Source organism: Lynx canadensis, chromosome A1 (genome assembly GCF_007474595.2).
Source record: "Lynx canadensis isolate LIC74 chromosome A1, mLynCan4.pri.v2, whole genome shotgun sequence".
Taxonomy (NCBI): domain Eukaryota; kingdom Metazoa; phylum Chordata; class Mammalia; order Carnivora; family Felidae; genus Lynx; species Lynx canadensis.
The window spans coordinates 94,584,622-94,719,330 of record NC_044303.2 but is presented as its reverse complement, the minus strand read 5'-3'; the positions used below and the strand labels follow the sequence as shown (position 1 = coordinate 94,719,330).

Here is a 134,709-nt window from a genome sequence, read left to right as displayed (position 1 = left end):
AACCCAACTACCGGCTCAAGCAATTAGGTCTGGCCTGAGCCAGCAAGACCCCAAGTGACTGATCCCAAGACAAAGATACACCTGACCTACACTGCCCACCTGTGGAGACCCACCCACCTCTGTCCCACATTTCCCTTATATAAACCTACAAGTATTTCTAGCACTTCGGAGACAATCTTTGAGATCTTTCCGGTGTTGGCCTTGCTGAAATAAATTCCTCGTTCACCATCCCTCCTCTCTCTGCCTTTGGATTTTGTGAACCGTGAACAGCAGAACCTCATCTGTTTGGCTCTTGCACCCCTGGCCCCCAGTTACACTTTCAAATTTCAGACCTACTGGGCTTGCAATTTGCAAAGCAGAATCCTGGTAATCTGTATAATTAATGAGCCCTGCAGGTGAATCATCCCCTTAAACTCCCCTTAAACAACAACAACAAGTAGGTGTTAGTTTTCTCCAACCAGTCTTGCCATCTGATCCTAAAACTACTGTCTATTTTCTACCCACCCTCAATTCATCCAAACCATTGTGGTTGTGATAATATTTTCCTAAATCCGATATTTCTTTATCTCATTCCTGTTATAAGACTTTGATGAGTTCCCACAATAGCACCCCACAAGCCCACCATAGCAGAGAAGGTCAGTCCCAACTACCCCCAACTCACCCATGTCTACACTCAACTCCCCGCACACCCCCATTCAAGGCTGAGCCTGCCTGATCTCACCATTCCCAGTAACAAACACACCTCTCACCTCCCACCTAACACGGCACTTGACCTTTGAACTCTGGTCTCTGCTCCAAGAAGGCTCCAGAAACCTCCCCTGACCTCTCTAGTCCCTGCAGGCTTGGGATCTCTTTGGTGCTTCCTGAAGAAAATCTCTCCTCCCCAAACCCCCCACCCCCCACCAAGGGACCCTAAACCCTCTACCCTCTTCATGTAACAAGTTTTCCTCCTCGTGGGAATAAATACGAGCTCATGATTATCCTTGCAAGCTAGAATTTTTCCTGAAAAGGCATCCGTGTAACTGCAATGAGAGAAATGAGTATCTTATGTAAATCCTCTGCCTGAGAGCCTTTTATTTAAGTGCTTTGTGAAATACACTTTTCCACAAATAGATTGGGGGTGGGGATAGGGGGACTTGCTTCTTCATATTACAAATAAAGCAAAAGGAAATTATGATACAATATCCCTGGGGACTGAAGTTTAATTGGATTCTATTATAAGCCCAAAATATCTGTCCCAGGAAAAGTAATAAAAGTGTTCAGAATTCCCCCTTTTTTTTCCCCCCTGCTTGGTTTTCCCAAGGCAGGGGCTCTTGACCTTGCATGAGTAAAGAATACAGTACATATTTATTCCCACTAACCTCTAACTGAAATTCTGGCATTTCCTTCTATGACAGCGCAACCAACAAATAATAATAGTGTTAGCAGTACTGTGACTTTCTTGCCACTGAAAACACAGATGTTTTCATCACCCGTTAAAATTGCTGTCGACCCGTCAAAATGTTATTTACACTTACCCCTTCTTTAAAATGATGGTAGTTCTTGGCCCACTGCTAGAATGTATTTGATAGGTGAATAATGAAACACATATACTGCTATCACAAATTGTTTTTAACATTTGGATAAGTGTCTTTCAGTGTAATTGCTTTCCTTTGTAACCTCACAGATCTTATTTCATATGATTAAAAACATCATTCTAGGGGCACCTGGCTGGCTCAGTCAGAGGAACATGGTACTCTTGATCTTGGGGTTGTGAGTTCGAGCACCACGCTGGATGTTGAGATTACGTAAATAACAACAACAACAAAATTTTTAAATATAATTTTAAAAAAACATAAAAATTCATCCTAAACAAACGAACATTCTGGAAATTGTCCATAGATCTAACCCCGTTGGCCGAAAGGGGTCCAGGACACAAAAATCAGATTTAAAACCCTTGCACAGAGGCGGGAAGACCCACTGCCACCACCTCTGCTGATCCTGGAGTTGAAAAACAACAGCTCCAGGCTGTAGAAGAGGCTCATAGGGCTGGAAGCAATGTGGTATGTCCTAGGCTATCGCACTGAATGGAACGCAAAGAGAACATCGATTTAACAAACTCTGTGTTCAGTCCTCACATTACATCAAATTGCATATGAAAGACCCCAAATATGATCTAGCCCAAAAAGAAGAGGCTCCCAAGGGAGCAGAGACTCCCAGAGCAGGGGTCCTCCAAGTGTGGCCAAGGATGGGGCTTTGAGCCCGAATGAAAATCAACTGACTCAATTTATTTTTAAATGAGAGAGAGAGGGAGACAGAGAATCCCAAGCAGGCTCTGCACGGTCCACGGGTGCAGAGTCCGATGCAGGGATCGAACACACAAACTGTGAGATCATGACCTGAGCTAAAATCAAGAGTTGGATGCTGAACCGACCGAGCCACCCAGGCGCGCCCCCAGAACACTGGGTAGTTTAGCAGACATTTTTCTTCATAGCAAGACGGTCTTCCTGGAGAAGGCAGCTCACTGATAGACATGCTGGCATAAGCTCTAATTCACTGTGGTCGAGGACCTTGAGAAAACTGGAGTTCTACTGGGTCTTCAGCTCTGGAAGTGGTCTTACACCTTTCTTTACCTAGTGCCTACTGCTCGATACATACCCCCTGAATATTAGGCTAGTGGATGCCAATTATTAGAGACCTACTAAGTGCCAGGCACTTAGACTACTTCATTTAATTCCATGACTGTGAACTAGATGTTATGTCTATCTTTCAGATGACGAAACTGAGGCCCAGAAAGATCCTTTTGGCCCCACAGGTACAAGTAGGCTACATGAGTCTGAAACCCAGATCTCTTTGGCCCCCAAAACTAAGCTTTTGTCAGGGTGTTACACAGCTTTAAGATTTGTTTTATGGGCGCCTGGGTGGCTCCGTTGGTCAAGCCTCTGACTCTTGATTTTGGCTCAGGGCATGATCTCAAGAACCTCAGGATCAAGCTTCTTGTTGGGTTCCATGCTGACAGCGTGGAACCTGCTTGGGATGCTCTTTCTCTGCCCCTCCTCTACTCACGCACACTTTCTCTCTCTCTCAAAATAAATAAATAAACTTAAAAATATGTATTTGTTTTAATGATGACCACCATTTCTACACAGGACATTGCAGAGGGAGGGGATGTTGTTGTCCTTTTCAAAAGAAGGTATGGAGAAGGACTGAGGGAGGATGCACTTTAGATAACCTCAAGTTTGCCCTCACATCTCAAAGGGTGTGCTGGGAAAAGACTTCCACCTGAGGCACATGAGCCACATCTGATTTCAGGATGGGATTCAGAAGTCAGCATAAAAGAAGAAAGCCAGTGGGGAGCCAGGCTGGCTTAGATAGTAGAGCCTATAACTCTTGGTCTCAGGGTCGTGGGTTCAAGCCCCATGTTGGGGGCACAGATTACTTAGAAAAAAGAAGAAAGTCACGTGTAGGCAAAGTTACCTTGAAAACGCCTTCAGAAAATGCTGCGTAGAGAATATCTCTATACAGCCAGACATTTCACCAGCATCAGGATAAATCATTGTTTCTTCGATTGAACATCAAATGAAGTAGTTGGCTTAGGGTAGGAGCCACCATGGATAAATTGTTTACCTTGAAACCTCAGAATCACATCGCCTGGCAAGTTGCTGGCTCTATGGAGGCCTTGGGAACTATGTCACCCTAGAAGCAGCCCAGGTCCAGATCATCTTCCTGGTCACTCTGGGGCACTGGTCATGGAGGGGAATGCAGGAAAATGGCTCACACTTGAATCGTTCACACTTATTTTTAGGATGCCCCCAGCACCATAGAGTTGAATTTTTGAGGGCTTATTATATCCTTTTGTGTTTTGTTTTTTAAATTGCCTTCATGCCTAGCTAGGAGGCTAACACAGGGCTTGAACTCACGACCCTAAGATCAAGACCTGAGCTGAGATCAAGAGTCAGGTCGTTACTGACTGAGCCACTCAGGTGCCCCAAGGGCTGATTATATCTTGCATAAGGTGGAATAAGTACATTTTTTTCTTTTTTCTTTTCAATGTTTATTTATTTTTGAGTGTGGGGGAAGGGGCAGAGAGAGGGGAACAGAGGATCTGAAACACACTCTACGCTGACCGCAGAGAATCCCATGTGGGGCTCGAACTCACAAACTGCGACATCATGACCTGAGCTGAAGTCAGATGCTCAACCAACTGAGCCACTCAGGCGCCCCTATTTTTTCTACTTTTTATCCCGAATGACACTAGCAAATTATCAAAGCAAGAAAAATGTTCAGTTTATACTCTAGCCCAAAAGTTGACCTCTGCTTTTATTCAGGCGCTGATAAAGCTGTGTAATCTGAGAACTATCTGGCAGACACTCCTCAGAAAATATTTAGAAAAGACACACACATAGACATCCATAGAGAACATTCAAATGCATAGTGTGGTAGTGAATGGATCGAAAGGTTTTCATTAAAAGCTGCGACTCACAGTAGAGATTCGAGCTATTTTGACCTCATTCTGTCTCCAGCCTTAGTTTCCCATACCTGCTAAAAATGGTAAGTCACTGAGGTAATTGACAGGTGACGCAGATCCCACCAGGGACACCCTGGTAAAGAGAAACACTGTGCTGGTGATCAGTTAAGCCGTTCCCCTGCTGCTCCCTCCCAGCTGAGTCAGCTGGTTTCAAAGCCACAAAACTGCACAATAACCTCTAACAAAACCTCGACTGCCATTTGTCCAAAAGTATTCATAGTAACTTGGATCCAAGCCTTTGGGGGTGTTTTTTAGATAAACAATGTGGACACTTTAGAAACAACTTTATTTACAAAATATAAGTATGTATCCTAGTTATATATATCTTATATATATATATAGCTGTAAATATATATATTTTTATAAATATATAGTATACAACTATATATACATTATATATATATTTTATAAAGATATATAAATAGTATAAAATATACATCACACACACATACACACACCCTTCTGTGGCTCAATATAAAATAATGTGAAAACAAACATCATGCTTTTAAAGTAATTTGAAGGGACGGTCACCGGAAATTGACAATGTGACCACAGGGGTGTTAATGCCATTGCCAGAATGTGGTAACCGGGCATCACTCTGTAACTAAACCTCCTGACAAGCATATCTGGGTCACTTAAAGATCCGCAGCCACAAGGGCCTCTCCAGTCACACCTTAGTTATAACTGGATCTCCTGAATTACACATTTTCATTCTTCCTTGCAATTTCAAAGACTACAAAAAACAGAAAGCTGTGTGTTTAGTCTGCCCCATCAATGGAAAGGAAAGAAGGAAGACAACTCTTTAATGAGGCCAGAAGATTAGGCCATTTTCCACTGTAGGGGGACCTTTGGCATGAACATTATTGCAAGTGAAACGCAATCAAAACCCAGCAGACACAGGAAAAGCTCTTTACACACACTCCCCCCTCAACTGCCTGTTTGCACCAGGCTGAGAGCCAGTAACAGAGACTCCCCTTTACCTAAGAAACGTATCTACATAAGAGGGCACCTCTGTTTTTCAAACATCCCCTTTCACCTTCCTGCTGAGTTTTCCTCCTGTTCCTCTCTTCAGACCCCCAGCCCCTTCTTAGTTCGTGTAAGTGTCCTGTTGCCTTACTGTCTTTGAAATGCCCATGTCCGTGTAGATTCCCCGTATGTACACTATTCAATCTGATTTTCTCCTGTTAATCTGTCTCCTGTCGATTTGATTCTAAGTCCAGCGAGAAAAATCTTGAAGGGCAGAGGAAATTCTTCCTCCCTGCCACAGCACTGTCCTGATAGATATACTTCCAACTACTCATCCCACCTTTTAGGGATGGAGGTTCTTCGCTCCAGACCCCCGTAAGTTTCTTTTCTATGCATTTCTTTGCTGCCGTTTTTATTTCAGTCCACACTGTAACAACAGGACCCCAATTTTCTTCCACTCTGAACGACAACACAGTAGTATCGCAATATTTATTCAGAGTCAGTATCTGGTGGCCTGCTTTAGCCTTGTCTCTCTCTACCAGCCTCAGAGGGAATCAAGTTTACGTGCATCCTCAGAAAAGGAGCATCCTTGAAATGACTGACCTCCCACTCTCCCTCGCTCTCTCCTTCCTAAGGAGAGTCGACTCATCAAGCCCAGTGATGGGGGGTAAAGAGAAAGAGCACATACCTTTCAGTTGGATGAAAAAGAAGGAAGGAATAGTGGAAACAAGAGAAAATGTTCTTCCTTGTTTCCTTTGTTTTGCTGAGAAACCGTAGAGCCCTCCAGGGAAAAAGACACAAGGCCTCTAAGGTCCTTCTACAGTTGAACGCTTTTTTAATAATGGTGGAGAGGAGCAGAGGTGGCAAATGGGAAGGGGGGTGGGTGTCAGGGGTGGAGAGTGATCCTTGACTTTCTCTTCCACCGAGACCCTGTTCTAAAATCATACGACATCAGGGAATGAAGGTAAATCTGCTCACCATCTCCCATTGCCCCGAAGCAGTGAGTCTCAAGCTTAAGTTTTGACTTTACTATTGAGTCTCCTATGTTGACTGCAAATGTTCAACAAATGTTAACCCCAGTTGCTCCCAGGCTGTATTTATATTTCAGTGTAAACAGCATACACACCCCCACATAGTATCTCTAAAGTAGAGATACTTTATATACACACACACACATATATAGTATCTATAAAGTATAGTTTATATTGTATTATTATGTAATTTATAACTATATTATTATATAATTTGTAATTATTTTATCATACAATTTATAATTATATTATGTAATGTATAACTACATTAATATTATAGTATTATATTACCACTGTAAAATTATATATTATTTATAGATTCTTATTTTTATTATTTGCATCATTTACATTATGTGATATATTATGATTCATATATTCATGTATTATAATATCTTGTAATATAATATGATAATCATATTTTATATATTATTCATATTATGTATAATTTGTATATATTATATATTATCTATACATTGTTATTTATATAGTATATATTACAGTATACATAGTACAGTTATTTATATATATAAAGTATATATATAGTGTTATTAAAAAGAACAAGGAGAGGAAACAAAATCTTCACTTAGAAAAGCTTATAACCCATCTGGCAATGCTACAAAACCTTAAGGTTGTGCCAGGATTAAGTATATTTGATTTAAACTTTACATCCTTTAAGCAAACTGCTGTATCTTTCAGATTATACAGTAAACCTTGCATATCAAAATTTAAACGTATATACATTTAAGCTAAAAACCATTTAGGGAAAAAATTGTGTGGTCCCAAGAGAAAGCCAGGTCATGTTTACAAGTCGTGCCTAAGGTATATATTAATCTCTAAATTACAGCCCTCTAACGATTGTCCTCTGCCACCAGGACTCTGATATTGTGCTGTGAGTCATTAAAACCGCTTCACTGGCAGGTTCATACCCGCCGCGTTCATTTGTGAATTAGAGGGTAAAAAAACCACCATTTTCCTCCTAATTACTTTTGCTACAAAGAACAAGGGAAAAGAAACAAAATCTTCAGTTATGAGAGCTTGCAATCCATCTGGCAACGATACAATACTTTACGGTGGTGCCAGAATTAAGTATATTTGATCTAAACTTTATATCCGCTAAGCAACTGCTATATTTTTGCGATCACACAAGAAATTTTGCATATAAAAATGTTGCCATCTTGCCATTTAAGGATTGCCAATCCCATCTCGCTGATGAAAGATCCAAAAACCTCAAAGCAGCTAAAAATCCCACCAGGATTTCCCACAATCACATCTTACAAATATACATTCTTTGGCCAGCATTTGGCTCTGTTCTTACACATTCCACAGGAAAAGGTACTCGTCCCTGATTTTACCACACAAGATGAACACAGAAGGTATGATCACATCAAGGGCCAAACGCAAGGACAGGAATCCTCTTAAAACCAGATGGAGGAAAGCCGTCTAAAGAATGAGGATTTTCACCAACCAAAAGTTCCAACTGAAAACTTAAAAAAAAAAAAAAATTAAAGTGCTAAGAAAGAACAGTGCACCAGGGGATTGAAAATTATTACTTCCTCTTATTGCTTCAATTGAAAAAAGAAAATAAATCATACAAAATAATTATCCTGTACTATTTCCAATTTTCCCAAGCAAAATCTATTAGCTGTTCAAACTCATGGTTTAACTGGCAAACCTTCAGGAGAGTTTTACATCATGTTTTCACAAAGATTAAAATTTAATCTTAAAAGATGGAATAAAAATTAATAATACCTCACTAAATTTGCTATTCCTGAATGTATTGCATTTTCTACATAGCTTTTGCTAAGAAACTATGATTTCTTTCATCTTCAGATGTCTTCAGGTTTTCTGGACAATATTTAAAATTGGTTGCTTTTTCAAATGAAGGATTCACGTACTAAAACACTCTTCGGTTCACTTACTAATTCCTGGAGAGTAAAAATCTTTGCGTTGGAGAGCTGTGTTAACTTATTTTATCAGTTTGTAGCTAGTTGAATATTAATGTGTAACATACACTGTACTATACAGGGAACATGGCTCTATAAGCTTATTTATCGTGATAACACTTATTATTGCAAAATATTGGAATGCCCATATACGGGCAAGTGGTTGAATAAAGTATGGTATATCCATGTGTACCATAAACATGAGAAGAGAGTAGGAAAGATCCCTATGATGCGATATAGAGTGATCTATAGACTGTATTATTTAATGAAAATAACAGAGTGTGATAGAATATCTACTCTCCAGGTAAGGAAGTATACTACCCTTCATGTAGGAAAGAAAGGGATCTGTGGGTGCCTGGGTGACTGGCTCTTGATTTCAGCTCAGGTCATGATCTCACGGTTTCATGAGTTCAAGCCCTGTGTTGGGTTCTGTGCTGACAGCACTGTACCTGCTTGGGATACTCTCTTCCTTTTTTTCTCTGCCCACCGTCCCCCCCCCCCCTCTTTCTCTCTCTCAAAATAAATAAATAAACAATAAAAAAAAAGGAAGAAAGAGATCTGAGACAATCTGTTACTTGTAGCCAAACAATTTCAATAAATTCAGTATGGTGTAAGGTGTTGCTTATGAAATAATCAAAAAGTCACTGGCTCTGAGAGCGGTAAGCATCTAGGGAGGAAATCTGCGGTAGGTAAGTTTCTAGTTTTATCTTCCTAAATGTGTTAGTGTCCTCGTCGGCTACTGGACAAGCTCGCGCTGGGCTTATTAACAGTCTAATGAAAGAATCCAACTGAGAATAATCTTCATTGTCTGGGCACTATTGCTGTGGGTTCACTGTGCTAGTGCTTGATTAAGGTGCTTTTACACTATGAAACTGTAATGAGTTGTACTTTTGAAAAGGCAGACTTCCTAGCGGGGAATCTCCATGGAAGTCCGATGGTGCATGGAGCTGATAACCTGAGCCAGGAGCCGTGGCTCCAGCTCCAGAGGCGTCCAGGGGCATCTGCTTTTCCAACCATTCACTCAGCAGGCATTGATTACATACCTGTTACCTTCCAGGAACTGTGTGAAAGATAACAAGACAAGTAACACATGGTTCTCTCTCTAAAGAGCTCCTAAGTCTAGAAGGAGATATGTAAATCAAACAGATACAACATATGCATCATAATTGCTCAGGACACTGCCAGGGCCAGGGGATGGGGTAGAGAGACTAGTGGCTTTCCCTGGAAAGGGATATCAAGGAGGGCTCCCGAGAAGAGGTGCCAATTGAGTTCATTTTGAAAAAAGAACGGAGAAACTAGGTAGAGAGACAGTGGGAAGGGCATTCCAGGCGGATGGAGCTGCTCTAAGCAAGAGCTATAGGTAGGGGGAGTCTCCATCTTTCAGAAGGGTCTGCTGGCAGGTGGAGGCCTTGTCCAGGCTACGGTAAGGCTGAGCCACAAGTGCATGGAGATAGCATCTGTGTATTTATAGACTCTACTAAATGCCTTTCCCAGACAACAATAGAGTAGCTGCTGGCAGATGACATGAATGAGGCAAGGGAGAAGAGCGTCAGCAGAGGTATGTAGTTTTGAGAGCTCCAGCATCTCTGTTCTGGAAAACTAGTCAAACTGATTTCACACAATTTCTAACCTGAACAAAGATCAGTAGAAGTTTCTATGGTGTGCAGGCAAACTGCTTTCTTTTGAAAAAGACTGAATTGTTTGGGGCGCCTGGGTGGCTTAGTTCAGCATCTGACTTCTACTCAGCCCACGATCTCCTGGTTTGTGCGTTCGAGCCCCGTGTCGAGCTCTGTGCTGACAGCTCAGAGCCTGGAGCCTGCTTCGGATTCTGTGTGTGCGTGTCTCTCTCTCTCTGCCCCTCCTCCACTCGTGCTCTGTTGCTGTCTCTCAAAAATAAATAAACGTTAAAAAATTTTTTAAAAAAGATTGAATTGTTTTACTATTATTACTATGACACTGACTACTATTACTGTATATTTACTATTGCTATTAGCATAACTATTAAGTAAATACTGCTGTGCTATTTTCATTTACTAATGTCATAGTAACATTTGTTTCTTCATGAACTACTTCCCAATCTCAGGACACATTTTGTATTTGCTGTACCTCAATTTGTTTCTGTTGTTCTGTCTTCTAGAAGTGACTTCCCATCATGCCTTAAAAAAACTATAGACAGGTGGTGTGTAAAAAATCTTTAAGAGAGGCATCTTTGACCCAGCAATTAACTCTGAGGGACTTCTTCTAAGGAAAGATAAAGCTCTTTGCAAAAATTTAGCATCTTGTTTTAATTGCTAGATTATAGAGTTGCTAGGTTGGGAGAGCAAAAATTTAACGACTTCTTTATTAAACAAAATTATGTAATACAATGTAGCCCTTACAATGATGCTGTGGAAATGTATTTGTTAACAGGAAGAAAGATATACATACTTGAATGTTAAGAAAGCACATTCCAGGGGCGCCTGGGTGACTTAGGGGGTTAGCGGCTGACTCTTGATTTCGGATCAGTTCACGATCTCACATAATCCGACAGTCATGGGATGGAGCCCCCCGTCCGGCTCCACACCGCACATGAAGCCTGCTTAAGATTCTATTTCTCTTCCTCTGCCCTTCCCCACTCCCGTGCACACACACTGTCTCTCTCTCTCTCTTTCAAAATAAATAAATAAACATTAAAAAGAAAGACAGAAAGAGAAAGAAAGAAAGAAAGAAAGAAAGAAAGAAAGAAAGAACATTTCAGATGAGAATCTATAGGGTGTATTTTTTCCCCCAGAGGTATTTTGGTAAATCACATTTTTCTAGGAGCTTAACCATTTTTTCCAAGTTTTCAATGTTATTGACATAAATTTGTTCAAAACATCATTATGTTTTCTGTCAGAAGTATCTGTAGTTATGTTTCCCTTTTTATTCCTAATGTTATCTGTGCCTTCTCTCTTAGACATTTCTCATCCTATCAAAAAAAGCTCTTTTTCTTGCTTTCTTTCTTTCTTTCTTTCTTTCATTCCTTCTTTCTTCCTTTCTTTCTTTCTCTTTCTTTCTTTCTCTTCCTTCCATTCATTCATTCATTTTTATATATATTTTTTTTTCTATTTCATATCTTTGGGTTTCTTTTCGTGTTATTTTTCTTTTGTCTTAAGATGAATGCTCAGCTCATTAGTTTTTATTCCTTTTTTTTCCTTTTAAAAAACATTTTTTAGGGGCGCCTGGGTGGCGCAGTCGGTTAAGCGTCCAACTTCAGCCAGGTCACGATCTCGCGGTCTGGGACTTCGAGCCCCGCGTCAGGCTCTGGGCTGATGGCTCAGAGCCTGGAGCCTGTTTCCGATTCTGTGTCTCCGTCTCTCTCTGCCCCTCCCCCATTCATGCTCTGTCTCTCTCTGTCCCAAAAATAAATAAAACGTTGAAAAAAAAATTAAAAAAAAAACAAACATTTTTTTTAATGTTTATTTATTTTTGAGGGGGTGGGCAGAGAGAAATGAAAACACAAAATCTCAAACAGTCTCAAGGCTCTGACCCGTCAGCACAGAGCCCAACGTGGGGCTTGAACCCATGAACTGTGGGATCATGACCTGAGCTGAAGTTGGACACTTAGATGACTAAGCCACCCAGACACCCCTATTCCTTTTTTTCTTCTAATATGAGCATTTGTGGATATAAATCTCATTAGGTCTGCTTCTGTCTGCTCGATTTACTTGTCTCCTTTTACCATATTTGAGTCCTATCTACAATTTGAACTCTTGTTTCAAAGAAGAAATATTTTCCTAATATTTTATTCCATGGAGAAGTTTCTTTGTATTTTCCTCTGCTTTCTGGAATATTTGTTGTCTTATGTATTCTTTATCAGTTATTTGTGGTGTTTACCCCAGTGCCTTTGGAAAGGTTCCAGGCTGATTTTCTCTGATTGTCTGGAGACCATGCATGGAGGCCAGGCTTTCTGGGACAGCTATCTGATGACAGATAATGGGAAAAGGGACCGGGGAGGTGAACCGGGGAGAGCAGAGAGATGTTGACTTGGAAAGTTTCCCACCAACCCCCTGCTCTGGGTGTAAGCCTCCACATGTGCTCTTGGCTTACAATCAAGCCTGGAAGGCCCTCTGGTCCTTTCACTGATGGAGGCCAGGACGTGCAGGGCTGGCTGCCCCACCCCCATCCCCTACCACTCCAGTAGCAAGGTGGCTTGTCTGTGCATGTCCCCATTCTGTTCCATTTTCTGTCTTTCCAGGATGTCTCTCAGGCCCCGGGTTGCTCTGGAAGCCTGAGGCTTGCAGTTTCAAGGATGTCCGGTTTCCGTCAGCGTGCATGATGTAAATTGGAAGGCTGCATATCGTTAAAGATCCACAGGGCCATGTTTGCTGTCCGAATTCTTTCACAACTGGGTCCAAATTTTGCTTTATTTAGCAGTCATTATTCGTGGACTGTGGTTTTCTGACCGCGCTCTGTTCCTAGGTCCGCCGAATAGTGATTTTTCATGTCTGTTTAATACCTCCCATACCTACAAAGCCACCTTCTGACTCGAACCTGGTGTCTCTGCCTTCAGTCCTTCACGTCCTCACACATCACGACCACAGTGACATCCTCCTAAAATGGATTCCATTGTGTCATTTTCCCCTTCCAACATCTTGGTGATGCTGTGTGATCCTTGGCCCGTATTTCAGGCCCTCCGTGACATGACCTACATCTACTTTCCCAGCTGTCACCGCAGCCTTCCCTCAACCTGACTTCCATTAGCCATTCCTAAATGCAAGGAACGTTCCCACCTTCAGGACCCACTTATGTGTTCCACACAGTCCCTTTGCCCAATTAGGATAAGCTCCCTGCTTCCGTGTTTCCAAGTCTGTATTTATAGTTGCTTCTGTACACACTTACGTCCCCTCCTGGCCTTCTCTCACTTCAAAGCAGCATCTGTAAGGCCTCCTGGTTCTAGAACACGTGTCTCAGTGACTAGCACATTGGGGCTCACGACATATCCACTAAGAGAAAAGTGGGATGCCACATTTACCACTGGAAATAGTAACTTGGGGATCTGTTTCCTGTGATTCTGAGCACTGTAGGGCACTCTTCTAGGGTCTCACCCAGTCCCCTAACCCTACCTCTATCCTGCCTGCCTGTTAAATTGGAACATAAGATTCCTGCCTTGCGTAGCAAAAGTAAATCACACAACTGTCCCTCCCCATGAATCTTAGATCTGCAATGTGTCTTCTCCTTTTACTACTGACACAACCTAAACTAATACAGTGTTGATCTCAAATTTGTGTTTAAAAAAAACCACAAGGGGCGCCTGGGTGGCTCAGTCAGTTGAGGGTCCCACTCTGGATTTCGACTCAGGTCATGATCCCAGGGCTGTGGGATTCCTCCTTGGGATTCTCTCACTCTCCTCCTCTGCCCCTTCACCCTGGTCTCTCTCTCTCTCTTTCTTTCTCTCTCCCTCTCTAAAATAAAATTAAAATTGGGGCGCCTGGGTGGCGCAGTCGGTTAAGCGTCCGACCTCAGCCAGGTCACGATCTCGCGGTCCGTGAGTTCGAGCCCCGCGTCGGGCTCTGGGCTGATGGCTCGGAGACTGGAGCCTGTTTCTGATTCTGTGTCTCCCTCTCTCTCTGCCCCTCCCCCGTTCATGCTCTGTCTCTCTGTGTCCCAAAAATAAATAAAAAACGTTGAAAAAAATTAAAATAAAATTAAAATTAAAAAAACACAAGCCCAAACCAAAAGACAACATATTCCTGTGTGCATGTACAAGGAACTGTCATTAAGAATAGTAGGTATCTTTGTATTTTTGTTTTACCCTTCGTTATCCCCTACACTTACATGTTTCCTAGACTAACCATCTATTTTACACTTTTTAAAATTAGTAATAAATATTTTGAAACCTAGGTCTGAGAATAAACGCAGTTTCTCAGAGTATGTGCAAAATAAATATGCCCAGCAGATGGCGCAAAACCTCAATCCAGAGAGAAAATCTTCAAGAACGCCCTGTGGAGGGCACGTTTCTTACCCGCCAAGCATCAGTAAATGGACGCTGCTCCAGAATTTTCATGCCCACCAAATATCATTTGTTTGACCTCTTCTACAGCCATAGGTGAGTCATGTCAGAGGTAAGCGACGGGCGTCTGAGGAGGGCATGTGTGGGACCTACAGAGGCTGCAGAATAACATGATTTGTCTAGAAGGTTCTTGAGGAGCAAACAAGCTAGATGTCTTTGTGATGTCGTGCCTGGAAAGGGCTTTGGAGATCACGGAGTCCATCAGTTTTCAAACGTCATTTTTTAGATTTTCCTCTAAATCAACCCCAACGCGTGAAACCCACAAAACCAGAGCCATCTCAAGTGAAATGGAGTTTGGGAACAAGAACCCTTTTGGGCTTCCCTTTGCCTGAGTCCTCCCCTGCCCCCCATTGGTGGCCGACATAATCAAGGAATTGGCGGTGCTTAACATCTATAGAATCCATAGCATACTTCCAAGAAACGCTAGAGAAAATCACTAATGCACTTTGCATTACTTTCAAGTTACCAAGGAAAAGGATTGCTCAGAGGAAGAGAGTTTCCAATTTCAAATGGAAAAAAATACATAAAAAGATGAAAATCATTAATTGCTTTCAAAGGAAAAAATCACTAAAGACAGTCAAAATGCACCAATAAATTCAACACTTTTTCACAAATTTGACATCTGCATTTGGAATTCATATGAAATTAAATTTCTGGTATTTTTAACTTTGGAGTCACTTAGAGCCTTTAAAAAATTCTTTTTAACATTTATTTATTTTTGAGAGAGAGAGTGCAAGCAGGGGAGAGGCAGACACAGAATCTGAAGCAGGCTCCAGGCTCCGAGCTGTCAGCAAGAGCCCGACGCGGGGCTCGAACCCATAAGCCGTGAGATCATGACCTGAGCATCATGACCTGAGCCGAAGTCAGACGCTTAACCAACTGAGCCACCCAGGCGCCCCTCACTTAAATCCTTTTTATGGTCATATGTGGTTTATGAAACCTGTAGGAATGGAGTGTTACCACTAAAGCTAGCTTTCAGGAGTAACATAAGCATATCTGTGAGTCACATTTACATGAATAAAGTTTATTTCTATCAATAAAGTATCCTTAGGCTATACTTTCTGTATAATCCATAGGTTTTAAATGTAATTATAAACGATAGCAATTAATGATTTGACAACGTGAAGCTAGTTATTTTAGAACTTTGGCCATTCCCTAAAAATCTATGTAAATAGTGTTTGCAAAGTAGATCCAATAACCTCTTTAAATGCATTTACCTAAAGTTTCTTTTCAATACAGGTCCAAATCTAAAGTTCTTATACAAATCATTCTTAGAAAGTTTTCTTTTGTTCTGAAGGCTGTGCCTGCATGAAGCATTGCCTGTTTTTCCAAGAGCTGCTTACTTGAGGGGCAGCTGGATGCTTCGGTTAAGCATCTGACTCCTGGTTTCAGCTCGGGTCATGCATGATCTTGCTGTTGGTAAGTTCGAGCCCCGCGTCGGCTCTGCGCTGACAGCTCAGAGCCTGGAGCCTGCTTGGGATTCTCTGTCTCCCTCTCTCTCTCTCTCTCTGCCCCTCCCCCACTGTGCTGTCTGTGTCTCTCTCAAAATAAATAAATAAACTTGAAAAAAAAAAAAAAAGCTTGCCCACTCTCTAGTTCTGGCCCATAGTAAGTGTGTGTGGATTAACAGCTTTCCTATAAGAGCATCTTCACCGTGTCCTGAACTGATAGGTAAAAGAAAATGCCACAGTAAATGAGGTTTGGCAGTACACAGCGTGTGTGTTAAATTCTGGCTTCTGCGTCTGTTGCCCCGTGTGTTGAAATCGGAACAATTACACTGACCTGAGTTGGTTAGGAGGCCACCGTCTCTCAGTCCCAAATCCACCTTGTTCTCTGCTGTAGCGAGGGCAGGACCCGGCTCTGCAAACTGAAATCTGGGCTGTGCCAGCTCTGCCAGCAGGGGGCGCTGAGGCTCACGGAAAAGCTGGGGTGGGCGAAGGGGCTTGCTCCTTCCTCTTTGCTTCCCGCTCTGCCATCATCACCCCAGCAATGACCCTTCCTCCTGAGGGTGGTTGTTGGATTCCAGTTCCTGGGATATTCCCCGTGGTCTCCGAGACCGAGCCTGGTGTGTCGCCTCAGAGTGCCAGGGGCCCCGTCCTCAAGGTCTGGGTCCCCGCCCTGCCCGCCCTTTCTCTGAGCTTCTGAGGCAGCAGCACCTGCCTCTAGGTTCTGCATAAGCTCACCTCTTCCCCTTGTTACTCCTGCCCGGGAGGTGCTAGCTGTTTCTTGCAGGTTTTTTTCACCCCCCCCCCCCTTGAGGTTATCTCATTGTTACTCTTTTAACCCTTCAGTTCCTTATATACTATTTATTGATTTACTATTTTATTTTTAAAGATTTATTTTTGAGAGAGAGTGAACACGCATGCACCAGTGGGGGAGGGGACAGGATCTGAAGCCGGCTCTGCGCTGTCAGCAGACAGCCCCACGTGGGGCTCGAACTCACGAACCTTGAGATCATGACCTGAGTTGAAGTCAAACGCCCGACCGACTGGGCCACCCAGATGCACCAGTTTATTTTTTATTTTAGGGAGAGGGACAGCATGAGAAGGGGAGAGGGGCATGGGGAGAGAGAGAGAGAATCTTAACAATCTCTTAAGAAATTCTCTTCGGAGGGGCACCTGGGTGGCTGAGTCGGTTAAGGGTCCCACTTCTGCTCAGGTCATGATCTCTCGGTTCATGGGTTCAAATCCCACGATGGGCTCGGTGCTGACAGCTCAGAGCCTGGAGCCTGCTTCGGATTCTGTGTCTCCCTCTCTCTCTGCCCCTCCCCCACTCACCCCTCTGTCTTTCAAAAATGAATAAACGTTAAAAAAAAAAATGAAGAAAAAGAGAAAGAGAGAAATTCTCTTCAGAGAACAGATCCCATGACTCTGGGGCCATGACCTGAGCCAAAATCAAAAGTGAGACACTCACCAACTGAGCCCCGCAGGCTCCTCTATACCATTTTTTTTTTTTATGGTAAGTTCTCTCAGTCCAAAAAAAGCAGATCTGGTTTCTGTTTTCCTGACTGAGGCCTGAGGGAGGGCAGCAGACTCCCAGAAAATAGACTCTCAAGGTGGGATTCTGATCACGCCCCTGGCCTTGGACACAGCACTCACACCGCCCATCGATCAGGTTAATTACAAGGGGGTACTTAGCAAACAAGCACCTTCAAGGCCTCAGCGGCTGCTGTTTAGCCACTGTCACCGGGAGGAGGTGGGACAACATGGCCATTTGTGAGTGTGCTGGGCACTTACAGGAAGCAAATGACCAGCTCAAGTCCTAGTCATTGAACCAGAGATCTTCAAAGGGAGTTCTAGAATAAGCTCTTTTTTTTTTTAATTAAAAAAATTTTTAAGTGTTTTTATTTTTTAATTTTTTAACGTTTACTCATTTTTGAGAGAGAGAGAAAACCAGAGCATGAATGGGGAAGGGGCAGAGAGAGGGAGACACAGAATCTGAAGCAGGCTACAGGCTCTGAGCTGTCAGCACGGAGCCCGACTCGGGGCTCGAACTCACAGACCGTGAGATCATGACCTGAACCGAAGTCAGATGCTTAACCGCCTGAGCCACCCAGGCGCCCCACTCTGTACCTATTTATAAAAAGAGTGTATTTTCTGTAAAATCAGGGGGTGTGTTGGTGCGGAGGCAGGGAGAACACCAACCTTATGGAAGAAATCTGTCCCCTCCCCCCGCCTAGCTTTCACAGAAGCTCCTAAGACTGAAGCCACCATCTGGCACTGGTGATTCGGAAGGCCTTCTGCTCACTGTTGAAGTCCAAGAAACGCCTTCTGAAAGAAACCATACCTATCCTCTGTCACGGGGCATTCTTAGGACAATCTCCTAAATGAGGCCTCAGACCGACGGCCTCACTAAGGCCTGGTTTGCATGAATTGGTGAAATTATCAGACTGTGTTGATCCCATGTAAGAGATGCTAGTGTTGCGGGGCCATTCTTTTTTTTTTTTTTTTGTAATGTTTATTTTTGAGGGGGGGGGGAAGGACAAAGAGAAGAGGGGACAGAGGATCTGAAGCAGGTTCCATGCTGACAGCACCTAGCCCAATGCGGGGCTCAATGAACCGTGAGATCATGACCTGAGCCAAAGTCAGATGCTTAACCAACTGAATGACCCAGGCACCCCTTGAATAACACTTTTTCAGAGAGAGGGAGGGGGAGAGAGACAGAGAGAAGGAGAGAGAGAGAGAGAGAGAGAGAAATGAATCCAAGCAGGCTCCATGCTCATCACCGAGCCCGACACAGGGCTTGATCCCAAGACCCTGGAATCATACTGACCTGAAACTAAGAGTCAGACACCCAACCAACTGAGTCACACTGGTGCCCAATAATTTTTTAAGTTTTTAGTCCCTCTAGGACTAAAATTTCCTCTAGGAAAATATTGGCTGAAACAAGACATTAGGTTTCTTGGGACAACTTAAGTTTTTACTTTGTGTTAACTGAAATGTTTAACAGATAAACTTGAGGACTGTGAGTGGCTGTTACCACGCCTGAAAGAAAAAAATGGTTTGAAAGAAAAATATATTACAGTTTTACTAAAAAATAACATTTATTTTTAAATTTATTTAATCACACATTTATAGAAAAATTGGAATTACAATACAAAAATATTTTTTCCTGAATCATTAAGAGTGAGTTGTCACCAGATGCCCCATTCACCCCTTGATGTGTACTTCCTACAACCAGGGATATTTTCTACCTAATACAACACACCTGTCAGAGTCAGAAAATTAATGTCGATACATTTCTAGTATCTAATCCTCAGACTCCATTCGAATATTTCCAGTTGTCCCAGTAATGTTCTTCATAGCAAAAGGATACAGTTCAGAATCACATTACACTTTGTTGCCATGTATCTTTAATTCCCTTCAGTCTAAGATGGTCCTCTATCCTCTATCTTTCCTTTACTTCTGTGACCTTGAGGCTTTTGAAGACTGCTTTCTGGCATGTACCTTAATTTGGGTTTGTCCGATGTTTCCTCATGGTTAGATTCATGTCATGGAGGTTTGTCAAGGATATAACAAAAGTGTCATCTCGCCTTTTTAAACGGAGCAATTTTTTTTTTAATTAATTCCACTGGGATGATGTTCACATTCACAGGTGGAGTGAGGGGATGTCTGCCAGGTGACAATTGTAAATTACTCACTTTCCCTTTGTAATTTATTCGTGTTTTATGGTAAGTCGCCTTGAAATTGTGTATATATCCTTTTCCTCATCAACATTTCAATTGTTCATTAGACAGAAAACTATAGATTCATGAGTCCCTATTTGATTACTTGCTGTCTTTATTATGATGCTCAAATTTTCCCAGATTGGACTAAAAGGGGGGTGCTTCAAGCTGGCTTAAGTATCAATGTTCCCATCATTCTTTGAACACTTCCTTGTCTTTCGGTACAAAAAGACATTCCGTCTCGAATTGTCCCTTTCCCATGAAAGCCCTGAAATCAGCCATTTCTCTGAGGAGCCCTGGTTTGCATAGTAGACCATGGTGTTTAGAAGCCAAGATCTGGGCACTAGCTGTGTTCATTGTTGGTAGGGTGTGGCTGCTCCCAGGCCCTCTCTGCTGAGAAGGTAGGATTGATGTTGACATGTATATCTGTATCCGTATCTGTATACGTATCTGTACCTACACATCTGTTCGTCTACAGAAGGGGCAAGATGCATCTACACACATTTACATGTCTATGCAGGACTCTATTCATATACTGAAAACTGTGAAGACTGTTCACATCCATACCTCCGACTCCAACCCAACGACAAAAGGTCCCTTCTAGGTTTCCCTTTTTGAATGTTTGCTATGCTCTTCTCCAACAGTGAGAAACCTGGGTCCTATTATCATTTATGTATCTTTGGATATGATTCACTCATCTGTGGTCATCAAGCTCCCATCACTGTCCTTCCCCCACCCCACGTGATGCCCTCCTCACCATCCCAGGCTCCCTTACCTCATGCTGGGTCACTGCCCTGGCTCTGAAAGTCCCCTTTACCCCACTAGGGCTTGGACTCCCCATTCTCACCCTGTTTGGGCTCCGACTGCCCATGCTAGGTGGACCCCTGCTAGATGTCCACCTTACCCTGTTTGGCTCTGACTCTCCATGTTGTAAGCCCCCTCCCTGCCCCGTGTGCATGTCCTACTCACCTTCCTGGGCTCTGCCATCCTGTACCAAGCTGTTTCCCACTGTACAGACTCCCCCATCACCCACCCAAACTCCCCCACCCACTCCGGGTCATGGGTCTCCCCGGCCCCACCCCTGACTCCCCTCATAAAGAGGCCTGCCTTGCTCTGCCTCACCTTAAGGACCAACCTGTTTATAAAGGAGGAGAAGAGGAAAAGTCCACATGACTCTTAGATATGTGTGTTGTAAGGAATATCTTTGCTGAATGTTGTTGGATTCCAGAGAAGAGCGGGCCAAAAGCAATATTTACATGGTCTCGAATGCTGATTCCTGCTCCTCCGCGTGAGGGAGGAAGTTCTATTTACTGTGAACCCCATTAAGGCTTTGCTCTGGCCATGTTAATCCTGCTAGAGTTTGGATGGAAAAAAGATAGCATTTGTTGAAGCAAACAGAAAGAGCAATCGAGCAGGCTTCCCTTTTAAAGCTCATCTCAGGGAGCCTGGGTGGCTCAGTTGGTTAAGCCTCTGACTTTGGCTCAGGTCATGATCTTGCAGTTTGTGAATTCGAGCCACGCATCCGGCTCTGTGCTGACAGCTCAGAGCCAGGAGCCTGCTTCAGATTCTGTGTCTGCCTCTTTCTGCTCCTCCCCTGCTCACACTCTCTCTCTCTCAAAAATAAAAAAACGCTAAAAAAATTAAAAACAAAATGAAGCTTGTTTCTCTCCTTCATTCATTCCTCAGAATAAACTGCAGTGTAGCTTGACCCCAGAGCTCTAAATTACAGACGATCTCCAGTCCTCAAGACCAAGGCATCTGATCTTTCCTTTAAAGTCAGTGATGGGAAGTCACTGAGTGGGTTGATCAGGAAAGAAGCAGAAGATTGTAAGGAAAACTTTTCATTTCTAGTTACCAAATGGAAAACAGTCACGACCACATTGTACACCTTATAAACTTTTTTTTTTTTTATAAGGTGAACAGTACAGAGCAAACTGGGTAAACTGGATGGCTTGGAGAAGTGGTTTTATAGGTGGGGCACTAATAGGTATGTTGGGTTATTGGTGAATGGAGTATTTATGCCCTTTACACAAATCTACATCAGTATCCCTCCCTGACTTCTTGCTATCTCAGTAGTGACTCAATAATTACTTCACTTTATACCGAGGGTAAGTACAATATAATAAAATGCAATGCCTATCTGGAATAACTGTCTTCATCCAGGTAAGACAAATGTATATTACTCAGAATTCTTTTTCATATTCAGAGGAAGGACTATTAACCAATCAGGTGGGCATTTGATACGCTCTTTTAAAAAAAAAATTTTTAGTGTTTATTTATTTTTGAGAGAAACAGAGTGTGAGCAGGGGAGGGGCAGAGACAGAGGGAGACACAGAATCTGAAGTAGGCTCCAAGCTCTGAGCTGTCAGCACAGACCCTGATGTGGGGCTCAAACCCACAAACCGTGAGTGAGATCATGACCTGAGCCGAAGTCGGACACTTAAACGACTGAGCCACCCAGGTGCCCCATAAGCTCTTTAAGTGCTTTTTATTTACTACAGAAACTAAGATGTAACTGGATTTTGATTTTCAACAGATAGCTGGAGAGTGGCACTTGGGCACTCCTCTGGTGGGATCAGGCAGTCCTCAGCAGTGTCACCCACACCTGGTGACCAGTGTCAGAGCCTCCCAGCACACTTGGATGGAGAGCACAGCGGGGTAGCAAGACCAAGGTCGCAGGAGGGGCAGACAGCCAGGCAGAAGGCAGGCAGAGGTTGCTGGAAAGGGAGAAGGGAGCCCAAGAGGGATAAGGAGGGAGAGGAAGAGGAGGAAGAGGAACGTGGAAGAAAAGACACAGGTGACATGGTTATTGGAAATGGGGACTGTCATCAGAAGAATTATAGGAAATAGAGAATGGATGGTCTAGAAAATACCGGGAGATATCTCACACATAATGACTTGGATGCACGGTGATATTCTATTGCTTACATTTAAAATTTCTTTTTCTTTTAATTTTTTTTCATGTTTATTTTTGAGAGAGAGAGACAGAGCATGAGTGGAGAAGGGGCAGAGAGAGGGGGAGACACCAGATCTGAAGCAGGCTCCAGGCTCTGAGCTGTCAGCACAGAGCCCAACACACAGCTCGAAATCAGGAACCGTGAGATCACGACCCGAGACAAAGTCGGACACTTAACCAACTGAGCCACCCAGGCGCCCCCGTTTTAAATGTGTAAATTTGGAGAAGAAGACTCTGACCTATGACCCATGGTCAAGTCTGGGGGTGGGTGGTGCTTTGGTTGCTTTTCATGGCCACATCCACTCACTCAGGAGCCTCTTTGTGTGAGACAAATACAAAACCAAACTTTGGTTCTGCTTCTTCACTTGAGACTACATCGACTTACTCCAGCAAGAGGGAAAAACTTGAGATCACGTTGCCTTGAGTTTATACAACATCTTTAAGGCATTTAACTGGCATATTTCGTAATGTTTACATCACTCTGAGGTAGATCAGAGATCTGTGGTTTTACCCCCATTCAACAAAAACAAAATCAGCGTGAAAACACAGAATTAAATCACACAAAGTCTAGAGCAGGATGCCTTGCTTTAGCGGTCCCGATTTAATCCTGTGTAACGAAACTAAGCTAATTCCATACATCGTAACTGATGAACGCCTTTAAAGTTCTCCAAACTACAAGCAGGTTCAATTTGCCCAGATGAAACCGAGTTTCAAACTTGGTCCCCTGAGGGCTTGGCTGTAAAGATTATGCTCTGGTTAGCATGTTGGCCTTTTAGCTCTATTTCTCTGTATTTGGCCACTTCCCTGGGGCTGAAGATCTGCCCCTAATTGCTACTGTCTGTTGACAGCATTATTTTTGCACAGAGACTTTGGCCAAATGAGCGTCTGGCCCACAGGTGGGTACGCAGTCTCCAGCTTCAGAGCAAAGCCTTCCTCTCATTCCGGCCTCCACGACAGCAATCCCAAGGGCACTTTGTGGATCCTTCGATCCTGGCTCTTTTCGTGACACAATAAAGGCTCGGTAGCCTGTCAACTGTGACACAGGCAACGGGCACTGTGGGGAGAGAGAAACGGGCAGACACATCGCTTGCCTTTAGGGCACTTAACATGGCTCATAAAATGACCTATTTCTTCTTTTTAAAATTTGCTTTCCTTGGCTTTTCTGTGTGCTAGGGACTATTAGTTTTTCTGGTTTCTGTTCCTTTACACTGCTGTGTTATTTGCTCATTACACTTTTAAATACTGCACTAAATAAACCCCAGAGTATTGCAAATCCGTATTTCCCTCAGAAAAGAATGTGCGCTTTTGGCCAAGGATTTAACATCCCACTGACTTTCACAACAGAACAAGCAAGACTCTTCTAAGGTGAATTTGTTTTCACAAGGCAGTTAAAGTAAATTCTGTGGTTTTGTAGCCCAACATGAAATCTCCCCCCGGAACGGAGCAGCACTGGCAAAACCCTCAGCCATCACTGAGCCTGAGGGCCGAACGTGACAATACGGGAAGGACGGGAAGGACTCCCAGGAGCAAATGTGACAGACACACGAATGACAGAACATGAGGTTTTCCAGACTCACAAAGTATTGGAGGGCAAAACTCTGCACAAAGTATATTATGACGGGCCTGAGGGGTGCCGGAAGTGGCCGCCGCTCAGTTACGTGTTTTTCCGTAGCCACGCTGTCATCCTGGCATTGCGCTTTTCGTTTTCCAGATTTTTGTTCTTTATTGTCTGTAATTTGGCACGAACTGTGAGCTTCTGGTGCTCTTCCAACATGTTGCCGAAAAACTGCTGCAGCTTGAAGGACAAAGGGAAGGCCGGTCAGTGCAAACTCAGGTCTCATTTAGCCAGAAGAAGGCCAAGTTCACGCTCAGTAACAACAGGCTTGCAAATGGCCCGTGTGGGCAGGGGCGGGTGGGAAGGCCGGCCTCTAGATGGCGTGCTCCTGGGGAGACCGCACACCTACCCTGAAGAATCAGGTGCGGATTCCATCTGTGGAAGGGGAACTTCGTCTATTTTGTTCACTGCTCTATTCCCCCGAGGGCACACAGTAGGTGCTTGATAATGACCTACTGAATGCATATCGGGGATTATACAAGATGTGTGGGCAGAGATACAGTGAGATCTTCTCTTATCTCAAAAGAAACTTTGCAACTCCTCAAGCTCAAAGCTGGCACCTAACATCTGTGCCTTTACAAGTGTATCCTTTATTTAAGAATACTGAGATGGTGGCGGGGGCGGGGGGGCCTGGGTGGCTCAGTAGGCTAGGGGTCCAACTTCAGCTCAGGTCATGATTTCATGGTTCATGAATTTGAGTCCCACATCAGGCTCTAGGCAGACAGCTTAGAGCCTGGAGCCTGCTTTGGATTCTGTCTCTCTCTCTCTCTCTCTGCCCCTCCTTACTCACCCTCTGTCTGTCTCTCTCTCAAAAATAAATACTTAAAAAAAACTTTTTAAGTTATTTTAAAAAAGAATATTGAAATGGGCCACCTGGGTGGTTCAGTTGGTTGAGCGTCCAACTTTGGCTCAGGTCATGATCCCACAGTTTGTGAGTTCGAGTGCCACATCAGCCTCATTGCTGTCAGCACAGAGCCTGCTTCAAATCCTCTGTCCCCCTATCTCTATCCTTCCCCCACTTGCACTGTCTCTCAAAAATAAACAAACATTAAAAAAAATATATTGAGATAGTAGCTTTGTCCACTGGCTAGATTCCTTCACTGGGTCAGCTGGGGCATTTATTTATGGGAACATCTACCTCAATATTCTGCATCAGCCACACCCCAATGAACTAATAAGTTATATTCCAAAAGTCTATTTCTGTGTCACTGGATTAGAATTTAGAACATCCCAGATGACTGTGTACCCATCCCCCGCTCACAAAATGTCACTTAAACACCAATGTACTTGAAATTGAGCAGAAATAGGCCACCAAGCATAATTACAATGTCAAAGAAAAGTCAGTTTGGAGGAAAGAGCAGGTGAAGGAACCGGGAACAGACCTCCCGGCCTCTCCCACACCTGCCTGCCGTGGGAGCGACAGGCCACAGCCCCGATGCACCTGTAGTGCGTGGGGGGAGGGGAGGGGAGAGGGGTCTGTGGGACTGCAGGTGGGCTTCATGTGTGCTGGAGAGCGTGAGGCCAGGCTCTGGCGGGTGCAGTATGAAGCCCTGAGCAAGAAATAGTGGAGAGCGTATAGAACCTGTGCTACGCTAGAGGGAGAAGAGACTCGTGCGGCTTTTCATTTTTATTCTTGTCATTATTCTCCACATGATCCTGTGAACACATAGATTACGGCAGGACCCTTGGAGATGACTACTTTTTGGCAAGGCTATTCGTAGTAGCTAATTTAACTTGCCTTCAAAACTGCAAGAATTGAACCCCTGCGAAACATACTTTTGCATTAATAAAAATCAACTATCAGTGAGTACAGTTTCGGAACTTTGAGGACAGCTAAATTTATACACACTTCATTCATTAAACAACAAAAAATCTTTGCTGGGTTCTGTAGACACAAAGATGAACTGAGGCTCTTTAGACGATACCAGCACACTGGGGCTCCTGGGTGGCTCAGCCGGTTGAGTGTCTAACTATGTCTCATGGACAGGGTCCAGCCCCGAGTCGGGCTCTGTGCTGGCAGCTCACAGCCTGGAGCCTGCTTCGGATTCTGGGTCTCCCTCTCTGTCTGCCCCTCCCCTGCTTGCGTTTGCACTCTCTCTCTCAAAAATAAATAAACATTAAAAAAAAAAAAAAGGAAGATACTCGCACAAACTCGCCATCCCTGTGGGAGCACTCCTTCCAGCATTTCTGGGTGTGCCCTTCACTCTCTTGTCCAGGGAGTCCCTGGTAAATCACGTTCTGACAGCTCAGTCTCAGGCAGGCCCAAATGCAAACAGAGATCATTCCTTCAGGAATTAGTGGTTCTTCCTCTCTCTTAACAACAACTACACAGCTCACTGCTTCTCTCTCTCTCTTCTCTCTCTTTTTTTTTTGGCTCACGATCAAACCTCAGGCCTTTATGACTTACATGTGTATTGGTGTATTTGCTGGGGCAGAGAGGTTGATTTTTTCTTTCTTCTCATTTTTTTAACCAGCTCGATGCATGGAGGGGACGGAGCAAGCTCCTAGGCCATCTCCCTGCTCCCCAAATCCATTTAATATATTGCCCTCGGAGAGAGGATGTATCAGTTATAAAACTGGTAAGAACAGACACGACGCTTGATCTGAGCCAAAAGGCCAAGAGGCGATTGAGTTTCCTTTCTTATTTACACAGGCCCCTTCTGTTCTTAGGAATATGGTCCCAGGCCACGGTGTTTAATTTGTACTCAGGCATTAAAAAAAAAAAAAATTAAGTCTATTGAAATGAAATCAATGGACAATAAATTATACTCGCTAAAGCATACAAATGAGTTGTGATGACTATATACACCCGTGAAACACATAGACACGTTCAAAACACAGTACATTTCCACTACCCACAAATTCCTTCAGGCACTTTGCAACCCTCCCTCTGTCCCAGGCAGCCATTGATCTGCCTTTTATCACTAGAGATTATATTTGCATTTTTTAGAATGTGCATGTGTGTTTTAAACTCAGCACCATCATCTTGAGATCTATCCAGGCCATGACACAAACCTATTCTTTTTTTTTTTTTAATTGCAGGGTAGTATTCCCTGGTGTGGATATATTACATTTTCTTCATCAATTCACCTATCGATGGATGTTTGGATGGTTTCCATTTTTCGGCTAACGAGAATGAAGCTGCTGTGAATATTCATGTAGAAGACTGTGTGGATGTAGGCTTTAATGTCTCTTGAGTAAAAAAACCTAAAAGTGGAATTAATAGGTCACTATGTGTCTAGTGACATTTTAAAATACTGCCTTGGGGCGCCTGGGTGAAGCGTCCAACTTCAGCTCAGGTCATGATCCTACGGCTGTGGGTTCAAGCCCAGCGTCGGGCTCTGTGCTGACAGCTCGGAGCCTGGAGCCTGCTTCTATTTCTGTGTCTCCCTCTCTCTCTGCCCCTCCCCTACTCACACACACACACACACACACACACACACACACACACACTCTCTCTCTCTCTCTCTCTCTCTCTCTCTCTCTCTCTCAAAAATGAGTAAACATTAAAAATTTTTTTAATAAAATAAAATACTGCCTATTTTCCAAAATAGTTGTACCATGTTCCATTCTCACCAGCAGAAAAAGAGAGTTCTGGTTGCTTCACTTCTCTGTCAGTGTGTGGTATTATAAATCTTTCTAATTTTATCCATGCTACTGGGTGTGTGGAGGTTGTATTTATATATTACCCTTGTTTTACAGTGTGTGTGTGTGTGTGTTATTTGCTTTGGCCCCTTAGTTTACTTTCTGGTTAAAGGATCCCATTTTCTTTCTAGAACTATTCCTCTCCTATCCCAGGGCCTGTGGTTTGAGTGGGGCTGGCTCCAAAGGTGGGCACATGACCCAGGTGAGGCCATTGGAGTATTTCACTGTCCCCCCCCCCCCCGCCCCACCGGACACAGTGATTGGTGCATGTGACCCACGTAGGACCAACCAGGGTCATTCTATGGGACTGGAACTTGACATTAGGTGAGAAAGGACCTCTTTTCCTGCAAGTGACAGTGTTAAGGCTGACATAAGCCTGGAGCTATGTTTGCCTCCACGTAGAGAAAGCCTGCCTAAGAAGAAAATTAGCCCAGGAGAAAGCAGAGCCTGGAAATGACAAGCCCCATTGTTAGTTTCTAGAATACAGATAGGACTAAAATGTGTCTCTGTCCTCAGGGAGCTCATTATAGCCTCAGGGAGTAGACATATTTACACCCCAATTACAGTATAATGTAGTCACGGCCAGGGTACAGATATTCATAGGATGATTGAGGAGAAGGTATAAATCAGTTCATGGAAAAATTCCTGGAACAGGTGTTTGGAGCAGGGTCTTAAAGGGTAACGAGATTTATCCAGCCAAGGCCAGGCATGGGGAAGTCACCCAGATCAGAAGCCAGAGTGTTTCCAAAATCCGGAAAATGTGGGACAACATGCAAATTTAAGAAAACCTGTATGTGGTACAGTCCAACTACAGGGAAAATATTTGGGAGTGTCTGTCTCTCTTGCTCCCCGATGCTCGGTGGTGAGGTGGGCAAAAATGAAGCCAGAGAGGCAGATGGGGGCCAGGTTATAAAAGATGTTAATTAAAAGATGAAAAAAAATCTCTTCTAAAGCTGCAATGAGCTACTGAAGCTTTGACAACTGGGCAAGGTGTGGCAGCAGCGTGAGGGCTGGGAGGCACGGAAGACCAGCCTGGGGTACAGGGCCCTGGCCAGAGTCCCCTGCATTAAGTTAGGTGAGGAAGGACGGAGTCCAGTCCTCTGCGAACAAGAATGGTCTCTATTTCAGCAGCGAGAGAGAATTAAAAGTAATTTCCTGCATACAGTGAAAATAACACCAGTAGGAGCAGGGAATATAATCATTCAAATAAGCCTGTTGTTTTTAATCTATTTTTAATGTTTATTTATTCTTTTGAAAGAGACAGACAGAGTGTGAGCAGGGGAGGGACAGAGAGAGAAGGGGATACAGAATCCAACGCAGGCCCCGGGCTCTGAGCTGTCAGCACAGAACCTGACGCAGGTCTTAAACTCACAAACCGTGAGCACCACCTGAGCTGAAGTCGGATGCTTAACCCACTGAGCCACTCAGGCGCCCCAAGCCTGTTGTTTTTTAATTTTAGCAATTCCAAATTACGTTAAAAATGGCTCCTGAATTATTGTTACAATTCACAATATCTAAAGTACTTACCTCTGTGATCTGTAAATCTGTGCTTATGCTTCTCCCTATTATGTACATTAGGTTAACCAGCGATTGTGTTCCATACCTACGAAGCAACAAGATGCTAGTCAGACGTGGAAAATGTTTTGCAAGATAAAGCTATACTTTATATAGCAGGTAAATGCTAAGCATACAGCCCCTATTGATTCCTATCTCCTGAATCTAAGCAAAATCATGTATGAATAAGGTTAGGGTCATCATTTAAGAGGGAATCTATTATATAGAGAATTTTATCAGCACTAAGGAAACATTTACAGTTAAATATCGATTTCTGTACACGTAGTTCTAAAACTTTTAGTTACATATAAAAAGCTCCTAAAAACAACAACAACTGTTTTTATCTTTTTAAATGAAGTGGTTAGAATAGTGGTCACACACCTCAAATTAACATACTCTATAAGGGGGTAAGTAAATATGCAAAATTATGCCCCTTAACAAACAGTTATTAATATGGGATCACTTTCGGAAACTCTGGCTAAACTACCCTGAAAGCTTATTTAAAACTTTGAATTTGTATATTGTTTTTGGAGAAATGATCCATGTCTTTGGAGATTCTCAAGATGCTGGTGATCGCAGAAGGGCTAAGTACTTCTGTTCCCTCAAAGAGGCATAGTGACTGTAACTTCCCCTCTAGTTTAGTGTCCTTGAGTAGCCAACAGGGATCTTCTGCAATAAAACCCCAGGAAACATTGTTATGGAAATACAGCAGATACATACCTGCCCAAAGCCTTGCTGAAGTTAAAAAGGTAAATAAAGACTTTTGGATGCATTAAAGAAGAAAGAAAATTAAAATAGGGTTAATGCTTTGGACCGAACAAAAGAGGGTTGCAGTGACACTGTTTGATAGTTGACGGTTAATACACATGACTGACTTACTTCAAAAATGTATACTTGACACTAAAAATTGCAAGACTTCACGTTGGCATAATATCCAAACAACGGTGAGAGAAAACAATGCTTTCATTCTTTTTTAAGTTTTCAGCTGTAACTTAAGCTGTGTCTTCCTGACCAAAGCGAAGGAGACATAGTCTACATATAAACAAATTTGTTTCTATAGGAAAAGAGGACACGCTTCTTAGTTTTCCATTTTTTTTTAATTTTTTAAATGTTTGTTTATTTTTGAGAGAGAACGAGAGACAGAGCACCAGTCAGGGAGGGGCAGAGAGAGAGGGAGACACAGAATCCGAAGGAGGCTCCGGGATCCGAGCTGTCAGTACAGAGCCCGACGTGGGTCTTGAACTCACCAACTATGAGATCATGGCCTGAGCTGAAGTCAGAGGCTCAACCGACTGAGCCACTCAGGTGCCCCCTTAGTTCTCCATTTTTATTGGCCAAGTATTAAAAGCTTGTAAAACAACTCAAGAAATTTGGCAATATTTGCAACAACAACAACAAAAAAACCAACAAAAAAAGCCAAAACAAACCTGAGTTCCAAACTTTAAAAAAAAAAAAAAATGTGGAAAGCTACCTAGGGCCCTACCAGTGTGATTTTCTACCAGAGGAAGAAGACTACCCTGAGAGGCAGGGCTGGGTTTGAAATTATCTTGAGCAGTTTATAACTTATAAAAGATGGGGACTGATATATAGTTCGAAGCATTGTTCTAGAGATGAAATGAGATGCTGTGTATTGAAGCACCCATCAGAGTACCCGGCACGCTTTATCCCTTACTATTCTTGCAAATTCCAAGAGGAGGTCTTTCTGCCACAGATGATCTGTCCCTCTTGTTGAGAGAGCCATCTCTGAAACCTTACTGAGCAAAACTGTATACATTACAAATAGTTTATCTTGCCAGTGGTCTGATACGTGCTCATGAACGGAACGACCAGAGCTGATGTGTGTCAGTTTAGTTACCGTTTTAAAATACTGGTAACATTCAAGGGAGCCTGGGTGGCTCTGTCTGTTGAGCTGAGCATCTGACCCTTGATTTCAGCTCAGGTCACCATCTCAGTTTGTGTGTTCGAGCCCCATGTTAGGGGCTCTGCGCTGACAGCGCTGAGCCTGCTTGGGATTCTCTCTCCCTTCCTCTCTCTCTGTCTGCCCCCCCCCACTCCTCTCAAAAATAAATAAACTGAAAAATAAAAAATTGGTAACATTCTGTGGTAGGGTGTGCACAGGGATTTGGGCCCCTCTCGTCTGGATCGCCTCCTGTCTCTCTCCTTTAGAATTCTCCCTCCACTCCCTTCCCCTGCCATGTCTGATTTCCTGAGGCAAGCGTGGCCACTGGATAAGCATGGGGGCACCAGGGCATCCAGCCTGATCCAATGACTGGCAGTGGGAATAGGCTGTTCAGAGCTCGGGTGCCCCACTCCATAACACCTGACTTCTCTCCATTTGCTTGTTCTCCATTTCTCTCTTCAGCTCTGTACTCCCCATGGCGAAACACAACAGAGACAGAGTAGGAACGTGTACCAGCTTTCACGCTGAGGACTTCAGCCCATGTCACAACAGTATTTGAAGAAGAAATCGGGTGCTAGGTGAAGAACGGAGTAAGATTTCCTTTGGGATCAGTTGAATTTGAACCTGATCACACCCTGCGTTCTGTATTCACGCAAAGCTAGGGTTTTCCCACAGGCTGCAAGGTCTACATTGTTGTAAGAAAGCCAGAAGCACTTGACCAGGATGCCAGGGCACAGACAGGGTTTCTACCGCCTCCAGGAATAATGCCTACAGACACTACTGCCTCATGTCTATACCCACACGTTCTTCCATAAGATCTATCTGTAGCTAATGGCCCGAGAGCATTTTTCTGCAGCCTGCAAGATGTCTTTGTGGTCAGTGGAGGCTCCCTCATTGCCATCAGGACTCAAAAGATCATCTCCGGCCCAACAATGAACTCAAATACCCTGCAGCAACCAGACCAGTGCCCTAAACATGGGAGGGAGGGGCAGGACCAAACCAAAGCTCTTTTCCTTCGAACAAATATTCCAAAATATAGTTTCAGAGGAGGCTTCCTGGCCCACTTACTGTGACAGATCCCAAGTCAGACACTCAGTCCTGCCCTGAGGCATTTTCTGGTGTCCTCTCCTCCATGCAGAAGGTAATTTTTCCCAACTGCTTGTTCAAATCCCACACAAATGCCATTCTTCTCTTTGGGTTCCCCCAAACCTTCCCCAGCTCTCCTCCCCAGCATTTGTCAGATACCATGTCCTCGTCACCTCGTATTCCTGACAAGAGCTTAAACTAACTGTGCCCTGGCAGGGAGAAACTAGAACTTTTTTACTACGAGAAAGAACCTTGGAATCGATCAAAGAGAATACCTTTCGTTCTATGTAAGAGGAAACCAAGGCTGAAACGTTAACAAGTAAACAATAACAGTTGTTGCTTTAGTTACAGCTCCAGAGGAGAGGGTCAGAGAACTCAGTTTGTTGTTATCTGTTTCTCTCCCAGAACTTCTCTCCTGGCAAAATGACACTCTATGAACATCACATATACAGTTATGGCTATAAGATGCAGGAAAAAGGGTGTGGAAAACTTTAGATTTCCTTCCGTGGGGCTTCTTGGGGTCTTTATGATGCTAGCATAGACTGTGAATTTGCAAAAAGCAGAGATTCAAACAGTTCCCAAACTGACGGTCTTTCTTGCTCACAGAAGTCTGAGCAACGTCTTCCATGAACAATGCTCGGTGGAACGTACTGGAGAAACACTAATTTCAAAGCTAACTTGCTCGTCATCAGTCACGTTTCAGCAAACTCAGAATAAGTCTTTCTCACATAATTAAGGTAAAATTTAATTTGTCAGAGGCATTTTTTTATTTATTCTTTCATGCTGTCTTTATCATTGTATGGAGACAGGTAACATGCTAGTCTTCTTGTCAAATATAACTCTTAATTTTTTTTTAAATGTTTATTTATTTTTGAGAGAGAGAGAGAGAGAGACAGAGTGTGAGCAGGGGAAGGGCAGAGAGAGAGGGAGACACAGAATCTGCAGCAGGCTCCAGGCTTCGAGCTGTCAGCACAGAGCCCGACGCGGGGCTTGAACACACAAACCGTGCGATCATGACCCGAGCTGAAGTCGGCCGCTTAACCGACTGAGCGACCCAGACGCCCTTGAAATGTAACTGTTGAAATACATGATGATTAATTGCTCTGATGTACAAAGAATTGACTAAGCATTCTTGTTTCATGTTTAGTGTATATGATAGTTTAATTATTAATTGGAACTTTACTTCCTTCTACAAATCCATAAATGTTACCACCGTTTATTGAAACCAAATTATTGGCAAAATCCAGCAAGACTGATGAACATTACAATTAATATGAAATAAATAAAAAATAAATAAAAATAAACGTACTTGATGTAGAAAGCAAACTTATTTGAGTCTGAAAGACATTGTGTAGCAGACTCTATGAGAGGAGGGGGCTGAGATGAATTTGCTGTAAATAGGTATCTTTTTTATGGGCATGACATTTTGTCGATAAGAGATAAAAATATTCAAGCCATGGATTAAAAGTTCATACATTTACGGGCACCTGGGTGGCTCAGTTAGTTAAGCGTCCGACTCTTGATCTCAGCTCAGGTCATGATCTTAACGGCCATGAGTTCGAGTGCCGCATGGGGCTCTGTGCTGACAGTGTGGAGCCTGCTTGGGATTCTCTCTCCTTTCTGCCCTTACCCCACTCATGCGCTCTCTCTCTCTCTCTCCCTCCCTGAAAAGATAAATAAACTTAAAAAAAAGTTTATACATTTATAATTCTAGGAGCTCCTTGAGGTTAATAAGACCCATTTAGAGTTAAAAAGAAAGGGGAGGCATTCTCTCCACTTAATATTGTTATGCACATCACTTAAATAAATTGCTACACGGTGGACTTTTCAGAGTGTTACCAACATGTTCTCATTCTCTAACCACAGAAAAAGGGTTCTTCTGAGGAATAAAAGTTAAAATACACTTCAAGTCACTTAAATTGAGAGGAGTCTTCCCCATGGGTTGGTCAAAGGCATTTTGGGGGCTTGGTTGGCACATGTGCCCTGCATGAAGAAGGAGAGGAAAAAATGAATTGAGGGGCTCATTACCCCCAGGAGCAGTGCTATCCAGCTGAACTCTCTGTGGTGATGACAATGTTCTACATCGGAGCTGTCCAACGTGACGGCTGCTTGGCCATATCACACTCTTAGAACAGGGCCAGTGCAACTGCGGAACCGAATTTCAAATTTTATTTCATTACTTATCAGTTCAAATGTAAATTCAAATATCTATATGTTAGCTAGTGGCTATCATATTGAGCAATGCCGCCTCAGATAATATTTTACTCAGGTGCCAAATGGTTCCAGTTAAACTATACCAGAGTTGCCCGGGGAGCTAGTGAAAGGTGCAGATTTCTGCCCTGTTTTGGCAGATTCTGATTTTACTTATTTATTTTCATTTTTATTTTTTTTAATGTTTATTTTTGAGAGGGGGCGAGGAGCAGAGAGAGAGGGGGACAGAGGATCTGAAGTGGGCTCTAGGCTCCGTGCTGACAGCAGAGAGCACGACACAGGGCTCGAATTCATGAACCATGACCTCATGACCTGAGCCAAAGTCAGACACTTAACTGACTGAACCACTCAGGCGTCAGGAAGATTTTGATTTTGAAGGGGGGATGGGTGGGTGGGCTTGAGGTCTTTAGGTTTCTTAGCTACTATAGGCGATTTCCAACCTTGTGGCTGGGATCACCTGCCTGAACGCCAGGCACCATGTCACTATGAGCCACAATGATAATAAATTCAATCCTCAGCACTTGCAAGGACATACTAGGTGCCAGGCACGGCTAAATACTAAGCCTGGTTCATAACTGTGAACCTCTGTCTTCCTCGGGACCCAAAAGTGCACGGGAAGGATCGGAGGAATCAATAGCCGGTGGTGATGACAAGTTGGGACCTCTGGTGAATCAAAACATATTTCTTAAAGGAGCTGCTCTCTCAACATTTTCATGCCCAAACTGCTACTAGACTGTTTGGTAGGAAGTGTGGGAAGAAAACAGTCAAGGGCTGTAGCCGAAGCGAGTGCCCCACAGCAGCAAGAGGACAGGTGACCTCCCAGGCCAGGCAAAGCCAAGTGGAGACAGCACTGTTGTTACAAACTCCAGGGAGAGAGAACAGAAATGAAGAAACACCCCTGTGAGGCTGGGATCTCTGAAATCTCAGGGAACAAGGGGACCAATGTCAATAATTCTGATTTATAGCTCAACTCCTAAATTCCCAGTAGGGCCTAGGAAGGGGGGTATTATTTTTAATGACTGAAGAAGGGAAGGATACCCTTTACTGCCAAAATCTTAGGAATCTGAGAAAATTTAAGGAATTCCAAAGACCCTCCAAAGCAATGAACTTAGAAAATATAAAACTGGATGTAAGGTCAATTTTCTTAGTATGTGACTATGCTAAATGCGTTCCACTAATGACCAGAAAAATGGTACTGTGCAAATAAGTCTCTACCTCCATGTTGTAAATTTCTGTTTTTTAATGTTTATTTATTTGGGGGGTGCAGAGAGAGAGGGAGACAGAAGATCTGAAGTAGGCTCCACACTGTCAGCACAGAGCCCAATGTGAGGCTTGAACCCACGAACCCAAAGTCAGATGCTCAACTGAGCCACCCAGCCGTGCCTGTGTGTTGCAAATTTCCGATTTAAAAGCACAATACTTTGGTATTGTAAAGGAATTCAATAAGTGTTTACAAAAGAAAAACATTCCATGATTTTGTTCCTTAAGAGAGCTATATTCACATTCTTTAAACATTTATATTCTAAATATACTTTCTGTCCCACAAGGATACATTTATTTGCAAAAAAGCATCTTCCACCTTTACAGGTGTTTGGACCTGAACTGTTGGCCACTTTGTATTTGCTAACTCTAGAGTATGTGAGCACTTGTAAGACATTATTCTAGGCTTTCAGTGATGTGATTAATCAGATATGATTAAGTAATGTTCTAGAAAGACCAGCCATCAAGGGCATGCTGATTTCTTTTTTTAATTTTTTGACGTTTATTTATTTTTGAGAGAGAGAGACAGAGCGTGAGCAGGGGAGGGGCAGAGAGAGAGAGAGGGGGAGAATCCGAAGCAGGCTCCAAATTGTCAGCACAGATCCCCATGTGGGGCTCAAACCCACAAACCATGAGATCATGACCTGAGCCAAAGTCAGATACTCAACTGACTGAGCCACCCAGGTACCCCAGCATGCTGTCTTATTTTTGCCCGTCAGCATTTACTTCACCCAAGAGGGGGCTATGAGGCAAGCAGATTTCATCTCAAAAGGTGAGAAATATGAAAAATTCAAGAATATGGAACCCAGATATGTAAAGGGAACATTATAACAAATAGGACGCGAGGAAGCGATGAACGTTGGTGTTTCTTGAAATGTAGCGGTCTGCTTCATAAAATAAATGAATGGGTGGTGTGCACTCAAACCAAAGCACATGACCTGCTCTACTCTGTGTCTCTGATGACAATCTTCTTAGTGGGCACAATGGGGAAACTGAGGTAGGTAAGTATCCCATGCAAATCCATTTTCACATAGAAAGCCAACACTGGGGATAAGCGACCTTCTCTTCCACAAATGAGACTGAATGCAAGCAAAATCATCACTTTCCTGATCCAGGCAAAGGACTTTTGGGACCTCGACGGGCTAAAGCTGAGCTTCTAGCCCCAAACCAGTGACCTGTATGAAAGAGAGGTTGCCTGTTAGCTCCTTACCTTTCACTCACAGCTTGCCAATTGTTGATTAAAAAGTCCTTCACAATGTACCGGCCTACTTCAGATTCCGCCACAACTTCCATTATATTTGTTTCGTTAAAAGTGAACGGAGCTGCTGTGACGGCATACTCCAGATATCTGCAAAAATGCATGTGCAGAAAAGAAATATGCAAACATTATCCAATATAAAGAGTGGATTTCAACAAATGGACATAAGATCCCTTAGGGTTCTGAGTCAGCGCACAAATAGGTATTATTTTAACTCCTATATGAGCACATGGTCTATTTCTCTCCCCTTAGTTTATGAATTGCATTCTTCTGCTAGGACCTTTTTATTTTTTAAATATTTTTAATGTTTATTTATTTTTGAGACAGAGAGAGAACAGGGGAGGGGCCAAGAGAAGAGGACAGAGGATCCGAAGCAGGCTCCATGCTGACAACAGAAAGCCCAATGCAGGCCTCGAGCTCATGAGCCACGAGATCATGACCTGAGCTGAAGTGAGATGCTTAACTGACTGAGCCACCCAGTGGCCATCCAGCCACCCACCCCGCCCTCTCTGCCGAGAACTTTGGCCAGATTACCTGTGAAGTATCCATGGGTCTTTACTGCAGCTCATCGCATAAGTGAGTTGAATCCTTTCTTCTTCCTTTGTTTTATTAGAGTACATATTTAACAAAAAGTCCCATTCTTCATCACTTCCGAAGGCAACGCCATAACATAAAACTACACTTTTAATCGGATAAGGTATTCTGTAAGGTAGAAGGTGCAATGCTATTTCTCATAGTAGTCAATTTATATGTTTATTTAGGTTGTTAAATACACACACACACACACACATATGTATGTTTCACTTTAAATTCAAGTTAGTTAGCAGGGCACCTGGGTGGCTCAGTCAGTTGAGCGTCCAACTTCGGCTCAGGTCATGGTCTTATAGTCTGTGAGTTCGAGCCCCACGTTGGGCTCTGTGCTGACAGCTCAGAGCCTGGAGCCTGTTTCAGATTCTGTGTCTCCCTCTCTCTCTGACCCTCCCCCATTTATGCTCTGTCTCTCTCTGTTTCAAAAATAAATAAACGTAAAAAAAATTTTTAATTCAAGTTAGTTAATATGTAGTGTAGTATTGGTTTCAGGAGTAGAATTCAGTGACTCATCACTTCCATACGACACCCCGTGCTTATCCCAACAAGTGTCCTCCTTAATGCCCATCATCCGTCTGGCCCATCTTCCACCCACCTCTCCTCCAGCAACCCTCAGTATGTTCTCTGTTGCTAAGAGTCTCTTAGGAGCGCCTGGGTGGCTCAGTAGGTTGAGTGTCTGACTTCAGTTCAGGTCATGATCTCATGGTTCGTAAGTTCGAGCCCCACATTGGGCTCACTGCTGTCAGCGCGGAGCCCGCTTCAGATCCTCTGTCTTTCTCTCTCTCTCTGACCCTCCCCCACTCATTTGCTCTCTCAAAAATAAATAAACATAAAAAAAGGAGTCTCTTATAGCTTGCCTCCCTGTTTTTTCTTACTTTATTTTTCCTTCCCTTCTCCTACATTCATCTGTTTTGTTCCTTTAGCAACAATAGCCAATGTATCCAAAGGACACAAAAATGCTGATCTGAAGGGGCATATGCACCCCAGTGTGTATAGCAGCACTATCAACAATAGCCAAATTATGGAGAGAAGCCAGTGTCCATCGACTGATGAATGAATAGAGACGTTGTGGTATATATATACAATGGAATATTACTGAGCGATCAGAAAGAATGAAATCTAGCCGTTTGCAACAATGTGGATGGAGCTAGAGGGTATTATGATAAGCAAAATAAGTCAGAGAAAGACAAATATCATAGGATTTCATCCATATGTGGAATCTATGCTGTTATATATTTAGAAGGATGTACCTAGAAAAAAACATGGAGATCTCAGATATAGAGATCAAAAGCAGGGATCTAGAAAGTTAACTGAGAAGAAATCATCAGATTAGCTTAGAAACTAAAGAGGTTTAAGAAAGAAGGAAATTATAATAGTTCAATCAACATATGCTGATAATTAAGCTTGGGCTCATATCTTTTTTTTTTTTCAGTAATCTCCACACCCAACGTGGGGCTCGAACTCATAACCCTAAGGCAAATCGACAGGGGGGAAAAAAACAAAAACAAAAACAAAAGATACTTGAAGAAAATAGGAGACACAGACTACCCAAACAAAAATAAAACAATCATTCCCAGAAAGAAAACATCAAAAAAGGAGAGACATTATTGGTGTTGAAACAGGACAAAAACAAGGGCAATCTGATACTACTCTTACTCATTCTCTGGATGGTTTGTCCAGTTTTTGAAGAGCTCTCTTGACAGCTGAAGACAGTCTTCCAGTCCCAACCAACACGCAGTTTCAAAAAGTTTTTCCAGGGCCACGCTTAAAAGAGAGCACAAAGAAAAACATTTTATTTTGCTCCGTTTACTATATTCATTTTTTCTCCCTGCCTCCAACTATGTGTGTTTCATAAAAGGATGGGTATTTTAAAATATCCTTCCAATAATACCAGGTTTGTTAAAAAAAAAATAGCTTTTGTGGATGGCAAACTTATTTAGGGCTCAGAGAAATATTTGCTGAGAGGCTTTCAGGCACCAAATAAACTCCCAAGATTGGTATTTTTTGAAAGTTGGGAATAAATTATTGCCATCTCTCACCTCCCGCAAACATACGTGGGAGTACACACTCCACATCTGTTATCAATTTATTTTTTCCTCCCTTTTACAATAATTTGCCTTATGGATAGAAAAAAAAAGAAGGTTTTGTAGTATTTGATCTAATACCTTAAAAATAAAGTTTTTTTCTCTCTACACGGAAAGGAGAGGGAATGGTTTCTTTCTCCCTTTGGACAATATGCTTTCCCTTGCTTGAATTTCTGTTTCGTCCTCTACTCTGTTTGGCTATTATGCTCGTGTCCAGAAAAAGACCAGAGAGTTTTGTTTTGTTTTGTTTTGATAGCTGAGCAGGACCACACATTACGGTTCAAAACAAAAATAGTTCAAAAGAATATGGCGAAGGGTAATCATAAATCCAGATAAGCGATTCCTTTGAGGTACGTCTCTCTATACTCCCTACTCTCTGACTTGGAGTCAGAGGTAACAGAACACCAAGTGGCCATAAATTTCCAGAAAATGCAAGGGCCAAATCTGGTTGCTTCACCCTCCTGTTTCAACCCAGCCTGGCCCGACTTTCTGACAAGAAGAATGTCCAAGGCTGGAGGACCTCGGAGTGATGGTTCTGAGCATTCGTTTTCACACTCACACCATCTCCCTACCCATCCCAAGTTGGCTGCCAAAAGACAGAATTCCCTACAAGTACACCAACTCCCCAAAGTCACTCTGAAGACAACTGGCCCTGGATGGTCACTTCTGTCTAGTTGAGGACAGCCAAGGTTATGGCTGGTTAAGGTCTGTGTGAACACACTTTTGCCTTCCTCTTCATTCACCCAACTGGCCTGCCCACTTAACTATCCCAGCTAGTCCTCGCCATCTTCCCTTTACGTGTTTGGTCAACCCCATGTCACATGCCCTAGCACTGAAATGTCTCCCCTCTCAGAAGGATACTCCTGAGAGTGAGTAATCACATTTTGTGTATTTTGTATTACTTGCTTGGCCTCATTGATTTCAGCTTGATGTTGACCAGAGCTGTAAACATAATTCCTGTACCACTGTAGATAACAAATTCCCTCTCTAAATCTAGAAGCCTCTAACTCCCCTACAAACCTTGGGTCACAGGGAGGCCGGGGGTACCGCAGCCCTATTTTGTCTTTCACTCCTTCTTCTCAGACCATCAGGACAACCTGCTTACTCCTCTCATCACACCAATGATAGGAAAACCATTTTTAATACTTACGCATGCTCACAAGTAAATGGCTCGGATATTTCAGCAGCCTCAGAGTTGAGAGTCTAGAGCTATAAATTTCTGTGTCTACACGCGTGTGCTTTGCAAATAAATTAAGATCCCAAACTATTATTTCCTATTAGGCTACATGTAGCTCACCAGTCCCAGAGCTACTGTTCTCAAATTGCATACACAATCTCTCAGTGAAATCATAGGTGTCCAGATCTTCTTAATATGAATCCAGGAGCCTATCTATTCATACAAATCTTGTTATTGAATTATCACTGCTCCAAAAATACTTACAGGGCTAAATAGTCATCTTGTAATGCTGCCACGTTTTCACGAATTACAGTTGAATACATATTCCATATTGAGATAAGTCTCTTTAACAGATACTTCTATAAACAATAAGGAAAAACCTACCGTTAATTTTGGCTTGCAACACTGGATTTGCATCATATTTCTCTTTGTCCGAAAAGACATTAGTAGAGAAGTGACAGATATGTCTTCAGAAGTTATCTTTATTTGTTACTAAACGTATAACTGGTTTATTTTGTAACCTCTCTACATCAGTTTCCTGATTGGGAAAATGGAACTGACAAGAATACCAATAGCACAGTTTTGGGACGACAAAACAATATTACGTATGTGAATGCATTGCCTGGCACATAGGAAGTCAATAAATATTAGGTATTATTACCACTTAATATCACCTGGAACATAGAGAGAGAAATGTAAAAAATATTAAACTACTAAACTTTCTACCTTAACATCTCCATGCTTAGTATTTACACCTCCAAGAAAATAAAAACGGATTTATGCTTTGGACCATTTTAAGCCCTGAGTCTGAAATAAAGTTTCTTCAACTGCTCCATCAGCTGATGAATAATAAGATTATAAAAGTTATCTATTGAGGGGAGCCTGGGTGGCTCAGTCAGTTAAGTATCTGACTTTGGCTCAGGTCATTATCTCACATGTGAGTTTGAGCCCCATGTCGGGTTCTGTGCTGACAGCTCAGAGCCTGGAGCCTGCTTCGGATTCTGTGTCTTCCTCTCTCTCTGCCCCTCCCCTGCTCATGCTCAGTTTCTCTCTCTCTCTCTCAAAAAATAAAATAAACCTTAAAATAAAGTTACCCATTTATAAGACATCCCTAAGGACAAAGTAGATGTTATTCACTGAATTTTTTTTAAAAACAAATACTAGTTTTTACTTCTTCACCCAGAACCAGGCATCAGATATTGTCAACAAGCCACTTTGATGCCATGAACAGTTAAGTGACTTCTTTCCTTGGTCACCATGCCCACGTTCAAGGACCTTTCCACCAGCACTTTGGACAGCAGAAGAAGCAAAGCCTGGGCCCCTGAGGTATTTGTGATCTTGCCCTCAGCCTCCCCCAGAAGCTCACTTGGCATTATCACGTGGCAACTTTCTGGTTTGTTTCTGGTCCCTACCTCTCCAAACGGTTGCTCCCCAACTGTTGCTTTGGTATTCCCTGGGCCATCTTTCTTCTGATCACTGTTTAAGATCTAATAATGGAACTTTCCTCCTTTTATATTGTTTCAGTTATGATGGTGTGTCATTGCCTCATTAATTCCAGTTTCCCTCTCTCGCTTGCCAACATCAAAAGCAGCTTCAAAACCTGCACTTTTTTTTTTTTTCTGGAACATACCTCTCTGGTTAAGTGCTAGTCCTATAAATCAGAGTATTTCAATTATGAGTATGGGGTTTTTAAAGTCTTTCTGTTTAGGGGCGCATGGATGGCTCAGTCGGTGGAGCTTCTGACCTTGGCTTAGGCCATGACCTCATGGTTCGTGAGTTTGGTTCGCGAGTTTGAGCCCTGCATTGGGCTCTCTGCTGTCAGTGGGGGGCCTACTTTGGATCCTCTGTCCCCCTCTGTCTCTGCCCCTCCCCACTCACATGCATGTGCTCTCTTCTCTCTCAAAAATAAACATTAAAGAAAAAGCCTTTCTGTTTGACTAACAATCTTTTGGGAAAATAGTTGTTATAAGAGAAAAGGCATACCATATCCATCCACTCCTGGGTTCTTAGGGCACCTTTTACTTCACCAAGAATTAAAGGCCTTTCCAAAGTTCTCTCACACTCAACTCCTAGATCAGGTCTATGGCTAAAGTGTTTTCTTCTAAGAATAACCAGCCGTCCCTAAGAAAACCAATGTATACATGGAACGAATAGACTATTACTTCCGGAAAGATGTGTTTCACAGATGCTGTCTAGATACAGAAAGAGGAAGAGAGGATTTTTGTCCAAACCCCATAACAAAGAAGGAGATTACCTTTAATAATGGGTACATATCATAGTTGTTCACATCAAAAACAAGATCCTTGGTAACCAGGTTCACCAAGACTGCATACCATACTATGATTTCATCTTCTTCGGCAAGGTACTTGGTTAAATCAAGGGCTGTTTCAATCTCAACATAATTGTTTCTGTTTGGTTCAAAAAGATACACGCTCAAAAAAACCTCCACTTGCTAAATGATGTGCACACTTTCCATATTTGTTCCATGCTTCGATGCCTGATTTCAACAAGGTACGTGAAATGAAGAAGTTAGAGGGTCGAGGGTCCATCTCACTGATAAATGGAAGCCAACCCATGCCGACAGGCCCTCCACTGCAATTCGGTACATTCAAGTGCCCAAATTCTAGGAGGCTATGGGAAAATCCAGGCCAAATGTTGGACGGCTCATCGGGCAAAAGAATACTTGTGCATTTAGTATGCGTTCTTACGAGAGTATAATTTTCATTCAGCAAGTATTAATTAGAAGTCATTCTCTAATGCTCTGCCAGCTACTTGTGGGAACACAAACTGGTATGTAGGACACAACTGTCTACCAGTGGGGAACTTACTATTTCAGTCAAGAGCTAGCTGAGACTTTTGCAGAAGAAGCTGTTAATGAGTCTCAGAATCAAGTAGCAGAGGAGGAAAACACAGGCATGTGATGGAAAAGTCAGGGAAGGCTTCCTGGGGGAGGAACTTCAGACGGGCAATGAAGGATGGATAGGATGGAAATGGTTGGAGAGAAAGAGGAAGGTAGCATATGACAAAGAAGATAAAGCAGGAATTGGTGTGATGGGCAGACCACACAACTGAGGCACAGAATTTCTTTTGTGGGGAGTCAAGAGGGGGAGGGCCAGTAGACCAGGTGGATGAAAGCTGAGGGGAACCTCGAATGTCAGGACCAAGAGTTTACGTGTGGCGAGAAGGTGTTTCAACAATTGGGGTAACATCAGGAAGTTGTTGCCGACACACTTTATTGCTACGGTGCCGAAGGAGACAGAATGGTATTGACAGGAACTGAATGAAGGCTAAGGCTCACGTAACCGGCTAAGTGAAGGAAGACGTGTACTTGGCTTAGCATGGAAGCAGAGGAGCTGGTAAGTCAGGGGAGAATCCAGAAGACATCCTCAGGAACAAACAGATAAGACAGGGTGGCTAGATGGCAGATGGAGAGAGAGAGAGAGAGAGAGAGAGGAGTCCGGGATATCTCTGATTCTTCAAGTTTGGGCCATGGGAAGTAGAGTGGTACTTCGACAGACAGAGAGAAATTGATAACAGGAGCAACTCAGAGAGAGAAATAAAGTGCAGCGGCCGAAATCCTGAGTGTAAATGATCACAGGATAAACAGAAGACAGGAGGGGACAGGCGGAGTCGTGATCCTTTCACAAGGCTTTCCTGATCACCTTGTATCTGCTGGGCACTGGACGTGCACAGAATAAAAACGATCATGGAAACCAGAAGAGAAAGGTGAGAGAAAAGAACCATGATTGGTCTTTTTCTTTTTTTAAGTTTATTGATTGAGAGAGAAAGAGAGAGAGGAAGAGAGGGAGAGAAGAGAGGGAGAGAGCGGGGGAGGGGCAGAGAGAGAAGGAGAGAGAATCCCAAGCAGGTTTCGTGCTGTCAGCACAGAGCCAGTTTGAGCACGGGGCTCAAACTCACAAACCTGAGATCATGACCTGAGCCAAAATCAAGAGTCGGATGCTTAACCGACTGAGCCACCCAGGTGTCCCATAACTGTGATTGGTCTTAAGGATGCTCACGGCAGCAGGAGAAACGTGAGATATAGGAGGAGAACCGGGTTTGCATATCCCAGTCTCGGGAAGACAAAAGAGAAGTTTCCCAGAGGATGTGGTCAAAAGTCTCAAAGTCACGGATGTCCCAGAGAGAGGTGTCAGCGAGGCAGCGGGCAAGGGCATGTGCCATAGGTCAGAGGGGAAAGTGGTAAAGGCGTGAAGGACAAAATAAATAGGTATCCCTTTAAGAAATAGGACAGGCCAAAGAAAGAGAGAACACACTGGATAACTTATCATGTATACTCCTTAATTTTATTGTCTGAAAATTTAAATTCTGAGCACATATTAATCTACCTGTTGAAATACTTAGCACATCTTATATTGAATAAGTGCGATAAAGATAAAATGTAATTCTGTAGGATACTAAAATATAGGCCATATCTCATTAAAATTATACCTATGGCCATCAGCCTAGGGTAACAAAACTCATTTCAAAATCTCAGTTGATTGTGTATTTATTTCAGGCAATTCTTTTTTGGGGGGGGGTATGTTAGCTATTTCCTTAATTTACAGTATCACAGAAAAATACCAATGCATCTACGCTCTTCCTACATTTATCCATTTTAATATTTAATGGCCTTTACAAGTGCTAAGCCTGAATCACTTGTATTTTTACCTGAGATTTTATTCTTACTGGAAATTTAAAAAATAATGATTCTTACACTTTTTGTGATAATCCTATAAATATTTATGATAAATATTTAAATTCTGTGACCTTTTCAATTTACATCTTCTCTACTGCATCCTTCTAAAATTTCTCCTTTAAGGGGTTCATTTTAAAATGTTGAATTACAGGCGCCTGGGTAGTCCAGTCAGTTAGGCATCCAACTTCGGCTCAGGTCATGATCTCATGGCTTGTGAGTTCGAGCCCCATGTCCAGGTCTGTGCCGACAGCTCATAGCCTGGAGCCTGCTTCAGATGCTGTGTCTTCCTTTCTCTCTGCCCCTCCCTCACTCTCTTTCTTTCTCTCTCACTCTCTCTCTCAAATAAACACTAAAAAAAAATGTTTTTTAATGTCAAATTGCACTTCATCTTGTATAAATGAAACTCCTTCCCCATTAAACACCAACTCTTCATTCTTCCTCCCCGTGGCCCCCGGGGAAACTACCCTCCCCTTTTCTGTCTCTATGCTTCTAACTACTTTAAGTAGCTCCTATAAATGGAATCACAAGCTGCTTGCCTTTCTGTGACTGGCTTATTTCATTTAGCACGATGGCCTCAAAGTACATCCACGCTGTTGCATACCCCAGCAACTTTTATGTTATAAAATTCCACTGTATCCATGGAATTTGATCCTAATCCTAGTAAGTTAGGCCCTGTATACAGTGAAGAACCAATTTCATTTCATACTGATCTGGTTATTTGTTTATTTTTATAAAGTTCTCAAGGTACACTTTTAAAACCATGAGTGAAGAGGGGCGCCTGAGTGGCTCAGTGGGTTAAGCGTCCGACTTCAGCTCAGGTCATGATCCCGTGGTTCACGAGTCCGAGCCCTGTGTCGGGCTCTGTGCTGACAGCTCAGAGCCTGGAGCCTGCTTCGGATTCTGTGTCTCCCTCTCTCTCTGCCCCTCCCCTGCTTGTGCTCTGTCTCTCTCTCCATCTCTCAACAATAAATAAATGTTAAAAAAACAAAACAAAACAAAACCATGAGTGAAGAGAATATACTCACTTCGACAAGGAAAAGGCATCATCGATCATCTGCAGTCTATGAATAACAGGGATGGCCTGCAAATGAGACCCAAATATGTGCAGAAAGAGATGAGAACATGTTTTTAGTACCAAAATAATTTCCAAAATAGTAACAGCATTTCAGAATCAGCGCTGCTTACAAAGCACTTTCACGTGAATTGGCTCGTGTGCCGAGAAATGCTAATTACTAAGGATAGTCCCCATGATTTATTTATTATGCATCTGGTTTTGCTAAATGATCCCTCTGGACATCAATCATCCGGCTTTCAGCTGGTCGAGCGTTTTGCCAAAATACTCCCCGAAAAACGGCATGTTAGAAAATTAAACAGGAGGCCATGTTTAAAAGGCTCTCCAAAACAGAAAGTGTACATTAAATTGTATTATAATGTCCAAGTTGTTGTCAGGAAGCTTTTAGGCACAGGAAGCCTTATGCAAATATTATTTAGCATCATGTTGATAATACAGTATCGAATACAGTATCTGGTAAGCAGGATTCTGTCTTCTCAAGATTTTCCTAATTTGACCCAATCCACCAACAGAGCCCTTTGAATCACAGAAAAGGCAGGGGTCGACTGCCAACCTAACTGCTTAGGCTTCTGTTTGAGCTCCGTGGCATTGACAGGCCACAGGACTCTGTCACAGCTTGAGTGGCCTGAGGGGGCCCAAAGCCTCCTATAGAATTCGTTCCACACCTCGCACATTTTCACAAGTTTGGTCCCAGAAAAATCAATCTTTACAACATCTCTTTGAACTTCTTAGCAAGCCAGACTTCAATCTTTCCCTGGTAGCACTCTCATTTCTTTTCTGGCAGTAACAACACTTAGGTCTTCTAAATTAATATTAATGGCAGACATGCTGTTTCATTTGCTCCCCAATTACAGAGTAGAAATAACTGACCTCAGTTTTTCAAAAAGTAAGCCTACAATGGTTTCAAGAAATCATTGCTAGACTGGGATGACCTTGTCTCTGTAGCTTACAGTGGCCTTAGAAATCAATAAGGATGTAGCTACTCTGGAAGATTTTTTTTTTTGGGGGGGGGGAATGAGTGGAGGAGGAGTGGGGGGGAGAGAGAGTTAGTGGGGGAGGGGCGGAGGGAGGGAGAGAGAGAATGAGTAGGGGAGGGGCAGAGGGAGGGAGAGAGCGAGAGAGAGAGAGGGGGAGAGAGAATGAGAATCTTAAGCAGGTTCCACACCCATCGTGGAACCTGACATGGGGCTCGATCCCACGCCTGAGAGATCATGACCTGAGCTGAAATCAAGAGTCAGACACATAGCCCATGGAGCTAGCTAGGCACCCTTGAAAACGATTTAAAAATAAAATTTTATGGGGCGCCTGGGTGGCTCAGTCAGTTAAGCCTCCAACTTCGGCTCAGATCATGATCTCGTGGTTGTGAGTTCGAGCCCAACATCCAGCTCTGTGCTGACAGCTCGGAACCTGGAGCCTGCTTCGGATTCTGTGTCTCCCTCTCTCTCTGCTCGTCCACCCCGCTCGCAATCATTCTTTCTCTCTCTCAAAAATAAATAAATGTTAAAACAAATTTAAAAAAAGTAAAATTTTCTTATGAGTGGATTGTGTAGTCTTATTCAAAAGCCCTATAATAATTTTTAAAACTTACATGTTCTGAAGGCCTGGCTTGTGTCTGGCCTCTGTTCTGAAGGCCTGGCTTGTGTCTGGCCTCTGTTAAACATAATGCATGTATCACCTTATCTGATCTTCCCAACCCTTTAAGGTTGGTCTATTCAAACGTCATAATACAGATGGGAAAACTGAGGCATGACTCGCCAGATAAGAAACCCAAGGTTGCACATCTGGTGAGCGATGAACACAGTCTACCTGATGCAGAACCCCCACCAGTATACTGTACTTTGTCTTCTGCTCTGTGTCTCAGAGAGCTTTCGAAGACAGAGACACCAAAGATATCTTCCAGTCAACACTCTAGCTTGAACAAGGCCATCTCAACGAACCGCCCATGGTTTCACAGCAGAGCCAACTCCGTAGACCCCTACGGCGGCATCCATCTGCACCAGTGGAGATTTGGTTTCATGGAACTAATTAAAATCTGACTGATTAGACCTAGCCAACATTTCAATATTTATATATTCCATAATGACTTCTTTTTTGTGATAAAGTGGTGTTAGATTCCATTGATATTTTGTGAATTAACTTCCCTGAGGGAGAGTAGGAATATATATATATGTAATATATATATATATTATATATATATAATATATATATATATATACACACACACACACACACACACACACATTTTTTTTAAGTTTATTTGTTTTGAGAGAGAGAGAGAGTAAGCAGGGGAGGGGCAGAGAGAGAGAGAAAGAGAGAGAGAATCCCAAGCAGGCTCCGTGCTGTCAGCGCAGAGCCCATGGATCTCACGAACCATGAGATCATGACCTGAGTTGAAACCAAGAGTCAGATGCTTAACCGGCTGGGCCATCCAGGCACCCCAGGAATATAATTTTTTAAGAATTAACACTTTCTAGCATATACTGAGTACCCATTAAGGGCTTAAAATTTTTAAACGTATGTTTACCCACATTGTCTCTAATCCTTGTGATAAATAACAAATATATTGTTCCCATTTTATTTTTTTCAATATTTTTTTTAAGGAGTCTCTACACCCAGTGTATGGCTTGAACTCACAACCCTGAGATCAAGAGTTACATGCTCTCCCGATGGAGCCAGCCAGGTGCCCCTGTTATTCCTATTTTAAAGTGAAGATATGGAAACGGAGCATTTAAGTAACTTGTCTAAGATCACAAAACTAACAGTTAATAGGAAAACGTATTCTGATTTTCACCTAGAAACGTAAAATTGTTGTAGAAAAATGATATTAATGTTCAAAAATACTACGTTCAACCCAAACCTCCCCTTTCTAAGAATGAGGGAGAAAAAGTCCTGTATGGCATGGTGTGAGAGGTGGCAGCAAGGGTAGAGTTCCTCCCACCAGACAAGTTTATGAACGCTTAACTCTAGGGGCGTCCGAGGGGGTCAGTCGGTTAAGCCTCTGACTCTTGATTTCAGCTCAGGTCACTATCTCATGGTTTGTGAGTTTGAGTCCCAGGTCAGGCTCTGTACTGTCACTGCAGAGAGATTCTCTCTCTCTCCCTGTCTCTCTGCCCTTCCCATGCTTTCTCTCTGTCTCTCAAAATAGATAACTTAAAAAAAAAAAAAAAAGAAGACTCCAGAGTGCAATATTAATGTTATTTAATAACAGGCATAAAATAATCTTACCTTAGGATCTTTTTCAAGCTGCTGTTTTAGCTTTTTCCAACCTACTTTATCATAGTTAACTCTGTAATATCCAGTCATATTCAAATTTAGAATCACCCAGTCGTGATCAGAATCTGAAACTTGCATTTCAGGGAATATTTCTACAAAGGAATATGGGAAAAGTATGAAATGGTCCATCTAAAAAATATTCCAGTAATTGTTCATACTATATCCTCTTAATCCTAAATAGTAAACCCAGTAAATCCAACAAAAAAAAAGAGAAAGGAATTCTAAAATATATACTGATCTTACCATATATATTTTTTCAGAAGTAATGGCTTTGATTTAAAACTTTTCTTTATGGCTCTGTGTTCAACCAGAATGATATAACATTTTACTTTAAAGCAAGACAGCTTTTCAAAAGCTATATGCTTCAAAATTTTATTCCCTTCCTTGATATATGTGTGTGTGGGTAATATATATTCATGCATGTATGTGAAAATATTTTAAAAATGTGTTACTTACTGCTGCTTTTATCTAGCCAAACTAGAGACTGTGTGATTCCATTTTTTATCCAGAGAATAGGTACAATCCATGTGTCGCTTATTTGGAAAAAAAAAAATTCAGTTTATTCTCACAGATAAGATATAAACTCTGAGCCAATATTAAATGAGATGATAAAATAACAGAGAGAACCCGAATTCTTTGGTCATTTTCTCTGGATCTGCAAGGGTTTGCTCTTAGGAGTATTCAATGTGGTTTTTATTTAATTTAATTAATTAATTTATTTTTTGTTTCAATGCTCGTTTATTTCTGAGAGAGAGAGAGAGAGAGAGAGAGAGAGAGAGAGAGAGACAGACAGCGCGAGCACACGAGCAGGGGAGGGGCAGAGAGAGGAGACATAGAATCCCAAGCAGGCTCCAGGCTCCCAGCTGTCAGCACAGAGCCCGACTCGGGGTTGGAACCCCTGAACTGTGAGATCGTGACCTGAGCCGAAGCTGGACACTTAAACGACGAGGCTATCCAGGCGACCCCATTCAATGTTGTTTTTATAAGCCAGTTTTGCTTTGACCATCTGTTTACTCTTTTATTTCTTCTTTACTTTTTCTTACAACTTAAAGTAGCTACTAAGACTATATTGTATCCGAAACTTTCTTTTTTTTTTTGTATCTGAAACTCTCAAGGCCTGTTTATATTAAATTACAGCTACTTGGCCTCACTGGGGGGGTTGTCCAAATGCTGTAGACAGACCCAAATCCATCCGTGCCAAGAGAGGCCAAGAGTAATTTAAGAAGAAAAAGCTTGACAAACATTTCAAAATGCTTTTCTGCCTCAAGCTTTCTCCCCATCTGAAAAGTGTTCAGCACGGATCAGCCAGATTATTCATATTTACTGAATGCCGACATTCTTCCCACATTGGTAGACGTGACCTGGAGGAAGCTGATGACCACGAGGAGGACATTAGTCATCTGAAGAGTCACACTCCTCGGAGTTTGGGCAAGACTTGCCATCTGGCTCAAACGCTCACAAGCCTGGTTTCTCAAAAGACGTTGAACGAGGGTGTGTTGATCTAATCGCTAAGGCACACATCTTCTCAAAAGTCACGGAGCCTTGATGAGCACAGGGTGATGGATGGGAGTGTTGAAATCACTGTATTGTAGGTTCGCAACTAATACAACACGGGACGTTAACGAAGTGGAATTAAAATAAAAGCTTAAAAAAAAAAGCAAGTCACAGAATAGCAGCGTGGTGAGGGAACTTCAGTTCTCCTCTTTCTTTCTCCTGGGGTTTTAGAGGAAGAAGACGATGGCCTGCATACCACAGTGATGCTGTTTGAAAATTACTCCCTCGTGTGTACCCCTAACTCACCACAGTGAGAAGTGAATATCAGAACTTTATCAAACACCCTGGAACATTCTCTAACAAGTTAAGAGAGGGAAGAGAAGGGAAATAGGGGAAGAGATGGGCTCTAGGCTGCCTTATACTCATTTTTTCATTTCATTTTAACAACAGTCCCCTGGGATATACGCTGTCACATTTACTTTAGAGCTAAGGCAACCGAAACTCAAGAGATTTTTAAAATTAGACTTACCTAAGGTTTGAATTTCGGGGAAGTTGATATTTAAACCCAGGTGTCAGGGAATCTAAAGGCCCTCATTCTAATATTATAGGCATGGCGATAAATACACACGTACGTGTACGTGCGGACATGCACAGAATGATTTCTCAAGGATGCAGTGACCGTTCGATTCTGTTTCTAGGGAAAAGGAGACAGCTGTGCTGCAGGATCCCCTTTTCTCTCAACTAACATGAGGCCATGCATGGTTCTACTTTCTTGTCTCTCACCCAGAATCCTGAGTAAATGCATTCCTTCTGTCTGAAGGACAAATAAAATGCATAACCCCCAAAGCACTGGCTGCTGGTGTCATCCTAAATGCCAGGGGAGGGGCACTGCCTTGAACCCTTCAGTGCAGGTCTCTGGCCTTGCTCAGGACATCAGGGGCTCTGCCTCAACCCAGCACCCCAGGAACAACACCCTGCATGGACCATGAAGTTGCCATCCCAGAGCCTCTCTGCAGAAGAGTGTGTACCCAGCTGGAATTTTATGCTTCCTCACCCGCAGGCTGCTTTCCATTTGATCAGAGAGCTCTACCCCCAAGGAAGGTGAGTACAGAGAAGCAAATGTACCTACTTGTGGGTTAGGAGAGTCTGATTTTGAACCTTTCCAAGATAAAATGGTTCCTGTTTCATGGCACCAGTAGATACATTTAAGGTGATGACTGGAAAACCACTCTGGTGTGTCCAACGGTCCATTATGCTTTTTACTGGCGCTGGCAAGAGAATTTTACTCTGGTCGTCTATGACCTGTTTTAGAAAATCATCACAAGAGCAGATATTTACCATCAAAATCTTCTGCCTAAAAGAAACTACCTGGCTATTCTGTTCCTCATCTATGCAGTGATTCCCAGTGGGTGATCTTCGGGGCCAAATTCAGAACTCTATTGAACTCTATATGTGAATGAATCCTTAGCGTATTCATTCATTCATTCAACACAAGTCAGGAAGTAGGACAATTACCATTTGAAAATGCCTCCATAAATCATCTTGCTCAGCATTTGAGTAAGAAAATGTCTTCAAATATGACTGTAAAAAATAGAAGAATGGAAAAGCCAAGGTTAAAATAAATAACATGCCTAAACCATGTAAGTCTACTTCCTGCCAAGTAACAACAATTTTGCAAACTCACCTTGAGTGCACTGATAAATACATTCTCATTCAGAAAGCTAGAAAGCATTCGGGCCAAAGATGCTCCCTAAGACATAAGAAACAGTCCATCATTTGAACAAATTCAACATACAAATACCAACACATTCCATTCTGATGAGCAATATTCTGGGCTTTTCTCCTCATTGCTTTGTGGACTTGAGTTGAATGTTTGGGTTATGCCCAAATTGCTGATAAAATAGTAGACTGTCACTAATTACTAGGTAAAAAGTGAACAAATGTCCTACATATAAGGAATTCAGGGGGCATCTGGGTGGCTCAGTTGGTTAAGCACCCGACATCGGTTCAGGTCATGATCTGCGGTTTGTGAGTTCGAGCCCCATGGCGGGCTCTGTGCTGACAGCTTGGAGCCTGGAGCCTGCTTTGGATCCTGTGTCTCCCTCTCTCTCTGCCCCTCCCCTGCTCATTCTCATTCTCTCTCTCTCTCTCTCTCTCTCTCTCTCAAAAATAAATAAACATTAAAAAAATTAAAAAAAAAGCATTCAGGATACACAACATGTTATAAGCTGAGATATTTACATGGTAAGAATAAATTTCCACCAAACAGAAGGGTTCTCCTTAAAAGCAGCAAGTTGTCTCAGTGTTTTTATAATGATGGATGGTACTGAGCACCTAAAATAGGCTTGATTAATGTTTGCTAGATGAGAATTGATTTATACACCTCTTCTGAAATGCACCCACTGAATAAAATCACAGTTATCTATATCAAAAGTTTTCTAGTATCCTATTAATCTATTATTCTTAGAATCCACTTTATGCACCTTCATGCAGGAGTGCAAAACAAAAGAAAATATATAACTAATTTTACCTTGTTGTAAGTAAATAAGTCAAAGAGTTCATTTATTTCACTGGTTTCTGTGAAATTTTCCACCTTCAAGGACACAGCTCTAGACACCAGGGCGTGATCTTCACTGAGGACATGATGTAAAATGTTAGAAAAAAAGACCTCATTCTAAAAGGAAAAGAGTGAGCAGCATTAACTTCTCAGGTTTCACAGAAACACAAAATCTAAATGCTTTCAAAATGCTTACAAAAAATACTTTCAAAAACTGACACAGAAGAGGGGACAAAAATCATTCCGATGTGCTCTATGAGCTGTCGTATGCCAAATAAGTTAGGAATCCTTGAATAACAAAATTCTAAGCTACTTTCCTTCCCCTTTAATAGCCCTTTTTATTTCAATGAAAACAAACAAACAAACAAACAAACAAACACCAAACCCATTACAAAGTTGATGTGTTTTCCAAGAGAGCTTATCTACATTCCCCCAAAGCAGATCCCTGGCCATACAGACAGGACCTACCAGAGAATAGCATCTTTAGGTGGTTTTAATCCTCTAGAATTTTATTGGTTATTTTATTAGTAACCCCTTAAAATGGATCAACCTCTCTTATATGAACATTTGCAAACCAAAACCAGGGCAGATTTACAAATCCAATGATGAGGTCAGAATTTGTAATTGGAAATAAATCCACAGACTGGAGAGTACAGCTTACAGATCATGCATTATGAGACAACTTATTATATTTTAATGAGAATAACAGAACTCTGCAAAAAAAAAAAAAATAGGGGTGCCTGAGTGGTTCAGTCAGTTAAGCGTCCGACTCTTGGTTTCAGCTCAGGTCATGATCTTGCAGTTCGTTTGTTCGAGCCCCGCATCACGCTCCATGCTAATAACATGGAGCCTGCCTGGGACTCTCTCTCTGCCTCTCTCTCTGCCCTTCCTCTACACTCTCTTTCTCTTAAAATAAATAAACTTAAATAATTTTATTAAAAAAAATAGACTTCTCTCAGACACACGACAAAGGGCATTTCTTTTTGGAAGGAAAGATAAAAGGAAAACCAAGGTACAGCCAGAGAGGCACATGGGACGGCAAAGCTGAAGAAAGGATAGTGGTTAAGAAGAGACAGAGACAGCTGGCTCAGACCCCACAGAGCTGGGCGAGCCCCCTAATAATCCACAAGAAGCCTCAACTCCCCAGTGGCTATCTCTGGGGTCCCCAAGCTGACTCCTTCAATTTCTGCCTGCTTCCATTAGCCAATGTTCTAACCAACTCTCTCCTTTTGCATTTACTAACACCATTGATTCTGTGGTTATCAAACTCTGCTCTTCTAGAAATGAGAAAGCCTGTCATTTAGACCAGTGCATCTCAAACTTTAATGTGAATAAGGATGCCTTCTGGATCTGATCACAATCAAACGTGTGAATTCAGGGGCACCTGGGTGGCTCAGTCGGTTAAGCGTCCAACTTTGGCTCAGGTCATGATTTCAGGGTTTGTGGGTTTCAGCCCCACATCGAGCTCTGTGCTGACAGCTCGGAGCCTGGAGCCTGCTTTGGATTCTGTGTCTCCCTTTCTCTCTGCCCCTCCCCTGCTCATGCTCTGTCTCTCTCTCTCTCTCTCTCTCAAAACTAAACATTAAAAAAAATAATAAAAACAAATAAATAAATGCAGAGTTGCAGAATGGCCCATTGTTAAGTCAATGAATGAACCATAACTGACTTCATCATTTTCCTGTTAGTTAGGCATTGAAGTTGCTTCCAGCTTTCTGTTGTTATGAACAATGTTTTAACAACACCTTTATACATAGACTTTTCCAGATTTTGTGAACTCCACCCTTGCCCCCTGAATGGATTATCTCTTCTGCCTGCCTGGTGTAAGATCTTATATCATCTTCTAGGTGTCATTATAATCATACAAGTTAACTGTGATGAATGGGGCAAACACCTCTTCCTCAATATCCTTGAGGTCGATTCTCCTCTGGGCCTCCCATAAATTAATGCTTGTTCCAGCCTGTTCCAGTCTGCTGGAGGAAAACGCTTCACAAAAAGTGATGTTAGACTTTTAGAAATTCGTTATCTAGCCACTACATACAGTGACTGGAGACAGGGAGTCTGTATACTCACCATTACTTTCTTCCCGTAGCTGTGAGATTATAGAGAAAAAGATCTACTCCTATTAAATCTATTTTTATCCTAAGAAACACAACAGTATTTATTACAATCAATTTGCATGGACTATCACTGTGGTTAAAAGCACAGGTTTTGGGGGCACCTGGATAGCTCAGTCGGTTAAGCATCCAACTCTTGATTTCAGCTCAGGTCATGATCTCATGGTTGGTGGGTTCGAGCCCTGAGTCGGGCTCTGTGCTGGCAGCACAGAGTTTCTTGGGATTCTCTCTCCCCGCCCCTCTCTCTTTGCCCCTTCCCATTCATTCTCTCTCTGTGTCTCTCAAAATACATAAATAAACTGAAAAAAAGAAAAAAAGAAAAACAGAATTTGGAATTGAGCTGCCTGAGTGTGAATCCTACCTTACCCTCTTTGGAACTGTGTTACTCATAAAAGGCAACCAACTTTATCTCTCTGAAACTCTGGTTTCTCCATCTAGAAATGGAGGGAAGAAAACTGTCCTCATGGGATTATTATCAGGACTAAATCAATTTACATAAAGTTCGTAGCACAGTGCCTGGCAAACAGAACATGCTCAGTGAGGGTTACTCACTCACAATTACTTATCAAAATTGTCACAATTATGATTTCTGTAGAGTTCGCTGAGGACTGAGTCAGATAATGGATACGTCGCTCTATAAACGGTAGTTGTCACGATGCTGCCTCGTAGATCCTCAATAATTTGTTGTGTGACTGCATGAAACTTACTTTACCAATGAGGAACTAAAGCTTAGAAGTGGGCAGCTTACAATGATTGTAAAAACAGAGTTAAGACGTGACTGTCTGCAAGGCTCCTATGTTCCTTTCCCTCCGCCAAGTCTGTTGCTTCCTTAAGCCAGAGAAAGAGAGACAGAAAAGTCAGTGGGTGGCAGCATCTGAGCTGGGGCTTCAGGGACCAAGAAACCAACTGGTGCCTGATGTTTTCTGAATCTGGGACCATGACCCATTCATAACATGTTTTAATGACTTTCAGCTGAAATGAGACCAAGAAAGAAAAAAACGGGAATCTGATTCGGCATATGGTTCTGTGATTCTCTTCCCCAATGTCAATGTAATGACCAGATTAAAAGGAAGCCAAAGTTCTTGATCTCTCAAAGATCACTGAAATAAGGCTTTAAGCTTTTAAAACACAAAGCTCACAGGAGATTCCTCAAGCGCCAGGATCTCACGCTCTTTTGCCCAGAGTTATATTCAGTCAGCTTCACAAACACTGAGAAATGTAGATTCAGAAAAGAGGTATTAAGAAAGCAAAGCTTATGGGGCGCCTGGGTGGCTCAGTTGGTTGAGTGTCTGACTTCAGCTCAGGTCATGGTCTCACAGCTCTTGAGTTCGAGCCCTGCGATCAGGCTCTGTGCTGACAGCTCGGAGCCTAGAGCTTGCTTCAGAGTCTGTTTCCCTCTCTCTCTGTCCCTCCCCCATTCATGCTCACTCTCTCCTTCAAAAATAAGTAAACATTCAAAAATTTTTCTGAGGCACCTGGGTGGCTCAGTTGGTTTAGTGCCTGACTTTGGCTCAGGTCATGATCTCGCAGTTTGTTGGTTCAGGCCCCGTGTCGGGCTCTGTGCTGACAGCTTGCTCAGAGCCTGGAGCCTGCTCCGGATTCTGTCTCCCTTTCTCTCTGTCCCTCCCCACTCACACTCTGTCTCTGTCTCTCTCAAAAATAAATAAACATTAAAAAAAATTTTTTAAGTATAAAACAAATTTTTTTAAGCAACGATTAAAACAAGTAACTAAATGCCACAAAAAGAGGCTAATCTTATATTTGCTTCAAAAACACCAGTAATATATTTTCATCAAATTTTCCCAGATATGATAATACATTAGCCATTTCAATTGCATTACGGGGTAATTGATCGATGGCAATGATATATTCCATTCAGCTAAGAAAATAAAGGATGAATCTAATTGTTTCGCAGGAATGGAACTTCTTTTCTTACTGAATCCAAGCAGGGTTAATTTGGGATACAACCAAATGCTTTCATAAACAGTTATGGATGACATAAACCATGCATATTCTAGCTTCTCAAAGAGAGATATAAACAATTTTGTAGGTATAGAGTATATTGAAAGGACTTTTGAAGACAACTGATGTTTACATATATAAAGTTTATCTAAATGGAAAGAGTCATATAATGAACTCTCACACACACACACACACACACACACACATCCCATTAGCTCTTAGAGGACAAGAACAGTCCTGTGAATTTTCTCTGCAGAGCACAGTGGGGTGAAGGCATGGGCTCGGAGTTAGAGAAACTTGGGACCGAACCTCATCTCTGACACCTAGTAGCCATGAGACCTTGAACAACTTACTTAATGCTCCTAAGCCACTTTCCTCTACCGGAAAATGGACAAAATGACAACTAGACTCCTATGATCGTTTTGAGAACTTAGTAAGATGAGGCATGTATGAAACTCACACTACCTGGGACGTAAGTCCTAAGCACTTGGTGTATAGGAAAGGCAGTATTATTTCCATTATTATTGTCATCACCTTCGTCATCAGACTGGACCCAGACAACTGAGTTATAATCACACTTCTGTCTCAATCATGCAAATGACTTGGGCAAGTCACTTGACCATCCAGTACTTAGTTTCCTTATCTACGTAATGATGTCCAACCCAGGGGAAGGAGGGCAGGGGTACCTCAGGGCAGCTGGACTGCGGGGTGGTGGGCAATTTATAGGAAGTCCACAAAACATACGGTGGGTTGCATGGAACCAGGGTATTGCGGGGTGCCTGGGCGGCTCAGTCAGTTGGGCATCCGACTCTTGATTTCGTCTCGGGTCATTGTCTCACGGTTCGTGGGATGGAACCCCGCGTTGGGCTCTGTGCTGATGGCGTGGAGCCTGCTTGGGATTCTCTCTCTCCATCTCCGCCTGCCCCTCCCCATGCTCACTCTCTCCCTCTCAAAATAAATAAATAAACTTAAAAAAAAAAAGAGACTGCTACATCAGTGCTTCCCACAAACTGAATTCATGAATAGGTTAAAAAAAAGGGGGGGGTTAAATAAAGTTTCCATGGGGCCAAGTTAGGTTTGCCAATGTTTTATTCTGCCAAATTATCAGCAAAAAACCCAGAATATCATCTACCTACCGTCTCCATCCTCTCATTAAAAAAAGAGAAATTTTATTGCCAATGTAATAGGAAAAACATAAGCTTAGAATCTCCTTCTAAGTGAGTACATTTAGCCTGTAATAATGACCTGGCCAGTGGAGATTAATCAGCCTTTCAAATATCAGTATACTGAGTGAGGATGGGGAAAGAAGGAAAGAGTCCAAGAACCAAGCTTGGAAACACTGGGGGGAAGGGATGAGGGACAGGCCAGCAAAGAGCAGCGGGATAAGCAACCCTGAGCATCTGAAAGGTAAAGGCAGGGGTGCCTGGGTGGCTCGGTTGGTTGAGCAGCGGACTTTGGCTCAGGTCATGATCTTATGGGTTCATGAGTTTGAGCCCCACGTCACGTTTGCTGCTGTCCCCATAGAGCCCCGTTGGGATCCTCTGTCCCCCTCTCTCTTTGCTCCTCCCCTCCCCCCCCACTCACGCACTCTCTCTCAAAAGTAAATAAACATTTTAAAAAATGAAAAGAAAGAAACAAAGGTAAAGGAAGGCAGGGACAGAGGGGAAGCAAGGACCCCAGGCTGCTATAAAAAAATGAGGGACATGGCAAAGGATGATATTACATCTAAACATTTAAAGATCAAAGCCAAGTAAAATCAATTCAGCTTTATCATGACATTCTAAAAGCAGTACCTAATTAATCTACCTAAACGACCAGAAGTACAACTTATAGTTGAAATCACCAGATTTGCATATTCATGAAGTTATATTTTCATACTACTATTCATTGAAAATGGCAAAATACTATCAACTATAACATATATGCTATCAGCAACATAGCTGATATATAATTTAATAATATAACATATTATAAATATAACATTACATATTATATATTATATATATTATATTTTATAAATACCATAAAATGTTATCCATACTATTCCATATGCTATCAGCAACATAGCTGATATATAATTTCACAATAATATAATATTATAAATATTGTAACATTACATATTATATATTACATATATATTTTATAAATACTATAAAGTATTATATTATCCATATTATTCTATTTTATTTAATGATATTACTTACCATTAAAGTCAGAGACTACTAATTACAGTGGCTTTAGAATTTAGTCTAGGTAGGAATAAGTGAAAATGACCTAAAATCTGACATTAGGGGAATAAAATATGTATATATCTCATAAGGTGACATAATAAAATATTAGGCAACCCTTAAACATCCTGTTTTCACTGAAGGTTGATGGGGGTGGGAGGGAGGGGAAAGTGGGTGATGGGCATTGAGGAGGGCACCTGTTGGGATGAGCACTGGGTGCTGTATGGAAACCAATTTGACAATAAATTTCATATTAAAAAAAATTCCTGTTTTCAAAAATGAAATAATGATTTGTGGAAACTCTCTTGATACAATAGGTAGTACAGAAGGCATTACATGTTTCTGTGTAAAAAAAGTAATTCCCACTTTTACGAATATTTATAATGAGTAAAATCCTGGAAAAAGAAATCACGAAAAAGAGAACACTGATCATCTCTGGTATTACAGATAATTTAACATTCCCTATATTTTTCTGTATTTCACACACTCGAAACAATGAAATGCATTACTTTTATAATTAGGAGAAAAAAATATAAGTAAATTTAACAGACACACTTACTCTTCGGAATTTAGGATTGAAGTAGTTAATGACTCCAAATTCAAAATAAGATGCAAAACCTTCTTTGAGCCAGATATCATTCCACCAATTCATGGTAACCAGATTTCCAAACCACTTTTGGAGATGGGAGAAAAAAGAGCTTTCTTAAATTTAACTTAAGTAATATTTACTGTAATTGCATGTTAAATAAATGTAAGGTCAAAGACACAATTAAACTTTATTTGCCTTCAATAATCAAACTTGAAAATAGGACTCCAAAAAGCAGGTTGTTGCTTTAACATGAAGAGATAGCAGTCGTGCATTTCTCTGAAATAATTATTTCACATCCAAATGACTGAAAGCAATTTGTTTTAAAACTGTCAAGTTCAGGGGCGCCTAGATGGCTCAGTCGGTTAAGTGTTCGACTGCGGCTCAGGTCGTGATCTCACGGTTCCCGAGTTCGAGCCCCATGTCAGGCTCTGTGATGACAGCTCAGAGCCTGGAACCTGCCTCAGATTCTGTGTCTTCCTCTCTCTCAGCCACTCCCTCGCTCACGCTCACTCTCTCTCAAAAGTAAATAAACACTAAAAAAAAAAAACTGTCATGTTCAAAGATGAGGTAAGCTAGAGTATCATTTCCTAAACTGTCCACTTCCCCAAAAGTTACATTAAGTTAAATAAAGCAGAAGTTTGGAATGTTCACTTAACACCTACTAATTATAGCATCCTACAAATAGACTACATCAGGATTTTTCTGGAAGCAGTTATTATGTTTCAAGAACATGTTTTGAGCTGTGCCATAGACAAATCACTCATATGTTCTACAAAGTGGTCCAGCTGTAATTATTGTCTATTTGACCTTAACAGAAAGAAAGTGCCAAATGGACGATGCATAGAATCAGGAAAGAAAAACAGAATAATTTCTAAAACCAACTAATCCATACCCTAGTATTTAGTCAAGTTCTTATAACAGCTGTGATATACTAATAGTCATCAGCCTGTCTTCCAAAACAATGTGTCGCTTGAGAATCATAAAAAAATGACGTTTTGGGGGGACTGATCAAAACTTGTCAAGGTTTGTTTTGACTACGCAACAAGGGGTTATTCTATCCTAGTAAATCACTCTTTCCCAAAACTTCTTATAGATCCACATGGCAAGAAGATAACAATTTCATAGCTTAGAGCATTTCTTTCTTGACAAACTGGTATGAATGGAGTCAAGGTCAAAAAGCAGGTGTGAGAACCTCCATTAAACACACAGAAAAGCTTCTAAAATCACGGTGTGAAGACACAGATCTAAAGAAATAACTCCTTGTTTACACTGATTTTGGGTATGCAGCTTGAGGATTGTTAACTACTCATCCCACTGACATTAACATTGCTGACACCCCTTTAACCTCTCTTCAAAAAACAAAACAAAACAAAGTCTATAATGATGTACTGATGAAAGAAATGTGGATATCTTTCAGTGACCTTTTTGAATATCCCTTATTTTAAGATGGAATGAAAACAAATTATCATCCCTCTGGTTGACTTACTTTCCTTGAACAGGGCTCTGTGGAGCAAAGTCTACCTTTGGATATGAATACTTGACCTCTGAATGGCCTGTAAGGTCTCATCTCTATGATCCATCACCAATAGTTCAAATCCACACAAGATCTGATTACACAGATCCTTCCTTCACTGTCCCACTTTTTGAATGATTTTTTAAAATCTGGTGTACCATAGGGGCACCTGGGTGGCTCAGTACGTTAAGCATCCAACTCTTGATTTCAGCTCAGGTCATGATCTCAGGGTTCGTTGGTTCCAGCCCTGCATCTGGCTCTGAGCTGACAGCATGGAGCCTGCTTGGGATTCTCTGTCTCTGTCTCTCTCTGTCTCTCTCTCTCTCTCTGTCTCTCTCTCTCCCTCTCTCTCTCTCTGTCCCTCCCCTGCTTTCTCTCTCTCCCTCCCTCTCAAAATAAATAAACATTAAATGAATGAATGAATGAATTAAAGTAATCTGGTGTACCATACAGTTTTTTGTTTTGTTTTGGTTTAGTTTTTGCTATCCTTGGTAGAGCAGATGGAGAATATCTTCATGTGAAATAAGAAAGAACATTTTACCACATGCCTGATGTCCAATCTCGTGGGAGAGAATGAAGGAGATCACAGCCTTTTTGTCTGTTACTTGATCATTTGGTTGCATCAACAATAATGACTCATCGAATATCAATAGTCCCCAGTTTTCCATTGCACTGTTGTCAAAAGTAGGCAAGGCAATTATATCTAAGTGGATTTAAATGGAGGGAAAAATGAAATCATCTCTTCCAAAAAGTTTGAGATTTCCAGATATAAGTATGTCAAAATGAAATCATAAAATTACTCAAAGAAAATGCAAGTGAGTATTTTTAATCTGAGGGGAGAGAAGACTAATACCGAAGACAGAATCCAGAAAACAAATCGCTTTGATTATCTGAAAATCACATACTTTTGATAAAGAATCTGCACAGAGAACTCTTAAAACATAACTATAAAAAATAAACTTTTCAAACTTGGCAAACAACCCATCTGAAGAGACACTTAATGACATAAGATAGGCAAAAAGGAAATAGGCATATTAAAAGATGCCCAACATCATAGGTCATCAGAAAATTGCAAATTAAAACAACGGGATACTACGACACAACTATTAGGATGGTTTAAATCCAAAACACGCCAACAAATGCTGGAGAAGATACGGACAGCAGGAACTCTCCCTCATTGCTGGTGGGAAGGCAAAATGGCATAGACGCTTTGGAAGACAGTTCGGCGGTTTCTTATAAAACTAAATAAACGCTGACCATATAGTCTAGCAATTGAGCTCCAAAGTTCTTCACCCACGTGAGTTGAAGACTTAAGTCCACAAAAAATAGCAAATGAATGTTTACAGCAGATTTATTGGTAACTGGGAAAAATCAGAAGCAACCAAGATGGATTTCAAAAGGCGAACGTATAAACAAACTTCAGTATATCCGTGCATACCATAGAGCATCATTCAGAAGTAAAAAGAAATGAGCTATCCAACTATGAGAGATCACAGAGGAAATTTACACGCAGATTGCCAAGCAAAAGACGCTAGCTGGGAAAAGCTATACAATGGTACCATTCCAACTACGGCAAAACCTTGGTTTGCGAGCATAATTCATTCCAGAAACACATTGGTAATCCAAAGCACTTGTGTATCCAAGTGAATTTCAGGAACCATTGGCTCAGTAGTGACCATGTGACGTTCAGCATCACGTACTACTCCTATTACAGAACACTGCTCGTTGATCAAGTTAAAATTTATTAGAAATGTTTGCTCATCCTCTGGAACTCTGGAACAAGTTACTCGCAATCCAAGGTTTTACTTACAGAAAAGGTAAAACCAGAGAGACAGGAAAAAGATGTGTGGTTATCAGGACTCTGGGAAGAAGGCGGGGATGCATATGTAGAGCACAGGGGATTTTTATGACCTGTAGGATACTGTAATTTTGGACACGTGTCAATATACATTTGTCAAAACTCATAGAATGTCCAGCACCAAGAGTGAAACCTAATGTAAACTACGGGCTTTAATGATATCATATCAATATTGGTTCATCAATTGTAACAAATGTGCCACCCTAATGGAAGATATTTACAGTAGGATAAACTGGGGGCGGGGGGAGGAGAGGAGGTAAATGGGAAAAACCCTACGCTTTGTGTGTAATTTTCCGATAAACCTGCAACTGCTCTAAAAAATAGTCTAGTTACAATGAAATATTTTAGTTCACCAAAAGACACCATAAACAAATATGAAAGGCAAGCCACAAACTGGGAAAAATATTTGCAGCATATAGCACAAACAACTAGACAATGGTTTTTTTCAATATTAAAAAAAAAACCCTAACAAATTAAAATTAAAAAAAAATGTGAACAGTTCACTAAAGAAACAATTAAAATGGTCAAAAATCTTACTTGAAACATTCAACTTCATTAATTATCAGAAACAAAAATTAAAACAATGATATAACTTAATCTTTCAAAGGTGTGAGAAGATTAATAATTAGTACTGTATTAGTATTAATAATTAGGTAAAGGAGAACTGGCATAATGCCTGTTGATAAGGGTGTGAACTGCTACAATCTTTCCAGGACAATCCAGCAAAATGCTTTATAATTTTTAAAAATGTTCCTATGCTTTGGCTAAGTCATTTAACTTTTGGAATTTACACTAGGGCAAACAGCATGGATATTTGTACACACTCCTTATGTTTTCTTTAGTGTTTTTTTTTAAATTTTTTTTTTAATGTCTATTTCTGAGACAGAGACAGAGCATGAGTGGGGGAGGGGCAGAGAGACAGGAAGACACAGAATCCGAAGCAGGCTCCAGGCTCTGAGCTGTCAGCACAGAGCCCGATCCAGGGCTCGAACTCACAGACCGTGAGATAATGACCTGAGCCGAAGTCAGATGCTCAACCAACTGAGCCACCCAGGCGCCCCTCTTTAGTGTTTCTAAAGTGGCCCAAAATGGGTGGGGGAGGGGAGGTGTAGAATTAGTCCAAATGTTCAACCACAGAGGATTAAATAAGTTATTTTGTCAAATCAATGTGTAAGCATTCTCTGTGTTTAAAATGACAATAGAGGGGCACCTGGGTGGCTCAGTAGGTTAAGTGTCTGACCTCTAGGCTCAGGTCAGGATCTCAGAGTTCCTGAGTTCGAGCCCTACCTTGGGCTCTGTGCTGAGCATGGAGCCTGCTTAAGATTCTCTCTCTCCCTCTCCCTTGGTCCCTCTCCCCTACTCGGGTGCATGTGTGCACACTCTCTCTCTCTCTCTCTCTCTAAAAATAAAATAAAAATGATGATACAAAAGAATAGTTAGTTACCTGGACCATGTTGCTACATACAGTAACAACCTTTTAAAACAAACCAAAAAAAAAAAAAAAGTCAAAGAACAGTCTCAAACTATGGTTCCATTTCCATTAAAAATAAACAAGCAGGGGCACCTTGACGGTTCAGTTGGTTACGCACCCAACTTTGGCTCTTTACTTACAGACCTTGGAATTGGAATTTCATATAACTGTCATGTGTCAACAAAATAGTCTTCTTTTGATTTTTTAAACTCACTTAAAAATGTAAAGACCACTCTTAATTCGTGGGCCGTAGAGAAAAAGGCAGTGGGCCATATTTGATAGTTTGCCAACCCCTAATGGAGAATATTAGTAATAACTCATACTGTGATTCCCCCCCCCCCACCCCAGACCAACATCATCAGCACCACCTGGGAACTTACTAGAAATGGAAATTCTGGGACCAACTGCAGACCTACTGAATCAGAAATTCTTGGGACAGCAGCAACAATCTGTGTTTTAACAAGCCTTTCAGGTGGTTCCAATGCATGCTAAAGTTTGAGAACCGCTGACTTACATCTTTCTTTGGGCTGCCTCTCAACTCACCCTTCAGTGTATTCTTCCAGAAGTTAAATTACTATCGGCAAGTTCATTTTTTTTTTAACTTTAGAAAAAGTGTTTCACTTTCAATGCTATAGAGTTTTTCATTGTGTGAATGAACTGTAATTTATCGATCCATTTGCCTGTCGATGACCATTTTGGTTGCCTTCAGTCTGGGGCTATTATAAGAACTATAGCTATGAACATTCTTGCACTTGTCTTCTGGTACATAAGTGATCAAATTCCTCTTGGAGATCTATTTAGAAATGGAATTATTGGGTTTTAAGATATTCTTTTTTTAATTAAAAAATATTTTTTAACATTTATTTATTTTTGAGACAGAGAGAGAAAGAGTGTGAGCAGGGGAGGCGCAGAGAGAGGGAGACAAAGAATCCAAAGCAGGCTCCAGACACTGAGCTGTCAGCACAGAGCCTGATGCAGAGCTCGAACTCAAAAACCACAAGATCATCACCTGAGCTGAAGTCGGACACTTAACCGACTGAGCCACCCAGGCGCCCCTGGGTCTTAAGGTATTCTAATGATCAACATTGCAAGATGATAAATATGTTTCAAAGGTGTTGTAGCAATTGATACTCCCTTCCATTTTCTAACATTTGGCATTTGTCACATGCCTCCTTTTTGATAAGTGAATAGGTATAAAATGGGGCCTCACCATGGCCTTGGACATTCATTTCTCAGTTACTAATGAGGTTCAATATCTCTTCATAAGTGTATTAGCTACATGTGTTCCTTTTTCTTTATAACATCTATCCAGGTATCTTTTATTTTTTTCTACTGTATTTTCTTATTTATTTGTAGGTGTTCTTTATATATGTAGGCTACTCCCATTACCACTTCTTAACCCTCTTTCTTTTAAGACTTTTACTTAGCCAGTACATTATCCCTTACTTGGTGATCTGTTGCTTTTGTTTCTACATATTGAAAGTATCACCCCAATTCAGCTACTTAAACAGAGAGCCCCAGCCACTTACTTCTTTTGCATTCAAAAAGCACCTAGAGGGGCACCTGGGTGGCTCAGTCAATTAAGCGTCTGACTTCGGCTCAGGTCATGATCTCACACTTTGTGGGTTCGAGCCCCACATCGGGCTCTGTGCTGACAGCTAGAGCCTGGAGCTGCTTCGAATTCTGTGTCTCCCTCTCTCTCTCTGTTCCTCTCCCACTCATGCTCTGTCTCTCTCTCTCTCCTTAAAAATAAATAAAAACATTCCAAAAAAATCTTTAAAAAAAAAAGCACCTAGAAAAGTAATAGGTAACCAGTATTTGCTCCGTAGATTCTCACTGATTATGGTCATTATTTCACTCTGTTTTATGATTTATATTGTACCTGAGTTTCATTGCTACCAAAAATACAAATCGTGTGGATGTGTAGTATATATAGTTTGGACTCTGTTATTTAAAGTTAAAAGCACAGGGGCGCCTGGGTGTCTCAGTCGGTTGGGCGTCCGACTTCGGCTCAGGTCATGATCTCGCGGTCCGTGAGTTCGAGCCCCGCGTCGGGCTCTGTGCTGACAGCTCGGAGCCTGGAGCCTGTTTCAGATTTTGTGTCTCCCTCTCTCTCTGACTTTCCCCCATGCGAGCTCTGTCTCTCTGTGTCTCAAAAATGAATAAATGTTAAAAAAAATTTTTTTAAGTTAAAAGCACAATTAAAACTTAGAAGAGAAGTTGCCATTCTAAAAGTCTATAAATCTTTAAATGTCCACATTTATTCTTAAAAGCATCATGCCACTTCTTCTTTCAAATCTTCTAACAACGTAGAGGTGCCTAGGTGGCTCAGTCGCTTAAGCATCCAACTTGGGCTCAGGTCATGATCTCATGGTTTGTGGATTTGAGCCCCGCGTTGGGCTCCGTGCTGACAGCTCAGAGCCTGGAGCCTGCTTTGGATTCTCTCTCTCTTTCTCTCTCTCTCTCTCCCAAAATAAACATTAAAAAAGAAAAAAAAAGTTACTGTCTACCATTCTAGAAGAAGAAGTCTCAATAGGCTCTGTGTGCACAAAGAAAAAGACAAGCCGGATCCTGAACCCAAGTTACTCTTGATCTAATAAGAGAAACAATTAAGTTGTAGTCAAGTCAAGAGCTCAAATGGAGGGGTGCATAGGATGCTGTGGAAGCGTGAGGAAAAGGGAATCAGGGAAAGCTTCCTGGAGGAGGAGGCACTGGGTTGAGAAACATACAAATTAACAAGCTGGAGAGACTGCATTGCAGGATGTACAAAGTCCATGTGCAAGAGCCTGAGGGAGAGGAGAAGAGGAAGGTAGAGAGGGGACAGAGCGGATGCTGGGCATCCTTCCAACTCGGAGGAGTTGCCAAAAGCCCTGAGAGTTTGGCCAGAGACGCACTGTTGTAAAGACAGGGCACAGGGTTTGGACTTTATCCTCAGGGCAACAGGAAGCCACAGAGAGGTTTTAAAGAGGACAGCAATATGTAATATTACAGTAACACGGTTGTCAGGTTTCGCTGTGGAAAGTTCCCCTGTGCCTCAGTGTTGGAAGACGGGCTCGAGGGGGCCAGCAGGGAAGGGGTGGGGACAATAACGAGGAGACTAATTGGAGGGAGCAGGTGCTTTACGGAACAGGGAATGGAGGGTGACTCTGCACCGCTGTTTATGTAAATAAAGACAAATGGAACTTTTCTTGCCTAGACAAGTGTCACCGTGAGATCCTCCAGTCACAGATGTCTCCAAGCCCAGGCTTCTGATGCCTCCAACTCCCAGAAAGAGAGGTATCACTTCCGGGATCCCTGAATGGGCCAAGCCTGGTTTGCTCCCCGTTCCTCCCCAGCCAGAAGGCTCAAGCTGCCTAGACCCCTGGCTCGCCGGTGCTCAGGAGGCTTGAGCTCCCGGACAATTACTTCCCACCCTCTTCCACCATCAGCCGAGCTGATGGTGAAAAAGGCAGAGCACACTTTTTCCAAGACTTCGCAGAACAGGTCAGAGGAACAAGATACATTGACACGATACCAGAGACCGAGAAAATGCTGGACAGCTTTCTGAGCAGAGGGGCTCAACACAATTTTAAGGGCATACTGTAGAGATCTAGGAGCAACAAAATGTCTCTATATTTCCTCAAGGACTGTATAGGGTTCACACGTGATTCCAAGTTTGTACGACAGAAAGGATCCCCACGTCCTAATCCAATGACTCACAGCTAAAGAATATTAAAAAACAAACAGACATACAAACACTACCTGCCATAAACCACCACCAACCTTATTCATGGGACATGGAGTAACTCACGTAGGCCTGCTAAAAGGATCCAGAACTGTGTTGTCACACACATGCACTAGGAGAGGAAAGGACAGAATGCAGGAGGGAAAGCAGCCTCTGTAGGGGGAGAGGCTGGCATCGAACACCCAGGAGGAATCTAAATGCTGAGAACACCTGCAGGCACTGGGCAGAGTATGGAGAAATAGTCGATAGGCCCCTCTGTGTTTGGGAAGGTGTCAAACACGGATGGGACGCCCGCAGGGCTGCCTCTGACAGCGGCTAAGTGGTAACAATGGGTCCGGGGAGGCTCTTCTGTGTGCCCTTGACCTTAACCCAGGGCCCCAACAATAGGAAACCAATGGCATTGGAACAGAAGATGGCTCACCTGTTTTAGGAAGAGGGTAACTAATATTAAACAAATCTTCCAGAAAAGAGAAGATAGGACCTGTGATGTTCAAAGCAAAGGCTGCGTTTCCATTTGCGATGGCATCTTTCCGGGCCCAGATGCGTATCTAAATCAAAAACAATTAAGCAGTGATTAGGGAAAGCGGTAATGAACTTTGGAAAGAGGCAGCCTGCATGGGCCAATTTTCTGATGCTCTCGAGTCAAAGACTTACCTTTCCAGAAGAAGCTACACGACAAAATGTTGACAGTTGACGAATCCTGAACAGCATGGAGGTTAAGGGTGCTGACCCCGTGCAGTCAAAAATCTGCATATAACTGTAACTTGTGACTCCCCAAAAACCTAACTGCTAACAGCCTACTGTTGACGGGAAGCCTTTACCGATAACGTAAACAGTAGATTAATGCATATTTTATATATGTATCATATATTGTAAACTTACAATAAAGTAAGGTAGTAAAAAGAAAAAGCAAATGTTATTTTAAAAAAATCATAAGGAAGTTGGGGTGCCTGGGTGGCTCAGTTGGTTAAGCATCCAGCTTCGGCTAAGGTCATGATCTCACAGTTCATGAGTTCAAGGCCCATGTTGGGCTCTGTGCTGACAACTCGGAGCCCGGAGCCTGATTCGGATTCTGTGTGTGTCTTTCTCTCTGCCCCTCCCCCGCTTGCGCTCTGTCAAAAATAAATAAGTGCTAAAAAAAAATTTTTTTTTAAATCTGTGTGTACATGGACCCACTCAGTTCAAATTTGTGTTCTTCAAGGTCAGCTGTAAATGTGTACATGCTCTGGAGAAAGTCCAGAAGGCTAGTCACTAACTAAGATGTGAGCTGTGATTCTCTGGAAAGGGTGTTATTTAGTCGTGTTTTGTTTTGTTTTGTTTTGTTTTTCACAATAACATGTGTAACTTTTGGAATTCAGAAATAATCTCTGGGATGGTATCTACCCCTACAGAAAATGTAGACTCTATCTTAGAGTAAGAGGGTATCTCAGACCCTTGCTTCCCTTTTTAGGACATGTTTCCAATGTTCCAAAACAGAACTGTGCAGTTAGCAGGGCTCACACATATGGTACATTATAAAACACACCTGAGTTGTGCAAATTTAAAACGGTTTGTTAATGTTTTCAATGCTAAGATCATTAACAGTGTGATCTTGTTTTCAAAGTTTTTCAATAAGGTTAATTCCCCTAATTTAAAGAAGTGCATCACAAGTCTTATGATTTTACAGTTGTTGAACAAGGGAATTCTATTCTGTTTATGACCCCTTCCTCTGTAGCAGGTAAAGAGAAAGCCTTGCCACGTTTTGTTAGGTTTAATGTAACTGTGTTGTTGTTTGGGGACTCGGGAATTTATTTGCGTGACTCGGTGGCTAATTTGCTCTTGTTATACCGTTCATTATTATTTTAATATGAAATCACTTTCTATCCCACAGCACCACCATCGGAGCACTTTTTAATGGAGTCGCTAACATTCATGCTGCAGAACGTGTGTGAAATTCAGTAACCTTGTTACAAAAGTTAGCAATGAGGGCGTGAGGGCAATTGTCCTGACGTGAACACAGTCGCTTTGAGAAAGGGTTCTCTGCAAAACATTAGAGAGAATGCTAGGAAAATGAGAAGCAGAGCGACGATATTTGCAGATGGCTGCAGCCCAAGAACACATCCACCTTAACTTCACTTTTATTTCTGCTGGAAAACTTGTCTTGAATTATGTGAACATTGCATTACGTGAGGTCTTCAGGAATGTTCCCCTTTCACAAAATGCAACCACCTGTTTTTGAGGCCTCCTACCTCGTTCTCCTCGGCCTCCCCCATGCTGCAGAGGCCTCCTTATCTCGGAAGGAGGCCCCAGGATTCAGCCCTGCCCCTGTGCTACACCTACCCACCTTCCCCCCGCCCCCCTCATTTCTAACTCCAGAGGCAAGGGGAAGATTGCTGAACCAAAGCCTAAGCTACCGAGTGGAAAGAATAGTCCCCACTCCCCACATTCAAGATGTGTGCATTTCCACTGTAACCTATGGGAAAATAATCAAGCCTTTGTATATTTAACTCAACGTTTCCAAAGCCCCTCTCATAAACTACCATTTTATAAGCCAAAGGGGAGGCAAAGGATGGAGATTTCAAGTGTGTGGGAAGGGGCAGGGAGCCCCCAGCAGGGCCACCAGGAACACAAAATAGTGAGGAACACTTTGGAGATGCGGCCACAAAGTTCTTCCAACACCACGGCTAGTCCACCAGTGTATTCTTGTGGTTCTCCATGAGCACAGTAGACCTTACCGCCTGAGAGAGGAGTACCTTTACACATGCCTGTGCGTGCTAAGCTCTGTTCAAAGTATGTGATTTTCAGGTGGCTCAGTCTGTTGGGCGTCTGACTTCAGCTCAGGTCATGATCTCACGGTTCATGGGTTCAAGCCCTGCGTGGGGCTGTGTGCTGACAGCTCAGAGCCTGGAGCCTGCTTCAGATTCTGTGTTTCCCTCTCTCTCTGTCCCTCCCCCACTCATCCTCCTCTCTCTCTCTGTCTCTCTGTCTCTCTCAAAAATAAATAAACTTAATATTTACAATATACATATATATATGATTTCCATCCTTAGTTACGTTTCCACGTTTATCTTGATGTCAACAAGGATTAACCGCATTTTCAATTTTACTAAATTTTTATCTCTTACTTAATAAGCAACTCTTCATATACTCTGGACACTATTCCAAGAGTACATTCTGGCTCCCCTGTAGACTATGGTGGACTCCTTCCCTTTGCAGAGCTGAGCCATCGCCAAATGCAGCATTCCGCTGATAAATTCATCCCAAATTTCAATTTTCTGGCTAAGCACATGACCTTCTCAGGCATGTTCCATTTCCTCTCTGCTTCCAACAGCAGCTGGTTTTCTTTTCAGGGCTGTCCTTCACCAAGAAACAGACCTGTCCCTTTTGTGAGACGTGGTTGCAGTATGGCAGCATTGAGATGGGCAAGCCACTTGAGATGTGGATACTGACACACCACCTCGGGTCGCTCGTGAGCTCCGGGGCTCGGCTCCTTCATGCCAGGCACAAAGCACGCGCTTCTAAATAGTGCCCAAGGGGGCTCCTGGGTGGCTCCGTTGGCTAGGCGTCCGACTTTGGCTCAGGTCATGATCTCACAGTTTGTGAGTTCGAGCCCCGTGTCGGGCTCTGTGCTGACAGCTCAGAGCCTGGAGCCTGTTTCGGATTCTGTGTCTCTGTCTCTCTCTACTCCTCCCCTGCTCACACTGTCTGTCCCTCCCTCTCTCTCTCTCTCAAAAATAAATAAACATTAAGAAAGATTAAAACACTAAATCGTGCCCAAAATTTCTGGCTGTGCTTGACGTGGCCTGTGTTCCATCTGTGGATATCAAGGATCTACCAGTGATTCTTCAGGCTGGAGCCAACAGTTGAGGAAGAGAAGCTGTGGTCTCCGTCTAACACGGTGTTATTAATGCATCCTCCAGAGGAGCAGCTCTGGGTGATTCTCCCCCTGGCGACAGACTTGGCTCATGCACAGCTTTGTTATCTCCACAAGTCAGTGGGACAAGCCTGGAAGATCTGGGGCGGGCCCAGGAGAGAGTCTCAGATGGGACTGTGGGGGCCTGATTTTCCTCAGCTCTGTGGAGTCCATCTGGCAAGCAAGATCCCGGCCTACGGAATCGGCCTTCCCTCCACACTGCAGAAGAGGCAGTGAACCAGCATGTAAAGCACTTGTCACAGCAGCCCTGACATTTTCCTAAAGAATTATTATTTTTTGAAGTTTATTTATTTATTTATGTTGAAAGGGGGGGCAGAGAGAGGCGGTGGGGGGGGGGAGAGACAGAGACAGAGACAGAGACAGAGACAGAGAGAGAGAGAGAGAGAGAGAGAGAGAGAGGAGATCCCAAGCAGGCTCCACGCTGCCAGCACGGAGCCCAGCGTGGGGCTCGAACACGCGAACCATGAGATGGCGACCTGGGCTGAGATCAAGAGTCAGACGTGCACCCGACTGAGTCACCCAGGCGCCCCATTCTGAGAGGATTATTATGTGATGAGGCTGTAACTGGGTGAAAACTGGTATTTCAGGACAGAGCGCCCACTTTGTACAACTGTGGGGAGGTGCCAGGTGTCTCAGAGTTGAGGAATCGGAATCCAGCGGGGCTCCTTCTCGATGGGGCGATACCTACCTACAGGCATCCGTCCTGCAGGCACTCCGTCTGCCATTACAGTTGTTCCCAGCTGGTGTCCCTTCTGGTCGGTTGGTGCCCAGACTGCTGGACACTTGGATTATCACCCCCGCTTCATGAATGGCATCGGCTACACAACAGGTAAACCTGAGCTTCGAGGTGCTAGTTTGGCAGCTCCCCTGTCTTCTGAAAGGTGCCAACAGCCCGGGAAGAGGGGGCCCAGAACCTACCTTGAGTGCAGCCTTTCCACAGAGCCAAAAGGGAGAATGGTGGCGTCCCATCTGCAAAGCCACCCTAAGGGTTTCAACGGGGCTTGGAAAAAGTCAGAGGGGCCACCAGGAGGTGACGATGGGAAATGTAGGCACAACCCCTGGATGCAGAGAGAATGGATGAACCACCTGTGGCCAGTATGAAGGCACCCTTACCTGCAGAATCTTCCTCACTCACCTCTTGGCCCCTTTCAGTTCTGCTGACGTGGTCATAGTCACATATGGCCAACGCGACTAAATAAGTTGGCATGTGGGGAGTGGTGGAAAAGGTGGTAACGGTCCACACGCTTCCATTCACGTCTCTTTTTTCAGACTGACCTACGGAAATTGGTTTTAGTCCAAATCACTGTTAAACCTAAGCAGTAATAGCTACCTTTGAAACAATGTGTGGAGTCGACTGTCACCCATAGTCTAGCAGTGTGGATTTCTGCACCCCTAAGCCTGTCAAAACCATATTAAGTGAAATAAGTCAGGGAAAGACAAACACCATACAATTTCACTGACATGTGAAATTTAAAAGGCAAAACACATGAACAACAACAACAAAAAAGCACAGACTCAGGAATACAGAGAATAAAATGGTGGTTGCCAATGGGGAGGGGGCTAGGGAGATGAGCAAAATGGGTAAAGGAGATTAAGAGCTACAAACTTCTAGGTTATAAAACCAATTCCATGGGGAAAGAATGTACAGCATAGAGAAGTCGGTCATTAACAGTCCTAACTTTAGGGGCGCCTGGGTGGCTCAGTCGGTTGAGCGTCCGACTTGGGCTCAGGTCATGATCTCGCGGTCTGTGAGTTCAAGCCTGGCGTCGGGCTCTGTGCTGACAGCTCAGAGCCTGGAGCCTGCTTTAGATTCTGTGTCTCCCCCCCACCCCTCCCCTGAATGTGTGTTTCTCTCTCTCTCTCTCTCTCTCAAAAATAAATAAAGATTAAAAAAATAAAACTCCTAACTTTGTATGGTGAGCATTGCATAATATTACATAATTGTTGAATCACTATGGTATACACCTGCAACCAATGTAATCTTGTATGTCAACTGTACTTCAATTAAAAACAAACAAACAATGGGCACCTGGGTGGCTCAGTAGGTTAAGCATCTGACTCTTGATTTCATCTCAAGTCACAATCTCATGGTTAGTGAGATCGAGCACTACATCTGGCTCTGCGCTGATCGGGTGGAGCCAGCTTGGGATTCTCTTCTCTCTCTCTCTGCCCTTGCCCCACTTGTGCTGTCTCTCTCTCTCTCTCTCTCTCAAAATAAATAAATAGACATTTAAAAACAAACCACGTTAGGAAGGTCTAAGGACAGCATCTTTGCTCCGAATAAGTATTTTGAATAACACGGTCTTGACTGAGGACCTAATCCATGGGCACCTCAAGTGACGCCCACCACCCATCTCTCATCTTTTCCATCTACTTCTACTGTTTCATTGACCAGGCCACCTCTCATGATGCTTAATCTACAGCCTATGACAGGTCATGGAAGGATAATTTTGCCATTGCTAGGTTTCAGCGAGATCTTCAGTAGAGGCAAGCTGGGCCTTCAAAGCCGAGGGCAGGTATTTGATGTGAATCAGGCTGGCAAACATTAACAGGGCAGTGGTGGGGACCATGGCAAGTCTGGGGGGGAGGCGTCTGCAGGGGACAGTCTCTCATGAGCTGTAACTATTGCTGTCACAAAGGAGCTGCAGGCCCTGCGTTGTTAGATCTTCTAAGTTTACAAGGGAGTAAAAATCTTGATGTTTATGAGAAATCTCTGGATTTTTAAAAGTTCAATCAGAAGGAAAAAAAAAATCACGCGAGCCAAATGAAACACATCTGTGTACCAGATTCAGCCTAAGTCCTCGAGCTTATCACTAACGATCAATGTTGAAGCCCAAACTAGTGGGCAGACAGGCTACCAAAGTAGAACAAAATGGCGTCCCCAGATTCCTGTGCAAAAAGAATCAGGACTTGCCATCTCTAAAATGTGGGTGCTGATACGTACCCCATGTGACTGCTCTCCCTAATTATAATACGCTACCAACACACAGCCTAGAAAAGCCATTGCTATAAAAGCTATTAAAGAGTTAAATACATATGTATGTGCGAGTATACACATATATCTGTAGGTCCATATATATGCACACTATTGTAATTAACATATTCACACATATCATGACAGGAAATCTTACTTACCTAGCTTTGGCATATTGGAAAGGGCCCCATAGCTTGGATGATGAATAATTGTAATATTAAAGGTTGCCTTTAGAGCTGGCTCATCAAAACAAGGAAAAACGCTCCTGGCAAATGTTGGCTCCATCTGAGATGCTAACAGGGCCCTGTAACACATTTAGGGGGGAAAAAAACCCTATTTATTTTTATTTCAGGTTAGTGGACACACACACAAAAATATTGAGGGATGATGGCTTGTAATTATATTCAGGAAGGAGCTAGAACATTTCCCCTCATCTTCCGCACTGCCTTCCAGTTAAAACACACACGCTCCCAAGGCTCACCGCACCTTGCAATTCTTGTAAGACCTAAAATACAAAAGACCTATTTAATTTTCAACCACAAAATACTATTTACTTCATTACATCATATGCCTTTAAAACCTTCTGCAAACAAAATAGGAACAAATATAGCAAATATGCAATGGCAGGCTTTTGAGAACCAAGTATTTTTTTAAACTAGGATTTCTTTTTGGGAAACGGACTATTCCTTTCATCTTCCACCAACGTGTAAGCAGTGTCTGTTGAAGAATGCATTTTTTTAAACATTTTCTTAAAGTTTATTTATTTATTTTAAGAGAGAGAAAGCTCGAATTGGGGAAGGGCAGAGAGAGAGAGAGAGAGAGAGAGAGAGAGAGAGAAGGAGAGAGAATCCCAGGCAGGCTCCACGCTGTGAGTGCAGAGCCTGATGTGGGGCTCAAATTCACGAACCGTGAGATCATGACCTGAGCTGAAGTCAGATGCTTAAGTGACTGAGCCACCCAGGCACCCCAAGAATGTCCACATTTTTATCTTTTTCTCACCTGTTCTTCCGGGTTGAAAACTTAGAAAATGTTTTATTTTGCACCCTCTTGGGGGTAAACAATACAGGTGCGTGTCAAGTGCAAAAGACAATTTTTGTTTCCAGGTGGGTAGATTTATCAAATCCCTTCTGCTCCTTCCCCCCATCTCCACGGAAAATTTTTTAAAAAGTGGCATTATCTCACAGCGCACTGGTGATTTATGGGGAATAGTTTAGGGTCAAGAGTGTCCTGAGCAAATGAGGAGATGGTCAGGTTCATTCTGTGTCAATGGGGCCTAAGTCTGACAGGACATGGGGCCTAGCTAACAACTCTCCTCAGAATAAACCTGTGGAATCACTAAGACTCAGTCACCTGGGGTAGGGGTGGGATTTGGGGTGGGGGGATTCTTGGGCAGCTCATTCAGTTAAGCATCTGCCTTTGGCTTAGGTCATGATCTCACAGTGCACTAGTTCGAGACCCACATTGGGCTCTCTGCTGTCAGCATGGAGCCCTCTTCAGATCCTCTGTCCCCCTCTCTCCCTGCCCCTCCCCTCCTAGCTCACTCTCTCTCTCTCTTTCTGAAAGACAGACAGACAGACTTAGAGACTTGGGAACCTGTTTTGGGAGGACAACTGTGGATGCTAATTCTTTTTTTTCTCCTAAGACCCTGAGACTTAGTGTCCCTGATGCATTTGCTCTTACTTCAGGCCCAGCTCTTAGATAAGTAACAGGGGAATTCAACGGGTGCCACAAGAGAGTATGGTCCCTCCGTCACCACCACCCACCTCTGGGATCCCTCCTCTACCACGATAAGGCCTCTACTCACATGAAAATTCACAGGCAACGATCAGCACGTTCAAAAGCCAGCCACAGTCAGCTAACTGGATGTGTTCATCACCTCACCGTGACAAAAGTGTAATTTTCAACAAGCCTTCCCTACTTGCAGCTTCCCACTGTACGTTGCTCTTGCTTGCATAGACTGGAAGGTGGCCTGTGAACTCTCATACCAGCCACTTTGTCTGCAGGACTCTGTTCCATCTCCTGCTAGCTGAGTAATCCTGGACAGGTCCCACATTCCTGCCGAGCCTCGGTTTCCCCATCCAGAAAGCAATGGCACTACCAACCTTTTATTGCTGTTTGAGCTTTCACATTATTAGTAGCTGAATGTATCAACAAACCACCTCTGAATTCTGCTATATTCCTTGCAACCTCACAAACTGCTCTCCACGTAGATGAACTATAGAATTCAAGGAGACGGGGCGCCTGGGTGGCTCAGTCGGTTAAGCGTCTGACTTCAGCTCAGGTTATGATCTTGTGGTTCATGAATTCGGGCTCCCCATGGGGCTCTGTGCTGACAGCTCAGAGCCTGGAGCCTGCTTCAGATTCTGTGTTTCCCTCTCTCTCTGCCCTTCTCTCACTTGAGCTCGCTCTCAAAAATAAACATTAAAAAAATTTTAATATTAATTAATTTATTTTGAGAGAGAGAGAGAGAGAGAGAGAGAGTGAGCATGAGTGGTGTAGGGTCAGAGAGAGAGAATCCACGCTGTCAGTGCAGAGCCTGATACGGTGCTTGATCTCACGAACCATGAGATCATGACCTGAGCAGAAACCAAGAGCTGGGACACCTAACAAACTAAGCTACCGAGGTGCCCCCCAAAATGGATTCTAACAGGGATAAAGACATCCAACAGAATTGAAAAAGGAGCCCCTGAGGTGACCATGACTGAGTCATCTAGGGTTGGGAGAAACAGCCCCCTTGGAAGTTCATGCCTGGCCTCCATGAGGCCTGTGAGCCCCCTGGAATTGTAGGTCATTTTGTACTAATGGTAATAAATTAGCCTGAAAAAGTATAATGTAGAGTGAAAAAGCACAGCCAATTTTATAAAACGTGCTTATCCATCTGGAAAGCCACCACATGCCTATTGTTTTTGTAATAGAAACTATAAAACATAAAGCTTGGTAACATCTCCACTACCATGACCTCACAAAGCATAGGCCTCTCAAGGAATCTACAAGGTCAGGAGAGAAAATCAGACTCTTCAAGGAAGTGGGAAAGTTTTAACCTTCTCAAAGGGGGCTACAGGTTCAAAGAGGCTAAGCGACATCAGCGCAGAGAGTCACCACTTGAAGCAAATAGCAAGCAAGTGCCTTCCTATTCCATGATTCAGGCCTCTTGAGAGGTGAAATAGAAGAAACTCTTGGATTTTACTCAACTATTTCCCTCCCTGGTTTTATACAAACAAACAAAAAGGGAAAAAAGTCCCTACAACACACAGCCCTTCTGGCTCACAGTCCTAACTACAAAGGTCAGGGCCAGCCAGAAACACACACGATCTGGTTATGCCACATCTGGGAACTCAACACTGGTATTTATTTCCCTTCTCTCTCTCTCTCTCTCTCTCTCTCTCTCTGCTTTGGATTCAAGCAACCCTGTAAAGATATCTTGACCTCAGAAAATAGAACCATCCACCCTCTGTTCCCTTCAAACCTCGCCGAAACATGCTATTATGGTGCCTGACAAGTCTGGGTTTAGAGCGGTCAGTTGGTGAGGGAGTTAATTTGGGACAATTTGTCCCGTAGCGGCTCAGTGTTGCAAAGCCACTCTCCTGCCCTCTTGTGTGGCCAGGGAATCATGGGCTCACCACTTTCTTGTGCTAGAAGAGGGCTTAGGGGTCAAGACCACATGATATCCTTTGGGATCCATCTACTGCCATATAAAAAATATCCACTCATTCATTCCAAATCATTGTATGAACTCTGCCTACAGCTCTAGCTGACAAGTGCTACATGACATAACTGGTCAAGGGTTAAATAAGACCGGAAAGCCTGTCTCCCCAAGTTGTTTTTACACAACAACACCCTCAGAAATCAAAATGTTTTAGTAAAGACAGATATTACACCACTGGACTGTGGTTCAAGGATTGGCCCATGAATCATGTTTGTTTATTACTTATATCATAGGATCTTAAAGCTGAAGTTTCCACCAGGCAACAAAACACAATAGACGTGAAATCCCAGAGAGAGGTGCCAAACCACCTTATGAAAGTTTTCGGAGTAGATGGCCTTGAGAACCCGGGGCCCTTCTGGGACCTCTGGGCTCCACCAAAAACACATGGAAGGAAGGTCAGGCAACGGAGGCCAGAGAGGAGAGGAGAGATTTCTAGGTGGGGGGGAGGAGGTGGTGCGGGTTAGCCAAGCTTCTTGATCTCAGGGTGCTGGGAGGAGGGAAACCCCCGAACTGGGGTGAGCCATGGGGGAGAAGATCCCTCAGAGAGCAGAAGCAGAGAGACTCAGAGCCTGGTACCCAGCTTACTGCTGGGAAAGCCGAAATTGACCCCGGTCGGAGTTGAACTCCCATCAGTGGGAATGTAAAAGGCAAAAGGAGAGGCGTTGGAGGCGGAACCAGAGAATACTCTTGCCTTGGGACCCACGTGAGCCCCAGGCCAGGGATTAGGAGTGTTCCTTGGAACAGCTGTGGGCCCTGAGACGCGGACTGAGCCAGGACGAGGACTGACTTGGGTTCTGTCCAACAGGGCCCACCTGCATGAAACTAGAAGAGCTTGGAGATGCACTCCTCCATGTCTAGGGGCTGAGGAAGGAGTCACTAATGACCACCAGAATGGAGAACTAGAGGCAGCATTCTGCAGGGTCAAGAACATTGTAGTAGAAAGGGAAACAGTGAGAAAATGACATCTCAAGGGAAAAAAGGTATGTGCTGGGCCAGTCAGGCCAAACAGCAAGAGTGCTGGCTCAGGTGAGAACTGCCCTACGTGTCACCTCTCCATGTCTCCCCCAGACCCACCGGACCTGGTCGGGGTGTAGAAGCAGCTCTCAAGATAAAGGGCAGGGGGGGGGGGGGTTGGCTAGAACCCTGAGGTGGATAAAGGGAAGGAAGCACCACTACCCCTGACCGACTGCAGGCTTCTAACCTGAAAGCCCACCCAAGCTTGGGGGAGTGAAGGTGGAGGGAGAGAAAGGGAGATTTAACAGCTAACTCAGTTCAAAGCTTTTAAAAGCTTTGACACAGGACTGGATGCTCAAATTTTTGCATCTGGACAGTGTTTGTGACTTAGGGAATGTAGCTCATCTGTCACCTAAGAATGAGCAGTAAATTATGGGGCTGTTAGAGTATTTAAGCAGGAGCAGGAAAGATGATCTCTGAGACTAAATTGTAAAAGCACAGTGGGAGAAACACAGTCGCATTTTTACTGAACTGGGAGGTGTGCCTTTTCGATAGGCTGGTTACACTTGTTTGCAAAAGATACAGGATCTGAATCTTTGATGAGCAAAACCATCTCCCAGAGAAGACAGCTGGGCTCCGTGAGACATGTGGGCTCAACACCTCTATAGGATAATGAAATGACCTCTTTTATCTGTGACACCAGTGAGATCATGTGCTCGGTATTTGAGTTCACTGACCTTGTTTGGATACTTCTAAATTCTTTCCTAATATTGCTCAAATTTCTCTCTTGTGTGTCATTCTCTGAGGCTGGTGCCAGATTTCCTAGCATAAACAGCAACTGGAAGGACGTCTTTTCCAGTTCTCTGTTCATGCTTTCTACACCTGCACATGCTGATGGATTTTAATCACGCGGTTCTCCCCTTAACGGGTCCCAGATAAAAATCCTAATTTTCTCCAGCCATTTCACACTAGTGAGCCGCCCTCATCTCTTAATTTTCCTACTCTCATTCCCCTGAATACCTCCCTGTTCTACCTTATATTTTATACAGGACATGGCATGATTGGAAATGCAACAAGTATTCTTGAAGGACACTTTGAACAACAATGGGATTACAAATTCTTTCTTTCACTGAATTTCCAAAGTGGAAGAGACCTTGGAGAGTCCCATCTCAATTTATAGATGTGGAAGCTGGCACCCCGGGAGTTTATATAACTGGTTAGACAACTAGTAAGTGGCAGGGGTCGGGGGTAGTACCGGAACGAAGGCTCCAGCTTCCCAACCTGGGGTCCTTTCCAGCTAGCTCCCTCTCCTGGAATCCTTTTAGGTGCTTTGTAGAACATCATGTAATAGAAACTATGAGCAGACCAAGATATCATGAGGAAGAACTGAGGATTAACTTTACACTTAATAACATTACCAAATCTAGAGATGATGAGACTTCTGTAGTACCACAGGCTAGAATTAGCCTTCTGCTGAAAACAACTAAAAACTCTGATGAAATATATGAAACAACTGTTTTCAGACATTAGTTAACAGGAAGCACTGGGCTGTGATTTCCAAGAGAAGAGAAACAAAAGATGTGAACTCTATAATCACCTTGCCTACCTGGATGTAATTTCTCAACTGCAGCACAAGGAAAGGGAACGAAACAGAGTGCAGTGGTCTCGTTGAATTGGGGAGACTATGACTGATGCTCAGGGAGACCTAGATAGCTAGAATCTTCAGGGCAGAAATCCAGAAATCTGCACAGAGTCCACATAACCCCTCCTCACCCCGAGCCTTTGGTCAAATATTAACCTGTACTTTAAGAGGTCAAGCAAAGAAAGAACAGCTACCATGGAGAGGAAAGGTGAACAATTCCTGGAGCTCACACAATGCTAGGAATTGTTCCAATTCCCACAAGCCAGAGTACAGAAATTGCTAGAATAAATGGATTTTCAACAGAGACCAGGAAGGTAATGTCTGAGCAGTGAACTAAAGTAGCCTTGGAGTAACAGCAACTTTAATTTTTTTTTAATTTATTTATTTATCTTGGGGGGGGGGAGGAGTGAAAGTCGGGGAGGAGCAGAAAGACAGGGAGAGAGAGAATCCCAAGCAGGCTCCAACTGCCAGCATGGACCCCAACACGGGGCTTGAACCCACAAGCCATGAGATCATGACCTGAGCCAAAATCAAGTGTCAGATGCTTAACCAACTGATCCACTATGTGCCCCTTTAGTGACTTTAGATGACTTTAGATCCATTCTCAAAGAACTTAAACACAAGACATGGGGGATCAAACAAGGATCAAGGTCACCAAATAACTTGTACACCTATCCAAAAAAGACCAGCATTCATTAAAGCAATGTAACAAAATGTGGCATTGAGCAACATAAACTTTGAAATGTCAGGCACACAATAAAAAATGAGAAAATGCCCAAATATTTGGAAACTAAATAGCACAGTTCTACATAACCCATGATTCAAAGAAGAAATCAAAAGGGAAATTACAAAGTATGTGGAACTGGATGAAAATTTTAAAAGCAACATGACAATATTGGTGGCATGCCACTAATGCAGTAGTTACTGGAAATTTTATAGCACTAAATATTTATGTTAGAGAAGAAAAAAATACCTTAAATCACTTACCTTGCACCCACCTTAAGAAAATAGAAAAAGAAAAGGAAGCCCAAAGTAAGAAGAAGAAAGGAAATAATAAAGAATAATACATAAAGCATTGCAGTGAAAAACAAAAAAAACAGTAGAGAAAATCATTGAAACAGATTAACAAAGTAGATAAATCTCAAGGCACACTGATCAAACTTATTGTCTGTCAGAAGTGGAAGACATAGGAGAACCCCATCCTTTTACCTTACAAAAAGCTGAACACCCCGGAGTGTATGCCACTGGTTAGACAACTAGTAAGTGGCAGAGGTGATTTCACAACCAGGGCTTCAGCTCCCAAAAGAGAGAAGACACAAATGACCAATGTCAGGGGTGAGAGAAGTGACATCACTACAGATTCTACAGATATTAAAATAAAGGAATATTTTGAACATTAATTATACTTAAATTTGACAACTTTGACTAAATGGGCAAATTCCTTGAAAGACCCAAACAACCAAAGCTTGCTCATGAGGAAATAGATAACCTGAATAGCCCTCTATTCATTAAAAAAATTTAATTTGTAGTTTAAAGACATCCCACAAAAACAAACAAAAAAACCCTCAAGGCCCAGGTGGCTTCATTAGTGAAATTCAACCAAAAATTTAAGCAATAATCAATGCCAATTCCATATAAATTCTTCTCCCAAAATCAAAGAAACTTCTAAATGTATTCTTTGAAGGCAGCGTTACTCTGATACCAAAACAAGACAAAGAAAAAGAAACCCCATGAACAGGGATGCAAAAATTAAAACCAAAATTTTAGTAAATCAAATGCAACAAAATATAAAAAGGATAATACATCAAAACCAAGTAGTATATATCTTGCAAATGCAATGTTAATTTATCATTAGAAAATCAAGTAGTGTAATTTGCCATATTAACAGGCTAAAAAAAGAAGAACCATATGATCATCTCAATAGATGCAGATAAAGCATTTGACAAAATCTGGCATCCAATCTGATAAAAACTCTCAGAAAACTAGAAACAGAAAGGAACTTCCTCAATCTGATACAGGGAATCTATAAAGAGAAGACGATGAAGAAGGAAGAGGAAGAGGAGGAGGAGAAGGAGAAGGGGAAGAGGAGGTGGAAGAAGAAGAGAAAGAAGAAAAACTACAGGAAAAAATCATACTTAGCAGTGCAAGACTGAATGCTTTCAGCTTATGATAAGGAAAAAAACAAGGATATCTGTACTTAACTACTTTTATCCAACATTGTATTGAGGCTCTAACCATGGAAGTAAAGCAAGAGAAAGACATAAAAGGCACTTAAAGTAACCAAAAAGTAAAACTCTCTTTATTCAAGACTATATAATCACTGATACAGAAAATTTAATGGAATTCTCAGTTTAGCTACTCAGTTTAAGCTACTCCATGGTATTGCTGCTTTGGCATCCATATTGTTTGGCCAAGCAGCCTTTAGGGGCCTTAACCTGACATTAGCCTCATACAAGTACATGCTCTAGACAACAGCCTGCAGAGTCACAGGTAAATACAAGCTCCTGATGTGACTCCTGATACACCTTGTGATAAAGCCTTCCCCACCTGCAGGGCCATCCCTGCAAAGCTTAACAAAACCTCACTCTTTTTCAGTTGAATTACACAATCTGGCCATGGACTAAGAACCCCAAAGCACTCTGGCCATGAACCCTAATAAAGGCAGGCGCCCCAGCTCCTGTTGTTCTACCTATACCTTGCCTTGATCTCCCCATGTGACCCCTCAAGGTGTGCCATGTACTTCCTCCAGAGCCTAGGAATAATAAACTTCTCCATTTCAATTCCTTTGCGGTCTTTTGTTGAACCTTGGCTCACTATCTAACACCCCAAGGCTATGTAACATGTTAATTTAACAAAGTCAAAACAGGAATTAACAAAAAAGCTGCTAAAGCTAAGAAGTGAGTTTAGTAAGGTGACAGCATAGAAAATCAATACACAAAAATTAACTAACAACAAACAATTGGAAATTGGAATTTTTTAAATACCATTTATAATACGTTTAAAATATAAAATAGGGGAAATTTGATAAGGCATGTGCGAGATATGTACAGTTAAAGCTATAAAACCTTGCCAAGGGACATTAAAGAAGACCACAAATAAATAGGGAGATATATCATATTCATGGGTTAGAAGACTCAATATTTTAAAACTTGAATTCTCCCCCATTGCCTTATAGATTCAGCACAATCTTAACCAAGATTTCAGCAGATGTTTTTGTTGGTAGAAAATGACAAGCTAATTCTAAAATTCATATGAAAACACAAAGGATCTAGAATAGCCTAAACAACTTTTAAAAAGAAAACAAAGTTGGTGATAAATATTATCAGGTTTCGAGATTTATTATAAAGCTTTAGCAATCAAGACACTGTGGAATTGGCATAAAGATATAAAAATAAACCAATGAAGTAGAAGAGGAAATTCAAAAATGTACCCTCCTATATATGGACAATTGATGTTTTACAAGGTATAAAGACAATTCAAAGAAGAAACAGTAGACTCTTCGGCAAATCGTATCAAAACCATTCAATATCTGTATGCAAAAATTTTAAAAATGACCTTCAATCCATATCTCATATCATATACCAAAATTAACTCAGGGGTGCCTGAGTGCTCAGTCAGTTAAGTGTCCAACTCTGGCTCAGGTCATGATCTCATGGCTCGTGGGTTCAAGCCCTGCATTGGCCCTCTTGCTGTCAGCACAGAGTCCACTTCAGACCCTCTGTTCCCTTCTCTCTTCCTGGCCTCCACTTGTGCTGTCTCTCTCTCTCTCTCTCTCTCTCAAAAATAAACATTTTTTAAAAATTACCTCAAAATGGATCATAGGTGTAACTACAAAACCTAAAACTATGCAACTTGTAATAAAAGGCATAGGAGAAAATTTTTGTGAACTCTGTGTAGACAATGCTTTTTTAGATACAGTGCTAAAAGGCTGATACATAAAAGAAAAAAAATGATAAATTGGACTTCATCAAGATGGAAAACTTTTGCTTTCAAAGATGCTATTAAGGAAATAAAAACACAAACCACAGACTGAGAAAATATTTGCAAATTATGTGTTTGAGAAAAGACCCTTTAAAAATTCAACAACAAAACAACAAAAATGGACAAAAGATTTTAACAGACATTTTGCTAAGATACATGGATGACAAATAAGTACAGGAAATGATGCACATTATTAGTCATTAGGGAAATACAAATTAAAACTGCAGTGAGAGTCACCTATTAGAATGGCTAAAATGAGAAAGCCTGCTGGCAATACCAAGTGTTGATGAAGATAAACAACTAGAATTCTCCTATAGTATTGATGAAAATGTAAAATAGTAAAAATATTTGGAAAATAATTTTATAATTTTTTAAGAAATTAAACGCCTACCTACTGTATTTTCCAGTCATCCACTCCACTAGTTATTTACTGAAAAAAAAAAAGGAATTCACACAAAGAATTCATACACAGACTGATGCATGAATACTTCTCAAATCGTTGTGTATAATAGCCCAAGGAATCTACAAAAAAAATCCCTAGACCTAGTAAGTGAGATGAGAAAGTCATAGGATATCAAAACAAATATACAAAATTCAGTATTTCTAGAGAGTAGCAACAATCATATGAAGACTCAAATTAAAAATACAATACCATTTACAATTGTTCAAATAAAATTAAGTGCTTAGGGGTTAGATACAGTTTCAATTGCCCAATTTGACCTTGGATTAGGAAACCCAAAGCACTCTACCCATGGGTAGAGTATAGGACTTGTATGGTGAAAACAATAAAATGCTTATGAAATAAATCAAAGATCTAAACAATGTACATACATACTATGTTCATGGATTGGCAGATTGAACATAGTAAAGAAAGGGAGAATAGGAGTAGAAGACAAACATAGGAGCAAAGAGCAATGGCAATTAAAAAAACAATAATGCATGTGATAAATATTAATTCAACTATATTAATACCAAAATCAGAGTGGTGCCTGGGTGGCTCAGTCCATTAAACATCCAACTTTGGCTCAGGCCATGATCTCATGGTTCGTGGTTTGAGCCCTGTGTTGTGCTGACACCTCAGATCCTGGAGTTTGCTTTGGATTTTGTGTCTCCCCCCCTCTCTCTGCTCCTCCCCTGCTCACACTCTGTCTCTCTCTCTCTCTCAAAAATAAGTAAACATTAAAAAAAACCAAGATCAGAAATGAAAAGGGAGACATCAGTACAGATCCCATGAACATTAAAAGGATAATAAATACTATGAACAGCTCTATGTTCATAGATTTGGTAACCTAGATGAAATGGACCAATTCCCTAAAAGACATAATCTTCCAAAACACATAGGAAGACACAATCTGAATAAGCCTATATCTATTTTAAAAATTGAATCAATAATTAATAACCTTCCAAAAAAGAAAGCACCAGGCCCAGATGGGTTCACTGGTGAATTCTACCGAATATTTAAGGAAGAAATGATAACAATTCTCTACAATTTCTCTCAGAGGATAGAAGCAAATACTTCCTAACACATCCTGTGAGGACAGCATTACCCCAATATCAAAACAAACACATTACAAAAAACAAAAATTATTGACCAACATCTCTCATGAACACAGATGCAAAAATTCTCAACAAAATATTAGCAAATTGAATCCAACAATGTATAAAAAGAATTGTATACCACAACCAAGTGGGATTTATCTCAGGTATACAAGACTGGTTCAACATTTGAAAAATAATTAATGTAATCAATCATATCAAGAGAGTAAATAAGAAAAAAATCACATGATCTGATTAATAGATGCAGGACAAGCATTTGCCAAAATCCAACATCCATTCATGGTTTAAAAAAAAAAAAAAACACTCTCAGTAAAATAGGAATAGAAGGGAACTTACTCATCCTGAATTAAAGATTGCAAAAAATCTACAGCTAACTTCACACTTACTGGTGAGAACTGAAGGCTTTCCCATTCAGGTCAAGTACAAGGCAAGGATGTGCCCTCTCACCATTCTTCAACATTGTGCTGGAAGTCCTTACTAATGCAGTAAGTCAGGAAAAGGAAATAAATGGTAGATAGATTGGGAGGGAAGAAACAAAACAGTCTTTAGTCATAGATGACATGGCTGTCTATGTAGAAAATCCAAAAGAATTGACAAAGAAACTCCTGAAACTCATAAGCAATTACAGTAAGGTTGCAGTTTACAAGACTAATACACAAAAGCCAATTGCTTTCCTACCTGCCAACAATTAAGTGAAATTTGAAATTAAAAACAGAATGCCATTTATATTAGTACTCCCCCCAAAAAATGAAATACTTAGGTATCTAACAAAATATATGCAAGATCTATACAAGGAAAAATAGAAAGCTTTGAAGAATGAAATTTTAAAAAGAACTAAATAAATGGGGAAAGATTCCATGTTCATAGATAGGATGACTCATATTATCAAGATGTCAGTTCTTACCAAATTAGTCTATAGATTCAATGCAATCACAACGAAAATCCTAGCAAGCTAAACTTGTGGATATCAATAAGCCAATTCTAAAATTTATATGGAGAGGTAAAAGACCCGGAATAGCCAACACAATATTGAAGGAGAAGAACAATGTTGGAAGATTGACACTATCTGACTTTAAGACTTACCAGAAAGCTACGGTAATCAAGAGTGTGATATTGCTGAAAGAACAGACAAATGGATCAATGAACAGAATAGCCCAGAAATAAACCCAAATACAGCCAACTGATCTTTGACAAAGGAGCAAAGGCAATGCAATGGAGCAGTGACAGTCTCTTCAACAAATGTTTCTGGAATACTAGACATTCACATGCAAAAAAATTGAATGTAGACACAAAACCTTACACCCTTCACAAAAATTAAGCTCATAAGGGGTCAAATTAACTCACAATGGGCCACTTTAAAATGTAGATTCAGGGGCGCCTGGGTGGCGCAGTCAGTTAAGCGTCCAACTTCAGCCAGGTCAAGATCTCGCGGTCGGTGAGTTCGAGCCCCGCGTCAGGCTCTGGGCTGATGGCTCAGAGCCTGGAGCCTGTTTCCGATTCTGTGTCTCCCTCTCTCTCTGCCCCTCCCCCGTTCATGTTCTGTCTCTCTCTGTCCCAAAAATAAAATAAAAAACGTTGAAAAAAAATTTTAAAAAAATGTTTATTAAAATGTAGATGCAAAAACACAAAACTCCTACAAGGTAACACAGGAGAAAACCTATATGACCTTGAGTATACTGATGTCTTTTTAGATACCACACCAAAGACATGATCCATGACAGAAATAATTGATAAGGGGGATTTCTTTAAAATTAAAGTCTTCTGGGGTGCCCAGGTAACACAGTCAGGTAAGCTCTTGATCTCTGCTCAGGTCATGATCTCACGGTTTATGGGTTTGAGCCCTGCATCGGGCTCTGCACTGGTGGTGCCTTGTCTGCCTGGGATTCTGTCTTTCCTTCTCTCGGCCCTCCCCCACTTGGGTTCTCTCTCTCTCTCTCTCTCTCTCTCTCTCAAAATAAATAAATAAACATAATAAAAATTTTTAATTAAAAACTTCTGCTCTGCAAAAGACATATAAAGAGAACGAGAAGACAAGCCACAGACTAGGAGAATATATTTGCAAAAGACATATCTGATAAAGGATGGTTACCTAAAATATGCAAAGAACTCTTAAAACACACAGTAAGAAAACAACTCAATTTAAAAATGGGCCAAAACCCCAACAAACAACTCACCGAAGAAATTATACACATGACAAATAAGCACATTAAAAGGTGCTCCACATCATGTGTCATCAGGGAAATGCAAATTAAAACAACGAGATACCACTATCGACTTATTAGAATGGCCAAAATCCAGAACGCTGACACCACCAAATGCTGGTGAGGATATGGAGTAACAAGCACTCTCATCCATTGTTGGTGGGAATATAAAATGGCACAGCCACTTTGAAAGACAGTTTCGTGGCTTCTTGTACAACTAAGCGCAGTCTTATCATATGACTCAGCAATTATGCTCATTGGTATTTAACTAAAGAAAATTACCCAAAAGTTTTTGTCTACACAAGAATCTGCACAAAGAGTTGAGAGCAACTTTTTCAGAATCACCAAAACCTGAAGCAACGAAGATAGTTTTCAGTAGGTGAATGCATAAATAAACAATGGTATACCCAGACAATAGAATATTATTCAGTGCTGAAAAGAAATGAACTATCAAGACATGAAGAGACATGAAGGAATCTCAAATGCATATTGCATAATATGATTCCAAATATAAGACATTCTAGAAAAGGCAATACGATGAAGACAAGAAGATCAGTGATGTGGGCAAGGGATGAACAGGCAGATAACAGAGAATTTTTAGGTCAGTTAAAGTACTCTGTATGATATTATAATGATATATGTCATTGCACACTTGTCCAAACAGATAGAATGCATAACAGCAGGAGTGAACCCTACGGTAAACTATGGACTCTGGGTGATTATGGTATGCCAATATAGCTTCACCTTTGGTTAAAAAAAATATATCATTCTGGCGGGTGGTATTGATAATGGGGGAGGCCATGTAGGTGTAGGTGCAGGGGCTATATGGGAAATCTCCGTACCTCCAATTTTGTTGTAAACCTAAAATTGCTCTAAAACAAAAGCCTTTTTAAGAAAGCATCCTTAGCCATGATACAAAAGCCTGGTCTATTTAAAAAATTGATAAATCGGAAAAAAAAATAATAAAGAAATAAAGAAATAATTGATAAATCGGACTTCATTTAATGAAAAACTTTTGCTCCCTGGAGATGATTATTATCATTACTATTAAAGTTTTATTTACTTAAGTAATCTCTACATCCAACATGGGGCTCACGGCCCTGAGATTAAGAGTTGCATCCTTTTTTAGGGGCACGTAGGTGGCTCAGTTGACTAAGTGTTTGACTTGGGCCCAGGTCATGATCTCACAGTTCATGAGTTCTCTGCTGTCAGCACAGAGCCTACTTCGGATCCTGTGTTCCCCTCTGTCTGCTCCTCCTCTGCTCGAGTGCTCTCTCTCTCAAGAATAAACAAACAAAGAGTTGCATCCTTTTCTAACTGAGTCAGCCAGGTGTTCCTGGAAGACCTTATTAAGATGAAAAAACAAGCTACAGACCAGGAGAACCCATTTGTAAACCACATATCTCACAACAGACTCAGATCTAGAATGTATAAAGAACTCTCAGAACTCAAAAGCAAACAAACAATTCAATTAGAAAATGGGCAAAAGACATGAGGAGACATTTCATCAAAGGTGATATACAGATGCCAAGTAAGCATGAGAAAAAGCTGAATATCATGAGCCGTTGGAAAAATGCAAATTAAAACCACAATGAGGTATCACTACATACTCATCATGACAGCTAAAATAAAAAATAAAAACAGTGGTAAAAGCAAATGGTGGCTAAGCAGCAGAGAAACTATCATTCATACATTGTTGGTGGGAATGTAAATGGTACACTTTGGGAAGCAAGTTAGCAGTTTCTTGAAAACTACATGTGAAACAACCGTATGACCCACCAATCGTGGAATCTGGGTGTTGATTCCAGAAAGATGAAAACTTGTGTTTGTCCAAAAACGTATACAAAACTGCTCATGGAAGCTTTGTTTGTAATAGGCAAACCTGGAAACAACCAAAATGTCCCCATGTAACTTCTCCCTGCCCCTGCCAGCTCCTAGCAACATACATTCTACTTTCCGTCTCTGAATTTAACTACTCTAGGCACTTATACAATGCCCTCAAGGTTCATCTATGCTGTAGCATAGGTCAGAATCTCCTTCCTTTTTAAGGTGGAATAATATTCCCTTTTATGTATATGCCACCTTTTGTTCATCCATCCATCCATTGATGGGCATGCATTGCTTCCACCTGGTGGCCGTTTTGACTAATGTTGCTCTGAACATGTGAACGGATCTGGAATTTCTGAAGGTGTGCCCCAGGACTCTCTTTCCTAAACTCCTCTGGTGACTCTAATATACTTTATTTATTTATTTTTTAAATATGCTTTATTCTTAAAATTTTTTTAATGTTTATTTATTTTGAGAGAGAGACAGAGTACAAGAGGGGGATGGGGCAGAGAGACAGGGAAACACAGAATCTGAAGCAGGCTCCAGGCTCTGAGCTGTCAGCACAGAGCCCAACGCGGGGCTTGAACTCACGAACTTTGAGATCATGACCTGAGCCAAAGTCCGACGCTCAACCAACTGAGCCACCTGGGCACCCCTCTAATATACTTTAAAGTTTGTGAACCACAACTTTAATTCAGGATTTCCTCACATGTAGATGGGCAAGGATTTGGGGTAGCCCTCACACACTATTATAGAGATCTGACTCACACACGAGAATGTCAGTCTTTTTCAAATTTTATGAATCATTCTGGTAAGATCAAAAGAAAAACCTTGGTTTGGTGTTATTTCTCTTGAACACCTAGTTCCAATTTCCCTTTTTAAGAAAGAGAGAGCAGCCCGTGGATTCAGACGCATCGGATTCTTCAGCAGACAATAAAAGCAGGGAGAACTCAGTGACATTGTTTTTCATTGCATTGGTCGGTTGCATGACTATAAATTCCAAATGGTTTCTGACTTATGATAATAACGTAGCATTGCCTTTTAATGAATCTACTTATTATTTTTGTTTAAATTGAGCAATTTTTTTAAGCAAAAAAATATGGCCAGAGGTGTGTGAATAGGGCAAAACCTTGGGTAGCAATATGCCAGAGAATCAAGTCTGGGAAACACCGCTTCAAGGAACATTAACATTTGGAGTTTGCTCTCAACTTTTGGCACATGGAATGAGGAGAGCATCACACACTCACACACAGAAGCACACATCTAAGGCACTCAGTGGATGGCTCCTACATGCAGACATGGGATGGCACCTGCCACATGCAGAAAGGCAGAGAAGCTTCCCCAGCAACCTCTTAAGCCAGAAAATCTTCACCCAAGCCTTAGAAGTGTGAGACAGCGATGCTCTTTTCACTTTCTGGAAGGGTTTTCTTTTTCTCTTCCCTTAGTGTTGAGTAGTAAAATTATTTAAAGGCTTCAGCCTGTCCAGACTGTGATAAGGGGTCACCAAACGAGAGGCAAACATGTTCAACCACTGGCAGCTGGGATTAGGCAGTTTGTGCCCCAGGTGGGGGCCCTCTTCTTCTTCGACTCAGATCTACCCAGAACGTGGCAGGTTTCTCGCTTAGGTGACAAGAAGCTGCCCCTAACAGTTACACTGTGAGCTAACGACAGTAGCTGCCACTGCATGGACTGTGTGCCAGGCACCGACCTCTCTCTCGTTAATTCTCACAACGCCCTAAAAGCTGACACTCAGCTCCATTCCGTGAATGAGGCAATGAGCTCAGAGACATGAAGAGACCGACTCAAGGCACACAGCTCAGACTCGGGCCTGCTGGGCTTCCAAAATCTGCTTCACCATAAGTCATCATTTTGTCCAAGTTCTTTGTGACCTTGGCTTCCAGCTCCACTGGCCGTTTGCTTTCCTTGCGGTTTGCAAAGCAGAGACCCAGGAGAACAACTCCTGAGCAACAGCCCCTTCAAGATGCCACAGTTTTGGAACTCTACATCGGTCTATGAACATCTGTGGGACTTGATTAGGATTTCTGCTTGTTTGAATTTTCATGTTCTCAAAATATGGTTTCTAGTTACCACTCGAGTTGGCCACACGATGGAAAAATGGAAAGGGGCCTTTCGTTTCCCATATTTCTAGGGCAGTTCATCCAGGCCGTGGCCTTATTAGGAAAAAGGAAGAAATGGGTTAGCAGATGAAGATTTACTGGCTGACAGCAGAAAATACTGTCAGGTGTATGTGCAGTGGTTGTGTGTGTGTGTGTGTGTGTGTGTGTGTGTGTGTGTGTGTGTGTGTCCTCTAAAAATCTTGCATTCTGAAATACACATACAGTCACTTTAAAAGGTTTCTGGTGTCCGTAAGTCCCGTGACACATCATCCCAATGAGAAAGTTTCCAAAACTCTTTTTCAAGCGCTGGTGCATTTTTGAAAGAAAACAAACAAGCAAACAAACCAAGCATACAGTCCTTAAAAACAAAAGTTACAAATTACACATCCGTTAAGGCAGCTTATTAAACGTATTTTAAAACCCCTGGCGTTTTGAAAACAGGGCAGGAGATGATTTAGGGGGTAATTTACTAGGTTCCTCTCCCCCAGAGAACATCTGAGAACATTTTCTCTAATAATAAAAGGCAAAGTACATGCAGTTGTGTAAACCGCAAATGCCCCACCAGTGCGTGAGTGAAGAAGCTCGCCAGCCTGGAGAAAGACCTTTCTGGTGTCTTCCGCAGAAACGATTTCCCCAGCGCTCTCCTGAGTTCAGTGGCGTGATCTCAGGGCGTGGAAAGAGGCAATTCTTGCGCTGGAAACATTCCGTGTGGAAGACATTATCCCAAATGAGTGTAAAGAGAACACATGTAAGCTGCGTGAGCTTGCAAACTCAGAGGGGAGGTCTCTTGTCACCGCTGTTAGTACTCCCCCCACCCCCACCCCCAGCGGAAGCAGCGTCCCGAGAGCCGTTCAAAAAGCTTGGGAGGGGTGGGGGTGCTGCTGCTCATCCCCAAAACAAGACGCCTTCCCCAGGCAGGGGGTGGGAGGGGGTGAATTAAAGGGGATTCTTAAATTTGGGAGAACCCTCAGCAAAAGAAATAAAAAATGAGAAGAGCACGGACGTGAGTCTGCCTGTTCCAAGAGTAGCATCTACGGAGCGCCCAGGGGAAAGGCAGAGCAGGGAGCTGAGCGCGGAGGGGCGCTGGGGGAGGGAACTTCGGCGAGCGCGTGGGTGCGGCAGCCCCAGGCTTCTCCACCTCTAACCCCCAGAAATCCCCCGGTGGTCTCCTTAAAACGCAGAGTCTGATCCCTTTGATCGAGGTGGGGCGGGGGGAGATCTGCATTTCGGACGAGCTCCCAGATACTACAGCGACCGCCGGCCCGCGGACCAAACTGAATAGCAAGGGATTTATTTGCCCCCTGTGGTGAAGCAAGCCCTCTGGGATTAGAACAGAAGCGGGGCTTTCTGAAGCCTTCGATCAACCTCTAGGGTAGTAGCGACCTTAGAAAAGCAAGGACAGAAACAAACTGGATGGGCAAGGATGGGGCTGAAAACTGGCCAGAGGCAGGACCACGGTCCGAGAGGCTTTATGACAAGCAGGGTCTCTGCAGGGCAGCGGGGGGTGGAGGCGCTCGCCTTTTGGCTCTGCAAGCAAGCGTCGCGAGGGGTGGGGGCTTTGCGGGGAAGCGCAGGAGACGCGCACTGGGACGCAGGTAGCAGCGGGACTCCCAGCTAGAGCGGGGGACCGGGGCCGGCCTGTCCTTACCTGCGCTCGCCCTGGTCCGTGTAGATGCTGAAGAAGAGCCCCTCCCTGAGGTCCCGGTACACCAGGCCCGAGAAACTGAGCTGCAGCTCATACCGGCTCCCGGGCTTCAGGGTCGCGCCGAGCTCCAGCACCATATACTGCATGTCGAAAGCGAACCACACGTCGTCCACGGGCACGCGACCCACCGCGCCGTCTCGGGGGCCAGAGGACAGAGGACCCCGCACCTCGGCGCTCTCGCAGTCCAGGAAGAGGCTGTGCAGCAGCAGCCGCGCGGTGGCCGCGGTGCAGCGCACGGTGATGTTCACGCGGCCGGTGAAGCTCAACGTCGGAGACTGGAACTCGTTCGGACGCAGCCGGGGCCACAGCTCCAGCTCATAGTGCAGAGGCACGAGCCAGGGCGGCAGGCGCAGCTGGTCCCAGGGGCCCGGGGGTCGCCAGTGGCCCGGGGTGGCCGTACCCGCCGGTTCACGAGTGGGGCGGGGCGGCCAGGTGGGCAGCTGCTCCTCCTGCGTGCCGCGCGGCGAGGACGCGGCGTCCGGGACCCGGCTGTGATGGAGGTCGGACGGCTGGACACGCGCGCAGCGGCCGTACAGGGCGGCGAGCACCGCCAGCGCCAGCAGGAGCGCGGCGGCCAGCGCGGCCAGCAGCAGGGCTACCGCGCGGCTCACGTAGAAGCCAGAGCTGGAAGGGGGCCCCATGGCTGGGGCCGGGGCGAGGGCCGGGCGACAGCCGGGAGACCTCGGCGGCTCAAATCGTGGCCCGGGTGCTCAGTGATGGGACCCCCTTCGCCCTTCTTCTCTGTACCGTCCCGCCTCCTCCTCCGCGAGGAGCTGGGGAGACAGGAGCGAACGGTTGGGACCACGGCTTCCCCCTCCCAGCTAATCAGATCCAGGTCCCTGCCCACCCACCCCCGCCCCGCCGGAGCCTGGGGAAGAGGCGGATCCCGCGCACCGCAGCGCGCGCCCCTTTGGGTCCAAAGGAAAAGACCTCGCACAAGAGGCTTCCAGAGACGACGCGCTAAGGGGACGGTCGGACCACACTCGAACTTAGACACTTCCGACGAGGATGTTTGGATTCATGGGATTTGTTCGATGCGCCCCAGTGCGGTCTCAGGTGTTGTCGGAAAAGAGACAAGTGCAGGGCCCACGCTGCTCCTTGACTGCCGGACGGTCTGCGGACAGCACACCTGCTGGCCATCAGCTGGGGAAGCCAGGGCTAGGGGTTGGGTGAGGGGCTTAAGGATCGGGACTTTTGGAGACGCACTCTGAAATGACCCTCAGAAGGACATCCACGCCATCAGAACTAACTCCCGGAGCCAAACCGTTGGGCCTACATTCGCCTCCTGAATAAGCTCAGGACTCACGCAGCCCAGGAAGAGAGTGCGAAGATGGAGACAAGGCCAGGAGTCCCCGAGCCTTTCCGAGCTGGCGAGGTGGGGCTGGAGGAGGGGCCGACCGAAAGGCAAGGGGAGTTCCTCCGGGGCTGCGGGGTGGAGAGGGGTCGTCCCTGGGAAAGGGGACGGTCTGATTTCCAAACCGGTCCGTTTCAAGCCATAGTAGTGCGGCCAGCCTTTCCACTCGGAAACTGCCGGGGCGGGACCCGTGTCCCAGGCAGTGCCCCAGTCGGTGAGATCTTTGGCTTGCCGGGCATCTGTTTGCTATTTAGCCCGTGCTGCAGGGAGAGTTCCCCGGCCTGGGAGCGGAGCTCCGAGTCTGCAAGCACGCGCTCGCGTGCATTGCGAATGGGGTTGCGCGTACTCCGGGGACACTGGGGGAGGCGAGAGGGTGGTTAAAAATTTTCTTGCTGGCTGAAGATTTACTTGAGCGCATCCCATCTTCAGACTTTCAGAACTCAGAGAAATTTTCCATCTCTGCCAGAAAACAGTCTTCACGCTCCTGCTAGGTCCCATCCAAGGAGGAAACCCTTCCACCTGAGTTCAGAGGTGGGGTAAACCAAGGTGATTCCCCTGGCAAATTGACCTTCCCAATGAAATTAATCACGTTAAAAATAAACTTCCGGAACGGGACAGGGCGGAAGAAGAAAACTTAGACCCGAGCTCACACAGATAGTTGTGCTGTAATCTGTAGACAGACCCGTGTCCTGATTACAGGTTTGACCTGCTTTCTTCAGCAATGAAACGATCATATTTGAAAATAATGGTGGCCACCTGCATCACTTCCAGAAGGTCCTGGGTAGAGCTGAGGGAGAAACAGCTCCTTCTGTTGGAACTGTGTGCTACTGAGCTAGTGGGGTGTCCCAGATGTAGAGCTAATAATTGTCCTTACCACCCACAGGACAATTTCTTGAAGGATTCCAGACTCCCAAGGAAATGTTAAAGAGATAAAAGGAGTCAGTAACTGAGTTACTTGAAATTCGTATTAGAGGTGTTCCTCCCCTCAGTTTGTCATTAAACAAATAGAAATTGGCCACCACACAAAGACTCAAAGTAATAAAATGGCACCAAATGATTCTGAGAAATCTTTCATGTCACTCAAAAGTTGCTAAATAACACACTAGCTGAGTCATGCTTATGTCAATTACTTAAAAACTGGAGAATATTATTACATGAAATTTCTGACACTTCAGGGAAAGAATAGTTCTGGGAAATAGACCATTTTCCAGGAATACATTCACTAAAAATTTTAACAAAAAAAAAATTTTTTTTTCAAGTAGGCTTCACGACCAGCACCAAGCCCCAAGGCGGGGCTTGAATTCATGACCCTGAGATCAGGACCTGAGTTGAGATCAAGAGACCCATGCTTAACAGACCGAACCACCCACCTGCCCCTAAAAACAAACAAAAAACTTAAGGAGATGCTCAGAAAATCCACTCACTATTCAGACCAGCTAAAAGCAGTGATTCTCAACTGGAGGTGCTTTTGCTGACTCTCTCCTGGACATTTGACAATTTTTGGAGACTTTCGATTGTCACTACTTTGAAGGGTTGGGGGGGTGGGGGATTGGGGGAGCGAGTTCTATTGGCATCTAGTGGGTAGAGGTCCAGGCTTTTATATACTGTCCAAATGGGACTTCACCTTTGCATCTTTGTACCTATTTACTTTTGTTTATGCTTATGCTTTGACATGTCTATTATTCTTGCATCTTTTTTTTAATTTTTTTTTCAACGTTTATTTATTTTTGGGACAGAGAGAGACAGAGCATGAACGGGGGAGGGGCAGAGAGAGAGAGGGAGACACAGAATCGGAAGCAGGCTCCAGGCTCCGAGCCATCAGCCCAGAGCCCGACGCGGGGCTCGAACTCACGGACCGCGAGATCGTGACCTGGCTGAAGTCGGACGCTTAACTGACTGCGCCACCCAGGCGCCCCACTTGCATCTTTTAAAAAAAATTTTAAAAGCTTTATTTATTGAGAGAGCACACACGGGGGAGGGACAGAGAGAGGGAGAGAGAGAGAATCCCAGGCAGGCTCTACATTATCAGCCCATCGCAGGGCTCAAACTCATGAACAGCGAGATCCTGACCTGAGCTGAAACCAAGAGTCCAGTGCTTAACCGACTGAGCCACCCGGGTGCCCCTATTCTTCCATCTTTATATCTTGGTACTTATTATGAACTTCTGTGATACTTTATTATTTCCCTTGGGCCATATGACTCAATTTTTCTTTTCATTTTTCTTCATTTACTTTGAAAATCTGATTTTTTTGAATGGGTAATATAGTCATAAGGCTCAACAATCAAAACAGTATGGACAGTTATGTTGAGACATCTTGCTTCCACTGCTTCCATAGTTTTTATGTGTATCTTCTCTGTGTTTCCTTACACAATTGCATACTCTTGTATCTCTCCCCTTTCTTACTTAAGAAATAGTGTAGTAAAGTGCACTCTGCACCTTGCATTTTCATTTAACATTATATTCTGGGGATCTTTCCATATCACTCCACAGATATCTTTCACATTCATTTCTACAGCTGCATTGCATGGCTATACTATTGCAGAGATTTTCCTAGTTTGGTTATTTGGACGGATTCACCAGACTCCACAGAGTATCTTCACATAGGTTTGTATTTAAAGGCACAGGAGGGGCGCCTGGGTGGTTCAGTCGTTCAAGCGTCCGACTTCAGCTTAGGTCATGATCTCACCGTCTGTGGGTTCGAGCAACGCATCATACTCTGTGCTGACAGCTCAGAGCCTGGAGCCTGCTTCCAGTTCTGTGTCTCTCTCTCTGCCCCTCCCCACTCACGCTCCTCTCTCTCTTTCTCTCTCTCTCTGGAAAACAAAGGCAAAGGATACAGTGCAGCAACAGAGATTACAGACAAGTATAGGAGGTCAGAGAGACATCACCAGTGCCAGCTCCCCAAGGGCCCTTATTTGCATAAACGGTCCCTGCTGTGTCACCAGCTCAGTCCACCAAGGTCTGTGAGAGGAACCTTGTTCACAGAAAGCTCAAAGGAGAAACTCTTAGAGAACCCCTTTTAAATAATCAAGCCAGGTATATCAGACCCATAAATCCAACTGCAAACTACCAGTAACAAAACTAACGCTAGGGGTCTCCAGGGAGAATTTCAGACCTGAGTCAACACATAATAAATTGATCAAGAGTCAGAAACCAAATAACCAGAATTAAGGCAGAGGAAGGAGCATTGAAAATCCTCTCCTCCGTGAAAGCAAGGTGAATGCTGGGAAAAAATGGTCTGAATTAACTATTTCAGAACTCTGGGAAATAGCCAAAATCTTGGAGCAATCTGGAGAGTGTGTGTTCAAAAATAAACAAACAGCCCAATCTCAGTTAAAAAGAAACAAACCTGAGCTTTATAACATTCTAACTTGCTTTATTCTCATTTCCTTCTTCTCACCTCTGCAGTAGCCTTAAAAATCAACAGCCTGCTATCATGGTGCAAATCAGTAGCCTGGCCACCACTGGAAGGAGCATATAGTCCCTTTAAAGACCCTTTAAACCTCATTCTCAGAGAATTGTCATATTTGAACTACCGGGGGGTTCCCTAGAAGACTGCTCTCAAGGTTATCTTTATTTGACCTGATTCACAGTTCAGTCTGTGTGAACAGCCTTTCCTAAGGAGCACTGGTTGAAAATAACCATAGGCAATTGTTTAATTTTGCAACTGCCTGAGGCAGGCAAACAATTGAAGCAAACATTAAGCTTGTCAGAAAGTTTAAAAGGAAACGTTCAGGAATTATATATCTAGAGGGGGCTTTGAAAAGCTCCAACAGATTCCTGAAAAACTAAAAGGCCATATGCCTGCTATGGGCCGTGCACACAACTAAGGCTACCCACATGCTTGGAAAAGACCCAAGAAAGCCCTAAGCACATCCAGCTTATCTTGAGGCATTGCTCAAACTGGATGTCAAGCCTAAGACAGAGTTGTCAACTGCCTGGTTGAATGTTGAAGGGATATCTCAACACCTACACAGAGCCTCTTGGCAAAACCCGGGAGATTTAGGGGGCCTGGGTGGCTCAGCGGGTTGAGTGTCTGACTTCAGCTCAGGTCATGATTTCACGGTTCATGGGTTCAAGCCCCACATTGGGCTGTCTGTTGTCAGTGCAGAGCCCGCTTCAGATCCTCTGTCCCCCACTCTCTCTGTGCCCCTCCTGCTCACTCTCTCTCTCTCTCTCTCAAAAATAAATAAAAACATTTTTAAAAATCTTAAAAAATGGGAGATTTACTGGTTCCAGGTATTCAGGGGACTCTCTGTCTCACCATTAGCTGACCTCTAAGCTAATGAGCAAAGACATAAGTAGCCACCAAAACAAATACAGACTTTACTGAATTCGTTCAGAAAAGCCTCTAAGCATACAAATAACTACAACCATAATCAGCAACAACAAGTCCTTAAAGGGCAAGAGATCTTAGACTTGTCATATTATTTAACATATTGTGTTTCCCACAGCAACAAAAAATTATGAGACATACAAGGAAACACAAATGTATGCCCATACACAGAGAAAAGTCATCAATAGAAAGTGTCCCTAAGGACTTTCAAACATTGGGTTTATTAGACAAAGACTTTGAATTAGCTATTTTAAATAAGGTTGAATGAACCAAAAGAAACCATGTCTAAAGAGCTAAAGGGAAGTAGGGGAATAATATCTCATCAAATGCAAAATATCAATAAAAAGATTAAGACCTAGAAAAAATGAATCAAATAGAAATTCTAGAGCTGAAAGTGCAGTAACTGAAAATTTAAAAATCACTAAAGGGTCTTAACAGCAGTTTTTTTCATTTTTTTTGTTTTTTATCGGAAAGGAGAAATAATCAATGAGATTGAAGATAGGCTAAATGAGATTATTCAGTCTGAGTAACATAAAGGAAAAAAGAACAAAGAAAAATGAAGAGGGCTTAACAGAACTGTGGGATACCATCAAGCTGACTAGTGTACAGATTGTAGAAGTTCCAGAAGGAAAATAGCAAGAGAAGGGGGCAGAGACATGACTTGAAGAAATAATGTCCAAAAATTCCCCCAATTTTTTGCAAGAATCAAATCTACAAATCTAACAAAGCTCAACAAATTGCAAGTAGGATAAATTCAAAGAAATGCGTACCAAGACACATTATACTCAAACTGTCGACAGCCAAGGACAAAGAGAGAATCCTGCAAGCAGCAAGGCAGATGTGATTTTTCACATACAAGAGACTCCCATTAAGACTACCAGCTGACTGTTCATCAGAAATCTTGGAGATGAGAAGGTTGATCTGTTCAAAGTGCCAGAAAAAAAATCCCTATCAACTGATAATTCTATATCCAGCAAAACTGTTCTTCAAAAATGAGGGAGACATAAGACATTCCCAGATAAACAAAAGCTGAAGGTGTTTGGAACCACTAGACCTACCCTTCAAGAAATACTAAGAGGAGTCCAGGTTAAAATGAAAGGGCACTGGCCAGTAACTCAAAGAAGAAATAAAGATCTCTGAGAAAGGTAAACAGATGGGCAATTATAAAAGCTAGTAGTATTGTAATTTTTGGTTTGTAAGTCCATTTTTTAATTCTCTATGTGATTTAAAAGACAAGGCATAGAGGTGCCTGGGTGGCTCAATCAGTTGAGCATTTGACTCCAGTTCAGGTCATGATCTCAGAGTTCTTGAATTCAAGCCCCACAGTGGGCTCGCTGCTGTCAGCACAGAGCCTGCTTCAGATCCTCTGGCCACCTCTCACTGCCTCTCCTCCGCTAGTACTCCGTCTCTCTCAAAAATAAATAAGCATTTAAAAAAAAAAGACAAAGGCATAAAGACAAATATTAATTTATGTTATTGAACACACAATGTATAAAGATGTAATCTGTGTCATCATTAACAGGAAGGGGGGATTGAACTGTATGGGAGAGAGTCTTTGTATGTTACTGAAGTTAGTTTGTATAAATTCAAATTAGGTTGGTATGACTTTAGAATGTTAAATATAATCCCCCTGGAAATTACAAAGAAGATCTTTAGATTATACACATAATGAAATGAGAAAGGAATCAAAATATTTCAATCAAATATCAACTAAACACAAAAGAAGGCACTAATGGGGGAAATGGAAAAAAATTACAAGACATATAGAAAACGTATAGCAAAATGGCAGAACTAAATCCCTCCTCATAGTAATTTTCTTTAAAGGTAAATGAATTAAACTCTGCAACCAAAAGACAGAGATTGGCAGAATGATTTTTTTTTAAACATGACTTAGTTATCTGTTGTCTACAAGAGACTCATTTTAGATCCAAAGACATGTGTTCAAAGTGAAAGAAGGGAAAACAATATTCCATGCTTATAGTAACCAAAAGAGAACTGAGCTGGCTATACTAATATCAGACAAAATAGACTTTTAATCAAAAAATGTTACAAAAGAAAAAGGATATTACATACCAGTAAGAGGTTCAATACAGTAAGATGTAAGAATTATAAACATTTATACACATCTATAACATATCCACAAAATACATAAAGCAAAAATGAACAAAGTCTAAGGGAGAACTAGACAGTTCCACAATAATATTCTACAATAATAGTTGGAGACTTCAGCATCCCACTTTCAATAATGGATAGATCAATCAGCTGGGTAATAAGTAAGGAATTAGAAGACTTGAACAATACAAGAAACCACCTAGGCCTAACAGTCTATACACAACATTCCACCCAAACAACAGCAGAATACCCATTCTTTTCAAGCACACCTGAGATTTCTCCATGGATAGGCCATATGTTAGGCCAGAAAACAATTCTCAATTAATTTAAAAGAAAGACATTATTCAAAGCATCTTTTCTGAACATAGCAAGTCAGAAATAAATAACAGAAAGAAAATTGAAAAATTCACAAATATGTGGAAATTAAACAACACAAATCTCAAACAACTAATGGGTCAATGCTCAGAGGGAAGTTGATAGCTATAAATGTATAAATGTCTACATTAAAAAAGAATAAAGATCTCAAATCAGTAACCTAAATTTAGCAAACTAAAGTTGAAAATAGGAAATAATAAAGATTAGAGTGGAGACAAAGAAAATAGAGAATAGAAAAATAATAGAGAAAATCAATGGAAATAAATATGGTTCCCGGAGAAGATCAACAAAATTGACAAACCATTGGTTAGACTGACAGAAAAAAAAGAGAGAATACATAAAAAAAATGAAATCAGAAATTAAAGTGGAGACATTACTATCAGCTTTACAGAGATCAAGAGAAATATAACAGAAAATATAAGCAATTATATGCCAGCAAATTAGTTAAAGAAATGGACAAATTTTCTGAAATACACAAATTACTTAAGCTGACTCAAAAAGAGATAGAAAATCTCAACAGACTACAACAAGTAAAGAAATTGAGGGGCTCCTGGGTGGCTCAGTCAGTTAAGCTTCCGACTTTGGTTCAGGACATGATCTCATGGTCCGTGAGTTCAAGCCCTGCATCTATGCTGACAGCTCAGAGCCTGGAGCCTGCTTCAGATTCTGTGTCTCCCTCTCTCTCTGCCCCTCTCCTGCTCATACTCTGTCCTCTCTTTCAAAATAAATACATAAACATTAAAGAAAAATCTTTATGAATATAGTTGCAAAATTCTCCAGAAAATATTAGCAAATAAAATCCAGGAGAGTTAAAAGGATTATTCATCATGACCAAGTGGAATTTGTACCCCAAATGGAGAGGTGGTTCAACACAAGAAAATGCATCAACACATTAATAGAGCATGATCATCTCAATTGATACAGAAAAAAAGCATTTCACAGAATACAACCTTTTATTTATAAAAACTTATATTGATAAAACTTCTCAGACACTAGGAATAGAAGGAAAGTTACTCAACATGATAAAGAATATTTATGAAAAGCCCACAACTGATAACATATTCAACAGTGAAAGACTGAATACTCCCTCTCCCCCGCCCCCCGCCCAAGATCAGGAACAAGACAAGCGTGTTTGCCTTTATTGCTGCTATTCAACATTGTACTGCAAGTTCTAGCCAGAGCTATTAGACAAGAAAAAAATAAATAAATAAAAGCAACCCAAACTGGAAAGAAAGAGATAAAATTATCTCTTTGCAGAAGACATGATCCTATGTACAGAAAATCCCAAAGAATTCACATGAAAGGTATTGTAGCTAAGAAATGAACTCAGCAAAGTTGCAGGATATAAGATCAAAACACAAAAATCGGTTCTGTTTCTATATGCCAGCAATGAACAGTCTGAAAGGGAAATTGGGAAAGCAATTCTGTTTAAAATAGCATCTAAAAGAATCAAATACTTAGGAATAAATCGAAACAAGAACGTGAAAGACTTATATGACGAAAATGATAAAACATTGCTGAAATGATTTAAAGAAAATCTAAATAGGGGCGCCTGGGTGGCGCAGTCGGTTAAGCGTCCGACTTCAGCCAGGTCACGATCTCGCGGTCCGTGAGTTCGAGCCCCACGTCAGGCTCTGGGCTGATGGCTCAGAGCCTGGAGCCTGTTTCCGATTCTGCGTCTCCCTCTCTCTCTGCCCCTCCCCCGTTCATGCTCTGTTTCTCTCTGTCCCAAAAATAAATAAATAAACGTTGAAAAAAAAATTAAAAAGAATAAAGAAAATCTAAATAAATGGAAAGATATCCCATATTCATCAATAGGAAAACTTAACATTGTTAAGATGTTAATGTCACACAAAAAGACATACAGATTCAACACAATCCCTATCAAAATCCCAACAGCCTATTTCACAGAAATAGAAAAGTCGGTACTCAAATTCATATGATTTACAATGGCCCCAAATAGCCAATGTAATCTTTAGAAAGCTGATGGACAAACACTTCTTGACTTTGAAATTCAATATAAAGCTAACGTAATTAAAACAGTGTGGCACTGGCATGGGGATAAATATATAGATCAACAGAATAAAATAGAGAGCCCAGAAATAAAGTTTTGTATATGGTCAGTTGATTATAATTGTATTTCTTTAGAGAGAGATAGAGAACGTTGGGGAGGGGAAGAAGGAGAGGAAGAGAGAGATTCTTAAGCAGGCTCCACACCCAGAGCAGAACCTGACGTGGGGCTCCATCTCACAACCGTGAGATCATGACCTGAGCCGAAATCAAGAGTCAGATGCTTAACCAACTGAGCTACCCACGTGCTCCTGGTCAGTTGACTTTTCACAAGTATGCTGAGACTGTTCAATGGGGGAAGGACAGTCTTTTTAACAGATGGTGCTAGGAAAACTGGATATCCATACACAAAAGAATGAAACTGGAACCTTACTTCACACCATCTAAAAATAATAAACTCAAAGTGGATCAAAGACCTAAACGTAAAAGCTAAAAACCTAAAACTTGTACAAGAAAACATTGGAGAAAGTATTTATGACATGGGATTTGGTGATGACTTCATGAATGTGACATCAAAGACACAGAGAGTAAAAGAAACTTAAGTTGGACATTATCAAAATTAAGTACTTTTGTGCTTCAAAAGATACTATCGAGAAAACAAAAGAACCTAAAGAATGAGAATATTTGTATATTATATATCTGATAAGGTATTAACATACCTTATATGTAATATAGTATATATTAATAATTATATTTATGAATATGAGCATAGTAATTAACGTTAATATAATTATGTTATATATTAATAGTTATATTATAATGTAATTATTAATTAATATAATATTGATATACTACAAAATACTAATATGTTATTTTATTAATATAGAAACAACTCCTACAATTCAACAACAAAAAACAAACAACCCAATTCAAAAATGGGAAAATGACTTGAATTGACAATTCTCCAAAGAAGACAGGCAAGCAGTCAAATAAGCACATAAAAAGATGCCTCACATCATTACTTATTAGGGAATGCAAATTAAAACCACAATGAGATACAATTTCATAGCCATTAGGATTGCTACAATTAAAAAAAAAAGTAAACTAAGTGTTGGCAAGGATGTGGAAAAACTATCATGCATTGCTGGTGGGAACTGAAAATGATGCAGCCTCTGTGGAAAACGGTTTGGTGGTTTCTCAAAAGATTAAACACAGAACTTCCATATGACCAAGCATATCCTACTCCTATGTATATATATCCATAATAATTGAAAACAGGGAATCAAAAAGACATTTGTATACCAATGTTCATAGCAACATTTCTCACAACACCCAAAAGGTAGAAACCCAAATGTCCAGCAACAGATGAGTGTATAAACACAATGTGGTATATACATACAATGGAATATTATTCTGCCATGAAAAGGATTGAAATGTTGATTTATGCTACATGGATGGGATTTGAAAGCATGCTTAGGAAAGTAATCTGACACAGAAAAGTAAATATTGTGTGATCGTGTGAGGTTATATGATGTTACCTGGAAGAGGCAAACACACAGAGACAGAAGGCAGGTTAGAGGTTACCAGGGCCTGGGGGGAGGGGAAAGGGAAAATTATTGTTTAATGGGTAAAAAGTTTTTGTTGGGATTGATGAAAAAGCTTCAGGTATAGATAGTGGTAATGTTTACACAACAGTGTGAATGTATTTAATGCCATTGAATTATACACAGAGAAATGGTTAAAATGATAAAGCTTATGATATATATATAGATAGATAGATATGATATATATATATATCATGTACACACATATATATGATATATATACATTTTATATATATATATACACCATTAAAAACAGACTGTAAATCTAAGCATAATAGTAAGATTTTATTATTAATAGTGATCAAGATCTATTACTCAATAAAATTCAGGAATATGCAGACAGCATTAGGTTAAGAGTTGTTGTCACTGTCTGGGTGTTCTAGTCCATGAATGCTTGTTTACAATTGTATGTGTTGCTTTGGAAATGTAACAGTTGAGCTTCTAGGGGAAAAAATAAGAATCTTTTTGGGAAAAATAAATACTATGTTGGAATAAAAGATTAGAAGAGGGGTGCCTGAGTGGCTCAGTCGGTTGAGGGCCCAATTCTTGATATTGGCTCAGGTCATGATCCTAGGGTCATAGGATCAAGCCCCGAGTCAGGCTCTGAGTTGAGCGTGTAGCCTGCTTAAGATTCTCTCTCTTTCCCTCTGCCCCCTCCCCCACTCAGTGCCTCTCTCTCTCTATCTCTCAAAAAAAAATTAAAAAAAAAAAAAAAAAAAGGACCAGGGGCACCTGGGTAGCTCAGTCGGTTAGCCATCCAACTCTTTTTTTTTTAAGGTTTTCTTTTAATGCTTATTTATTTTTGAGAGAGAGAGAGAGAGAGAGAGAGAGAGCAAGCAGGGCAGGGGCAGAGGGAGGAGAAGACACAGAATCCGAAGCAGGCTCCAGGCTCTGAGCTGTCAGTACAAAGACCAATGCGGGGCTTGAACCCAAGCATGAACCGAATTGTGAGATCATGACCTGAGCTGAAGTTGGATGCTTAACCGACTGAGCCACCCAGGCTCCCCAAATGATTGTGGCTTGGGTCATGATCTCATGGTTTGTGAGATCGAACCCCACATGGCCACTGACAATGCAGAGCCTGCTTGGGATTCTCTGTCTCCCTCTCTCTCTGCCCCTCCTCCAGTTGCGTTCCCTCTCTCTCTCTCTCAAAATAAATAAACATTAAAAAAAAAAAAAAGACCAGAAGAAATAAGAAAAAAGAAAGTGGGGTACCTGGGTGGCTCAGTTGGTTAAGCGTCCGACTTCAGCTCAGATCATGATCTCGCGGTCTGTGAGTTTGAGCCCCACATGGGGTTCTGTGCTAACAGCTGAGAGACTAGAGCCTGCTTCAGATTCTGTGTCTCCCTGCTCTTTCCCCACTCGCACTCTCTCTCTCTCAAAAATAAACATTAAAATTTTTTAAAAAAAAAAGAAAAAAGAAAGAAAACATTACCAGCATCCCCTAGAAACCTTGCTACAATTCCCTCCTGATGGTAAATCCCCCTTCCCCCTAGAACTCCTGTCTTCTTAGTTTTACAATATTCACTTTGTTTTCTGTGTTATCTTACCATCTATATGTGCATCTCTAATCCTTATATATTAGTTTTTACTACTTTTAGACTTTATATAGAAAAGAACATTAATATTACTCTTTGATGTCTGGCTTTTTTGGTTCAACATTATGTTTGTCAGATTTATGCATGATAATGCATTTAACTTTTGAGTTACTCTTTTTTTTTTTTTTTTTAGTGTTTATTCATTTTTGGGAGAGAGAGACAGAGTGCGAGAAAGGGAGGGACAGAGAGAGAGGGAGACACAGAATCTGAAGCAGACTCCAGGCTCTGAGCTGTCAGCACAGAGCCTGATGTGGGACTCCAACCCACAGACCGTGAGATCATGACCTGAGCTGAAATCTGGTGCTTAACTGACTGAGCCACCCAGGTGCCCCAACTTTTGATTTATTCTTAATTTTTAATGGAGTTTACAGTATTCCATTGCATGTATATTCCATGATTTGTCCATTCTACTGTTGATAGATATTTGAGTTATTTTTAATAAGGACCTATTATGAAAAATGATGCTATAAGTACTCTTGTATATATGTATGCTGGTATATATTTTTGTTGAGTATATATCTAGGCATGAAATTATTAAATTATACAATATGTGTGTACCTTCAACTTAAGTAGAGGTTGCAAAGCTACTAGTGGTACTAAGGCACACTCTGAACAGCTGTGTGGGAGAGTTCCCAGTCTTCCATAACTTTGCTAATATGTAATATTACCCGTCTTGTGATTTTTAGCTGCTTTGGTGTGTGGTTTCAGTTTTCACCTCTTTGATTTACAGTGAAGCTAAGGACTTTTTCACATAATCATTAGGTCTTTGGAGTTCCTCATTTGTGGAGGGCTTATTCAAGGGTGTTGCATGTTCTTCCATTGGTGGTCTTTTTCTTATTGACTACATATTTTTTTGATATGAGTCCTTTGCTGGATGTATATGTCACATACCTGATATTAAAGCAGGATAGAGATAACTGAAGAGAGAATAGTAGCCTTCCAGGAAGAGAGAAATTTCCTTTCAACTATTTTCTTTGGAAATTCCAAATTGTAGCCTTTCCTTATAGAGCTTGGTTGGGGTACCAGTCTCTAGACTACTTCCGCTGTCAGTTACCAAGTCCTGCTTACATGTGTCTAAACTGTAAAGGAGTCAATATTTACCATCTATGGTTCTCAGGATTAGGATTTTGGCTGATTGCATGCGGTGACCATGAAAGTGTATCCTTCGGGCTGGAGAGAAAATCCAATTGACTGACAGCTCCAGCTGCTGCTGTGAACCCCGCCCCCCCTCTGCCATTTCCTGTCTATGCTGAGGCCACGCCTCCTTGGGCTCCTCCGGGCCAATGAATGACTGAGCCTAGCAGGGATGTTAATGAAGGCCCTAGGAAGGACTCTCGGCTGATGGACAAGTTTAGCTGAAAAACTTCCCATTGGTCTGCCAGAAACTTTCTTAACCCAGCGCTGTAGTCTGAGACGCTTCTTATCCAGCCCTCCTCTTCCCTCCCTCCAACGGAGAAAGTCACAACAGCATCACAGCCCGAAGGCTGACCCACCTCCCCTGGCTCCATGACCTTTCCCTCGCACTTAGTTCCCCCAGCAAATCCTTTCCACAGCTAATCCCATCTTGGAGCTTCTTGGACCACCCACACTAGCACATGATAGAACAAGTCCTGTTTAAAATTCTGTGGCACGTGCTCGCTTCGGCAACCACATATACTAAAATTAGCATGGCCCCTGCAGCAAGGATGGTGAGCAAATTCGTGAAGCCTTCCATTTTTAAAAATAAGTAAATTAAATAAATACATAAAATTCTGCCACACGTTTGTCAGTATATACACAGAATTTTTTTATCTTCACAATTCAAAAATTATTGCCATTGTGTTTAAGAGCAAGACTCTTTCATTGATTTTTTTCAAAATGTTTATTTGTTTTTAAATTTTTTAAACGTTTATTGCCTTTTGAAAGACAAAGAGAGAGAGTGCGAGCTGGGGAAGGGCAGAGAGAGAGGGAGACAGAGCATCCAAAGCAGGCCCCAGGCTCCCAGCTGTCAGCACAGAGCCTGACGTGGGGCTGGAACTCACCAACTGTGAGATCACCAACTGTGAGACCTGAGCTGAAGTCGGAGGCCCAACCAGCTGAGCGACCCAGGTACCCCCAAAAATGCGTCTTTATTTTGAGAGAGAGCGTGCCTGCGCGCGTAGGCACGAGTGGGGGAGGGGCAGAGAAAGGAGGCAGAGGGAGAATCCCAAGCACGCTCCCTGCTGTCAGCACAGGGCCCATGGCTGGCTGGATCTCATCATGATATCATGACCTGAGCAGAAATCAAAAGTCACACCCTTAACCGACTGAGCCACCCAGGAGCCCCCCTCCTTATTTTTTTCTTAAGTCATTTTTCTCTGTATTTCTTGGAGACTTCATCAAGTGTTTTCTTCCCACAGCACAGCTGCACAAAAACACAAAATCTACTCAGTATCGAGACTCTGGTAAGGACAGGATCCAGGCTTTGTATTGAGAAAGATATCTGACCAAGTAGAGAGTGTAATCAAGAGTCTCACACACTTACGGATGGTGACGGTGGCTCTCAGTCAGGGCTGTGTTCCGCGAGCTCGAAATAGTCTCCACTCTCTGCCCCACTACCACGGGCACCACTGTGTCTGATCTAAGGAGTGGATAGTGGAGTTCTAGCTGATTGGGTATTGTAGTGGCAAGCCGGGAAGGGTGTACCAGGTGCTCTCTTGAAAGGCTGTTTTACAGAGGGCCTCTTCCCCCATCACTTAGCAGTCTTACACTAGACACACGAACCATCCGCGAAAGGCGGATACACTACCATCCGCGAAAGGCGTTTGGCACAGAAGGCACGAACTGAGTGTTAATGAAACACTGAGCACAGCACCCTCACAGCCTAATATGTTCAATAAATGTTTGTGGAATGAACGGTGGGACCCAAGCAGTTAGTTCCCCAAAGAGTTAAGTTCTCTTACTCTGTCATATGGTATATATCTTTGGTACTTTCGCTAAGTTAATGTATTTAAAATAAAGATCGACTGTGTAAATCAACCCTCTCTCCTAAATGGGAAAACATGCTGCCTGACTTTGGCAGTTCATATATAATAATTGAGAACGAACTGTAAAGAAGAGAAAGATGAAGTCATGAATGTTTTTTTCTGTGGAGTATCTTGAACACAGTCTGGTGTGGGAACTAGAAGTAGGGAAAACTGTCACTAGAAAAAAAAAAAGGAGAGGAAGAAAAACACATGAAGGAGAAAACCAATCTATTAAAAAATGTACATTCAAACTTGTGCTCAGGGGCACCTGGGTGGCTCAGTAGGGGCACCTGACTTTGGCTCAGGTCATTATCTCATGGTTCATGAGTTCGAGCCCCCCTTCAGGTTCTGTGCTGACAGTCTGGAGCCTGGAGCCTGCTTCAGATTCTGTGTCTCACCCTGTCTCTGCTCCTCCCCCACTCACACTCGGTCTCTCTCTCTCTTCCTCAAAAGTAAATAAACATTAAAAAAATTTTTTTTTTTAAATTTCTGCTCAATTCTTTTCCTTTCTTCCAGCTAGCCATTTAATTACATAAGATCCAATAAAGGTGCTTTTCAATAAAATACTGTGTTTGGACACCTGTTTACTGAGATGGGAAGTCAAGGATCACAGGAGAACTTCTCAGACACGTTTGCACAAAATGGCTAGTTGTCATCTGTTATTTCCAGACGAGCCTGAAGCATTAGTTAAGGGTTCGGCTAAGCTGCTGTAACAAAGGGATCACAAAAGAGCAGTGGCTCCAGCAAAACAGAAGTTTACTTTTTCACAAGATCGTCCAGAGCTACGTGGAGGATCCAAGATGGGCAGGTGGCTCTTGGCCATGACATCACCTGTCCCCCAAGCGGGTCGTCCTTGTGCACGCGCTCAGCACCGGCCCACCGATACAGCTGCAACCCGGCCCCATGGAGGGAAAAGAGAGAAAGTAGAGGGCTAGTGTTTTCTTTTAGGACACAGATGGGTTGCACATGTCTTTTTTGTTCATATTCCAACGATTAGGAAATCATATGGCTGTATCTATCTAGCTCTAAGGAAAACGAGATTTGTCTCTATAATCCTATGGAAAGATTTCTATTATTACAAGGAGGAACAAACAGATATTGAAGACAATTAGCCATTTTGCCATGCTTGGGAAAAAAAAAAACAGTGCAGTCATTCTTGCCTCAGGATTTACATAAAATGCTTACAAAGAGGAAGCTGCCACGAAGCTAAACTTCAGAAAAAAATGCTGTGTAATGCCAAACGTTATTTTTATCTAAGAATGCACAGAAATCACTCACAGTGTGGTTATCGTTTGTCACACAGTTTATGAGCCATAGGAAAGCAACGAAGTTCACCCCCAAAATGAGGCTCAGAGCTGCCAACTACAGCTTCACTTCTCCAGGGTTCTGTCTGAAATTACCACCACTCCACCCCATTTCCTATGCCCTGAGAAGGCGAGAGTTTTACTGAGCCCTGCCCTATAATCGGCATCTCACTCAGCCTGCTCAGAGGCCAGAAGGCTCTTAGCCAGCATCAAGTGAAGCTTCAGCATTTGTGTCAGTCAGGTTCACCATACAAAAGGAAGACAGGGAATGTTCTGGAGTTAAGATAGAGAACCGAACAGTAGGCTAAGAGTTAGATCATCTCATTTTCCTTCCTGGTTCTATTACGACCTCACTAAGAAGCTTCTCTGTGGAGGGACAGTATCAAAATAAGATCAAGAATGATAAAATATTTATTTTAATTCCCATATCCTGGAAGCATCTCATCGGTGGCCAAAGATAAATTCATAGGTAGCAAAGGCTACGATCAGCAGAGATTTCAAAATGATCTGTTTCGCTCCTGCAGCAGCTTTTTGGACACAGATTGGTATCTCGGGCAAATTATTCTCAGTTTCCCATCACCTAATTCAATTTTTGCCTTGTGCTCTGCTGTAGGAGGCTGATCTTTGCTAACTGCATCAGCCAGCCTCTCTTGACCTCTGAGTCCAGATGAGTTTGACCAGTGGGAGGCATCATCAAGAGATCAAAAGGCAGAGAGAGGTTGAGGCACTTCTTCCCCCTGACTCCTTCTGGACCTCACTCAGCTCTATGATTCTGGCAGGCGCTGAGCCTGTCTGTAGTCTCAGCTCCTGTGGAGGGGTTCTCTTGCACAATCCAGCTATCTCCAGGGACTGGTACAACCATTTCCTCTTGCCACTTGGGGTCCAAGTGTGGTAACGACTTCTCGTGGTTGCTAATCCCTGGGTGTGTGATGATTCCTTTTTGCTTCCCTTCATCATGTCCACAACTCCAGAAACAGCCGCTTTGCTAAATTCCCTCCAGTTAAACCCTTGGATTGTGCAATGTGTTTTCTGTTGGGACCTGATACAATCATCTAATCAGGAATATACGTCCCAGGAAACAGACTCTCGAAATGTGACTATGGGATTGGGCAGCTCACATATTTCAAGAGCACATGAATATCCTCCTTTATGGGATGGTGCTTACCCAGATCTTCACCAATGGCAGCACAGGATGGGTTATAGGGAGAAAGCAAGGCATTGAGAGATGGAGAGGCTGTAGGACTGAGTTGTTGACTGAGCTGGTGATTATGAGGGTTATGGATTATTATGGCTTCTTCCGAATGCCCCAGGGAGAGCCAAAAAGCGAAAGATAAGTATAAGGCTTTAAATTCCCATTCCAAGGTATAAGTGAACATTCAGAAAACTTCTACAGTTACTTTAAAGAAGTCCCTTATCTCATCTCATATCCTGTGACCATCTTATGGTCATATGGGAGAGCAGCATAGTTTGGATTAGGGCCCTGGTTGCTACATCCGTTAAATGGGCAACCCCACCAGGTCTATAAATGCTAAGGTAAGGGCACCGTTTGGAAAAGAGTAGGAGGCTGAGAAGGGGCATGAGGATATTTGGACAAAAACAAAGCTGAGAATTTCAAGCCATCAGTTCCCTCAGACCCTTCTCTACCGGGGGAAGCAACCCTCCACTCTGTCTGAGGAAACAGTGTCTTCTTGCAGAAACACCTTTGTGCCTCATCTGGAGCAGGTGCCTTATAAAGAGATACTTATTCTCAGGCTTCACTCACTCACTTCTCATTGCCCTAAGGCTTAAAATGAGACCGTAAAATAGCCCAGAAGAAGAAGTGCTCTATTCCTTCTCCAGGAAGAGAGCCTGCACATCTGGGTTCTTCCAATTCCCCCAGAAGCTTGGGGAGCATATATGGGAATAGATTCTAAGGGTGTTACACCAAACACAGTAAAACCTTGGATTGCAAGTAACTTGTTCTGCAAGTGTTCTGCAAGATGAACAAACATTTCTAATACATTTTAACTTGATAAACGAGCGATGTCTTGCAATACGAGTAGTACGTGATGCCTAACATTACATGATCACATCTGACCCAATGGTTCTTCTCTCTCTCTCTCTCTCTCTCTCTCTCTCTCTCTTTCTGTGGGATTGTGGGTGATGGTCTCTCATGTTTGGATGCTTGGTCGCAGGCCACAGTGTTTGGCAGAAATCAGCGATTTTTCAGAACGTTGCAAGGTGCCCACAACTGGAACTAATGTATTTTTTGTCACTTCAAAGCACCTATGGACAGTTCTTTGCTTGTCCCTATAAGAGTAAGTTTAGGAATGCTTTGCTTCAGTATAAGTCAGGCTGCCTGCAGATATAGACCCTTTCCTTTTCTGTCTAACTGCCAGTTACATTAAATACAGTAGATGACAAGAGTTTATTAATACTGTACTGTAGTCGACATCCGTTAGTGATAGTGAAAGTCATCCCACATAATAACCCTTGTCTCTTTTGTCTTTCTCACACCAGCCACGAAGGTTTTCAAAGGTAAGTGCAGGTTAATCTGTTTATTTTTCTTTATATCTTGTATTTTATTACAGCCTACAATACTTTATATTTATTATTTTGTATTATATTACAGTATTGTAATCCTTTTTATATGAATATTTTGGGGTTGTGGAACCACTTATCTGAGTTCCCATTATTTCTTATGAGGAAATTCCCTTTGATATACAAGTGCTTTGGATTACAAGCGTGTTTCCAGAACAAATTATAAGCACAAACCAAGGTTTTACTGCGTAAGATTGAATCAGGTCAAATTTCTTGATATTGGTGAACTCATTGAAGACTCCATATTTAATATGTTAGCTTGGAGATCTGGACTGGAATTAATTGGATCCTAAACTCAGCAGTTTAACTCACTGACTAACCTACAGTCAGTGAGCCTGATGTTCCAGAATTAGAGCAGTGGTTCCAACCCTGGGTGTGCATTAGAATCACCTCAAAGTTGGGCGCCTAGGTGGCTCAGCTGGTTAAGCGTCCGACTTCAGCTCAGGTCATGATCTCACAGTTCATGAGTGTGAGCCCCGCGTCAGGCTCTGTGCTGACAGCTCAGAGCCTGGAGCTTGCTTCGGATCCTGTGTCTCCCTCTCTCTCTGCGCTTCCCCTGTTCGTGCTCTGTCTCTCCCTCTCTCAAAAATAAATAAACATTAAAAACTTTGTGAAAAAAGAATCACTTCAACGTTTTCAAACTAAAAATGACTCTGAGGCCCGCATGCCCACAAATATTTTTGTAATTAGTCTGAGGTGGGACCCAAGCATTTGTGTTTTTAAAAGTCCTCAGGTGGGTCCTTGTGTTGAGAACCATTGCTGCGGTAGAAGGAATCCAAAAGCCCCTGATTATAGAAATATTGGGATGGGTACGTGTGACCCAGACTTCCAGCTCCTAAACATACTAATGAAAGCGCCCACTGGCATTGCGAAGCAACGGTCTCAGAAGCTCTCAGAGGGAACAGGTGCAGACACCACAGGAAGACTACCTGATACATGGCTCAGAGCCTGTGGAGGGGGTGAGGAAAATGCCCCGGGTGCCCACAACAGGGGCTGCTCCCCAAAACAATGTGGAACAGTAGATCTGCACAGGGGGTCTTTGGAAGCCATGAGAAGGCACCTCGCTGAACTTCGGGGCATACAATTGAAGGAGGGCCCCAGCTGCTGTGCTTACAAAGCCATCACCGAAAGGTGGCCATGCCTCCTATGGGTTGATCCCCGCTGAGCGAGGCAGGGAGACACAGAACTCTCTGGTGGAAATCTCTGGGCTCAAGGGCTCCCCAGCAGCTTTGTCAACCTTGCCATAAACTTCAGGGCAGGTCAGAGCGCTTCCATCCAACGTCTCCCCCTCTCTCTTTACTTGGGGTTAGATTTACACTGAGGTCTGATGACACTCCGTTCTTGCCTGGCTTTCTGCCTATTTCCTTCCCCACAGGCATTTCCCCTCGTAAAATCCTTGCACGTTTAATCTCATCTTGGCATTCGGTGTCGGCCTCAGGGAAGATCCAGACTTGCAGAGAGCTGTGACTTTGTTCTGGCAGACAGTTAACTCGCAGCTTGGTGCTGCTGATGCTCGTTTTTAGGCTTTGGCAGGCCAGATCCAAAACAGCTTCTCCTCAAGGGTTAATTCAGCCCTAAGATCGAGGACTTTCCTTCCAGGGGGTTCTGAAAGAATGCCCTGACGTTCACCAAAGGACTCTCCACTCTCCAGCACAGGCAGTTACTCCAAGGAGCTACACCTCAAGTCTATAGGATGCCACCCTGCTTGATCCCCAAATGCCACACATAAGCTACTCTCGTGACTGGATTGATGTTCTGGCACTTTTCTCTCTGGGGAAGAGAGAACTAAATCACAAATTGAATCCACACGCAGGTGCTTTGATAAAATATCCATTCCTCTAGTATTATGAGTTTGAAGATAGTGAGACATACAACAGGTAAGTCCTTAATACAAGAAGAAAATAAAGCAGCATGGAAAAAGAAAATCTAAAACAAAATTAATGAAAACCAGCTGTTGTGGGCCAGGAATCTAGCCTCTTCTGGAATCTCTACTTTACTACTTCTCCCTAAGTCCCTCCTGCCCAGGATGGAAGAACCAGAAACAGAAAGCTATTTTTCTTTTTTTTTTTTAATTTTTTTTTTAATGTTTATTTTTGAGAAAGAGAGAGAGAGACAGAGAATGAACAGGGGAGGAGCAGAGAGAGGAGACACAGAATCTGAAGCAGGGTCCAGGCTCTGAGCTGTCAGCACAGAGCCCAACGTGGGGCTCGAACCCCCAAACTGAGAGATCATGACCTGAGCCAAAGTTGGACGCTTAACTGACTGAGCCACCCAGGAGCCCCCAGAAAGCTATTTTTCCATGGAGCTGATGTTGAAGGCCATGGTCATGTCAAAAGGAGTCACTGCTCTTTGGAACCAGGAGCTCCTGTAACTAGTGCTGTGAGGCCGTGCCCTGCCTATACACATCTCAATGTCATTAGACAACCTATCATCATGTCACAGATTCCAAAGTCAGGAAGTAATCTACCATTGGGGTTGTTTGCTGAGGTGGTGGTCCTCACAAACCAACCCATGTCCAACGCTCAAGCGAGTGAGACACCCAGGTGCCCCCCACATTCATTTATTGGCGTTCTAACGTTTTATTTATACCTCAGAGAGGCCATGTTGTGCAGTAGTAAAGAGAGCAGGTGCTGACATTAGAGTGGACCAGGTTTCATTCCTCAGACTGTGGCTTTCCAGTTAAATGGTCATTGGGCTAGTGTCTAACTCATCTCCAGCTGCCAGAACAAAATACCACAGACCAGGTGGCTTAAACCACAGAAATGTATTTCTCACGGTTCTGGGAGCTGGAAGGCCAAGATCAAGGTGCTGGCAGACTTGGTGTCTGCTGAGTGTTCTCTTGCTGGCATACAGACAGGCATCTCTCGCTGTGGGCTCACATGGCCTTTCCTCCAGGATACAAAAGCCTTAAAATGATGCCTAGCCAATAACAGATGTTAGCTATATTCTTCATTTAAAGAATTCATTTCTTCATTTCTAGCCAATAACAGATGTTAGCTATATTCTTCATTTAAAGAGTTCATTTAAAGAACTCTTACAGGCATTTAAAGAGTGTGAATGCTAAGTACATTGGTTCTTTCTAGAAGTAGACAGTCGGAGAAAAGTTGAAGGTTCAACCTGGTGAAATTGGCTGATAGGGCATTCTAAAGGCACTCACAAAGAGAGATGCACGACTCCTCTGTCCTGCCTTGCCTTACCTGCTCCCCACCCACTATCCCAATCTTAGGCTGCAAATTTACCGAAAAGAGTAGATAGTCAACTGAAGTTCTTTTTCCTTTCAGGCTACTCTGTCACTTGGGCACATGTATCTCCAAAAGGAAGGAGACTGAAGGATTTTTCTCTAGAGAAACTGAATGTCTACAGAAAACAAGTCTCCAGAAACAGACCCTGGGAGACCCCATCCTTACAAAGGGCAGCTTAGGAGGCACCTGGGGGGCTCAACCGGTTGAACGTCTGACTTCAGCTCAGGTCACGATCTCATGGTTCACGAGTTTGAGCCCCTTATCAGGCTCTCTGCTGTCAGAGCATAACCTGCTTCAGATTCTCTGTCGCTCGCTCTCTCTGCCCCTCTGTACTCATACTCTCTGTCTCTCGAAAATGGATAAACATTTTTTTTAAAAACAAGGACAGCTCAGCCCCCATGTCGTCTGACAGCGAAAACCATCAGACAGCAAGCTGGCCAAGGACCACTGGACATTTGAGGACAAACCTTAGTATGGACGAGAGAGCAAATTTTCTTCTCACTGGTATCGAAACCAAATGTACAAACATATGCCCAGGAAGCAAGTAGGTGTCACTATCAAATGATCTGAAAATGTAAATTGAATTTAAACAACCTACAATACAATTGCTCACTCATATATGTGGATCAACTGAATGCTTTTACTTGATACTTGAATATAAGGTCATGTGTCTCTTCCACCGAGAAAATAATAAAATACACTTTTTACTTTTTCCTGAAAAATTGAAGTTCACTGTCTGATGAAGTTATAACTGTTCCCTTCGGTAGATTAAATAGTTCTAGCAGACCTAGGGATTTTTTTCCCTTTGGCAAACTGGGGTGAAACAAGCAATCTTCAAAGGTGCTCAGAATAAATGTTTTGTGGCTGGAAGTGAGTGGGAAGTTTGTACCAATTGATCAGAAATGTCAAGTACTGGATTCTAAGGGGAAAAACACAAAAGCCAGGAGCATCTGTACAGATGGCCTTTCATAATATTTAAATCCATGAAGAATAAGGGTTGAGGGAACCGAGAATAGGAAGACATTTTCAGTTTTTTATTTAATTTTTTTTAACGTTTATTTATTTTTGACAGAGACAGAGACAGAGCATGAGTGGGGGAGGGGCAGAGGCAGAGGGAGACACAGAATCCGAAGCAGGCTCCAGGCTCTGAGCTATCAGCACAGCGGGTTTGTTTGAACCCACAAACCGCAAGATCATGACCTGAGCCGAAGTCGGATGCTCAACCGACTGAGCCACCCAGGCGCCCCAAGACATTTTCAGTTTTTAATAATTCATTATTTATGTTCCAAACCACAGGAGTATGACTCAGTTTCCTTTTGCTGGAATGGAATATTTTAGAAGATGTTGTTTATCTGTTCTGAATAATGCATTCTCAGAACTTAATCTCATTACTCCCTTCTTAACTATGCCGTGCTTTATTTTCAAATTCCAAGCCAGAGCTGGGCCTCATAATGGAAGGGCTTCCTGAGAATGACAGAGGTCCCAGAAATCATGGTTTCTCGATTCCGTCATCATGCGGAAAGCCAGAGTTTTGAACTGCAGGGTCTCAGTGCGTTGTAAGGTCTTTTGCAGGTAATGTGTCACTGCTGATCATTAAAATATCAAGGTGAGGTTAGAGGGGAAAATGAGATGATATGAAATCATGTAGACTTTTTAAAAAGGTGGGGTTTTTTCCTACTGCATATTTCTAGCTCAACATCACAAATTGATCACAAGCGTTATACGCTCTTGTTCTCCAAACACAGTCACGTGCATGCTTACTCAAGGATGGGAACAGGCAAGAATGCATAAGAAATTCCAACACATTTTTGGAACACTTTGAAAACCTGAGGAAGTTAAAGCCCAGGGGTCTGCGGAGGTGAACGGCAAGGGAATCAACCTCCACGGAACCCCAGAGAGGCTGAGAATGTGAAGGTATCTGTTTTCATGGAAGGCAGCAACAAAATGTGGGAATAAAATCAGGGGACTTGGCTGAACATATAGGGAACAGTTCAAGCTCTCACACACCCTTTTGCTCACTTGTTACAGCTCCCACCCCATCTCTACACATACGGGTAACGAACAGCAGGTTCGTTCTTTGGAAGAACTGAACTGCACCCAGCAGAGGGCGAGGTAAGCCACGGGAAGGAAAGGAGGAAGCTGGAACACATCCCAGCTGAACTCCAGACACTCCTCTCATTTTAGCGCACGGCGATCCGTTGAACGATCCCCAGACCTGGGAGTCCTCCTTGACACCTCTGTCTCTCCTACATTTGACACCGATTCTATCTGAAACTCCTGTTGACTCTACTTTGAAAATAAATCCAGAATCCAACTACTTTTCACCACCTTTGTTGTTGCCACACTGGTACAAGTTACCATCTCTCTCTATGCCTCTCTCTCCTAGATGACTTGGAATAGCCTCCCAACTGGTCTTCTCACTTTGGATGCTGCTCCCTGTGATCTATTCTCTCAAGTGCACGAGCCATTCTTTGAAACCCCGAGTCAGATCCTGTCACTCTTTGGTTCACACTTTGTAATGGTGCCCCTCTATTCTCAGTAAAAGCTTCCCATTACCCAGAAAGCCCTCCTTGCACCTCTGTGACCCCTTCTCCTTCTGTGTCCTCCTCAATCACTCTCTTACTGCTGTATTAACCTTGCTATTCCTCTAGTCCTCTAACATGACAGATCTGCTTCTACCTCAGGGCCTTTGCACTGGCTGTTCCTTTTTTTTTTTAATCTGTTAATCATTCATGTTATGAATGTTAAAACTATGTTTTAAGTGTTCTTAGATTATATATTTAAAAAAACTTTTTTTCTGGCTTTATTGGGTTGGCTAGCCATACAGAACAATAAAGGCACCATTGCCTTGTTCCTAACTTTAATTGGAGTATTTGTTTATTTTATTTTATTTTATTTTATTTTATTTTATTTTTATTTTTTTAAATTTACATCCAAATTAGTTAGCATATAGTGCAACAATGATTTCAGGAGTAGATTCCCTAGTGCCCCTTACCCATTTAGCCCACCCTCCCTTTCCCACAACCCCTCCCGTAACCCTCAGATCCTCCATATTTATGAGTCTCTTTTGTTTTGTCCCCCTCCCTCTTTTTATATTATTTTTGTTTCCCTTCCCTTATGTTCATCTGTTTTGTCTCTTAAAGTCCTCATATGAGTGAAATATATGATTTTTGTCTTTCTCTGACTGACTAATTTCCCTTAGCATAATACCCTCCAGTTCCATCCACATAGTTGCAAATGGCAAGATTTCCTTCTTTTTGATTGCCGAGTAATACTCCATTGTATATATATTACATCTTCTTTATCCATTCATCCATCGATGGATATTTGGGCTCTCTCCATACTTTGGCTATTGTGGATAGTGCTGCTATAAACGTGGGGGTGCATGTGTCCCTTCGAAACAGCACACCTGTATCCCTTCGATAAATGACTCACTGTTCCTTTCAACTAGACTGCTCCAACCTTGCCCCAGATATCCTGTGATAAATATATATTTGGTCTTCCTCCCTGATTCCTGGCACACAGCTCCTAAAACCCTTGGAATCTCTGCACAGATAAGAATATCTTTTGTAGGCCTAGGCCCTTCCCTCCCATAGCTTCTAGATGGAGGCTGGTTGCCAGAGGAACCAACCATGCATTAGAAGGTTGGACTTTCAGTCCCATCCCTCAACCTCTGGAGAAGAGAAAAGGGTTAGAGGTTGAGTTAATCACCAATGGCCAATGACTTAACCAATTGTGCCTATATAATGGTATCTCCATAAAACCCCCTAAATGATGGGGTTCGAGGAATTTCCTGGTTGCTGGACTCATCCACATGCCAGGAGGGTGGTGCATCCCAACTCCACAAGGACAGAAGCTCCTGTGCTCAGAACCTTTCCATAGGTACCTGGCTCTTCATGTGTATCCTTTTGTAATAATCTGGTAATAGCAACTAAACTGTTTTCCCTGAGTTCTGTCAGCCATTCTAGCAAATGATCAAACCTGAGTGGGGATTATGGGAAACTCTGATGTATAGCTGGTCATCAGAGGTACAGAAGGCCCAGGACTGGTGAGTGGTTCTTGAAGCAGGGCTGTCTTACTGAGGCTGAGTCCTTAACCTTTGAGGTCTGTGCCTACTCTGGGCAGTTAGTGTCAGGACTGAACAGAATTGTAGGGCACCCAGTTGGTGTCCAGAGGATTGGAGAACTGATCGGTGTGAGGACACATTTGGTGTCAGAAGTATTGTAGATAAGAATAGACCAGATATCCATATGCCTAACCCCATTTCCACCAGGTTTCTTTTTTGTTTAAAAACCAATTTCTTGGGGTGCTTGGGTGGCTCAGTCAGTTAAGTGTCTGACTCTTGGCCCTCTGCATTAGGCTCTGTGCTGGCAGCCCGGAGCGTGCTTGGGATTCGCTCGCTCCCTCTCTCTCTGCCCCTCCCTGACTCGCGCTGTCTCTGTCTCTCTCAAAAGAAATAAATAAAGTTGAAAAAAATTAAAGTAAACAAATAGCCAAATTTCTTAAAAAGGCCTACCCTGACCATCTTTTTAAAAATTACAACCATGTGGGAGCACCTGGGTGGCTCAGATGGTTAAGCGTCTGATTCTTGATTTGGGCTCAGGTCATGATCTCATGGTGTGTGAGATCAAGCCCATGTCTGGCTCTGCATGGACAGTGTGGAGCCTACTTGGAATTCTCTCTCTCTCTCTCTCTCTCTCTCTCTGCCCCTTCCCTGCTCATGTGTGCTCTTGCTCTCTCTCAAAATAAATAAATAAATAAATAAATAAGAAAAATAAAACTGCAACCAGGTAATATTCCTAATCCCCCTCAACCTGCTCTATTATTTTCCCTTTTCTACAGCACTTATCACCTACCAAGATGCTATATAATTTGTTTATTTCTATCTTCAGGCTATGGCTGTCTTTAGGCTACTGGACTCTATGTCCCATGAGGGCAAGGATCCTTCCCTGTGTTGTTTACTGATGAATTCCCAAGTTCCCCTAAATAGTGCCTGTCACATAATAGGTATTCAACAAGTGTTTGCTAAATGAACTAATGGATGGCTTAGTTAAATTCCACACACTAAATGGAAGGACTGCCCCTCACGCTGCCTTCCTCTCAGAATTCTAGCAGGATGGCAGAGATCCCAGACCAGAGGTGAGTTTTCTGTTGAGAAACCAAACAGCTCCACAGAAAAGTCTTCTGGCATGAGACCCTGGACAGAAAGAGCAGCCAAGGGGCGCCTGGGTGGCGCAGTCGGTTAAGCGTCCGACTTCAGCCGGGTCACGATCTCGCGGGCTGTGAGTTCGAGCCCCGCGTCGGGCTCTGGGCTGATGGCTCAGAGCCTGGAGCCTGTTTCCGATTCTGTGTCTCCCTCTCTCTCTGCCCCTCCTCCGTTCATGCTCTGTCTCTCTCTGTCCCAAAAAAAATAAATAAACGTTGAAAAAAAATTAAAAAAATAAAAAAAAAGAGCAGCCAATGTCCTGTGATCCCTCAATGAAGGACCCCGAGAGCAGCCTCTCCAGGACTTTTCCACCCACCACACATAAAACTCCAACTGGCAATGTAGAGCCTCATGCTTACACACGAACTGATAGCTAAGGATCAGTGGCCATTTGAGGACAACCACCAACAGCTCAGTCAGTTAAGTGTCCAACTTCGGCTCAGGTCATGATCTCATGGTCCGTGAGTTCGAAACCCACGTCGGGCTCTGTGCTGACAGCTCAGAGCCTGGAGCCTGCTTTGGCTTCTGTGTCTCCTTCTCTGTCTTCCCCTCCCTCTCCCTGTCTCCTGTTCTGTCCCTCTCCCTGTCTCTCAAAAATAAACATTAAAAAAAAATAAATAATAAAAAAAATGAAAATGAAAATTCTGCACCAGGTAAAACACCTTTTGAAAACCCATTCCAAACCGGCTCAAGTGAAAAAGGGAAAGTCACTGGCTCGCAGAACTAGAAAGGCCATGGTGTCACTGCCAGTATTGCTAGGTCCAGGGTTCCGTGTCATTAGGGAGCAGATTTCTCTCTCTCTCTCCTCAGCCATGTTTGCTCTTTCGTCGGTTCTTAGTTGACTCTTCCTCATGGTTGCCAGATGGTGACAGTAGTTTTGGCCTTACGTTTTCCCTGATATTTATAGCCTGATATTTACTCTGACCAGGCCAGCTGGGGACATAGGCTGTTACACCAGAGTATGTTACAGTGGCCAGGGAGACACAGACATTTGACAGGCCAGGACAGACCACAGGGCCCTTGTGCCCATCCTGTGGCCCCACCCAGACCGTCTGGGCTGAGAGTTGATCGGGGAAAATCATCAAGTAAAACGCTGGGGCTATTTCTGGAGGAAGGGGGATGGATGCTGGGTATGCCAACAGCGAAGGTCTGTTACAACCTTGTTTGTTGTAAAAGTAAAATAGAGAAAAGTGTGAAAAAGCAAATGCAAATCAGCCATAATATTTTGGGGTATTTCTTCAAACTGCCCACCATGCTCTGTACACCCCTGAGCTCCCATGTGAATACCTTGTACCACTTGGCAAGTTCACAAAGCATCCTGAATCCAGCTACTGGCTGTCTCCACGCCTGGCTCAGGATGCCAGGAGGTCACATGACCCAGCAGGCTGGTAACACTCCCCAGTCATGGTGACCGGCCTCTGCTGGGTCCTTAGTCCTACCAACTTCGCTGTCTTGCTTTTTCACTCTCTACCACGACTATCTCCACACATTCTCCACTGTCCTCACTCATGATCCTTCTCCTCCCTTTTGCCTCCTGCTCTACAGAGAAAATAGAAGTCATCAGCTGGGAGCCACTTCAAGTTTCCATACCAGCCAGACTTATCTACAGCCACACCCATCTTTTCCCCTTTCCCTTGGATGCAACAAATAACATTTGCTTCTGATTTAGACTCGGTTCCTCCACTTACGTTCCGAATGTTACTCTATTATTCTTTCTTGGAAATCTTGTGCTATTCTTATCTTGTTCTTTCTTACACTTGCTCCCACTCTCTTTCCTCTCCCCTTCTGCTGATCATTTCTCTTCCCATTTAAACGTGCTTAAGCCTGCACTTAAAAAAAAAAAAAGATATTCCCATGACTTCCTGTGCCCTTCTGTTTATGATTCTGTCTCCTCTGCCTTACAGAACTCCTCTAAAAAGTTATGTGCTTTTACCCTGTTTTCTCGCCTTCATGCACTCTTTCTTGTCACTCGCTCTTCAAAGCACTGCAACCTATCATCTCCTTGAACTGCACTGTTGTGCAGACAGGGTGGAATCCGAAGTTCTGGCCTTACGTGGCCTCTCTGCCGTGTTTATCACAGTTGACCGCTCTCTTCTGCTGGACCTCTGGGACCCAGCTCTCCTTGGTGTCTTCCTCTCTGGCCCATCTTTTTAGATCCCTTGGCTCAATCTTCCTTTCTGCTCAAATATTAAATATAAGAATTCCTCAAGGCTTGTCCGTGGGCCCTGTCCTCTTCTGATTGTGTGCCCTTGCCCCGAGTGTTGGGGACCCTGTCCTGTAGGCCCATATGTCACATATGCTGACAAATCCTACATTTGTGTCTGCAGTCTTTTCCCATGAACCCACCTGCTCCTTTACATCTTCTCTGTCTCACGGGCTCCTTGTTTTCTCTCCTGACCTGTCACGCCCACATCTGCTCCACTTCCAGGGTGTTCAGTCTTGGGAATTGGCACCCTGCCTCTCCACCCCAGTTGTTCAAGCCAGAAGGTTAGGAGTCAGCCATGTTTCCTCCCTTGTCCTCATTTCTCACAGCCAGTCAACCACCAGACTTGGGGAGTTACGTTTTCCCTTCTGCACTCCTCACACTTTATTTACAGTTCTTATTTCACAGCTTGGCATAGTATATGCCCAATAAGTCTTTTATATAGTTAATGAAGGAATATAAGATCCCCAAATTCCAATCAACTACTATATGACTTCAACCAAGTATATCTCTCACTCAGCCCAAAATCCAAAAGCAAGAAAAAAAAAATCTCAGTGGTGATAGAAATAAGTGTCACAAATTTACGTAATCTGCTCTCCAGCAGCCACATGAAGTTATCTTCAGGACCTCAGGACAGATCAGGGGATGGGAAACCAGGTGACTCACCCTCATCACACAGCTGGTTGGTGGATGAATCATAATAATGAGACAACCATGCTTCTGGCTCCCATTCTTTATTGCCACAGATAGGGCCTATTAATGCAGCATCGTGCATAAAATTAATCTCACTGTCATAACAAGTTTATCTATCTTGCTTTCCCTGGGAACCCTGGGATTCTTACCATTATAACCATAGTTCATGAGGAGCAGCAGATTATAAAAAGGTGGGAGGGAAACTGGGACACTGAGAAGTAATGCCATCAAACGTTCTGCTCGCGAACATTTTGGGACAAGTTAAGTTAGATGCAAACAGTCCGATACCTTCATAAGTCATTTGACAAACATGTATTGAGCTCCTACTGAATGCCAGCCACTGTTGTAGCTGTTGGGGATGCAGCAGTGAATGAAACAGCCCAAGTCTCAGCCCTCAAGAAGATGACATTCTAGTCAAGGAAGACAGACAACCAGCAAGCAAACAAATCCATAATATTGTGTAGAAATAAAGGTTTTAAATGAATATGAAGCCAATAAAGGAAGAGAATGGCGGAAGTGGGGTAGCCACAATTTTATCCAGAATGGCTAGAGAAGTGGACAAGTGACTTTTGAGACAAGTGAGGGAGGGATCTATGAACAGGCACAGATCTGGAGGGAAAGCATTACAGGCAGAAGGAAGAGTAAGGACCCTGGGGTGAGAGTGTGCTTACTAAATTTAAGAAACAGCAAGGAGGCGGATGGAGCAGAGCACTGCCAGAGCCTGGGCACCCAGTGCAAGGTAAGGATTTCTAAGTCTCTTCTCCTTGTGCTGGGAAGCCATTGAAAAGTTGTGAGCAGGGGAGGGATATAGTCAGGTTGTATTTCAAAAGGATCACTCCAGTTAAGAGACCGTCTCAAGGCAACATACAATGGTATCTTGGACAAGTGTGGTATCAGTTGAAGGTATTGAGAAAGAGTTGGACTGAGGATACGTTTTGAAAGTGGAGGTAAGAACCAAAAGTCTGCTAGAACTGATACATGAATTCGGCAAAGTCGCAGGATACAAAATCAATGTACAGAAATCAGTTGCATTCTTATACACTAATAATGAAGCAACAGAAAGACAAATAAAGAAACTGATCCCATTCACAATTGCACCAAGAAGCATGAAATACCTAGGAATAAATCTAATCAAAGATGTACAAGATCTGTATGCTGAAAACTATAGAAATCTTATGAAGGAAATTGAAGAAGACATAAAGAAATGGAAAAACATTCTGTGCTCATGGGTTGGAAGAATAAATATTGTCAAAATGTCAATACTACTCAAAGCTATCTACACATTCAACGCAATCCCAATCAAAATTGCACCAGCATTCTTCTCGAAGCTAGAATAAGCAATCCTCAAATTCATATGGAACCACAAAAGGCCCTAAGTATCCAAAGTAATTTTGAAGAAGAAGACCAAAGCAGGAGGCATCACAACCCCAGACTTTAGCCTCTACTACAAAGCTGTAATCATCAAGACAGCATGGTATTGGCACAAAAACAGACACATAGACCAATGGGATAGAATAGAAACCCCAGAACTAGACCCACAACAGTATGGCCAACTAATCTTTGACAAAGCAGGAAAGAATATCCAATGGAAAAAAGACAGTCTCTTTAACAAATGGTGCTGGGAGAACTGGTCAGCAACATGCAGAAGGTTGAAATTAGACCACTTTCTCACACCATTCACAAAAATAAACTCAAAATGGATAAAGGACCTGAATCTGAGACAGGAAACCATCAAAACCCTAGAGGAGAAAGCAGGAAAAGACCTCTCTGACCTCAGCCATAGCAATTTCTTACTTGACATATCCCCAAAGGCAAGGGAATTAAAAGCAAAAATGAACTATTGGGACCTCATGAAGATAAAAAGCTTCTGCACAGCAAAGGAAACAATCAACAAAACTAAAAGGCAACCAACGGAATGGGAAAAGATATTTGCAAATGACATATCGGACAAAGGGCTAGTATCCAAAATCTATAAAGAGCTCACCAAACTCCACACCCAAAAAACAAATAATCCAGTGAAGAAATGGGCAGAAAACATGAATAGACACTTCTCTAAAGAAGACATCCGGATGGCCAACAGGCACATGAAAAGATGCTCAACGTTGCTCCTTATCAGGGAAATACAAATCAAAACCACACTCAGATATCACCTCATGCCAGTCAGAGTGGCCAAAATCAACAAATCAGGAGACTATAGATGCTGGAGAGGATCTATAGTGGAGAAACGGGAACCCTTTTGCACTGTTGGTGGGAATGCAAACTGGTGCAGCCACTCTGGAAAACAGTGTCGAGGTTCCTCAAAAAATTAAAAATAGACCTACCTTATGACCCAGCAGTAGCACTGCTAGGAATGTACCCAAGGGATACAGGAGTACTGATGCATAGGGGCACTTGTACCCCAATGTTTATAGCAGCACTCTCAACAATAGCCAAATTATGGAAAGAGCCTAAATGTCCATCAACTGATGAATGGATAAAGAAATTGTGGTTTATATACACAATGGAGTACTATGTGGCAATGAGAAAGAATGAAATATGGCCCTTTGTAGCAACGTGGATGGAACTGGAGAGTGTTATACTGAGTGAAATAAGCCATATAGAGAAAGACAGATACCATATGTTTTCACTCTTATGTGGATCCTGAGAAACTTAACAGAAACCCATGGGGGAGGGGAAGGAAAAAAAAAAAAAGAGAGGTTAGAATGGGAGAGAGCCAAAGCATAAGAGACTCTTAAAAACTGAGAACAGGGGCACCTGTGTGGCTCAGTCGGTTGAGCGGCCGACTTCGGCTCAGGTCATGATCTCACGGTCTGTGCGTTCGAGCCGCGCGTCAGGCTCTGTGCTGACCGCTCAGAGCCTGGAGACTGTTTCAGATTCTGTGTCTCCCTCTCTCTCTGACCCTCCCCCGTCCATGCTCTGTCTCTCTCTGTCTCAAAAATAAATAAACGTTAAAAAAAATTTAAAAAAAAAAACCAAAAAACTGAGAACAAACTGAGGGCTGATGGGGGGTGGGAGGGAGGGGAGGGTGGGTGATGGGTATTGAAGAGGGCATCTTTTGGGATGACCACTGGGTGTTGTATGGAAAACAATTTGACAATAAATTTATATATTTAAAAAAAAAAAAAGAAAGTGGAGGTAAGAGGATCTGCTAATACAAGACATATGGCATTTGAGTGAAAGGGAAGAGCCACGGGGCGCCTGGGTGGCTCAGTCAATTGACCTTGGCTCAGGTCATTATCCCATGTCATGGGATTGAGCCCTGCACCAGGCTCTGCACTGAGCATGAAGTGTGCTTAAGATTCTCTCTCTGTCTCTTTTTCTCAGGGTGTTTTGGTGCCTCAATCGGTTAAGGGCTCTGGTCATGATCTCACAGTTCATGGGTTCAAGCCCCCAGTCAGGGGTGGAAAGCCAGGGTGCTAATTTTATAGTATGGCTCCTTGTCACTTGGGTGGATCTGAGCACAGAATGACATTTCCTTTCAGCCAGTAAAATTGTATATAAAAAACGTTGGCTGGGGGCACCTGGGTGGCTCGGTTGAGTGTCTGACTTTTGCTCAGGTCGTGATCTCATGGCTTATGAGTTCAAGCCTCGCATCAGGCTCTGTGCTGACAACTCAGAGCCTAGAGCCTGCTTCAGATTCTGTGTCTCCCTCTCTCTCTCTGCCCCTAACCCACTCACGCTCTGTCTCTCTCTCTCTCAGAAATAAATAAACATTACCAAAAAAAAATTTTTTTAAGATTCTTTCTTTCCCTCTGCCCCTCTACCCCATTCTTGCTCACTCTCTCTCTCTAAATAAGAATAAAAGTTAATTAACTAATTAATTAATTAAAAAATAATAAAGAGAAGAGAAGAGAAGAAGGGAAAAGAAAAGAAAAGAAAAAGAAAAGAAAAGAAAAGAGAAGAGAAAAGAATAGAAAAGAAAAGAAAAGAAAAGAGCCAAGACTGACTCCAAAGCTTTGACCTGCCAAACAGGGTACATGGAAGTGCCATTTACTGACATCTGGAATTCTTGGCAAGGATTAGGCACATGGAGGGAAATTAGGAGTTCTGTGTTAGATCACCAATTTTGATACACCTAGTAGGTACTCAAATGGAGACACTGAGTAGGTTTTCTGGAATTCGGGGGAGACATTGGGATTATACATATAAACCTGGGAGTTACTGTCAATAGTTGGGATATTTTTATGGCTTTAGCCATAGAACTGGGTGAAATAATTTAGGAAAGATGCATGCATGGACAGGGGATGTTGCATTCCAACATTTAGACTTTAGGAAGATGAGGAGCATTCAACAATGAACACAGAAGAGGAGAGGCAAGTGAAGTAAGTGGAAAACAGATGAGTAGAGTCCTGGAACCCAAGGGGAGGTGCTGTTTTCAGGGGAGGGGATGATCAGTTGTGTTAAATACTGCTCAGGGGGTAAGTAAGATAAAGACATGGCTTAGCTATAGCATATGGCTTCAGAGCATAATCCCGTAACTGATCTTGGAAGTAAAGAACTTCAATTCTTGAAGACACAAATCAGTCCCTAATTTTTTTAAATCTATTTTTAAAATTTTATTTGAGAGAAAGAGCATGAGTGGGGGAGAAAGGCAGAGGGAGAGAGAGAATCTTAAGCAGGATCCACGCTCAGTGTGGAGCCCGACGTGGGGCTCAATCACACGACCATGAGATCATGACCTGAGCTGAAATCAAGAGTTGGACACTTAACCAACTGAGCCACCCAGGCATCCCAACCCCTAATTTTAAATATGAGAACATCGAGATTCCAGATGAAGTGATTTGTCTAAGCCTTCATAGCTAATTAGTTATAACTAGATCTCCTGATTCTATGCTTTTCCTGATGTATCACTGCTCTGCCTTCTAAATATGCAAAATCAAGACCATCTATCCTTATCTTCCAGGTCAAAGTCGACAAAGTTTGGTCATATGCTGTCCATTCTGCCTAAGGAGGCTGAAAATGTAACCAACATCCTCACAGAAATAGCTAAGTTAAAAAAAAAAACTGTTTTGAGGCGCCTAGGTGGCTCAGTCAGTTAAGCATCCAACTTCGGTTCAGGTCATGATCTTGCGGTTCGTGAGTTCGAGCCCCATGTCGGGCTCTGTGCTGACAGTTCAGAGCCTGGACCCTGCTTCGGATTCTGTGTCTCCCTTTCTCTGCCCCTCCCCTGCTCCTTCTCTGTTGCTGTCTCTCGAAAATAAATAAACATTAAAAAAAACTTTTTTTACCTGTTTTGGTTCTTGCATACAAAGTTTGTTTAGGCAGAGCGGCTCATTGTCTGGAACTATGTGATAAATTACAAGTTAGTGTTTAAAGACAGTTGCAAATTTGATGAACAATCTTTAAAGTTCTGCTTTTTCCTCTCTGCTCCAACTCCATTTTCATGGAAGCTACGTCCACTAGCATAGTCAGCTTCCAAAAATGTTATTACTAAGGCCAGGAGTCATTTCCCAAAACTAGGGGGCTGGGGAAGATGTAATTATTGCATATAATTTAAATGTTCAAATCCAAATAAAATCTGTCTTTCCAGATAAAAATCAAAGGTCTATGATTCTTGTGGGTTTGTTTTTTTTTTTTGGTTATGGGTATGTAACCAATTTTCCAGCTTTTATTCAGCAGCTTTATAACTCATTATAAGGTTGATCATTGATTTCTATTGCAGGTTATTAAAGCTCTGTGGTGTAGATAGTGAGGTTCATTCTACCCTGACACTTTCTTTCAGCACAATATAAATTCACCATTGCTTCAAACATTCTTTTTTCTTTCTGGGATTCAACTTGGCTTTCCTGAGTGCTCAGACGGGCTTGAGTTAGCAAGCATTAACATTGTTAGAACTGTATTGAGGTCATAATGTACTTACAAACTGGGCAGCCTCCATTCGCCTTGAGGTACTTAACTTAGTCTGCAGCTCTATTTGAAGGTTGCAGCTACCTCCAATCTTACAAAAGAGACGCTCAGGTACTTTTGCAGTGCCAGGAACACTGTACATGAGAGAACTATACCATCTTAAAAGAAAAATGTTCTTTGTTGTAGAAGCCTTTCTACTGATTCTTTTAACTTCTTTCACTCTCTTTGTGAATGGGACAGAGTAACTCCATCACGTTCGTTTCAGCTATCGTGATGAAGAGGCTGGCGATTCGGCAGCACACTGGAGGTAGGAGGCCACATCTATTGCTAGCATATGTTGAGCGACTCCTATGAGCCACTCATGGGAGCAAGTACTTTATACACACACATCTCACCTACTCCTTAAGGCCCTGCAAGCAGTTGTTTTTATCTCCATTGTACAAACATGGAAACCCAGGCTCGGTGAGCTTCAGCCATTTGCTCAAGAACACAGAGCCGAGAAATGGAAGAGCCCAGGTTTAAATCTAGGTTCTGTGGGCCCGTGATATTTCCATCATACGGCATGGCTGTTTTAAGAGCCATTCTGCTTATTTATTAATGTTGGGGAGGAACATTTAAATGAAATATAAATAATGTATAAAATAAAATGAAATATAAGTAGTGTATAGAATATATTCACTTTTTGAAATGAGGCAAACTCCCTGCTAATCCTCAGTTCTTTCCTTCTCCATACTGATCTTCTGTAACTGTCCTCATATCTGCAGAGTTTCACAAGGTTTTCTATCACATCGTTAATCGGACAGGGGCAGCTTAAAGCATGCTATGTTACTAAAGGGGACATGGAACATACAAATGTTTCAGAATACAAATTCTGGACCAGCACAACCTGCAGAGTAAATTGTAGTGGCTGGGGATATTTAAAAGGGAAATTTAGATTTTGCATCTTTTCTGTGAAAGTGTCAAAAACTTGCCTCAATTGGGCAACTCATATAGTCTGTGGGAACATGACAATGTTATTACTGACGTCATTTGTGCTGGCCTGTGCCACCCTGCTTAATTCTATCAGGACCAGCCAGCCATTCTGGCATCAGTCCACCCCATCAGGGCTGCTCCCCTCCCTCCGTCCTCACCCTTACCGATAGCCACTACTTGGGAA

General features: G+C 42.6%; 1 protein-coding gene and 1 pseudogene across 2 annotated transcripts; both read right to left on the bottom strand.

The window, feature by feature from the left end:
- Nucleotides 1-23,018: 23,018 nt before the first annotated feature.
- LVRN (laeverin) lies at nucleotides 23,019-96,766 on the bottom strand. 2 transcript variants are annotated; one of them, XR_003969081.1, is made up of 21 exons: nucleotides 96,048-96,766; nucleotides 76,576-76,718; nucleotides 74,576-74,715; nucleotides 69,949-70,075; nucleotides 63,023-63,177; nucleotides 60,932-61,045; nucleotides 54,042-54,185; nucleotides 53,196-53,261; nucleotides 53,027-53,092; nucleotides 52,641-52,813; nucleotides 50,474-50,550; nucleotides 49,970-50,109; nucleotides 46,698-46,753; nucleotides 43,231-43,384; nucleotides 41,241-41,335; nucleotides 39,372-39,479; nucleotides 37,662-37,829; nucleotides 37,080-37,217; nucleotides 29,386-29,461; nucleotides 24,176-24,393; nucleotides 23,019-23,652 (listed from the first exon to the last, which is right to left on the bottom strand). XR_003969081.1 is itself a non-coding variant. In XM_030316892.1 (20 exons), the coding sequence occupies exons 1-20, from the start codon at nucleotides 96,743-96,745 to the stop codon at nucleotides 24,253-24,255; spliced, it is 2,979 nt and encodes a 992-aa protein (XP_030172752.1). In that variant the 5' UTR covers nucleotides 96,746-96,766; the 3' UTR covers nucleotides 23,019-24,252. The 2 variants fall into 2 exon arrangements, 1 of the variants encoding a protein (XP_030172752.1); XM_030316892.1 differs by having other exon boundaries at nucleotides 23,019-24,393.
- Nucleotides 26,674-26,841, bottom strand: LOC115527003 (annotated as a pseudogene).
- Nucleotides 96,767-134,709: the final 37,943 nt, after the last annotated feature.

What these genes read in the sequence shown, in the direction of transcription:
- LVRN (XM_030316892.1), bottom strand. Translation starts at nt 96,745, where the DNA reads ATGGGGCCCCCTTCCAGCTCTGGCTTCTACGTGAGCCGCGCGGTAGCC. An exon ending in TCAATCCTAAATTCCGAAGA is followed by an intron (nt 54,186 to 60,931) that starts GTAAGTGTGTCT and finishes TTTTCCTTTTAG; the next exon opens with AATGAGGTCTTTTTTTCTAA. An exon ending in ACAAACCATCCAGAGAATGA is followed by an intron (nt 37,830 to 39,371) that starts GTAAGAGTAGTA and finishes TCTACCTTACAG; the next exon opens with AATACCTTATCCGATTAAAA.